The sequence below is a fragment of the Anopheles nili genome, chromosome 3 (genome assembly GCF_943737925.1).
Source record: "Anopheles nili chromosome 3, idAnoNiliSN_F5_01, whole genome shotgun sequence".
Lineage (NCBI taxonomy): Eukaryota > Metazoa > Arthropoda > Insecta > Diptera > Culicidae > Anopheles > Anopheles nili.
In genome coordinates, this window is record NC_071292.1 from 4,867,662 (window position 1) to 5,008,278 (window position 140,617).

At 49.6% G+C, this 140,617-nt stretch overlaps 10 protein-coding genes across 11 annotated transcripts; 6 read left to right on the forward strand and 4 right to left on the reverse strand.

The window, feature by feature from the left end:
• Nucleotides 1-8,964: 8,964 nt before the first annotated feature.
• On the forward strand, nt 8,965-21,358 carry LOC128727862 (protein expanded). The gene is made up of 5 exons (XM_053821813.1): nt 8,965-9,056; nt 10,492-10,637; nt 16,766-16,845; nt 16,919-20,690; nt 20,766-21,358. Exons 1-5 carry the CDS (start codon nt 8,965-8,967, stop codon nt 21,356-21,358), a joined length of 4,683 nt encoding a protein of 1,560 aa, XP_053677788.1.
• A 1,779-nt stretch (nt 21,359-23,137) lies between these two features.
• Nucleotides 23,138-25,523, reverse strand: LOC128723489 (neutral and basic amino acid transport protein rBAT-like). The gene is made up of 2 exons (XM_053817236.1): nt 24,964-25,523; nt 23,138-24,894 (listed from the first exon to the last, which is right to left on the reverse strand). The coding sequence occupies exons 1-2, from the start codon at nt 25,521-25,523 to the stop codon at nt 23,526-23,528; spliced, it is 1,929 nt and encodes a 642-aa protein (XP_053673211.1). The 3' UTR covers nt 23,138-23,525.
• A 3,459-nt stretch (nt 25,524-28,982) lies between these two features.
• LOC128725403 (mitochondrial basic amino acids transporter) lies at nt 28,983-31,107 on the forward strand. Its single transcript, XM_053819144.1, has 3 exons — nt 28,983-29,165; nt 29,743-30,207; nt 30,282-31,107. Exons 1-3 carry the CDS (start codon nt 29,132-29,134, stop codon nt 30,974-30,976), a joined length of 1,194 nt encoding a protein of 397 aa, XP_053675119.1. The 5' UTR covers nt 28,983-29,131; the 3' UTR covers nt 30,977-31,107.
• Nucleotides 31,108-31,174: 67 nt separating this feature from the next.
• On the reverse strand, nt 31,175-34,032 carry LOC128726219 (coiled-coil domain-containing protein 40). Its single transcript, XM_053820013.1, has 4 exons — nt 32,692-34,032; nt 32,319-32,631; nt 31,628-32,244; nt 31,175-31,555 (listed from the first exon to the last, which is right to left on the reverse strand). The coding sequence occupies exons 1-4, from the start codon at nt 34,030-34,032 to the stop codon at nt 31,175-31,177; spliced, it is 2,652 nt and encodes an 883-aa protein (XP_053675988.1).
• A 532-nt stretch (nt 34,033-34,564) lies between these two features.
• On the forward strand, nt 34,565-35,970 carry LOC128725751 (zinc finger protein OZF-like). Its single transcript, XM_053819519.1, has 4 exons — nt 34,565-34,690; nt 34,761-34,996; nt 35,069-35,215; nt 35,289-35,970. Exons 1-4 carry the CDS (start codon nt 34,565-34,567, stop codon nt 35,968-35,970), a joined length of 1,191 nt encoding a protein of 396 aa, XP_053675494.1.
• A 1,360-nt stretch (nt 35,971-37,330) lies between these two features.
• LOC128727867 (calmodulin-lysine N-methyltransferase) lies at nt 37,331-38,773 on the reverse strand. The gene has a single exon (XM_053821818.1). It carries the CDS (start codon nt 38,771-38,773, stop codon nt 37,331-37,333), a length of 1,443 nt encoding a protein of 480 aa, XP_053677793.1.
• A 12,023-nt stretch (nt 38,774-50,796) lies between these two features.
• LOC128725239 (CKLF-like MARVEL transmembrane domain-containing protein 4) lies at nt 50,797-52,986 on the forward strand. Of its 2 annotated transcripts, none has more exons than XM_053818965.1 (3): nt 50,797-50,910; nt 51,718-52,189; nt 52,254-52,986. In XM_053818965.1, the coding sequence occupies exons 2-3, from the start codon at nt 51,803-51,805 to the stop codon at nt 52,395-52,397; spliced, it is 531 nt and encodes a 176-aa protein (XP_053674940.1). In that variant the 5' UTR covers nt 50,797-50,910; nt 51,718-51,802; the 3' UTR covers nt 52,398-52,986. The 2 variants fall into 2 exon arrangements, with proteins under 2 accessions (XP_053674940.1, XP_053674941.1); XM_053818966.1 differs by lacking the exon at nt 50,797-50,910 and adding an exon at nt 51,234-51,299.
• A 601-nt stretch (nt 52,987-53,587) lies between these two features.
• Nucleotides 53,588-55,484, forward strand: LOC128727870 (T-cell activation inhibitor, mitochondrial). The gene is made up of 4 exons (XM_053821820.1): nt 53,588-53,610; nt 53,690-54,271; nt 54,341-54,653; nt 54,718-55,484. Exons 1-4 carry the CDS (start codon nt 53,588-53,590, stop codon nt 55,324-55,326), a joined length of 1,527 nt encoding a protein of 508 aa, XP_053677795.1. The 3' UTR covers nt 55,327-55,484.
• Nucleotides 55,485-55,580: 96 nt separating this feature from the next.
• On the reverse strand, nt 55,581-56,167 carry LOC128725594 (ER membrane protein complex subunit 5). The gene is made up of 3 exons (XM_053819352.1): nt 56,050-56,167; nt 55,939-55,991; nt 55,581-55,863 (listed from the first exon to the last, which is right to left on the reverse strand). The coding sequence occupies exons 1-3, from the start codon at nt 56,123-56,125 to the stop codon at nt 55,624-55,626; spliced, it is 369 nt and encodes a 122-aa protein (XP_053675327.1). The 5' UTR covers nt 56,126-56,167; the 3' UTR covers nt 55,581-55,623.
• A 3,617-nt stretch (nt 56,168-59,784) lies between these two features.
• On the forward strand, nt 59,785-61,624 carry LOC128725344 (ATP-dependent RNA helicase me31b). The gene is made up of 5 exons (XM_053819079.1): nt 59,785-59,831; nt 59,919-59,997; nt 60,090-60,468; nt 60,606-61,253; nt 61,455-61,624. Exons 1-5 carry the CDS (start codon nt 59,785-59,787, stop codon nt 61,622-61,624), a joined length of 1,323 nt encoding a protein of 440 aa, XP_053675054.1.
• Nucleotides 61,625-140,617: the final 78,993 nt, after the last annotated feature.

A 140,617-nucleotide genomic window follows, 5' to 3' on the forward strand; every position in this document is an offset into this window, starting at 1 on the left:
GGCGCCAGTGATCCTCACCGATCGCTCGGGTTGCAACCATTATCATCGCATCCGTAGGCCACCGTCACAAACTGCATGGCACCAACTGGACACCGGACCTGTGCTGTAGGCATTAATATTCCACACCAATTCACTCCGGTCAGGGACCAAACCCATCAGCACCCCGTGGAGGTGTGGTCGATTGTAAAAATGCTCACGATCCCATCGAAAAATCCTGTGACGGGGTGGCGAAAATGGTGGCCACTCCAACTGGACCGCGATCGCTCCAAAGTGTGGCCAAATTTCGAGTGTGTGTATGTGTGTGTGGCTAATGGGGTGTGGAGCGTTTCGAACCGTGGCCGTGGTCCCGTGTTGTTTGCACAAAACCCTCCATTGCGATCCTCGCGGTCAGTTCAAAAAGCCCGACTCGGTCCCAAGCCTCGAAGGGTGATAAAAGGTTCGCACACAACCGCACGCATCGAGAAAGGGGGTGGTGACACTGTTTAGCATATTTATTGTAGCGACACATACGCACCAACCCTTGCGGCCGCACGTCTTACCCTGTTCTGTTTTTTTTTTGTTCGTACTCGTTTTGGGCTCTTTTATTCACCGCTTTTCGCATGCGGCCGCATGGCAGCGAAATGTGTCGTCGAGGAGCGGAAATGGGCCGACATCAGGGGGTGGTGCCAGCGAAAACCCTGACCGTGCAAAAAGGCACCACCCCGTCAGGGAAGGCCGCTCTCAGATGTGTGTAACTGTTCCATCGAAGATCCGATGGACATATTGGCGCGTTACTGTGTTGGCTGTGTTTCATGCCCGTGCCTTAGATCGCGATCGCGATCGCGGGCGCAAATACTCGAAACCCACGATCGCCACGGACAAGTGCGCGAGTGTTTCGAGTGTTTCGAGAGCAAAAGGCCACGATAAGGCTCGCAACCGGCAGCGGAAGCACCGCTGGCGGTAGGTTGTTGGGTGTGTTTTGCTTGCTAGACGATCGTTTGGAAAACGGGCGCGAAAGAGTCCGAGAGTGTGAGAGAGAGAGGGCGCGTGCGAGCGCGCGCGATCACCGCTCGCAAGAACGCCGTGCGGTGCGAACTTCAACAACAACATAAAAAGCTAAGAAGAAGAAAAATAAAAAGGAGCAAAAATGAAGTGCGCGGGAGCGAGTGATCACGCTCTGGAATGCGGCTGGCCTTCAAATGGCGCGTTTTGTTTGGTCGGCCGGAGTCCGAGAGGCCCTGTGTGTATATATACACGTATATAAGTATATATTGTGCGGCCCGATATCATCGTCCCGCGCACGCTCGGTGTATAGGTGCGCTTGGGATGCTTTTTACACTCTACCTGCAGCGCTCACGCCTGATCTTTGTGCGCTGGTGCTCACAAAGCGGGCGACGATCACGCGGCAGAAAGTACGCGCGATCGGTCGCTAGGTGATCGTGAGCAAGCGAGAGAGAGGGAGAGAGAGAGCAAAAGGTGAAGCGATCGGAATTTACCTTTTGCCAACCCGGCCCGGCTCATCGTTTGTAAATCACAATTTCTTTCCGGCGTAAAACTCCACCCTAGGGAAGAAAGCGAGGTTCGTCGCTTGCCACACGGACACCAAGTCTTTCGTCTCGCCATCTGTTGACCGGCCCGAAAATGGTCGAATTTTGAAGCGAAGCAGCACCGAGAGGCTGGTAGTATTTTACAGCAATCCTGCCCGCCCTACCGTCGCTAATTCGACGCTAACCGCAGCCGGAATCCGGGCCGGGAAACGCTCGAAAGCAAACTGACGGGTACGTCAAAAGCCGGCCATGCTTATTATGGCTTGTATTTAAAGATCCCTCGCTTCCACACACACGCGAGGCTCAACCTGCCCGCTTGCAGTGCCTGCCGCCTGTGGCTCGATCGACCCGAGAGGAGGCCTTTTCACATTCTTTCTTTTGCGCGATCTTCGGGAATGGAATGCGTCGATCGACGATGACGACGTCGGCGGCGGCAGCCGCGGCAGTGATGGTGATGATGATGATGATGATGATGATGACGATGACGACGATGACGATGCTACGTTCAATGTTTTGCTGTCGTGCAGCCCCTCGCTCGAGTCGTTTTCGATAGCGTTAATGTTTCGGCGGCAGATTAAGAATGTCTTGTCCTTGTTTCGTGGGTCGTATCGCAGTTTTTTTTTTGCACGGTTCGCCTGAATTCCTCCACTCAAGGTGTGCGGAAATCAATAGTGTCGGCGATGGCGGTGGTTGGCTTTTGGCGAGCTCACGGGACCAATTGATCGTCGCCCGGATGCATGGTGAAAAAAAAAAATGCAAACAAAACGACGAAAAAGAACGCCACATTACACAAACTATCCGTCACATAAACGAGCTGCTATCAAAATTCCCCTCATAAAATGCAGTTTTAAAAATGAGGTAGTTACTCGCACCGAAGGACAAAAAAGGCAAGCGCAAATAACCTCCAAATTCAATGGAATCCGCAACTTTCTGCTCAAGGCCATAAACATGCCAGCGCGGAAAGGAACGGCGAGCGAGAGCGAGAGAAAATAAACCGAACGCGATGCTTCGCTTATGCTGCAGATGGCGTACTTCTGCCGGTGCGTACTCAAGCCTGGCCAGGCCGTGAGGGAAGTGGGTAGGCAGGCAGGCAGACAGGTGGCAAGGGAGAGCGAGGGCCAAACGAACGAAAAGGGACCAGCAAATGGGCAGAGTTATGCGGCAGTGCCCTGAGGCATTTCGCCGGGCTTCCTTTTCGTTGTTCGTTTTGGCCGCTGTTGTTGGTGCTGCTGTTGTTGTTGTTGTTGTTTTTTTTTTCTCCTCATTTTTTTTTCGAGGGTCCCAATCGTACAGAAACAATCTATTTCAGCCGTTCTACACCTGGTTCGCTACGGAAAAACCCCCAAAGGGAACTTGATGGTCGAGAGCCGTACAGCGCAACTCGAATTCTTTTCTCGGCTTCCTTCGTTCGCGCGGGACCTCGAACACACCACTTCACAATTCTACCATTTATCATCGGGGGCACTGCGCGCGCGGTTCACCCTCGGGGGGCCTCCCTTTTGCCCTTTATTCTTCCCCCGACCGGCGACCTTCCCTCCACGTCGGGTCACACATCCATCCGATTCTATGGCGATCTCGAACGGCCGGGTGGATTTAATATTCAAGGATGCTTTTTCGAGTGAGTGTCTCTCGCTCCTTCTCGTGTTCGGGGTCCGCTGTGGGCTTGGGGCTTTAACTTAATCGTGCCTCGGTTCTGGAGGTTTAATTATTGCTTCTGGTTTTTTCGTCCGTGCTGTTGTTGCGGTCCAACCGACGCCCGGCGTAGAGGATTATCGGCCAACGACGACGCTCGCAACAGAAATTACTGTCATTGAGCGGTGGATTGAATTTCTAACGATTTCTCCCCGGTCCCGGGTGTGGCCCGCGGGGCATGCCGCTGTAATACGACCGGGGAAGAGAAATAGAGAGAGAGAGAGAGAACGAGAAAGAGGGATCGGGCATGCCGTTTGGTGGAAATTTATGTTCCTCTCCGGGGTTTGGGAAGCGGGTTTGGCATTTATCACGGCTTCTTCCACGCGCGTGGTAAGGACGAAAGCCATCACCCAGGGGCCTTCAAAACCACATCATTACCCCCAAAGCCCAAAGGGTGGACGGGCCAAGAACGGACTACTCCAAGCGCTCGATTCACGCCAAGGGGTTTCGTAGAGAGATCGACGAGGCAGGGAGCGTACGATCGCGGGTAGGCAGGCGCGGGAGTTGGGCCCTTTGAATCCTCTTCAAACAAGAGGACCTGGCACACCTGGCATCGAACCAACAATACAAAAAGAGGCATCTTCTTTGCTCACTTTTCTGGATTCACCTCTTTGCGCTTCGCTCCGAGGAGCGTCTGGAATCGACGACGAACCCTAAAACGCGAGACGCTCGATCGCGCAAGCCAACCCTCGGGCGATCGTGAACCACGCTAAGAACGCAGGAAAGCACGATGGAAACGAAAAGATGAGATGGGAAAGTACGCTTCCAAAGCCATTAGATGGGAATCTAAGAGCAACCCGAGAGTATCCATTCGAGCGCACATCGTACGTTGTTCGAGGATCGAGTACGATCGACAGTTGGTCGCGAGGCTCTCGCGACCATTAGCGTTGAAGGATGGTGCCCCAACGACGGGTGTCTCGGGTGATGTTTACATTCATTGAAAATCATTTTTGATTGATTTTGATTTATGAACTCACGTGTTCTATGCGCGCGCGCGCGCCTTCCGCGTGTCCGAGGCACGCAAACACCACACACCAACGCACAATGGCCTTGGATGGTGTCCTGCGCGAACTGGCCCGTCTGCATGGCAGGCTACGGACCGCATTCCAGCACGAGAAGCAAACGCAACAATTAATCTTCGGTCCGCTTGGGTTTGGTGTTGAACGCACCCCAGACCAGACGCGCGTAGAATGGCTGCGTTGGCTTAAGCGGATTGGAAACGATTAGAATTTTAGCTGATTTTGTGTAGCTGAACCCATCCCGGGGGGAATTTAGTTGTGTGTAAATTAAGTGATTGTTCGATGCTGTACGGCTTATCGCCAGCGAGGGTTCGCTTGTTACCTGGCTTCAATGTTGAATAGCTGCTCGCTCCAGCTCTCAAGCTGACCCCTGAGATGACGCTGCTCACCGTGCGGGAAAATGGCCTATCTCAAGGCATTCCTTCCCGCCCGTCGAAGAAGCGTGTTGTTGCGTAAACAGGTCCACGGGTGCATTCCGATATGCGCGCTCCCGCCGTACCGAAGCGGAGAAGATACTTGCGCAAAACGCATGTAACGTACCCGCGCGTGTTTCGCCGCGCTTGGTGCGCATTCTTTTGTCTTCCCGGCTTTGCGGCTGCTGCCCTCCGGCCTTGGGCGAAAATACAACAGCGACGAAGAAGAAGAAGAAGAAAAGAACGCATGCACATTGTGCCCCCTTTCCTCGAGTCCAAGCGTGCACAATGCTATCTTGCAAAAGCGCACGGTGCTGGGGAGCAAAAATGCAGCTAAAAGCTTTCGCGTGAAATAATAACGCCTACGCGCGGTGATGCACCACCCCGTTGCTGAGAGAAGAAAAAAAAACACATTCCAAGGGGGGGTACATCGTCGGCTTACAGGGTTGCGTTCCTTTTTTTATACATTTTTTTCAATCGCACCCAGGAACGGCTCTCGGCCTCAAGCCTCTAGGTGAGAACAAAAAAAATAAAGCGCACACACACACACATCTCACACTTGCATAATCTCACAGACTAAATAAAATGTCTGCTTGGTGTGGGCGAGGGAAGAAAAAAATAATAATCTGAATCTAGCATACAAAAAAGCTGCATGCCAACACCAATCTAGAGTGCCTGGAATGGAACGGAATGTAGCACGGATGCGATAGGTTGGCGTTACCATGGCATCGTATTGAAGGTGCGCTTCTCGGATAAGCCTTCCCCAAGGTCTATCGTTCTTTGCGTTGGCATGCCGCACAAACAATTGAATGAAAGTTGGAGCATTTTTTTTGTGCGATTCCTAAACCCATTATCACCCCGCTAGCGAGCCCATTTCAATCGCTACGCTTGCCCCAGCCCGATGTTGTTGCATTCTCGTTCACAGCACCGGTGGTAGGGTGCATTTTTCCACGTACCGGATGTGTTGCAACCGGCCGCTGCAAGTCTCGCTGCAGCTGGACACAGACAGGTACCGTGCATGTGGGTTCATTTTTCTTCGCACTCTCCACCATCCAGCGCATGATTAAGCGTCGATCGAATTCGTCCAACAGCCATGTTCATGGACCGCGACAGCTTGCAGCCTCACGATCCACGAAGGTCCACAAAACCATCCAAACCCTCAGCAGCATGGTCAAGTGCGTGCCAGCACCATTGTTTACATATTCGAGAAAAACGGCCGTACTGACGACCGGGGGGACGACCGAAAAGGCCGAAACTGCCGCCCGTGCGGCCGCGATCGACAAGCGCGCACGTGTAATTACATTTGGCTACTGGAATTTGAAAATTATATTGTCCGTCCCTGTTTTGTGTGTACCGCTGCTGCAACGGACGGTCGGCTGGCCCACGGGGAACACGGAAGCTGGACGGAAAAAAAAAACGCGACCCAGCGATAAAGAGAGAAGCGAACGTACGACAGGCAAAAGCGATGCGAGAAGCAGAATAATAGGAAAAGCAGACGAAGAAGAAGAAAACAACACACACAGGAACGCGCATCCCCGATCCCTGTCCCGGTCGCGTTGCGTGGTTATAATCACTCTCGCGGGGAAGATTACTCCGTAAAATACAATCAGATACACGGAGCTACATTCTCGATCGGGCTTCTCTTCGCCATGACCAGGTTCGCCCGTGACACGACACGTATAACAGGTTGTTATTAGCATTAAGTCAATCGGCCTGTCCTGCGTCCTCCTGCAAACCGAACCCCTCGGCGACGCTGGGGCCCCAAACCACCCCCCACCTCCCCCCCCCCCCCCACACACACACACACACACACACACACATCTTGACATCCTCCGTCGACATCCTCCGGTGCTACCGGTGCTACCCGCTGACAAACACGCTCCATCTCCGCGCCATTTCTCTCTTTATCGCCTTCGGGGTCCGAAACTTTGGGCGCGCGCGCGCGCGCGCACACACGCCGAGGCTCGGTGGTTCCAAGATGGCGCGGTTTCAGGCATGCTGGACTCGTTCTTTTTTTCTTATGTCAGCGTCTCCGCTTGACCACCGTCCCTGTGCCCGTCTGACAAGAAATTCGGCACGCCCAGCCATGGCATTGGGAGCTGGTTTTTCTGGTTCCTTCTCCCTTTTTTTTTTTTTTGGTGGGGCTCGGTTGGTGAGCAAGCGGGTGTTATTTTTGGCGATTCCCCGAGCCCATCCAGCCGCCATCTTTCGGCGTGGCGCGTTCGGTCCAGGACAAGGGGACGAAATTACGCGGGAAGCAAACGGCCCCGTCGCGGGTTTTGTAGCAATGGGGGTTTGGGAAATATTTGCGAGATCAAAAAAGAACTCCAACAGGAGTTTCTGTTGAATTAGCAAACGTTTATTATATTCACTTCCTCGCTGGGAATGCCGCTAAGGAATGGGAAGCCTATAGAGGGGGTCTCTTAAAGACGCGCAAGACAGGAAGCCGTTTTCGCGTAGCCTCGCTAACCAGCCGGCTAAGCCTTTCGCGAGGCCAATTTCGCCAGCTTACCTGCGAAATCGCGTGTTACGCGGACGCAACAAAAAACCTCGCAAAAGAGCAGCACCCGAGAGGATGTTCTCCCGTGGCGAAAGGTTTGTCGTTTCGGATGGCCCACAAAACCGCGAATCGCGAGCATAATTATTTATTTTCATGGAAGGCCATAAGTTTTGGGATTTTTCCGAACCGATTTTTGGTGCGGCGGCCGTTTGCTGCCGCGAATCTCGGAAAATGGCTCCAAGCTGGGTCGTTCTTTTCCTCGATCGTTATTCCCCAGCCCATTCTTATTTCCCCATACGATCGCCCTGGTCCCCCCACCGGTACGTGTGTTGGTGTGGTGAAACAGAGCGCGAGAGAAGACACGAGAGTTGAACCTGTGGGGGTTTTTCGATCAAACACCTCCACGGGTTTGATGCGCGATCCATGTCCCGATTCGTGCCACCCTTCCAAGCGGGGCTTTCTCGGCGTTGTTGTGGCCCATTACTACTTCTCGATCGCCACCACCAGCAGCAACAGCAGCAGCAACAACAGCGGCACCGTCACCCCGCGACGAAGAATGTTCGAACCACGCTCGAATCGCGATCGCGAGATGCTTGCGAGGCAGCAGAGGGCGGATCGCCGAGGATCGCGGTGAAAGAGGTGGGCAGGTTGGGCCGGGCGACAGCAGCAAGCGGACAGGATGATGATGATAGAGAGAAGCGAGAGAGAAAGAAGATGAAAAAAAAAGAGAAACGTCTGAACAAAACGGAACGAAACGGATCCACATTCCATCACCGGTTTTATAACCCGAAGGGATAAAATAAGTATATACACGACGATGCTGCTGATGATGATGGCGATGGCGTCGGATCGGGTTGCGCAGGGTGCGGCACAAGGGTTGGAAGAGCACGGGGACTGGCGTTGTTATGTTTTTGGCCGGGGCGCAGAAGGTGCGCGCGTTAGGATGCCGGGAATGAGCGGGTCGTTTTCGGACCGTGGGCCACGTACCACACACCGAAAGCCAAAACGCTCACACACATACGCATGGGGCCGGTTCGATCGTTTAAATTGTGACGAGAAAGAGTGGCCAAGCGACCAACAGGAGAAGAAAAAAATAAAATAAGCGGTCTTTCATTTAGGCGATCCGTCGCTTTCGTCGTCGAGCCGGCTCCAGCTGGCTCATCGGCATGATTTGTGAGCTTTCCCGAAATTTCATCCCAAATTCCGAGTGGCCTTCATCGGGGCCAGGTGAAACCCACCCCTTCGGAAAAGGGGATGTTTCGATGTTCCCCCGAAATGAATCTTGCAACTGTGAAGCGACCAACCATGCGATGTAAACCCTCGCTCAAGAACGCATCCTGCTAGACGCGCGTGAAACGATTTTCTGGATCAAAGTAGCCTAAGCAGCCAGGATCTAAGGGTGACTGATAGGCGGACCTGAAACACTGCGATGATGGCAGCTCTAATGACACCCTGCTAAGTTGCGGACACGCAACCCAAAGTAATCAACCCGAGGCAGCTTTTGTGGGCAGCAAACAACCAGCCACAATGTTGCAGCCGACTGCGGCCTGCGACTTTGTTGCAGCGAGCGAGTTTTGGGGGAAAATTACTGAAAACTTCCACAATCCACATTATCCCTTCGCGAGGTCCCATCCGGTCGTGATTTCGACCGGACGTTTGTGTCGACATCCTATCCGCTGGTTCGCGCTAATGATACGTTGATGCTGTTGTTCTAATTTTGTGTTTCCTTTCTGACGTACTTTTTTTTTGCCTCTCTCTCTCTCTCTTTGCAGGAAATATTTCGTAAAGGTTACTGCAGATGGTAACGATGCAGCATGCGAGCTTTTTGTACCGTCAGCGCGCCCTTAGAGGTTTGCGCACCACCTTCCCGACCTCTGCCTCCGGGTACCAGATTTCTAGCTTTAAAGTAAGTATCCCGATCGGTCACTCAAACATAACCTCAAAAACTTCTGCAGCACCAGATCCCCAATCGAAGCGGAGGAATTCGGTCACTTTTTACGACGCACCGGTTGCCAATGGCAACAATGTACAGCCCGTGGGGCATTTTCTTGGCCCTTTGCGTGGAAGAGTTGATTGCTTCGGTGGTCGAGCTTCCGTGCGGCGGTCCGCTCGTAAATACCGATTAGTTCGAGAGCCGTGACGACCTTCGATGGGTTCGGGGTCAAGTCCCTAAGTCACACACGGTACACATCTGCGGGGGCTCAGCTTAGCGTCGGAGGCTGTGGCCAACATCTGCTGTCGGTTCTTTAAAGACCCCGAAATACTTGAGCCTCTGGAATGCGGTTGTTGTTTGAATGTAGATGTTTTTTTTTCTCTCGCTGGGCATTTTATTAATCCGATTAAATTGTGTCTTCGTTATAACAAAAAAAAACAACCCGAATAAGATCACGCTGCGGTTTGTTGCCAGCTCTTCCACATGCTCTTCGATGTTGTTCAACTTCCGTAACAGATTCATTCGCTAACGACCTTGGCCAGCTGAAGGGCGTCTGTTCGGCGCCATCTTGCCACCGAGAAGTGCCTCCAAAAATCTCAACGTATTTAATTCGATCCTAAAAACGACCCACCGTAATTTGGGAATTCCTTCCCACGAGGGTTTGATCCTTGACTAAGTGGTGGTTTTTTAGCTCCGACTTCGCGTTGACCAAAACCGGAAGGTCGTCACCGGTGGAATGCGGCATTTTGGGCTACATTCTTATCCTACCAGCCGGTTGCATCTCTCTCTCACTTGCCAGCTCAACGCTAATGATGGACCAGACAAGCGAGGTCGAAAAGGACCCATAACAGGGCCAAAAGTGACCGGACCGCGAAGGGTGCGTTTTGTCGTGGCCTCCTTTTGCGGTCCTCGACCGATCTCATTCCACCCGACCGGCACTTGTCCGACGCCCTGCTCTCGCTATAATCGAATCAATTAAAATTCCATCTCAATGACCCCATTAAATCGCTATGACCATCATAAATCACCCACCTACCGTTTAGCCGAAATTATATGATTTCTCTCCCCCGAGGTTGGACCCAGACCGGGCTGGCATGGAATGCGTTTCGGGGGCCTGCGTGAACATTATGAGCGGCAGCTCGTTCGCCTTTCTCCTTCGGTTCTCACCACGGTTCACCTACCCTACCTGCCGCCATCTTGCCGGTGGACCTTCCGGGGGACCTTCTCCCTGGCCTATTCGCCACCCTAACCCGGCTAGCGCGGTTTATATTCTTCATTGCTGGCTTGTTTTTTTTTCTCTCGACCCCGTCTTCAACATCTCGATCGGTCTCTCTTCTTGACTGTTTTCCATTAATTTTCCACCACGCCATCTCACCATCTCTCGTTCTCTCTTTCTCACTCATTCCAGATTATTGGGAACGCCGCAGCCACGCACACTCTTTTTCCTAGTCGAAGCAAAAAGTCGCGTACGCGAAGTATACGCACAAACATGCCATCACTTCTCGAAGCAAGGCATGCTGGACACCGAGCTGTTTGGCCTGGCCGTACTAATAGGTAAGTGGATCTTTTCCCTCCCCAAGGGTAGGGAGGACCCCTTTTCCCTCTTTTCACGAAGCACTCCCGCATGGAAAGAGCGTCCCAGCGATAATTAATCGTTTCTCGCGAGCCAAGGGAAGACGGTGGAGCCCAGAATCGCCTCGAACCACGCGGGGACGCGCGTCCTAACGCAGGGGCGTCCAGAAAATCCACATCATCGAGGTCGACGTGATCGAGGTCCAGGAGAGTGATGGCCTGGGGGGTTGGGTGCTATTTTTTCTAGTCACTTCTATTTTTTTTTTTCGGCGGAACGGAAAGCCCCCATGAGCACATTCCGTGCCAACACTACCGCCATCAACGGTCGGGCGATCCGGGCTTGGGGACGGCATTCCACGTTGCCAGCGCCCGCCAAACCGATGACGATCTCCTGAGGCATTTTACGATTTTTAAGAGCCCGCGTTCGAGCCCAGGGAAAAGCGGGAGGCATTCTTTGGGGCCGTTGCCGGTGATCCGTTCCTCTCCATCGTCCGATTAAAGCTATTGTTTCGGCATTGTGCTTAAGCTGGGTTGGGGTGGCGAAAGAGATAGAAGAGCAGAGAGAGAGAGAGAGAGAGAGCCATGATGCTCACCTTCCGATCGATACGACGATCATCCAGCCAGAGTCCGTGAAAATAGCGACCTCGTGGCCGTTTGTCGCCGGTGTCGCTGCTATTGGGGTCCGATGGTTTGATGTCATAAAATTTGATATCTCGCGCTGCCATTAATTAAAATCCCAAAAGAAAGCTGCAGCAAGCCACCGACAGGGAACAGAACGTGCTCCACCACAGCGCGCTGGTTGTTGAGAAGCTGGAGAAAAGCTGGAGCCAAACAAAATAAAAAAGCTCACCAACGGAATGAAAGCCCAAGGAGCGAAAGAAGAGCTGCCTAATGGCGAAACGATGGTGTTTGGGGGATATTTTACGTTGGGTTTTTTTCTGTTGATCGTACGCTCATTTTAATTTGGCTAATTCTCAGTGCCAAATGGTGATCAAAGTTCGCTTCGTAACAAATGCAAATTGTATCCTGAGACGCTTTACCAGAGCCTCGGTTGGGCCGCGAAAACGAGGCACAATTCGTTTGAACGGGACGCGACAATGAATCGAGACAGAGCAAGCGATCCCTGGGAAAAGAACGGGAAAGGGCTCCACCAGTCCGATCAGCTCGCTGGATCGTCGACGCGAAGCAAGAATAAAAATGATCGCGCTCGGTCAGGAAAATACACAACACACGGTCCGAGCTCGAACGCGCGGTAGCTACCTGAATTACTGAAACACGCGTCTTATGTCTTTCGAAGCCTACTAAAATGAAATTCCTCGTGCCGTCGTGCATCCCGTGCGTCCTCCACCATCTCCACCTTCGGGAGGCTAGTGCGGACTCTTTCACTCCCCCTAAACCAAGCCGGTCCCCAGGGAGGCTGTGATGCGCGAGTGTGCACGCGCTGGCTGGCGTACGCTCGCGATCCTTTCGCTTCCACCAAAGCCACAACCATCGCGAGTGGCGGTTCCCGCCGAAACACCACCAAAGCGACGCCAAAAAGAAAAGCTCGCTCGCCCTCTAACGGCCGTCGCCCGCTTCGGCCAAGCGCGCCCGCTTTTCGCGAGTCAATTCCCTTTCCCTCGAGCCCAGCAAAGGTCCAGCATCCGTGCGCGCATCGGCGGCCACGTACATCGTTATCTGCATACCTTCGAGCCTGCGCCCCTTGAGAAGGCGCAGAAGCTCAAGAAGAAGAGGAAGCAGAAGGGGAGTGAAAAAAAAAACAGGAGAGAGAAAAAGAAACGAAAAGCGCTTTCATGTGTGCCTGGGCGTGTGTGAGTATCCGTACACAATAACGTCGTAATATTCCTTTTACCACGCTGCCCGCTTTTTCTCCTTCATCTGCTTCGGTCGCTGCTTCGGCTGCTGCTAATGTCCCTGGACAGGTTTGGTCCGCTGGCCACAACCGTCCTCGTCCAGGGCAGCAGCAGCAGCAGCAGCATCGCAGCAGGCCAAAAACCCGGGCGTCGTTTTCTCTTTCGTGCTCACTAAGCGATCATGGCATGCCATGGCTTTGGCGCGTTTCCAAGTCCACCCCGATGGCAGCAGCAGCAGGCTCGATCTCATTTCGAGCCCTCTGCCGTTGGCCCGGCAGATCATGCTGTTTAACCCTCCGCGTGTTCGGCGCGATTCGTCCCGATACATTTTTTTCCTCCATCTCCATCCTGTGCGCGCTGCCCTTTATTTACCATGCTGTGGCATCGCGCTGGCAGGCTTCTGCTCAAGTTGTGCTTCTTCCGTTGACTGTGAGCTTCGTTATACCTTTCCTGCGCGCGGTTTCTTCCTGCGAGATCCCGGCCGTGGCTGGGCGAGCGATCGTTGCGTGCAGAAGGGCCGGTGCTGTTTGCTCGTTTGAATATTCACTAATTTTCCGAGTCTTTTTGGCAAAGCGGAGCTGCGCAGGGTGATACTTGAAATATTTATAATCCCCATAAAAATGTTCTGGTACGCCAATCACTCACTCACGCCGTACAGCCGGTCCATAATGGGCCGCGCTGGATTTGGCAGCGAGTGAGCCGAAGCGGGATGTTTATTAGCGTCATAAAGTGCTTTTAAATCAATTTTTACAACGTTTAATATCGACGTTGAGCGCGGATTCTGGGAATGCAGATCCATCCTCGCTGCACCGGCGCGCATCGCCAACAAAGAGCAATAATTCACGTGCAAGAAATGCCGGCCTGGAGGGAGAAGAAAAAATTAATCACCCATTTCTGCGAACAACGATCCGTCGTCGAAAGCGCACGACTTTTATCGACTTTTGTGCCGTCAAATTTATAGAATTCGCTTTTAATTTCTGCGCTTGTTCGGGAATAACGACGAATGTCAAATAACATTCTGATGAGAACAACGTAATAAAAAATGAAAAAGCGCGCGCGCGCGCGCGCTCACACACTCGAATGCTCAAACAACACTCCTTGGCACAAGATGGATGAACGGAAAGTCTGCTGAACCCATGAAGGGAGATCCACAGCAACACGAGGGGAAAGAATTGAAAATGCGATTTACATAATCGATTTGTATTTGTCATCATCAATTTTGCTTTTGGACATTGATTTTTTCATTCTTTCGACTGTTTTCTTTCGTTTCCGTTTGCACCGTCGCTGTCGGCGGTGGGCTGGAGGTGTTCCGCGCGGAGCACTCAACATAGCGTTCGTCGCTTGTCGCCGCGTTGATGTCTTTTGAATGATGGTAGCACGATGCGGGAGCCGTAGCAACAGGACTCACCGTCGATCGGGAGGGAAGAACAGGGATCCGACGACAAATGACACCTTCAAGGTTGACTCCCAGGCAACGAGACTTGCGAGAGATCATATAAATGTACGGCTGGAAGGACTACAATTTTTTATTGATTGCTTCCAGCGCGTTGTAAAATGGACGCTGTTTTCGGTGAAGCAACCAGAGATGGCACAATAATTGGTGCCGTTTTATACTGCGCGTTTCTTTCGAGCTCACAACCCCAGACAGGTCTCGGAGGATGTCGCAAAACAGTAGGGGGAGGTCTTCACAAAAGCTCACACCAAACACACAACACACTCTCAGGTCGGCCAAACCAGCCTGGCGCATTCCAAGCTCCAAACACTGCCTGTAGACTTTCTTATGCAATGGCTTGTTAAAAATGTCACTCATACGACCCTGGGGTTGAGAGATCTGGATTCCTTACGGGGGAAATTTTAAGCTATCCGTTGCGTGCTGGGCATAGGAGTTGTTTCAGGGGTTGAGTTGTTTAGAGGTTTACCATTACAAAGTCGCCCAAGGGAACCTATTTTCACTTCCATCGCGGGAGTGAACGAATAAACAACGATTCCAAAGCACGTGACCTCAAGGTAGCCAACCCAATCGACCTCCCAAAAGTCTCAAAACCAACCCCAAAATGGCAGCCGGCTTGGGGTCGCCTGATATCGTGCCGTGCCAGGTCTGCTTTTGTTCGAGACGCTGCATTGCGAGTAGACGATGTAGCGGTCTTTCTTTTTTTCCGATTTTTTTTCCCTCCACGAGAGAGTCGATCAGACAGCTTATGTGAGTCGATCAATGATCTTCGCGAGGGAAAAGCACCACACCGAGATGGGCGAGAGCGCGACAGCCGGTAGCAGAGCGCTTTACTTTCTGCGGCTCGTCGCGCTTCAGCTTTCGATTCGGCTGCGATCGCATAACCTCTTCCAGCTCAGGAGCCTGCTGCCAGAGCCCACGGGCACCGCTTTTTCCATTCGCAACGTCGCGAGAAGAGCGTAGCAAGAGCGGTTCGAAGGTGGAGCGGAAAACTGGAATTTCCTCCCGTGCTACAAACGCGGTGCGCCCTCGGTATCCGCCCCTTTTGCGCGGTTCCTCGCGAAGTGTCGCATTCCCGCAACCGGCGGCGTGGCTCGCCGCATTCATTCAAAGCCGGTTGATCCGAATTCCAGCGTACTCCTTCTCGTGGCCCAACCCAACCAACCCCCGTTTCGAGCGATACTACCCCCTCCGTTAGGGTGGAAGACAACCAGATCCAGAGGGGGACACGCGGGTCCATTCCAATGAACTGCTCGATTCGATCTTCAACTCGATCATACGCGCGATCGTTCCCTCATACAGACGCTCGCTTTTCTTGTGTGTGTGTGTGTCCCAGCCAGCCTCCAGCTGAGGCTCGTGCGGGGGTGCTCTTATGTGCGTGTGTGTGTGTGTGTGAGTGATCGTGCGGTTTTCACGATCGAATCGAAACGGACAGCAGCGGTTCATTTTTCGATCCTCCTTTGGTTGCTCGAGAAACAGCAGGCTGCCGAAATTGAAACCATCTCCTGGCAGTAAGCCACCCCCGAAGCACCATGCACTACAAACCAGTACCATTTCACCATTTCTCTTGCCAGTGGTCGAGTGGCGTGATGTTCCACACCAAAGGTGTTTTCTTCGCTCGAAATTCTCGCATTTTATTCGATTTTAAGGATCCCCATCCCTTAACCGAGACGACCCGCGTGTGGCCTACTTTAAAAGTTCAAACCACGCTTGCGCATTCCTTTCACGACAGGGAGAAACAACTCCTTTGAGCATCCGTTCCGTTGAGCAGGCCGTTGAAGTGTTATCAAGCCGGCTTGACCGAGAGGACGAAACGACAATGGGCTGGCGTGTTCGAATAATGAACCCTGCGGGTCGAAATCGTTGACTTTGGGCCAAGCAGTATTGAATTTCAAATTTTTCAACATCGATTGTTCCTTGTTGGCGTGAAAAAAAAATGAAGGAAAAACATTACCTCAGCACAATCGCGCTTTCGCGTGAAGCGTTTTTCTTCTCATTACCCTCGATCGTTCGTCCGTACGCACCGATGATATATGATCGCGCACAAACAAAGCACCGCCAGGAAGAAGCCCACCGGCTGGAGGGGTTAAACACGCGCGCCCAGCCTGTCGTTGGTATGCCGGCATTTTATAGCGGCCATCGACCATGACGACCATCCATTCTTCGAGCTTGAACCACGCTTCAGCGGATGGAATTCTCTCGACGCGCCCGATCGATGACTTCATCGGATCAGCGTGCTTTGTCGCGCATCCACACGCTTTTCTTTCGCGCGCGCGCGCTCTCGCTCTCTCTCTCACTATCTCTTTCCTGTTCTTTCACCGTGCACTTGACCCTTCGGTGGTCCCAGGCCCGCCAGATCCACCATATGGCGCCCAATCAATACGGGAAGCATGTGGCCCTTGTGCAAACATGCGCAGCCGCCGGTTGGCGCCACGATCCTCGTACGGCGCCATTTGTGCATTCGGTGACAATTAGTGCATTGTTGCAATCGCCACATGTCGTCGCACGGTTTTACGCTCCAGTGCAGCGGTTCGTGGAATCGGCCCGGTAACGGATGACTATTCCTAGAGCCCTATCCGACATCACTGATCTCTCGTCGATAATAACCCAGTAATTAGTGGCAGGTGGCGGCAGAAAAACCTTGAAACTCCAGCATCACGGGTGGGACACGAGTCGGAGAGCTTATGGATATGGATGGATATAGAGCTGCAGGTCGACTGTGGGGGTGCAGAAGTTGAATTTAGTCTAATTTGCGTATCGACACCCGTCACTAACGTGCGCTTTGATCTTCGTTTCGTTCCTAACAGATGGCGAGTACCTGTTCGCCGATCCCGAGAGCAAACTGTCCAAGTATGGTCCAAAAAGCTGGCGTTCCTCGCACACTCATGTAAGTTAAGCCTTAAGGGTTTTTCCGCTCATGATCACGTTTTAATGGCAACCTTCACTTCAACCACCTGCAGGGCCTGGACGGCAACGGGAAACCTCTCCTGGAGCTACACTTTCGTGTGCAGTTCTACATCGAGAGCCCGCTTATGCTACGTGATGAAGTCTCCCGGCACAACTACTACCTGCAGCTGAAGTACAACGCCGTCAACCGGGAGCTGCCGAAGGAGTGCTCCGAGCAGAGTCTACTGCTGCTCGGTGGTCTCTCTCTACAAGCCGACCTTGGGGACAGTGTGCAAGAGGAGAATACCTCCACTGGCGCTGTTGTCACGTCAGTAGCAGGTCCTTCTTCCTCGGTGTCTGCTGCACCGACGGTATTCGGCGCAAGTTGTCCACCAGTCGGTTCCTCGAAAACCGGTGGCAATGGCACCAACAGTACCAGCAGCAGTAGCAGCAGCAGTAGCAGCACTAGCAGCAGCAGTACTGCCAGCAACAGCAGCACAACAACCACCACCAACAGCAGCAGTTGCAGTGGTAGCGCGACCAGCACCAATCTAAGTTCCATCTCAACCACCTCACCGAACCCATCCGGGGCATCTTCATCAGTTTCGTCGGCCTCAACGACTGCAGCAGTTGCAACCAGTGCGCCAGCTAGTGGAGCACCTTTGCTGAATGCTACTGTTGCTGCTTCACCGGTGGTTGGCCAACCTTGTCCAACAACCGATGGTGGCAACAATGGCACTTCTGCCGAGTACTTCCGCCCGGAAGAATACCTCAACGCGACGTTACGATCAAACTGGGGAGTCGCGGCTGTCAGCTCGTGCCACCGGGAAAATCGCGGATTATCGCGAGCTGACGCCGAGACGCACTACATCCGGGAAGCGTGCAACCTGAATGAAGCCATCAACGCGCACGTATTCCGGATGAAGCAGTCGAAGAGCGAAACCGGACTCGGAGCGGTTGCACTCAGCATCTACGCTAAGGGTATCCGGATCTCGACGGATGGTACCTCGACGGCCACCACGTTCCACTGGCCGCACATCAGCAAGCTCAGCTTCGATCGCAAGAAATTTGAGATCCGCTCGGGTGACAGCAAGATCCTGCTCTACTCGAACAACGACGACAAGAACAAGATGATCCTGGCGTTGTGCCGTGAGACGCATCAGTTCTCGATGAAGATCGCACCTCGCCTGACGGAAGCGATCAAGCGTGAAGAAGAGGAGAGTAGCTGCATCCACGGGTATCCGTATCTGTACTCGCGGGCACTTAACCTACCGTACAAGAGCAAAAGCGATCAGCGCATTTCGGTGATCTCGAGTACGAGTTCCAACACGACCTCGGGCATTGTTAGTGACCGAGTACACTCTGAGGATGAGCTCGAGATCATGATCAATACGCCACCGACGGCGACGCTTGCAGCGCCCTCTACCGAGAGCCTCGCGTTAGCACATTTGCTCGATTGCCCGAGCGTGTCCCGCCAGACGTCCTCCGTTGGGCAGGTCTCGTTACAGGACCTCGAAGGTACGCTAGCTGCTCTGTCCGTGAGCCGATCGAGCAAACCGATCAACACCGCGAATGGTTCCGCAGCCAGCGATAATGGTAGCGTGGAAACGAAGCCAGATCGACCCGGCAAGGATTGTGATTCGTCACCATCCTCACAACACAACATCGGCTCGCAGTGCTCGTCGACCTGCAGCACGGTTGTGGTGGCCACAGACTGCCTCAGCCTGCCGCAGAGTTCGACTGCAACCAGCACGACCACGGTTAGTAATGGTGGAACAGCGATCGCACCATCCACGATCAGTCCGGACCGGCGTCAGACATCAACCTGCAGCAGTCTGGTGCTTGGGTTCAGCCATACGGCACAGAACAGCACGCTAAGTGTGGCCACTAGCACCTGTCTGGATCACGACATCAACGAGGAAGAAGAGGAGTCACATTCGGGCGTGTATACGATCGCACACGTACCTCCAACCGAGACGAGTGGCGTTTACACGATGAACAGCAGCGAACTGACGGGTCAATCCTCGGAGATGGCAGAGTCGGAATCGCACGAAAGCTCGCACTATGGTAGCTTCCATCCGTGTCGCAGTGAGATGGCGGATCCCCTAGAACCTGTCGATTCGGTTGACGGTGACTACCGACCACGGTTGGATAGTGGGCTGAACAGTGAGTTCCGGATGCGATCAGACTCGAACGTCAGTGCTGCTGGGTCGTTCCGCGGTGATGGTAGTGATCCTACAGATAACAAGCATTCTCTGCTGAGTGCCGAGGAACTGACGGATCTGATCGTGGGACGAGGTACCTATCCATCGCGAAAAACCGTCAGCCATACACTCGATTCGGACTGCGATTACGTGACGCTGCCATTGCCACTCGAAGGAGAGAGTTATCTCCAAGGCAGCGAGGACACCGCACCCACCGAGGATGAGTACGACGATGAAGTGTTGCCACCAGCACCACCTAAACGCATCGACAGCACCATGGCCAGCTCGTCAGTGGTGGTTAGTCGTCCTCCACAACTATCTCCGTCGGTGGAACCGAGCGTAAGTGCTCCACCACCTCCACCTCCGTACAACGCACACCACGAAACGACGGGTCTACGAGGTCCGGACATCCGAGCACACGCAGTTCCAGATCCAGAAGCACCTGCTATACCTCTGCGAGATCCTCCACCATACCCACAAAAGCCTGTAGCGATGCGTAAGACCAGTCCAGCAGTTCCGGTGGCTCCTGTGGCCGAAGAAGTGCCCGCAAGATTCATCACGACGCGACCTCAGATCAACATCCTGAAGGCACACGCTAGTGTGGTCGGTGAAACACCCAAACCGAGCTTCGCCGCACCAACAGTCAACAATATCGGCAACCTATCAACATCAACACCTCCACCACCGCCAGTACCATCCAGTAGTGCTGTCGGACTGCAGGCGTACAATCTTCACGCAAATCACCAAGCCATCGCATCACCTCCACCGCCTTATCCGGAGATGCCGAAACCACCGCCACATCGGACGACAGCCTGCGTCCTTTTACCCGTCATCAAACCCCGCCAGTACCACCCACCACCACCACCCACGATGCCACGTCAACCACCACCACCACCTCCACCTCACTCACTGGCCACAGTCTACACGAGTCAGCTGGCACGATCGCAGATCGAGCTATACCAGCAACAGCTGTACAGTGACGTCGACTACGTGATCTACCCGATCCAGGATCCAGCGATCAGCCAGCAAGAGTATCTGGACGCGAAGCAGGGCTCAATCCTTGCGGCAATGGCACAGAGTCCTCCGCCACCACCTTACCTCGCGTACCACACAGTACGAGCGCACAATCGCAGCTGGGATGCGTGCAAAAATCACGCCATCTATCGGAGCACGCCGTACCTATCGATGGCGCTATCTTCGAACTCACGGTACGCCTCCACGCAGAACCTTTCCGACACGTATGTGCAGCTCCCGGGGGCCTATTCGCCTTTGTACAGCCCGTCGGTTGCGAGTCTCTGCTCCTCGTATGAACCTCCACCACCACCACCGTTGCGTCCTCGACCTCTGGCGGCTGCGAAAGCCGTAGCTGCCCTACCCCCGAACGGTGGTCATGTGCCGATGTCCGCTGGTCCATCACCTGCTCTTTTTGCGAGGTCCCGATCGGATGACAACATCCTTAATTCGGTGGAGAACGCACCGAAGATCCGTCGTCAACCCCCACCGCCACCACCACCGCCGTACGAGAGCAAGAAGGCCATCCGGAAACCACCGTTGCCGCTTCCAACGCCACCGACACCGATCGAGAAGCCTGCGTTCTTGAAACCACCGATCGCCATTCCGAGCCCCGAGCGACCTCCGGAAGGTAAGTTGAGAGTGCAACCCGTGCCCTTCAAACGACCTTGTGGTCTCACCGACTCGTTCTCTTCATTTATTACAGTGCCCGCCAAACCAACGCCTCCGAAACCGAGTGGTCCGAGCGCGAAGCTGCAGGCACAGATCAAGAAGCAGTATCCGGACTTCGACATGAGCACGCTGACGTCCGGAGCCGGAGATCGAGCGACCGGAAGCGATCGTACCTCGATCGACATTAAGACATTGCGTGAGAAGAGCAAACACCTCGATCTGCCGCTTATATCCGCGCTCATGCACGATCGATCGCTGTTGAAGCAAACGCGTGCCTTCGTCATGCCGAAACACCCGAAAGTGAACGGTTCGAATGGTGGAATGCCCAACGGTTCGACGGGATCGTTAACACCCGGATCTCCCGCGATCAACGGTGATCAGCCGAACGGTGGAGATCCTTCACCGAAATCCAAGTACCCCGTGTCGGGGCTGTCGACGACGCAGCTGGCTAAACCGAGGAAAACCTCCGCAAGTCATCGGCATCCGAACGACAAGCTGCCACCGTTGCCAGGCCAAACCGGGCCCGGTCAAACTGGACCGACGGCTGAGGGCAACAACTACGTCATGGACCCCACACCGACACCGATCAAGCAGAAGAGCTTCAGCTCCTCCCAACCCAGTGTCTAGCGAGGAACCGGAAGAGGACGACGAAGTCGTCTGTCTCACTCCCAACCCTTGAAAGCCCACCGAGGCCTCATTCAGCCCACACACACACATACACCTACACACACACACACATGACTTCCATGACCCCCGGTACACAGGACGCAGACGCAGTATTGTAGTATTTATTGGCTCGCCATCGTCCATGCAAAGGACGATGTCGAGTGCCGGGCGGAAGGATGATATTAGCTAAGGTTCGTGTCGCTATTTCGACACCGTGGTTTACTTTAGACACGAAGAAAAGCGGGAAACCGGCGGAACACCGGGAGGCGGAAAATTTCTCAGGATTATTAATCTCGTTCTTCTTCGGCTAGGCTAACGATCTATTTTTTTTTTGTATTACTGTTAGTTCGCATACGCATTTGGAATGCAAGAGAGAATGGAGCGCGTCCATTTCGCACTTTGTTTTTATAAAACTTTTAGCGGTAGTATTTTAACTATGTACTGTATATAGGCAGGACTTCGAACCGACCAACACGGGCAAGGCGGGAAGCGATGTCGATCTAGCACCCCCAAAACGGCGGTGACACGATCGTCGATCAATCCTATTAAACCATATAGTGAAGCTAGGCAGCACGTGCAGCGTGTCCTTCGGCGGGACGGCCTGTGTGTATAGGATAACGAGCAATTAGAGCCGTGGCCGGGACGAAGTGAAAACCCAAATAATAGGACAAACATCCGCCTGGCGTTAGATAGAAAGAGAGGATGAGTGGGAAAGAGAATGATTGTTCGTAGAGTGCAAAGCAAACGCATCTTTTTTAAAACTAATACAAAGGAGAACAAGACTAATTTGTGCTTAGAGAAATGCGAACTGATCTAGCAATCGGATGCAAACCGATATTTCGTGATCAACTGTACGATCATAGCGCAAAAAGGTAACAAACGCGTAGACGAAGGAACGGAAGCGAGATAATCGAAAGTGAGCCATATTTGTTGCTGTTGTTCCCGGCGTTTTTGTTGCGTGATGCATTTTGTAAGCGTTTTTGTTTTTGGTATTGCCTAATCAGTCGGTCTAAAATCGCTTAACAGTTATTAGTTCTCCTTCATTCGTTTCGGTAAAACCATACAAAACGGCATGCATGATACATTAATGGTTTTTTTTTTGGCATTAGGGGTAAGGGAAAAAAAACAAACAAATATTCTTCAAAAAATCATACAATACATTGGCGCACTCTTTTTTTTGCTATTATTTAACGATAAATTCAAAAATTTCGTAGATGATTAGGTTTCGCTTCGCGCTTTGCTCAAAGATGTAGAACACAAACACACAAGCGCTAATCGAAACTCGACAAAAGGATCGCGCTCTTATCGAGAACGACGCGCAGTAGAGAGGATCGCGTGTGGAACGTGTTTTATTAAAGCTTGTTTTCTTTTTTCGCTTTCGGGATTGTGGGGAACACGGTCGAGATGGTTCCGACGCAAGGGCAGGGACGGTTCGTAGAAGCGTTAAGTGACTAGGCGATATTGCGATAGGTTTTAATAGCTATTTAATCTTTTACGGAACGGTTCGTGCGTTTCCGCTAGAATAGGACCAGGATCCGCTAGACGTGTAAGCAACGGGCAAACTCTCTTACCGGGTCGGTTGGCTTCTTCATCCATTCCTACACAGGATTATCGGTTAGGCATAGCTGTATGTGAATGTGAACGTGTGAATGTGTGTGGTTGTGTGCGCGCACGTGGACGTGGAGATCAAGGACATGCGTCCGGCACAGTACACTCTCCCACTCGCTATCCAAGTTTCAAGTTTCAAACTATCCGTTTGTTTTTTTATTAACAAACTCCCATTTATAATATTAATTATGAATAGTACGTTTATGTTTAGGTAGGCAACCAGCAAATGAAAATAAAATCTAGAGATCTAATGAAACAATACAATTCAACTGGTTTTGTGTTTTTTTTTCTTGTTCTACTACTACCGATGACACAAACGATGACTTCTAGCAACGAGATGAACGGGATCCAGGGAGACAGGGATAAAAAAGCGCTAGACACCGCAAAGCCCACCAAAACGTACATAACGGAAGGTACACAATCGAATCAGTCCAATCGGCTTCCGTTTCAAACGGACGTGACCTCTCTGGGGTCACTGGGCGAAAAACATTTCCACGCGACGGTTAAACGACTAGGCCGCTTATTTGTGGAGTTTAACCACGATCGTCTCGAGCGGGTTGATCTCGAACCGATCGAAGTACACGCGCTCATGCTTAAGCGACGATCCAGCGATGATCTCGCCACTGTAGAACATAGCCGTCAGGTCGAGCGAAACATGCATCGGACCCAAATTGGCGATGGTCGCGAACGAATTCCTCCTCGGGTACCAGCGCTGTATGACGAGGATCTCGTTCTGGTTCGACTTCACGTCCGTGTTGGGCAACATTTGGCCCTCCTTCACGACCGCATTGAGGTAGATCGAAGGTGATCGTTTGCGCAGTGCGATCGCCTCGATCACGTAGTCCAGATGGTGTGGGGAAGCGGACGCACTGCGTGGAAGCCACGGAAGTGCCATACGGCTCGCGAACTGATTCTGAGTCGAGTCCCACACCATCGCGGCCAGATGATGCAGGTGTTGCGTGTCCACGTGCTCACCCTTAGGGTCGTGCGCTTCCTCGAGCGATATCTCATCACCGTAGAAGATACTTGGTGTTCCGGGCAGACTAAGCTCCATCAGGGTCGCAGCGAGTGTCGCATTTGGACTCATTCCTGTCGCAAGCCGACGCTCAGTAACGCTTCCGAGACTCCAATGAACCCAAGGATGATCGCATCCTCGCAACAACCGCCCGTGGATGGCGTCCTGAAGTGTGTTTGCGATGGCGTCAGTTCCGTTGCTTACGTCCAGATGTACATCAACCAAGTCCACCTGCGTGAGGACGTCACGCACCAAACGCTCTGGAAGCTGTTGAACGAGCTGTTGGCCCACCATCAGGATGCGATTCGGACCAAGCAGGTACTTCCACTCGCGCACGTTCTGCACCAACAACGGATCATCGGCGAAGTGTTCCAATCCCTTAACGTAGAATCCATCCACACCGGTACGAGTGAGCCAAAACCGCAGCACATCAGAAACGACCGTGCCCTCAGCGTGGTTGGTGATCGAACGTGAAAGCCGTAGAAACTCGCTCGTCACCAAATCACCATCGGTGCGATTCGGCAGATGATCGACATCGATCGTCGGTGGACTGAGGTGCTCCAAAAATGGGAATATGGGCAGATCTAGCACCAGCGAGATGTTACGCTCGTGTAGCGTTGCGGCAAGTCGCTGTACGTCTTCCACCGTACCCAACACCTCGTCGACATCCAGCAAGGATGTCACCTCCTGAAAGTGGTCTGGGTAGTGCTTCGAGGGAAAGATGGAGTTCAGCCGTACCGCACCAATACCGAGCGTTTTGAAGTACTCCGCACGACCGATCAATCCTCGAATGTCACCCAACCCATCGTTGTTCGTGTCCTGGAAGCTGGCAGGAAACACCTCGTAAAATACCGAGCCCTTGTACCAGGATGCTCTGGAAGGAATGGGAAGCAAAAACGACATAAGTAATGACGTTAGCAAACAGTGGCGATTGGGCACTTACGGTGGATTGCAGGACTTTGGCAGAGTAGCGATCATGGCGACGACGATTCCCACCATAGCGACAATCACCGCGAGAAACACGAAAAACGTACACTTCCGTATCAGTGGCCAGTTCCAGTGCACGAATCCGGGCATATCCTTCGTAACCGCGATACCCAAACTAGCCGCATGATGCATTGAACCATCCTGACTTGCCTTCACGACGTCACTCTTCTTCCGCAGATGCTGATAGTTGTTGTGGCTAAACAGATTGCCGGCTCCAGGTCCAACCGGGGCTACCATTCCGATGCCGGAGCTACCGGAAGAACTGCTCGTTTCAGCAGCCTGGTCATCGTCTCCGGTCACCGAATCCCGCACGTGGTTATCCGTAGCGTTTCCCATGCTGGGTGTGAGTGGGTGCGAAAAGTCCAACGGTGGACTGGGCGTTTCCGGTAACAGCAGACACGTGGAAGCGTCCTCTTCCGGCAGGAACGTCGACACCGAGGGCGATGTTGTCAACGACTCCGGCAGCAGATCCGCCCCGAGTAGGGTCGGATCCGTCGATATTTGCAGGTGATTCATGGTCACCGTTCTCACACCACTACGCTTTTCTTCCGCGCTGCCCAACGGGGGCTAATACGTAACACGCCGCACACTCGCAAGAGAAAAGTGGTCTTTTTCGCGCCCTGGCCAAATGCCCTGCAAGCTTACACCTCGATGGTTGTGGCACAGTTTTAGCAGCGCGAAATACCACCAAACAGATTGATTCCGAACCGAACTACGGCGCAATACAGATGACAGATGGAATGGCAAATGAATGCTACTCTCACAGCACCGAGATGGCCCGATACTAATACGCGAATCAATTGCACAACCCACCACACACGGGTCGGTCTCCTGGCCCGCGGACTCGTCGCACAACAATTAGCGTCTATTAACGCCAATCAAGCCAACCGTATGCGGTTGCCACTAACAACCAGCAGCTGGGACAAAATCGAAAATCGTCACCAAAAGCCACACACACTCGGTCGACACACAATTGCTTCCCGATTTAGACTTCTGCCCGTGCTGTCGTCATCCGAGCAGGCGAGTGCGCGAGTTCATACGGCGAATAAATCCACCAACGAGATGACCTCCGATTTGTGGCAAGGGGCAAGAGACATGGGAACAGGTGGAAATGTTTTCCTCCCGTCGGGGGTGGAAAATTTGACAGAACGGGAAACTCATACGCGATGAGTGCCAGGTGGCGCATGCGCGAGATAAACGCCGGAGCATTCTGTAGAAAATGCATACAGCAGGGTTGCTTGAAGGGTGTGTTTTTTGAATCGGAATAGGGTGGACTAAAAGTTCGGTCATTTTACTGGCAGCGAAACATTTCGTTATCCTTTTCTCTCAGTGGGAAAGTGCATTTTGCGCTTTTAACAAAAGCCCATTCCACTTCTGCCCACATGGATGAGCGAGCAAACCATATATGACTAGTCAGTTCAAATGCTAACTCGCTCTTTACGCCATAGCTGCATGGGAAGTACATTCGAGACGAGCCACTTACACTTTATCGCCATGCTGCATCTCATCGCGTTTCAACGAAACTGCAGAAAGCGATGCAATTGCCTGCCAAGCTTCGGCCAGGCAGCATGGTGCAAGAAGCATGTATTTATTTGTTTACACCCCGTTGGAATCTGTAATCGATGCCTGCGTTATTAAAGCGCAATAAATGGTTTACAGATGTGACGGAAGCGGTGTTGTGAAATAGTTGCTCCATTAGATTTGATGTACGCACATTTAGCCGTTTGAAACAACAAACAGTGACGGTTGCGGTTGTTTTGGCTGTAATATTTTTAGCACAAATCCTCATCCCAAAAGCTCAAACTGCCATACCGCTCGAAGATCCGATACCACAGCCGCAGAACCTTTGATAACCTTTGATCGCTCCACGCGGTACAGGGATCGCATGGGGGCACAATGCCTAACGTCATCGGATGAGCGGGGCTTTTTTTTCTTTCTTTCTTTCGTTCGGGAAGGATCCTGCGCACGATTTCGTGTGTGTCTTATCTGTGCCAAAGCGCAGCGACTCCTGCGGGTTTTGGCTGTTTCTGGTTCCCTAGCGGCAGCGCGCGGCTATCACGGTTGGCTTTCGCGCGATAGATCGTAAGCCATACCGGCTCCCGAAGGCTTATCAGGATGCGAGACCGATCGCATTTTCTAGCTCTTGCTGGATCGATCCTCTTCGGGTGGTGTTTGCTGATACAGCCTCACCCGGGGCCCGGTTGGCAGTGTCAATCACACGGATCCAACAGTCAAATCCGGAGTGTTTTACTGTGCACTTGCGATCGTCACGGGGCTGGAAGTTTACACTGTGGAGGGCGATTGTAAGACGTTGAATCTTGGAAGAATCACCACCGCCTTTTGGTTCCACTGTATAGTCCGGCCAGCGTGACAAAAGCCCGTGCTAAGCTGCGCATGTAGCTCTAGTGGAAGATGCGCTAAATATGTATGTTCTTTAGCTAGAGAAAGTGAACGTACTATTACCCAGCAAGTCGTGCCAATACAGCACTGTTTTAGGACATCGGGAGCTCCATAGAACGAGGCCTGTGTAGATCAGTGTATGTGTTTGAGAGACAGAGAGAGAAAGAGAAAAAAATAACGAAGAAGGAAAAGCTTTACAAGGATCCTGACATCCTGCTGGGTGTGGGAGTGCTTAGAAAAGGCGTGCTTTAAAACGAAACTCTTAGTTCAGGTGAAATAAAACGGTGCTCCACCAGTGCTCAGTAACCGAAGCAGAGGAGTTATTGTAGCTGCTCAAGAATGCTTGTGCTCAAGTACAATAACTTTATTCCGATACCATTTATAGACAGTTCATGACACTGAGCTTCAATCCTCAGTGATACTAAGTGCTAGAGCTAAGACATCATATTTTTTTTTCGGTAAGTACTAACATTCAAATGAGTGCAAATCCGTTCTTTGAAAAATTGTGCTATATTCTTGACAAATTGTTGCGCCTCTGGGCAACCATTTAGCTGAATGTAAGCGCTCAGATTACGGTGAATGAATCGCAATTGCCCTCGCTTATCAGTGCCAGGCGGGGTAACGAAGGTTACTCCAACCATCCGAACGAAGCCCATGATCGAACATGCCTTCGAAACATGTGCGCAGCCTGGATTGGAGAAGCGCGTTCCAAGAATCGAAGAACTACGCCGCTTGTTCATGTAATTATGCGCATACTATACGTTCAATACAAAGTTGCGATTCTAGGAAGACCAACAACGCGTTCAAGCGTAATCTTCAAGCGTTTCCACGTCTATAGATATAGCCAAAATCGTAGTGTCCTTCCAGCAGGTTGTCCTGGAATACTGCACGAAGATCCTGGTGAGGTCATGTTCGTAAATAATTCCCCCTCCCAAAAAGAAGCTGCTCATTCAAGCGGAAAAACAAAAATGACGAAGCGGAAATCAGTGATCGTATCAACCAGCGCAGAAAGCTTGATCCCCAGCAACACACCTTAGTCTCTCTGTCTGCGTTGATGAGCGACACGTATCATGTGCGTTTGCTAAACAAACTCAATAAGGAAGTGGCAGATGGTGATGGCCCCCGCTTGAAAGAAGTATGAACGCAGAAATGATGATGCTGGGGTTATCAATAGACACATTTCCTCTCGCTGTAGGCAAGAATTACACACCAGCGAACGGCTTTATAACTCCCATAGGCACTACGACAACGACAATACGAGGCACCTCGATGGTTGTGGCGTTTCCACGGTGAACAATATTTGTTCGACGCTAAACCAGTGCAAAACCTAAACTCACTATCAACTAAAACAGAATGCTGAGCTGGTACTGATGTACCGCATGATTGCGTGCTGTTTGTTTGCTGTTGCATGCACGTTTTTTGTTGGTTTTGCCTTCCCTAATAGCTGTTGTTGTTTCGCTTGCAGATCACCTACCAACATCCACAGACTGTTTGCGGCAGCACCGGAGGTGTTATCGCTGCTCAACTTCGCGTGGATTGATACGATACGTACCATTCCGCATCCTTACTGGTATCCTTTGGCTCACCTACCTACACTAAACAGAAACATTCCACTAAACGACATTTCATCGGAATCGATCCGCTTTCCCTCACATCCTGTAGACTAGCTGACGACATATTCGCGAGCACCTTCAAAGAGACACCGCTTTCGACGTCTCGTTTCGATGGCTTTGGACTTTGCTGCCGGTTGTTTAGGAGGTAAGCATCTCGCGTTCTATCATGAACCCCATGGACACGTGTCTATCTTGAGCACTCGTTGGTAGCGTGATGGGCACGTTTCCATCGAACGATTCCTGATAGCGGGCTTGCTCGTTTGGGGCCCGGTTTGGGATGGCTTTCCGCGCCGAAATAATCCCGGCCGACAGTACGACAAACAAAGGCACCACCCGATGACGACCGGTGGGTCAACGGTGCTATCGCTAGCGGTTGGATTCGCTGATAGCGCTGGATGTCCTCGTCCCTGTGCCGACCTGGCCCGGGTTGATTATGAGCAGCATCCAGCAGGTCATGCCAGCGATTCTGATTACCGTACCGAGCCTTCTGCATTATCACTTTCACCAAACCGGATCATTATGGGGACGCCCGCAAACAAGCGCTCGTCGTCAAACAACAACACATTCCATCCCCCCAGCGAAGCGCTCGATCACTGTTGATCGATACCTCTCATCAACCCAGTCAATCGATCATATCGCTAACAACGATCGCATGCATGTCTGATTAGCGACACCTACAAGCCCTCTTTCATTTTTGCATGATGCTTGTCTTCCATCACCAGGATGTGCCGGTGTTCTCGTGGGTTTCCCATTCGACACGATCAAGGTGCACCTGCAGACACAAAGCCACAAGAATCCGCTGTACCGTGGCACTTATGATTGCTTCCGGAAGATCATCATTCGCGAGGGTGTCCACGGACTATACCGAGGCATGTCCAGCCCGATGGCGGGTGTGGCAGTTGTGAACGCGATCGTATTCGGTGTGTATGGGAACATACAGCGGCATACTGCCAACCCGGATGCATTGTACTCGCACTTTCTCGCCGGAACTGTCGCCGGACTGGCACAGAGTGTAGTCTGTTCGCCTATGGAGCTCATCAAAACACGACTACAACTGCAGGAGAACCTTCCACGAACGGCACAACGCTTCAGTGGACCGCTAGACTGCACGAGAAGCATCTGGCGCCAGGAAGGATTCCGTGGGATCTTCCGGGGGCTAGGCATCACGGCAGCTCGCGACATGCCTGGTACGACGAAGAAAGGAACCGTCTCGCTCACGAGATGCTTTGGCTTATCGCAAAATATCATTTCCCATTCGCAGGCTTCTCCAGCTACTTCGTGGCGTACGAGTACATGGTGCGCTCGGTTGCAGATCCATCACCGTTCGTGATCCTGATGGCAGGAGGACTCGCCGGGACCTTCTCCTGGCTTGTCACCTTCCCGATCGACGTCGTTAAATCACGCCTGCAAGCAGACGGCATTACCGGGAAGCCCGAGTACAACGGGCTTGTTGATTGCGTACGGAAAAGCTACGCAGCCGAGGGTCTTGCGTTTTTGTCACGTGGTCTTGCGTCGACTCTACTGCGCGCTTTTCCAATGAACGCCGTTTGCTTCCTGGTGGTGTCCTACACGATGAAGCTATTCGACGATCCCAAGATCCACGTCGTTGAGCTCGGTGCAACAGCCGTCGATCCACAGTTGCTTATTGTACCCGTTCAGCAGCAGGACGCTTCACCCAAGTTGACAGCTGTTGGAGGTGTTCCATACGCTAAACGACTAGCAGATCAGCAGCATCACGATCACCACCTGCTGAATATCAAGTACAACACGTACCGGTTTCTGCGATCGCTGGGTGCGTTCAGTGAAGCGGTTTGTTGCGCCGAAATGGGAGAGCTAACGGACGACTTGTATGATAGCGCGCGTGAGTGCTGTGCAGACAACGCTCAGCTTAACGAATCGCTCCTTAGCTCGAACTTCGAGGACACCAGCAGTCGACACCCGGTTCAAGGTGATTGAACACACCGAACGCGTCATCCCGAGCCTTTCCTGGAGGCCACCAAAGACTTGTGTACAAAGAAAACCATAGACTAATTGTTGCCGAGCGAAAGTCGTGTGTAAAAATATATGTTTATTTAAATACAACCAAACTACTTGTGTCACTCACAGAGCTGGGAAAACTAGCCAGCAAAAAACTCACACACGCAAACCACACGTCTACTTGAGCGATTGAAGGATCTTGTTGAAGTTGTGCTTCTGAGTGGGGAAATCCTGCTGCAGCGTTTCCACCACCGCTACGATGTTCTCGTTGATTTCTCGTTGCCGCTGCAGATCAGCTTGGATGAGGATCTCATTCCGGAACTTTGGAAGCTGCTGCGCGTTAGCCAACGCCCGGTAACGACGGGCACGATACTGATGGCGTACGATGTAGTCGAGGTTCTCTTGCTTCAACAGCGCAGCTTGCTCCGTTTCCGCCCGAATCAGGTTGGTTTGTAGCTTTTCCTCTTCGATCTGGTGCTTCTTGTTCTCGATTTCCGCCTGCAGCAGCTTCTGTGCGGTGTCGATCTCGATCAGGCTTTTCTCAGCTTGCGAAATTTCCTGCACAGGAAGGTTGTTGATAAAAGACCGTGATCAATTCATACGCAGTAAAGACCCACAGCGTCAACCTACCGAAAAGACCATTTTCAATTTGTTCTTCAGCTCGTTGATTTTGTGCTGCATCGTGGAGCGAGTCTTGAACTTGCCACCGAACACCTTTTCGCGAGCGGTGACAGACTCGAAAATATTCTCCCGATGCTGCACCGTATTCTTGAGATCATGGACGAGCTTCTCCTGCATGCGCTTCAGCTGCCCGAATCGCACCTGCATGCGATGAATTTCCGCCTTCATGATACCGATCTCGCTGTTCTGAGTTGTCTCCTCGTCCTTGAACTTCTTCGCCTCGGCAGACATCTTGCACTTGGTTTCCCAGGACAATGCCTCGCGATGCTTTTCCAGCACTTCCTGCTTGCAGTCTTCGATCTCTTTGCCGAGTTCCTTCAGCTCTTGTTCAAGACTCAGAACAGCCATTTCGGCATCCCGCAAGCGGTCCGTCGCCTGATGGTGAGCCACCTCGCACTCTTGTTCGCCTTTCTCGTGCACCTTGCGCGTCTTGAACAGCTCCATGCTGGCATTATCTAGCCGAGTGTTGAGCGTAGACAGCGAGCGCACGATTTCACGATTTTCGTTCATAACCTCCTCGAGTTGTGCTTCGATTTTAATCGCCTTTTGCTCCGCCAGCAGCAGCTCTGCGAAAGAGAAATGCAAAATAAAGTACCACACAAAACTCGAGCCTCTCGAGAGGCGCTTCAAATGACCGTACTCTTGCGGGAATAGTTGATTTCGCTCAGCTGCTGGGATCGCTTTTCTACCAGGGTTGCGACGCTCGATTGCAGCTTCAACCATGAAGACTGGGCCTCTTTGATCTTCCCGTCAATCTCGATAATGTCTTGCTGCACGTCAAGCAGCTTCAGCTCGTCCGGGTTCATCTCTTGCCCACCCGCTTTGCTGATCAGCTGCTCCAGTTCCCTGTTCAATGAATCCATTTTGCGCAGCTTCATTGCGATCGATTCTTTCACCAGCTTAATTTCTTCGTTGCACTTGTTGGCACTTGCATCCATCTCATCGTGATCATCCTGGTGAAAAAAAGTCTATAATGAACATTTCGCTCCCTAGACGATCTACATTCAACATACCTTAGCCTTCCGCAAGACGTCCTTCGAGTTCTCGACAATCAATCTCCACTTTTCCAAGTCAAGCAACACCACTGAGAGTTGGTTTTCAGTGTCCGTCATCGTAATGTCCAGCTCTCTGCGTTTTTGTTGGGTATCACGCAGAAGCTTCCCTTGAGACTCACCGGCCTTATCGGTGGTAAGCTGATCTTGCAGCAGCTCCAGAATTTGCTCCTCCAGATCGAACTTTTTGCGGTTTTGCTTCTCAAGCGTCTGGCGGAGAGACTTCAGATGGTTCTCGATCAGCAAACCCTCCTGCTGCGCCTTCAGGATATCAGCTTCGGTTTGCTCGAGAATCAGCGCGTAGTGATCCAGATCGCGCTTGAGCTTATCTTCGTCTTCCTGCTCCTTGCGAACCTGCTTCTCCAGCGAGTTGATGTCTCCCTGGATGCGATTCTTGAATCCGGCCAGCTTCTCGTTCTGCTCCATTTCCTTCGATGCCGTTTTCTTTGTGATTTCTGTTTTGCTCTTGATAACTTTATGCTCCTCATAAATCGCATCCAGCTCCTCCTTCGTTTTGACCAGCACGCGATCACGCTGCTGGATGGCCACTATCACTTCGCCCCAAGCCTGTGACACGCGCTTATGCTCGTGTTGCAGCGCCTCCAGGTCGGAATTCGCATCTGCCAGACTGCGGCTAATTGTTTCTCGTTTTTCATCCTGCTCCTTAATCTGATCATCTATGGCCTCTAGCTCGTGCTCCTTACGCTTAACCTCCGTGCTCAGGTTCAACACGAGGAAATCTACCTTACGCTGTTCCTCGACGGCGATGAGTTGGTCCTTCGCATCCTTGCTTGCAACACGCTTGGCCACCGCGATTTCGTCCTTAATCTCCTGCGCCCACTTGGAAAATTCATTCTCCAGGATGGTCAAATTTTCCAGCTCCATCAAGTGCTCCTTGTGAATTTTTTTGAACTCCTTCAAAGTAGCTTGCTGCTCTTCAAATTCCTTCCTGTATTGCGCCGCTTGTTTTTCCTCTTGCTGGCGTTGTGCAGCCAGTTCCATGATTTCTTTACCGTAGATTTCGAGAAGCTCCTTTTGGTTGTCAATTTCCTCCTGTAGATCGTACAGTTCAGCGCCGACCTCTTCGGACTCTTTCTCATTTTGCTCCAGCCGATGGTTCAGCTCATTCACCTCTTCTTCCAGTTGAGATTTTACCTTCAGCAGGTGAGACTTTAGGGCGGCCTGGAACCGCTCCAATAACGGATGATCCGTTTCCAGCACCCCGACACGATCCATAACAGATTCATTAAAGGCATCGGCCTGGACACTAATGGAGTTTTGATCTTCTTCCGCAGGATTCATTTTCGAGAAGTTTTACGAACGCAACCTTGTCTCTTAAAGCCTTCACGGTACCAACAGTGATAGAGCGTCAGCGATAAACAACTTCAGCTTCTATGGTTGCTATGGCTGCACGTTGCTACCAAAGCAACAATTTTAAACATTTAACGATAGTTAATTTGCAGTATCGAACATTTTGTTCAGATGGTTTACAAATTGAAGCTGTTCATATCATGCTTTGGCTTCATTTATTTATGTCTTAACAGACTTGTTACAATTACATAGGCTCCTAAGCCGGAAATAATAGAATTCGTTATTTCTCTCCTGGTTTTCATTCGTTGCAGATGTTGGCCATGTGCATTGTAAATATCCTTGAAATGTTTCAAATGCAGTTTGAAATATTTCACACGTTATAATGCATTGAAACGTCATTAAAGCGTCAAAGAGGAATAACAGTCTACATAGTTTGTACACAAACAAACCGAAAAGTCTTGATGCATTTCTTTGCTCCAGCTATTTAATTCAAAATTCGTAAGTGGCGGACTTTTGCTCCGACATGGACTATAATATAAGCAGATTGTGTAGAGTATGTTTGGAGGAAGGAGTGTTCACGTCAATATTCAGCACAGAACTGGTACCGATGCCACCAGCAAATATGCTCGTAATGTGTGCCAATATTAAGGTATGCGAAGAACGTGTTTCGTGCACAATAAATGATGCCGATCAGTAAAACCGAACTTTTCCCTTTGCAGGTGTCGAGAGAAGATGGTCTTCCCAGCACGATCTGCAATAACTGCATGTACCGCCTCGGGGTAGCGTTTCATTTGAAGCAACAATGTGAGAACTCTGACTTGAGATTGCGGCAATACATGAACGGTGGCTCTGCGATGGCGTACAGCTACACACTGGAAAAGGAAACGATGACGGACGATTCCTGGCTCCTCTCTGGAGCGGATCATAAAGGTGATGATCATAAGTCTTCTGAAAAGTAAGTTTCGCGCGCTCCTCTAATCGCATCCATAAAACTAACCATCGTATGATGTGCGATCGATCATTCTAGGAAGTCAAATAGCAGAAAACGATACAGACCCAAGCTGCCAGAAGAACGAAAGAAGCGAGGTCCAAAACCGATGCCGAAAATCCCTCAAACATGCTACCAGTGTCACAAAACATTCAAATGTGCCGCTCAACTACAAATGCATTTACGGTGAGTATTCCTGTAAACCAAAGTTATTGGAATATAACCAAAATTTCTTTCCTATTTGAATTTCTTTTTGCAGGACTCACTCAGGAGAGAAACCGTTCGCGTGCAACGTTTGTCCTCGCCGATTCGCCCAAAAGCACAACCTCGCCATTCACATCCGCACTCATACCGGTGAACGACCCTACCAGTGCGAAATCTGCAGCAAGCAGTTTTCGGCGCTGGGAAACTTTCAGGCGCACAAAAAAATCCACACCAACGAGCGAGACCACGTGTGTCCTTCCTGTAACAAAGGTTTCATCACATCCGGCGACCTAACGCGACATATGATCTCCCACTCGGGCATCAAAAACTACCACTGTGATATATGCGCTAAGAGCTTCAGTCGTAACCGCGATATGATGGCTCACAAGCGTAAGATGCATCTGAACGAGTGCTCCACTGAGAGCTACAAATGCCACGAGTGCCACAAAGTGTTTGCAACACTGAACAACCTAAACGGCCACATGAGAGTGCATGCAACGGATGCTAACTCCGTGGTGGATCCGGTCGGTGCTCTTATGCCTTCGCAGCAACAGCATCAACCTCACGTACCCGCACCGATCGCACTAGCACCACATGGACTGGGACCGGGTTCGCTGGGTGTTGGATTGGGAATGTTGCCGTATCCAGCGTCCCATCCAACGCATCCACCGCCACCACCAGCTCAGGTAGCCTACCACAGCCAAATGCACCCATCGCAGCGATTGCATCCGTACTGAAATTGCAGCAAAACATCACATTGCAGCCAAAGAATGTCATCACACAAACCCTGCAGCATCACGGCACTGTTCACTGGGTACATCAGTTATTTATTTGCCTATAGAATAAAATTTGTATTATCGTAAAGGAGTTTTATTGCTCGTCTTCCCTCGGGGCTTTGGGAACGGGAGTGTGCTTTTGCTATTGTCTACTGTAGGGAAAGGAGCATTCTTTGCTCTCAACAATCTTTATGCTAGCCTATGTCTATGCATTCTAGTTTTAACATTTTTAAGTGAATAACATAAAGGAAAGTACAGAGTGCTTGAGTGTCAGTGATACTGGTTTTCCTGGAATACAACACATATTTACCGCCGTACAGAACGGTTTTGCCAACAATAAACTAGATCGAATTGAATCTCTTCGATTACCGTTCCATTCATACGCATTACTTACGGCCAGCTGCTCCGTTGATCGTTAACGATCGTGGAGCCGCCGCTGGACGACGGGAATTTGTAGTGCAGTTAAATTTAGCCTAGCTCGCTCCAACCGAGTCACGGTTGAACGGTGTTACGCTATTCCACAACAAACAATCGGTTCTGGCTGAACGTTTCATTAGTAAACTTGCTAATACATCCAATCCTCGCGTTGATTCACGTGTGGTCCACGCGATGCGGAACCTCGAAGGATGGTTGTTAGTATACAGCAGCTAGACTAACCTAAACTTTCGATAACCGATAGTTGGGCATTTTTTAAAAGTTATCTCGTATGGTATCGTAACCTCTAGCCACGTTCCAAAATACGCCTTTATCACAAGGTACATTTCAGCTAACCTACAATTTGAATACTATTGCGTTCTGCGATTTATCAACATACCTACGATATAATTGAACAAAGACGATACACAACGTCGCATTGTATGTACGAATATTTTCGCTTAACAACATTCATTTAATTTACTAGCTACTATTCGAACGCTGCCGTTCGATAATATCAATACTTTTTGTAATATATATGCGTGCGTTTATGTTTTTTTGCTTCTGATTTGATTCAATTTCCTTTCGAGCAAAAAAAACGCACCCCGACCGGTTCGTATCATAACAACAGGAGCTTTTAAATGTATATCGATTTTGTAATGGCACGGGTTCACAGTCCACTTCCGTTCCGGGCACATTCTTATCGTACCCTTCAGCAGGATGGGCATCGAATTGAATTATGCGAAGCATTAACCAGCCGTCCACATCAATCAGACGTGAGTATCTCGCCCCGTTGCAGGTGCACGTGCAGGTGAACAACTCCGAAGCAGATGTCGGAGATTAGGGCGTATTCGAGCTAGCATTTTTTTCATGGAATTCATGGGAGTCCAAGCTGGATCCAGGGATCCTACAACCGGTGTAATACCGAACCCTGCGCGTATTTGTACATCTTCACGAGCAACGGATAGTGGACGTTTTCATCGTAACCTTCCGTCTGCTTTAGCTCGAGATGCCGGGCCCAGATCGCCTCATTGTAGCACTGCAGCAGCTCGTAGTGAAAACCCCGAGCGACACATTCGTTCAGGAACAAACTCAACGTATGGCCACGGCGTGGTGCCGTGATCAACGCGACTCCTTCATCCGCCAGCGAGTGCCAGATCGTGTCGATCAGCAGCGATCGGGATTCGTCAAAGAACAGGCAATCCGCCGACAGGATGAAGTGGTAACGTTCACTCTGACTCTGATCCAGCTCACGTTGGGTCGTTTGTTCCCACTTCAATACCGACGACTTGATCGTACAGTTGAACTTGTTCAGAACCAACGACTTGCGGACGTTCTCCACCGACAGCTCGTTCCCATCGGTCACGTGCACGAAAGCGGGCTGGCCATACTTTGCCAGGACGAGTCCTGCCAGACAGGTCATGCCTCCACCCAGCTCAAGCACCTTCGTTCCATCGAACTGTGGCAAACGTGACAGCACGTAGTACGCGAGTGCCTCCTCTGATGGCCACACGCAGATGTTGCCCGTGTTGTTAAACCCGATCAGCTCACTCGCCGTCCAGGGTCGTTCGGGACCGATCAACCTGATCTTCAACCGGTAGCGATCGTACAACCGGTAAACGTACACGTTGTCATCCTTCTCATCACCAGCTCGATCGGCCTCGATCAGGTTGAACTTTGCGAATTGATCATCCTCGCTCGAATCATGCCGAAGTGCTCGAGCCAGCAGTTTCCATCGACGACGAGCATTCACGGTGCTATTGTGCTTCTGCTCCAACGTTCCATCACCACCGAATGTACCGACCTCGAGGGATACCGACTCGGAAGCCTCAGAAAATCGGCTAGTGAGCCCGTGGTTGTTGTTGGTCGTATCATGCCCAGGACTATTTATACCCTCGCCATCGGTTTCCCGGTCGGTTGGGGTGCTTTGTACGTCACCATCGCCATCGTCCTCGTCGTCTTCGTCGTCCTCGTCGTCAGATCCAATGGCCGCTATTCGTCGCAGGCGTGCCACCGGTCGCTCGATGTCGCAGGCAATCGGCATTGTAGGGCCGGTGATTGATGCGGTACTAGCGACCAGCAGCGTCCCAGCAGTATCACAGTGGCGTCGTTGGCGTCGCAACGATTTAATTGGATTATTCTCGCCATCAACGGCCACCGGGGTGGCGTCTCGATCTGCTGGCGCTTCGGGGCCACCATCGCCATCCCTTGCCGGCCGATCGGTTGGTGTCACCTGTTGCTGAGTTGACATTTTCCAATTTATGTCATCTTCGTGCCGTCGCCAGCACCACCGGTCGTTGGCTGCTGGTGAGTCCGGTTCGCGTTCTTCATCCTGCCCGACCGGGCGCATTGCGCCTCTCTCTCTCACTTCTGTGGTCCCTTCGTTGTGGTCCACCTCGTCAGCAACCACCCGGTGTGTCCATCAACTCGCGAAAGGAAGGGATTTTCCAACGCGGCCAGGCTGCCCCAATGGATGGAAGGATCGAATCGGCAATACGGATGAACGGCTAATTTGTTGTTACATCCACGCAGACTGCAACGAGAACGGAATAAAAGCAGACAGTAGCAGAGGTGGCACGGAGAAGAAAAAAAAAAGGGCAAAACCCTCGAATCACTCTTCCTGCAGCACGGGGCCAAAACCAAAACAGAAACCTACCCGCGTACGGCCGCACGCCAAGACGCCCCAAAAACGCGCGTCGGTTAGCCGGTTTATTTATAACAATCAATTCCCGTGTAACCTCTAACGGCGCTTCTGGCAGTGCCGCACCGGTGCAGCGATTTATACGCTCTTCTACGCCCATGGACGAAATGTTGGCAGGCTCGCGCAACATTTGCCATTTGTTAGCATTGCAATAAACACAACCCGTGCGAGCCCTTCCCACAGCCGACGGTCAGGTCCGTGTTCCGTTCCGACGATTCCACCCCCAACGCCACTTGAGACCTTTCACATGCTTCCGATGGGCATGTGTGAGCAGGGGTTTTTAAGCCAACCAGCCAACGCGTTAGTCGATAAGGTACGATGCAGCTCGAAAAAGGAACCCTCCGGGGTATGTTCCGGCAATCGGTGGCCCTGACGCGGATGAGCGAAGATAGCGAGCTCATAAAATTTAAATTGAAACGTTGACGTGCAAATGGAGCTACATGCTGCGTGTGGAAGTGGTGTATCGACGCCTTGCTTATGTTACAGTCGTTTAGGCAATGACTGATTGCTTGACTCGACTTCAGTTCCCTCGTCGGATGGATGCGTGGCTATAATCAATTTACGAATCAACGCTATCTGTCGATTTGGTTATCTCTCGCCCACCGTTAATGAGGTTAGGTGATAAGTAACTCCGTACAACCGAATTCCAGCGTGGTAAATGAGACATGGGGGCTTAGAACGAGATGGAGCATGCACCCGAAAAGGAAGGTCAGTTTGAAGTAGTGATTTGTTGCTACAATCTACACCCTTCAATCGAATTCCATCAGCTTGGAAGGAGTTGGCGTTTCAGCTTCAGCTGGCAAAGAGATTTTTGGCGCCATTGGTCGCGTTTTGAATTAAAGAAAATGGAAACCAGCACCCAAGCACATTGCATTGTTTAACCACCCTCGTCCGAATAAAAAGACGCACACGTACAAAATCGTTGGAACGATATAACGAAACTTTGCCATCTATGCTGCAAAATGCGAGCGATGTTCCCATTCTCAACCCTCAAGGACCGACCTAAACGCGTTTGCCAAAAATCAGTCCCGAGACTGCTTCAACCCATTAGGACGGATAAGTAGACTGTCGATTCGACCCTGGCCTGGCCGATGGTGTCGATGATGACGATGATGATGATGATGATGCAGTAATAGAGGCCAATGGCTGGGGTTCGAGGACACGTACTCCCCGGTCGGTACGTGCAGCAGATTTATCTTCGTAAACTGCACACACAATCACCCTCGATTGCATAAGCGCCCTGCGAGTGACCGTTTGGTCGTACGGATCCTTGTGCGGAGGCGAAAGGGCGCCATCATGCTGCGAAATCGGACGAACCGATTGCTAAAATATGACTCAAAATAAGCGCGTTTGAATAATCCACGTGTGGGGTTTATAGTTATTGTTAAAAATAAATCCCATCACTTACCGGACGCTAAATCATGTGGTTTTCTTTTCTTCCGTCGGCGTATTTCTGGCGCGCTAAAAGCGATCACAACCGTTGCGAGTTCTAAGCAACGAGCGGTTGGATTGGGAGGTGTTTTCCCCCATTTTCCCCACGGAAAAGTTGGGATTTTATTTAATTGGTTGCCTGTAGCATATTGCTGAGAAACGCGGGCTCGCAAGTACCGCTCGCAGCGTGGCGGCCGTTTTCGAGGGAACGCTTTAAATGCCAAAAGGGAACTCTCTGTTTTTGTGAGGTGGCGCATCCAAAGACCAACCGAAGACGTCGACGACGACGGTGACGACGATCACGGCAGAGATGTTGACGGTCGAATAAAAATATCACCAACAAATGGTTGAGCAAATCTAATATCGTTAATTTGAATCTAAGAACGGCAGGCGTACGAGGGAAGCGAACTGGGCAGACCGCACAGGTGGCACATCCGCCAGCATCCTCTGAGATCGCTTCAATCGCTCGAAGGGTTGGTTAAAAGCATTTGCCATACGTTCTAAGAAACCGGTGTACGATTATTCACCCTCGAAAAGAAAAAACGTCACTGGCCACGCGTAGTCTAGGGTGGTTTAATTACATCCATCCGCTGGATTTGCGAGTTGGTTGATTGCGCCCGGCTCCGGTTCCGTTCCCGGTCCGTGACTGCTGCACGTCACGAGTAATCGCGAGTGGCAGAAATGCTGTTTCGGTTCAATAATTCGCTCCTGGCATCCGAAGGCAGACGCTCCGGGTGCGGTAATAATAGCAACACAGCGACAAGTGGGGGAAAAGAAAAATCTGTTGCACCTTTAAAAGTTATAACTCATCCCCTTTCGGGTGGCGCGATGAGCGGCCTTCCGACCGGTTGATGTGGTGATTTTATTAAACGGCACCAAATTTACTGCTCACAGTGAGCCAGAAGCGCCGAAGGGGCTGAATTCTTCGAAAACAAAATACACCCAAATTGGTCAATTTAAATTGGTACATGTTTTTTGGTGAAACTTTTCATCCAAGTAGGCGATGGGTCGTGGTTTGAGAAAAGAGCATTTTTTTTCCAACAAAATATAACGATCAATTTAAATGTTATGTACGTGTTTCCTAAAAATTTAATCTTAACAGCGCTCCTGCTCGTGCTAACAGCTTGTTTGCACATAGCTTTAAAACGTCACACTCGACAGGCTGTTGGTAGCATTTCCCCAAGCATAATTGTTTCTGCCAGCACCGTCGGTGGCATTAGCGCTCCTATTTGCACAATAGCTCATAATTTCCCCATCATTTAAAGGTCGCCTTCTCGCTTGACCGCTAGCCTCCGTCGGGAAATATGAGTTGTGCAATTGCAGGCAAACAAAACCCCACCGACCCCAAGCCAAAGAACCGAGGCGAGTCTTTGCCACCGCCACGATGTTTGCCGTTCGAGAGGTTCGGTTTTCTTGTGACAAGCCCAGCTGTTCTGGTCCTTCACAAAAGGGGCCACTCCCTGCAATGGCCGAGTCGGTGAGGAACGCCGAATGGCAATGCATTTCGAACCAATTATCCTATAAATAAATAGCGGAATCCCCTTAACACGGGATGTTTGTTCGATCGCGCGTTCGCTAAGCGCTGCCGATTGCTTTTCCTGACGGTTAGATAATAAACGGTTGAGAATAAATGGTTTGGCTCGGGTTTTGTGAGCAAGCATCGATAAATCATCCATATTGCGATGGCAATGAGAACCGATCACAAGCCAAATAAAATAAAATACATGCCCAATCTTATCGGTGCGTAAATAAACATTTAATTACTACCGAGAACAGCAAACAAAACTCGTCAAAGTCCCCCTTCCCAAAACCGACATGTTAGCAGCTGGATCAATTTATTGGCCGATCGTGCCAGGATGTAGTAAAATTTGACCACTGTCCATCGAAGGAAGCGGCCGGTATTCAAGAATGAACGCAAAATTCGTTCCATCCGTCCCGCCCGTCCCGCGAACACCTCGAGGACGCGAGGCGAAAGGAAAGCAAACAGATAGATACTCAAAACACATGTTTCAGTTCATTTTTCAATTTGTTTCATTAAGCGGCCAACCAGTCTGCCAGCGTGGTTTATTTCGCTTTGGGAGTTGAGTCGGTTTTTTATTTTTTCCTGCCGTTCATTCTTCTTTTTCTGCTTCTTTTCACCCGCAGTCTGGTCGGCGATCTTGCCGCTCCTAAATATATATACAACGAACCGCAACCTCCAACGCAGATGGCCAAAGCCCGGTGGTGGTTTGATCCGCCCAGCGGGTGTGCGATCTTCCAGATCGCGGCAGATTATGTGACGATGATCTACCGATGAGGATACGAAACGTGTGGGTGTTTAGGAGACCTTTCCTCATGCGGGTGGCATTGAACAACCGGACTGTGTTGTGCGCGAAATGCTCCTGGATCGAGCGGCACGAAACACACGCCGGCCTTGGCACGGCTGGCAAGATCAGGGGGGCCAAAGGATGGGCCGAGAATTGCGGAAGATGAACGACAAAATTTATGAATGAAACTTATTTCGGACCGCATTGCCCAAGCCGAAGCGTCGCGAGGAGGGCTTAACCGACGACGTGGTCCCACATTTCGGTCCAACCCAGCGGTGGGATGAGAAATCTTTTAATAACAAATTGCTCCCAGGCGAGCCCCAGTGTCCTGGTCGGGCAAGAAAGGAACATTGATCACAATCGCCAATTGCGCCGGCTCTCGCAATCACATTCCGCGGTGTAGCCGGTTTCTCGACTTGCTGATGCGCAAGATTTCTATACTTAGAAGGAAAATTCAAATGCCGCCCTGCACGAGCCGAAGAGGGCTATATTTTCGCTCTTTAATTTGGCGATGAATTGTAAGCGAGAAGCTAATTAGACAGATAAATACACATCTCGATCGGTGAATCGAGTGCCCCGGTCCACCAACCGGACGTGTAGCGAAACGAGTGATTTAGCGACCGAAAAGGACCTCTAGCCCGACGGGGCAACAGTTGGGTGGGCCGGGTTCCGGTGTGACATTTGCAATTCGTGTCACGCGTTTTATGATTTGTTTGTTTTGCGCTCACGAGCAAACAATCCGCCAACCACCAGTCGCCATCTGCTCCGGTGCGCTCGGAGTTATTTGTTATTCGTGGATCCGGATGAATTTGATGATTCCGTGCAGCGACAGAAGGCCAGTTCGTTATGCCGTCCGCCTGCGGGAAAACTTTGCCCAACATTGCGGTTACGGGCCGGCTGTAGTTGGCGGTTGGTGGTGAGAATGTCTGCGATTTAGAAAACAACCCGCCACACAGCCCGATCCGCCCGAAAGCGGTATGCAGAATGGCTTGGAACACGGCAGAACGCGGCGTACTTCTAACCGGACTGTGCGGTTTGTACGGCACAATTTCCAGCTGACGAAATGGAATGTCTGTCTGCAGTCGGCAGGATATCTCGTCAGCACGACGGTGTTGGTGAGTTTTGGGTTGGAATTAAAACTTTTATTGACCGAAGCTCCAAACCAGCGGCATCGCGAGATAAACAGCCAAAACAACCGAACGGGCGGTAATAAACGGGCGCTGCATTCATCTGGTTTAATTTCAAAACATTAAAGCTCCGTACGCGTGAAGAGCGAGGGGTGTATTTAACGTTGAGTTGTGGTTATTTGAGGCGCATTTCTTATTGGCAAAAAAGCACGAAAACATCCGGTTCCACGGGTTATGGCTATACAGGAATGCGTAAACGATGAGCTTCAGTTGGCTTCATCGGTCATTATTTCGCGGAAAATTGCTTTGAATTTATTGCTCATACACGTGGCTGGCTCTCCGTTCATTAATGTCCCTCAAACTGATCTCGAAAACTTAGCAAGATAATGAACGTCGTTCACATTTCGTGTGCAAATTTCACCACCAACAGAATCGATGGAGGCGCCTGGTCGCTCATGAGAACAAAACACCAGGCGCCTCCATCGCACGTGTCGATTGCGTGTTATCGTCGATTTCGAGCCTCGAAAGCTCAAAATCAAGATCTAAATCCCGAAACCAAAATTCATCGAGTCCTATTTCCTTCTCATTTCCTACCGCTTCCCTGCGGTATGGCGAGTCCATCAGGCGCGTGGTCCGCATTGCCCGATAAGATGCGCCCCGAGATGCCTCGAAGTCGAGTCGAAATAATGATTTATGCGCCAGACAGGCACGGCTCCAGGCTCGTACGTGGCATACGGTGCGCATCCTATCAAAAACCGCACGTGAGTGGTGCGATTGTTGGCCGCTGTCGAAGAAACCGACACCCGAGCTGGGAGTGGAACAAAAAAGCTGTGGCTTCCGGCTTCAACGTTCCTCACGACCTGCTCACGGTGATCGGAAGCGCATCCACGCGGGCCAAAGTATGGGATAAATCAACGATAAATGTTCTTTCACAAATTTTGCGCAGTCTTTTGACGTTCGCAAGGTGAAGCTCGACGCGGTGCGAAGTTTCAAAGCTATCGAGATTCCGCAACTCGGCACCGATGCCGCGAAGTGGAAGCATCCGCAGCAACATCCGCATGAGCAACAGATGATAAACGCCGTTAAATAGGCCTTCCAACTTCCAATTTACGGCGCAATGCTGCCGCTTTGTCGGTGATGTGAAATTTCCCACATACCCGCACAGGGAGGCGCTCGAACATACGATGCTCTTGGGAAACTTTTGCCCGTTCGCTTACCGTCGCTGGAGCCTTGCACCCGATTGGGATGGAATGGTGCAGCGGTCCGGAACTGTCGAGTCGTTTTCTAATGCAAGTTCGTTCGGCTAGGCGTCGGAAACGGCCGCATCGAGGCATGCACCAAGAATAGGATGCGTTTTCAAGCGCGCACACTATCGCTACCGAGCACGTGTTCGAGTCGCGTTCGCGTGAACTTGACGCCTGGTGTCCGGTTGGTTGGGTTGTTTTGGTTCGTTTGGCAGCGTCTCACGGAAAACACCACGCGGAGAAGGATGCTGGGAAAATCGCTACCCCCAAAAGGCCGGTTTTGTTATTGGCCAATAACGCCGCCACTTCCTGACACTGGCGTCACGCACGAAACACGACGAAACGGGAACTCTCTCTCTCTCTCTCTCTCTCTCCCTCTCTTTCACTCTCTCGCTCGTCGGAGGTGGATCACGTTCGGTTGGGCTCGGTTCACAAACACGCGAACAGCTGTCCTCGCACTAATTAAACATAATACTGATTGATGGCCACCACAACCACCATCACCACCATCGCCATCGGTGGCGACGAACTGGTGATCGGTGAGGGAATGAAAAGCTAGTCGACAAAATTACCGCTCAGCTTAGGGTGCCGGTGGTTTTAAAACGATCTTGGGCGGGATTCTTCTTTCATCCACGGTTCACCAGGTAGTGTCAATGGAGCGACGAGTTTCACACGGAGCTTAATTTTTCGGGCGTTTAAACGCCCTTCCACAGGGGACGTGTTTATTGTGTGGCGGGTAGAACGAAACGCTTCGGTTCGACAACACTTGCTAGTAACGGTCACTTGACGAGGACGAGAGCGAACGCGGAACGGCACCGTTACGTTGCGCCAAACGATGCTACCGTGCCGGAGCACCAGATTGAACTGAACCGAACGAACGCGGAACGCGACGGTTTACGATTTGGCAATGGCAAACCAACCCCCAAAGGAGGCCGCAAAGGGTCGAATGGTGGTGGTGCGAGGACGCATCCCAGCCCCGTGTATCCTTCGCCCGAGCGTCGCTTCAAAAGAAATCGTGTTCGTTTTTTAATCAAACATCCCCGAACGTGTAAGTTGGGGCGGGAAGAAAATCAAATAAAACCAACAAACGGCTGTGCGAGTGAGAGCAAGAGGACGTTCGAGAGAAGAACAAGAGAGATGACAACAGAGAGTCGTGGAGAGCAATGAGGAAGAATGCACTCTTAAATCCTCGTACGCAAGCTCTCTGGCGTCTCGGCACTGCGAAGATGCACGCCGTACAGCGAACAGAACCCGAATTGATGGTCAGGTCCGAGATGACCACAATGAGAGTGTTTTCCCGGTGGCGGTGAATAAATAAAGCCAACCTTTCTTCCAAAGGATCGGCTGCTGCTCTCGTTTGTTTCGCTTCTCGGTCCTCGAGCCGAGTGCATCCTTCGGCGTATTGGCGCATTTTGGCGCGATTACGGCAGGTCAAGCGAAAAAGGGGCTCGGAAAATGCCAGCTAAAAATGACTCAACCCGTTCGGCGTCGTGTGTGGCTGTGGGGTTTGTATCGTCACCGTCACGCTGGGTTTTGGGGGGATGAGGGTTTGGTATAGTTTGTGTATTTATCATTTCTTAATTCGCCTTGCCACCACGTGCGGTGTGGAGCCGCACAAGTTAAGGGAGCAATATGTTTTCGCACCCCTGCGATGGTTCTGCACTCGCACGAGATGATTTATGATCAACGACGGGTGGTAAGTTTTATGGGTCTCGCATTCGCATTCGGCCGTCGACTTCTGCGTTTTGCTTCGATCCACTCGAGACCGGAGTGGTTTGAATTAGTTGCCAATCGTAGTAGGCTTTCCCAGTAGCTTTTTCCAGTGCCGTGACTAAGCTACAGCGTGGGGTGCTTTTGTCATAAAAAGTGCTTCAATCATCATATTGGGGTTTTTTATGCAATCCATCAAAGGTGCAAGGAGGTTTGAAAAAAATCGTAGAAAAACTTTTCCGTAAAATGCAGCCAGATGGCCGTTATTTCAATCTTCAAAGTGAACAGCAACGGCAATCGGTTGTTTGTTTATAAATCTTTAAAGATGCTCCCCACCCGCTCAAAGGAACAAATGTATCCTTTTGTGTCCGACAGATATACAGGCAGCTGTGTGTAATGAAAGAATTTTTCTACGCTTTGAAGGAGGAAAAAAACAAGGAACACGCCATCTACGACGCTGTCGTCCAGCGAGCACTACACCGGTAATGGTCAGTGGAGATGGCGGGCTGATTTATGCATCCCTTTCCGACAATGAACAGCAATAAAGGCTAACTTGCTTCTGCTTCCAGCGCGTGACACTGGACAAGGCCTCACACCAGCTAGGGGTCAGGGATCGAGCGGGAACGGGTTCGGAAAATGAACACATTTCTCAAGGCGTTTCGGAGCAGTGACTAGGGCAGCAAATCTCGTTCGTTCGGTTGGCTGCGGTCGGTTGCGTGAAAGTATGAAATTTCCGTCGCTTTCCCGCACTCGATGCTTTCTTCTCGGCCCCGGTGCGTTCGTGTAAGCGGCCACGGATGGCCCCAGACAGGAGCAATAACTTCTCCAGGGTCTCGATGGTCGGTAAACCGACCCGAGGAAGTGTGCAATAAAATTGTTTTCCCGCGAACGTGTCACTGTTACGCGTGTTTGAGGCAGCCGAATGGAAGGTCGCTGCTGTTGATGATGCTGGAAGGTGATCAACGGGTGGTGAATATAAACGATCAAATTTCGATATAAACATATAAAGCACCCATCAGAGACAGGGTGATGAGCCATAAGTCGAATGATATTGAACAATTATCTGGTCGGTTGATTCTAGCGATCACTTTTCACCAGTGCCGGGGGAACAGATGGAAAGTCCGTTAACTTTTCATCATCCACCCGCGACGCCGAAGTGGCGATCTCAATCGGGCCGCTAATTAAAATGGCGTTGTGACATAAAGTTTATTTTGTGATTAATACATTCGAAATGAACGCGAGCGAACGAAAATAAAATAACACCACACCGCGAGCTGCGTTCTGACGGAGTCGGTGGCTGTAAAATCGAGTAGCGAAAGGTGGGAAAAAGATCAAAAAAAATATGGAAAACCCAACAGCATCGACCGAGCAAGGTATTCAACCGAAGCGTTGAAAAGCGTATTCAACCGTTTACACCTCGTACGCATACGGATTTTGTCGGGTGCTGACGATCGCGTTGTGTTTTTTCCCTTTTTTCACCCATTCGGGTGAGATTTCCGCTCCAACCACCGTAACACAAACAGAGAAGGGCTTTAACATTGGCCGACATTACGGGTTCAAACCAGAAAAGACCATCACACCAGACGGTTCGGGTTCAGTAGCAGATGGTGGATTTTGTATTTTTTTTTCACCTACCTTCAGGGTTATCCATTGAAGAGGCCTAAGGCCGTTTGTCCATTCTTTCCCGAGAACAAGATACACATCATGCGGAATTTGAATGCCATTGAAACATGGGCAGCAATCCCGATTTAGGAGATCGTACTTCAAAGCAACAGGATCATAGCGCTAACATAAACAAATGATATTTGGTCTCCTTTGGCTGGCTCTAAAACCACAGAATGCTAGTATCAAACCCTATGCGTTTCTCCATCGAGAAACAATTGTCTGTAATTCCATGTTGTGCCGCTCGTAAGCCATGTTGTTACGGTTTGCAACGAATAATCGCACTTTGTTGGCTCCATTCGGACAACTTGCACTTCGGTTGCATAAATTCACCCACGGTGGTAGGAAAATGGCGCATCCGCGGAAAGGTAGGGTGTGACATTTAAATGGAATGACTTATTTGCATGCACTTAACCTCGATAGATCATTTGCAGCTGCAGCTGCGAGTCAGGGTTACGGTTGTGGGCAATGATTTGCGGGTGCAGCGCCCAAACACATGTTGCTACACGGTTGTTAAAATAAACACCACGAAGTGGACCACCTATACATCCTACATCCTAACCCACGAGATGATCGCTGCCCTCGCGAGCGGGAAGCATTTACCACGCGATGAGTAACGAACTACACCCGCAGTCTTTTGGCAAAGAGCCGGCGTTGGTCGGATGCTTGGTATTTCTCATAACTACTGGCTAGGAATAATGAGCCTGAGGATCGTGCCGAGACCTGAAGCAAATATGGTTCAGTTTACTTGCGTTTTTCCGTATTTTATTCAGCGCTGCTGCTCGATCGAGCACGTGTGGAGAGAAAAAATAAATAAAGAAAGCAAACCACAGGGCGCAACGGCAGCATGAGTGATTACAAACTACGCTCTCTTGGAATTCCAATCCTCACGTTCAGTGGAGGTTTTCCAGCTCCGAAGTGGAGTAGTTTTATATTATGTGAGTAGCCAAAAGGTGGCCATTGATGGAAAACCCTTTGAAAATAGGAGCCACTGGAAATTCGATCAATAATAATTAGCTTGAACTAACGTAAGCATGTTGCACCGGAACTTAGTACATGCTCAAGTATGCACATTACTTGGAATGTGGTCTACAATCAATTTGCTGCTAGTTGGGTAAAATTATGATGGATTTGAATGAAAATGGAATAATTTAAAGAAGTTCTCATAAATGTAGGCACACATTTTCGTATTAAAGACAAATTCGTTCAAATAAATTATTGTTCTAAAACCTGAAAGATTTCATTGGCCGTTTGAAGGGCTTGTTCCACGCATAACTTTCAGCAGTGATTACGCTGTGTTTAAGCATCCAAAAGCATGGCATGCAATTATGAAATGTTTTTATGACTTTACTGAATTAATAATTTTAAAAAATAGAGATGGTTGATATAAATATGAGATTAATATTTCATATTTAAACTGACAGCACCGTTTAGCAATTTACGTAGGCATTTGTTTTGACATTTCACCGTGGATACAGTGATGCTCCTAAAATGGCAATGGATCTATGTTGTACAAATGCTGGTTTGTTGTTCTTTTTATGTTTTCTGACGCATAACATGTTTGAGCATAACTGTTTGTATCAAGTTGAATAGCAGGTGCATGTTTTTAAGTTTTTATTTATTGCATGAAAGTGAAAACCAATGCGTATTTCATTTTATTTCATTATCTACAAAAACGTATGACCGCTACATTCGATCGAGTAAATGAAAAGACAACGAAAGCAAGTCTCAAAAGGTATTATCGTGACTTCATCGATCTCCCTCCACTGGAATTTCAGCTTTTTTCTTATTCCAGTGATCAAACAGTCCACACATTGTAGTGATAAAAATTGAGATATCTGCGCAACGTAACCGCATCGTGGCATACGATTTCGCATACACCAACCGCGGACTGTGCGTGGTGGGGATGATGGCACGGAAAGAGTGATCGTCCGATAGAAGATATTAGTTTCGCGCACAAAATACGCCTCCAAAACGGCCTCCCCGATCGACAGCTGGTAAGACCGTGCGTAGACCGACGATCGTTTTGGTCGGTGTTTCATTTCGTGCACCCGTCACCAGCCAACCTACGGGGCCACCGTGCGTGCGTGCATGCGTACAAGCGAATGTTGTGTTTTTATTTGAGTTCGTCTGTCCGCGCACAAGCAAGTGAAAGTGCTGCTGAGATATTGAGAATCTACGGTCAGACGTCGCACGAGCCGTCTTGTGAGACAGGCAGAACCAGCGAATAGCGAATCCTCAACAAGTGTGTTCAAAACACACACCGTTGGCGCGTAGATCCTTCCACACTAGTCCTCCCAGCAGAGGTGAGCTCATTCATTCCCGTCCATTCATCGATTTCGTGAAAAAGTGTGTAGTGTCATTTAGAATGCAACTGCGCGCAATTTACGGAGGGGGTGGCTACGATTCGTGACATCAGCATCAGCAAACGAAGAAAAGTCTACCACCCTTTACGTGTGCCGTGTGCATGTGTGCTTATACGGACCAGGCGCTCCCCATTAGGAGAGAAGTGACGATATTTTCTTGAAGGGTGCGTTTTTTTGTGATTAAAAATGAACCCGTGACTCAACGCGTGGCGATTGCGAGTTTATTCAATTTAATCCGTATTATTAAATTAGGGGCCCTGTCTCTGGGAAGGTCGTCGAGCGACAACCAATTTAAAAATTTCTACGTACAAGGGCCCTTCCTTTGCGGCGTAAGTGTTTCTTTTTAGTGCGAGTAGGATGGTGACCATAAATTATCAACTTGTTGCTAAACGGTGTCGGTTCGCGCTCAAGGCTAACGCCGCCAGAAGCAATGAAAAAATTTGAATTCTGAAATGAAACGAAAATTTGAATCCTACCAAGCTCTCGCGATGGACGAAATCCTATCCTGCTCTGCTGTTGCGTGATGAAAAGTCTCATTAACTCAAGAGGGTGCTGCCCTCGAACGGGTATGCCTTTCTTGCTTTCACTTCTTTTATCGATTGGTTGGGTGTACCAGTAGCCCCAAAGGGGGTGGGCATGGAATTTTTTGTTGATTACTCGCCGTAACAGGAATGATATCGATTTATCCTTGCTTTACTGCTACGATGCCGTGTTGTTAATTGGTTCTGTGTTTCTCCTTCTAAACAGCAGGTCCTCGACGACCATTCCCGCCTGGATGTGTAGCCATCTCTGAACGCGACATTAGAGTTGTATTATTAGATCCGCAATAAACATGAGTGAATTCACGCAAACCGCCACCGTTACGCAGCAGCAAACCGTCGTCCAGCCGTACATTCGGTATGATCCCGAGTACGTCAGGACTATTCCGGGCATCGTGAAGATTGTGTGCATCGTGCTCAATCTCATCGGGTTCATCTGCATCGAGTTTTCCTACTTCAGCTACCGACCTCAGGGTTCGTTCTTCAACACGATCGCCATGCTGGGATTCTGGTTTAGCGGCATAATGCTGGTGTTTTACTTGTTTCACTTTTGTGAAAAGTTTCACAAAATCCCCTGGCTAAAAATAGAGCTGTACTTCTGTGCAGCATGGGCGGCATTGTACATGTTGGCGTCCTCGATAGCAGCCGCCACCAGCATCGAAGCGTTTCAGGCAGCAGCTGTAAGGAAAAATAGTGTGTAACGCGTATCGCCAGCAAACAATTAATGATGTGTTCTCCTTCCAGTTCTTTGGATACTGTGCCATGATCGGGTACGGAGTGGATGCATTCCTCAAGTTCAAGAGCGTCCGAGCGGGTGAGATCGCGCAAGGATCGCGAACCGTCCAGGTGCAGCAGCAGCAGCAGACGATTTCAACATTAACCGCATAGACGGATACACACAGTCCATAATTTCGAACTTCCCGTACGCGCACCATTCGTGCTCAAGAAGGGCAAAAAGTAGAACCAAGCTTAGCAACACTTAAAATCCAATACGAGCTAATAATAGGTTAAACTATGATATTTTCGTGTGAGAGCTAAGCTTAGCTTAACAGTTTAATGTACAAGTGTTGTCCAGTGTCTCCATGTGTAGAAAATTAATCTTTGATGTTTTGCAACGTCGTTTGTTCTGAATAGTGCATAATTTAAGAACGAAGTGTCCGTTACAAACGAACAAAACGAACCACCTCTTGTAAAATGCTGCCTTACACGGAACATGATAGCTTAACGCGGAGCATAAGTATTTACCACGTGGTGTAGGCGTAGTATTTTGTAATCGTACGGAATTCTCTTACCGAATCTTAGTCCTCCTTTGCTAAGGAAGCGACGAAACAAATGATGCACATTTGAAAAGTATAGGAAAAATTATTTTGATATTTGCGTATGTTTTTACCGTACATCGAATGCGTGCTTTATTGTTAGAATAATGTAGCGGGTGGCACTAACGGAGTAAAGGACAATTTCCGAATAAACTATACACTCATGCGAAAGAATGCATTTTGTACCTTCCTTGAACGATTGAGAACGATTATGGATAGTGTGTCAGGATGGAGATGTTTTTTTTGTCAGCAGAAGAAGGATAAATAGAATTTCTCTCGCACAAAACGGCTGCGACATGATGAAGTTCAATCAAGACAATAAGGCGAGTCCAATTCGTTTGATAAGTTTTAAATTTTGAAGGTCTGTCTTGAACGTTGACATACTAAACGATGGAGGCAGTGCAAGAGCACGTGGCTTCTACTACGAATACCATCAGCGTCCACGTGGAAGATTATCTACCAATTACTAAAGTACCAATTCGATGTCTAGGACTTTTTCGACAAGACTCAAATCGCAGTGATTTAACCACCTATCTACTGGGCAACCAAAAATCAATGCAATTCAGCCACGTAGTAGTGGGCTATGTAATGTAAACATGCATTCCTGTGGCTGCGCTTTTGACTGAAATCAGCTGCCATTGCTGCATTTTCGCATTTTCTTTTCTTACTGGCCGTGAATATTTGTTGACAAACTGCCGGAGACAGTGTTTTTCTCCGCCGTAGCGCATCATAAATCGCTCCGGGCTAAACACACGGCTCGGAATGTACATTTTATCCAAGAAATGGTATAGTTCCGGACCAGTCAGCTGTTTGCGGGTGTTTTATGTACGATGTTCGTGTGTTTGCTTCTTTTCTACTCTCCAGTACGAGCAGGCACACGGTCCCGGGGACACTGTTGCTACTTCGAATGGTCAGCTCATCCGAGGTGGCGACCGCCCTGCGCCCGTTCTATTTCGCTGTGCATCCGGACCTCTTCGGGCGCTATCCACAGCAGCGGCAGGTGAACGAAGACTCGTTGAAGCTGCTTAGTGCTCACCTAGAATCGCTACTCAAGCAGAAACGAATGCTTCCCTCCAGTCCACACTCGCTGCCGTTCTACATCAGGGCATCAAATGCCCCGCAGGATCGGGGCACGTTCAATCTCATCAAGGTGCCCCTGGAACGGACGGTCGACACAAGGCTAGTGCTCCGAAGGATACTCGAATCTTGTAACCTGTCCACGGAGTATGTGGACAAAATGCCCGCTGCTAAAAATAGTTCTACCTCTAAGCCCGGCTCATTGAATGAGGCATTTCAGCAGCAGCAACACCATTCGTTCTACTATCGTAAGCGATCGGAGTATAACTTCGGCAAAGAGCAAGAGGACGAAGATGACTCTCCTTTCGAGAAGGAGTTCGATTTGTTCCAGTTTCGGATCAAGAAAGTGCGCGAAAATGAGACGTTAATGTGGGTTTCGCTAGCGATACGATGACATGAAAATGCGTTACATAATGTTTCATCCTTTACCATGCACAGCAAATGGCTTCGGAAAAATGTCGTTACGGCAACGGTGCGCACCAAAGCCCTACAAGAGCTGCAGGAAGAGGTCGAAAAGCTCCGTGACGACGTCCGGAAACGACTCGGGCTGCGAGAGATCATATACGATTGCGGGTGGAACTTGGAGCACTTTCGGGGATGCTTGAAAAGTCTGGAGAAACTTGCGGAACTACACCCGGGTGCCCTTGATGGGTTGAGCGATCGAACCGTGGTGTTTGCGGCGTTCACAGGCGTCAGTCTCGAGGGTCATGTGATGTTGTTTACTGGCGATGTACAGCGGAATTGGTTGGAAGTGAGTACCGTGTTGGACGTTGGAATAGCGCTCCGCTTACGGCCTTTCGCGTTCGTCTTTTTAGCTGATCAAAACGATCGACAAACACGACAGCTACCTGAGCAAATTGCCAGCTTACGAGTTTGCGTTGTCTCAAGTGCTGCGCAACATTCGCATCGGCCGGCGAAAGTTTATGCCAAAGGCACAAGCCATGGCGTACGCTTCGCACTTGCGCAAGATAACTACCGCGCTACTGGACTACCTTGGGAAATCAAAATTTCCCAAATCGTGGCCTCCGGATCTGACGAAGTTCGAGCTGGTGGTCGAATCGGAAGCCGGTCCGCTGATGGTGAGCCCCACCGGGCAGCTGATCGTTCCGGCCACGTGTCCCGGTTCGTTGCTAGTCGATTTCCTTACGAACCACCTGGCAGAGGCGCTGGAGAAACAAAACTCATACGATCGCCAAAAGCACATCGAGCGCGATCTCCATGCACGCTGCGTAGCGCAATTTCGACTGCTGTCACTAACTAAGGATGATTCCGTCACTCCTGACCGGATGATAGAGTGCCTCGAGAAGCTGCTGGCAGAAGGTGGAACCGGGCTCGAACTTGCCGATCTGAATCTTACCATTACGACGTACTACTCTGTCCTGGCCGACGGTATGGTTTGCATACCGTGGGACTGGAAGCGTTAGGTACTGAAGCTCCCTTTCGCGGGAAATGAGGAAATTTAACGGTCAATTGTGCAGGGCCATGTGCCATCTAGTTTCTAGGTCGCCTGTTATCCGAATCGAAACAATGCGGGTTAATTAGGTTTAAATCAGACAAAGGGAAAACCGTTGCTATTGCGAATGGCCAGACAATAAACGTTTTCGTGATGTCTCTAAGATGGTTCTGGTTTTGAATTCGGACAATGTGTGACATGACATATGAGGTGTTCTTTAGCACTGGCTCACATGTTTATTCGATCCGGGTTTAGCTCATGCAATCCGCTAATCCGCATAGTTTTCTCCTGCATAGGACCGCTCATGCGCATCAGAAAAAGGCTGTTCGTAATGAGGGGCCAGTGCTTTTCCGCGGTGATTGAACGTATAGAACGAAGGAATGTTCGACAAAGTTTCCCACGACTTTGCCTGCAAGTCGACCGCAGCACGAATTTCCTTGAAATCGCCTACCACTTGAAGTATGTTGTAGATAATGAATATCAAGCTGGCGATGGCTTGAAATATAATCTATGAGGAGCAGGTATGGAAAGCGGTTAGAATAGTTAACATTTAGAACTACCTTTAATTAAGCCGTATACTTACATCGATCGGCAGCTCTGAGAACTCCTGTTCGGTGATGCGGAGGTATGCACGATCTGAAATGATAAATTAACATAAGAGAAAACCCACTTCTAGCGAAACAAAGGTTCTTACGTTGAGCAGCAGAATAAGCCGCATGTAGCAGGAACAAAAATCCAAGAACGATCTGAATTTTATTGAAAATTGCCATAGTGAAGGCGAAAGCACGAAGTTTTTGGTAGAAAGCCTTTGTTTACTTTTCACACGAAAATCCCCAAATTGACAGCAATGTCAAATTTGATTTCAGCATCCCCAGGCACGTTAACAGTGTTTCAAAAATCGACTGCGTGAGAGCGACATATCGTATGTTTCATTCGTAATTGACTTAAAATAGATAAACATATGTTATCGGTAGCTATTTCCGATAGCTAGGCCTGTAACAATGAATTATAATCTTGCAATTTTATGCCTTTTTTCGAACAGGATCTCACGTGTCCTGCTTCTGTCAAATGTAAACGTCAAGCCGTAACCGACAGCCAACCTTTTTCACGTGCACACTAGCGGTTTCTTCGCTGGTTCTTCCGCGTTATTCTTTCAATTGTTGGTTGGCATCAAATCGAGAAGCAAAGGAAAAAAGTTACAATTAATTTCTCTGCGAAAATTAACCGAGCGAAAGAAGCGGAATCAAAAAGGTATTTAAAACTATCTGCGGACACATCCACGCGTCGTGAAGTATAAGTGCTGGTCGTCAAGCGGCATTCTGCGGCGCTAGAATCATTTTCATACGGCCGTGCAACACGTTTTTATCGAAATGGAGGACTGCGGGCTTTTTCGAGTCTTCGTAAATGGCAGCCGTCATCGGCTACGAGGTTTTGGAAAAAAGTGCGACGTAACTTGCCAGAGTATGGTCGCCGACGAAGGTCATTTTTGGAGGTTTTAACACTCAGCAAGCCACTTCACTGCCGATTTTGGTGTTATTTCGAGGGTGGGAAAGAGTTTTCCTTGCTCATTGTGGGCCAAGAGAAAGTTTCTGTACCCGTGGAAGTCCACAATGGAGGACCTCTAGCGAGCGAAACATGATGGTGGCTTGGTGGAAGGTGCCCGTGGCCTGGCGATTTTATTTTCAATCTCCTGTCGCGTCGGCCTCGCGAAATGATGCCAATTCATTCCGCGTTGCTTGCGTTGAGAACATATTTTGTTCTGCCGATAGTACTAGGAGTTGCCTATGTAACGCTTGGACGGGGTGTCCAATAGATAATACGGTATTATACGTACGCGCTAGCATCGTGAGAGCGAGAAAGTAAGATCGGAACTCTTTGAGAGTGAGTGAGAGATGGGAAGAGAGAGGATGGCGCAGAGCGGAAAAGTGCGCTTGATAAGCTAAGCGGCGTTCGGTAGATTTCACGTCGAATAAAAGAAAAAGGGTTGCGACATATTTACGCGACGCATTGTTAATGTTTTGTGTTCGCTTCAGAGCCGTAACGATAATGGCAAGAACAAACGCTCGCCTTTCTGTCGCCGTTCAACAGCATCCATGTTGGCTTGGCAACTCTTGAAAAGCCAACATAACCCCACTTTATGCGAAGGGATCGGATGGCTGGTTGGTTCGAGTTTGTGCATCTCAAACTCGCTACGTTTTCCTAATCGCCTCCGTTGTAGGTCGCCAATTAGAGCTATTATTCTGTCTTCATGATAAGAGCAACTTTGGCGAAGAAAAACTACGAACTGTTTGAATGGATGGCGGCGTTGATGAATTGCAACAACGTCCCTTTGTCGAAATTTGAGGTTGTGTTTGCTTCACACCGCGCGGACTACTGTGTTCGCAGTAATTTTCACGCATTTTCACTGCACATCATCGGCATTTGATCCTTTGAAAACAGTACAAATGAAAAAGATCGGGTTCACATAGTTCGGTAGGTCGGGCTGCGGTCGAAGAAAGGGATAGGAAATGAAGAAAGACGGTCGTTGAGAAGGATGGGCGAAAGATTTCACTGGTAGATAGAAACAACGACAATGGTTCTCGTCGTCCAATGGCCGAAATACCCGCCGTCACAATTCGCTTCCAATCGCGCGCGTCCAATATCGAACTCGTTAGTGCAAATCGCTTCAAAAATGGTGGAAGTTGGTACTGCGATGGATCTCTCCTTCGATTAACATCATTTACCGTCTGTAAACGCGTATGATTCACTCCCGTCATTATCTAGCAGAGACAACCCCTGTTTGCTGTTAAATGGAGGGCTGGCTCCTCTAAAAGACACATTTCTCTACGCGTTCAGACGCTTTAAAAGTGAAAGCTCTTTTTTGGCGAAACAATCGAAAAAGACAAAAAACGAGCCTCCACACTTTGCTGTATCCGAGATTGCCGATTTAACATCGTAATGGGGTGACTATGGTTGGATTGTACACTTGCATTAATAAAACATTCTGCAAAACCCCAATGACTTTTGGCAGTGGTTGATTGTAGCTTTTTCTTTCGTTGCAGCGAAAATTTTACTAAAACGGAATATACTGAAAAGTGCAAATTCTACTCAAAAATAACACGCGTTCCTGAAGGATAGGAGGGAGCATCAGAAAGCGTCAAAGAGAGCGAGAGAGAGAGAGAGAGAGAGAGAGCGAGAGAGGAGAATCACTCGACCGCTTTAAGCGAGCGTGTGTTGTGCGCGAAAATAGTTGGACAAAAGATTCTTTCAACAAAATAAAAAAGGCATAATCTATTTCGGATCAACCCGGTCGCAGTGGTGTACGCTGGAAAACGTAAAATCTTATTTGCCCCACTTCGCGTCGAGAGCGTGAGCACAGATTTTCCGTTGGCAGAATCCGGAGCTGCGGAGCAAACTAATAGAGCAGAGATCTGGAGCCCATTGTGCATTTCTTCCTGTTCGGTTAAGTTTTCTGCTGAAGAATCCAAATACCATACCCATACTCTACATATTTTGCTGAAGGTGCGATACTCGATCGCGAACAGAAGAATAAACAAATAACAAAAACGCATCGTTTTCATAAGTGGCGAATGCACACTTGTGCATTTAGAACAAAATCGGTAGCGCGTATCTATAGCCGTGTGCGAAAGTAAATAACACAAACTTGGACATTGAACACGTGGACGGCGCTGAACTAGTGAATACGGTGAGAATATAAGACTTTTTTAATTTATTGCGTTAGCAAGGGGCTCGCAACGAGACCAGCTGATGTACTGCGGTGATTTGGTTAGGGTGGATTCTGGAGGTCTTGGTTTCATCAAAATTGTAAAAAAGTGTAGACCAAATTTATAAATTAACATACCTGCATCGTGGCAATATAGAAAAAGGAACACCTCCATCGTGAGGACTACTGCAGCATTTTCCGGCGAGGAGTGTAACACGGCAAATGAGATAACGAAGCTTTCCTGGCAAGTGAAATTGGAGTGGCATAAAAGTGCGCCTTCTAAAGCAACCCAATCGAATGGAAGCTAAAAGCAGTTGATGTACAAAAATACAGCACTTCACACCGATCATAGAACAGGCAAGGTGACGGAAAGAAGAAGCGAAAGTGAAATCAATAGTGATTGAGAAATTTGTGAATACTAGAATTAATATTAGTTTATGAATAGTGCGGTTAAGGTGAATAATTTTAAGTGCAAGCTGCCATGCTAGCGCGGCTATAGACGCAAATACTCATCTTACAAAGCACAGCAAAACAACGTACAGTTTTGTGGTTTAAATCGATGGTGGATGCATAAGCATACGGAGAGAAATTCATTTGTCTTGGTTTAATATTTTTAAACTAAATTTACGGTCCCTGACGAAAAAGAGAGGTGCACAAAAAAGAACCATAGCATTATCCAGAAGCAGAAGTAATACGAAAAAAAGTCTTAAATCAACGGTCAACGCCATGATGACTGAAACGTTGAATTCGAATAATCATCTCAGCCAGAAAGGGTAAGTCTTTTTCATAAAAGAAAACTGTCATTTTTCTGTACGACAGCCGACGATAACTTGCTCCTTTGGTTTGCTTGATCTTTCCAGCGAGAACAACAAAGTTGGTGACATGGGATGGAAGGCCAAACTTAAAATACCGCCCAAAGATACTAGAATTAAGACTAGTGTGAGTATACTTGAAAGCAGTTGAAAAAATGCGTTATCGCATAAGCAGACGATGGGTAATTTTATGATTTTTGATGTTTCTGTATTGCGCAGGATGTTACGGATACACGAGGAAATGAGTTCGAGGAATTCTGTCTGAAGCGACCGCTGTTGATGGGTATTTTTGAGAAAGGTTGGGAGAAACCGTCTCCGATCCAAGAGGCGGCCATCCCAATTGCCCTAGTCGGCAAGGACGTATTGGCACGAGCAAAAAACGGCACCGGCAAGACGGGCGCGTACAGCATTCCTGTACTGGAGCAGGTCGATCCGACCAAGGACTACATTCAGGCTCTTATCATAGTGCCGACGCGTGAGCTGGCCTTGCAGACCTCACAGATCTGCATCGAACTGGCCAAGCACATGCACATCCGCGTCATGGTGACGACCGGTGGAACCAATCTGAAGGATGATATCATGAGAATTTATCAAAAAGGTATAGAATACAATTATAAATTACATATCTGACGCACTTGATTGCATTGTGGCGTGTGTCTGATTGATTGAATTTGCAATCATCGTTCGATATGAAATTTTCACCAATTTGTGTGTTATTTCGAATTTTTTATTCAGTTCAAGTGATCATTGCCACGCCCGGTCGTATTCTCGATCTCATGGACAAGGACGTGGCCAACATGTCTCAGTGTCGGATGCTAGTATTAGACGAGGCAGATAAGTTGCTGTCGCAGGACTTCAAAGGCATGCTGGATCATGTCATTATGAGATTGCCAAAGGAGCGCCAGATTCTGTTGTTCTCCGCGACATTCCCACTGAGTGTGAAGAACTTTATGGAGAAGCATTTGCGCGATCCGTACGAGATCAATCTGATGGAGGAGCTGACACTCAAGGGTGTCACGCAATACTATGCGTTCGTACAGGAAAGACAAAAGGTGCATTGTCTGAATACGTTGTTCTCGAAGCTCCAGATCAATCAGTCGATTATTTTCTGTAATTCGACGCAGCGTGTCGAATTGCTTGCGAAAAAGATCACTGAGCTGGGCTACTGTTGTTACTACATTCATGCACGAATGCAGCAGGCCCATCGAAACCGCGTTTTCCATGATTTCCGATCGGGCCTGTGCCGGAATCTGGTGTGCTCCGACCTCTTCACTCGTGGTATCGACGTACAGGCTGTGAACGTTGTAATTAATTTTGATTTCCCTAAGATGGCGGAGACTTACCTGCACAGAATCGGTAGATCCGGACGTTTCGGACATTTGGGTAAGTGAATAGACATTTTTAAGATTTTGTTTTCACATAATTTGTTGTATTGAATTGGATTAGATGCAATTTCACCAGCATCTCTATTGTATTTTGATTTGAATCTTTGCCTTCTTTTACGATTTTATGACCTATCCTAGCGGGGTGAAATGATTTTTACAATATGGTTGAATGGTTTTTTAATTAATATGTTTTCTTTAGGTATCGCCATTAATCTAATTACCTATGAGGATCGTTTTGATCTTCATCGAATTGAGAAAGAGTTGGGCACGGAGATCAAGCCCATCCCGAAGGTGATCGATCCGGCTTTGTACGTGCCGCGACCAGATGATCCGAACAGCACGCAAGAGGAACAAAATGTTAGTAAATAAGCATGAGAAGGTGAGCGTGTGATATACAATAGCATGTGAATATGGTTGCGCAAGAGAAAGAACAGGTGGAGTGTAAGAGAAGAGTTGAACAGCTAAGGGGAATGATAGACAGAAGAGCGATTGAAGAATTGAAGATGAGTCGAGCGAAGGGAGATGGGGGCGTGAAATTTTACAGGAAAGAGAAGAAAATTGAAATGTATAACATCCATTGGAATCATCAATGCATGAATGGCGAAGAAGGAAACTGTTGATACACTTCCAAATAATTTTGTAATTAAGAACGTGCTGTCACGAGAGATTTACGTACGTAACGTGCTGAAATGAATTGCTCCTGGATCTGGTTTCTCCTGATGCGTCGTCGCTTGCCTGTTCTGTGGAAACGAAGATATGGTTTCGTGTAAAATATCGGTGTTATATTCAATGTATATTGAATGTGGAACATCGTTCTAAAATCGAAACCAGGCAAAGCGCGGTACCGTTTGTCCTGTACAACGCAGATTAAGAGGAATCATTTTACATCTTTCCCACATCATTTGAACAACGGAAAAAAATGAGCAAACTGGATGCCAAGGTCTAAGGGAGCTTTTTGGGAAGACTCATTGGAAAATTTCTTGAAGCGTAAAGGAAGTGCATTTAATGTAACGTAACGTCACATATGATGGGTTCTTCTTTGTCGTTGGCGAGCGAGTGTCTGATTTTCAGCATTAGTGTACGCGCAATAGCATCTATGCTACTGTGATTCCGTATTAATTTTTTACAAATCGACTTATTCTATCGATTTTGGTAATAGTGGGTGAAACACACCCGGGGGATGTTCGTTAGATCTATCAATAACAAAACTACCATACGCGTCATTGTGGGAGGAATTCTCTCTTCTCCGTACACATTCTCATCGTCTCCCTTATTCGGCATCAAAATCACTACATATTTTCATGCATTATCAGCAGCAAGAGTAGTTGAAGTGGAGTTAAAGAACTATTGATTATTTGATCACAAGAAATGCGACGTGGAACAGATGAAAACGTACACTATTAGAACGTGCAAAAGGGGATACAAGAAGAAAATTGCATAGGAATATCGAATGCGATGAATGAAAAGAAGTGATAAATAGCGTTTGTATAAACGAAAGAAATGAGCAAACTAAACAAAAACTGCAAGGCAATTGAGTAATAGATGTTGGGAATTTATTTGAAAATACGATCAAAAAAGTAACAGATTAATAGTGCGACAGAGGAGAGAAAAACAGGCGCCCTATTCCTGTGTTTTGATGCTTGAGTTTGTACAACGGTTACTATTTTGTTTAAAAGTCACACTTTCTTCCGTAAGAGACATTATTCTGATCATATGTTGTGTGGTTTTCCTTTAAGCCCTCGAGTGTATGTGTACAAAACTACCTGAAGGAAGAGGTTATCCGCTACCGTACTACTACGTAGCACGAGGCAGCAGGATCTGCCCTGTAGGAGATTTGTTTGAGCATGTTTGGTTGGGAATGTAATAGTTATGCGCGACAGAGATGCGTGAATGTGACTTGGGTGATGTTGGAATATGATCATGCACACGTGCACTAGCCGTGTGTCGAATGGATGGTCCACAGTTAAATATTATTTTTTTCTAGTGCCGCTAGAACAAATCTTATTATCTCTGGTGGACGTTGATCTAATAGGTTACACAATGACAATGCAAGCTCGCGGAGATCGTTGGTAAAAAGAAAGCGCACTGAAACAAAATTGCGTTTATTGGAGTAATGGCTGGATAGCATACGAAAGGAGTGTGGAAGGGGAAAAGGATAAACATAATCTGTACATATTGCATAGACTAATATAGCGATAACAAACAATAGTGAAGGGATGTCAGAAACAGAATTTGAGAATACGTAGCTGAATCGTGGAGACAAAGAATATGCGATCGATGATCAGTCAAAGATAGAAATGGGATATACAAACATAATTGAAATAACGATGGGACTGATATAACACGAATGGTAACGAAAAACAATAACGTAACAAGCGTAGGTCGGCAGAGAAGGGAGAAATCTGTCGGTGCTATGGATGTCCACTAGCATAGCGTGGGAAGTTGGTAACATCTTGTTTTCCAGCTGCTGCGAAAAATGGTTATAATTGAGCCTTTGGAGGTGCAGGGAAATCAGGGATAATGTTCTTTGTTCGGTGAATGGAACCGCTAGTGTAAGGAGATTGCCGTTGTTTATTTTCGATGGATCAAATGGAGCATGACCTGTTTAAAAAATTCGATTCGGGGAAGAATCGCTGAATGCAAATTATGAATGAAGCGTAACGATGACGTTTACAACCGTTGTGTGTTACATTACCTTTTAGCAAATGGTCAACGAAGCGACAATATCGAATAATGCTCATACGTGTTATGGAAAAATGATTACATGTCTTTGAAACAAGGAAAAGCCAATCGAAGTCCTTTTTGGAACAAGCTAAAAATGTACAGTTCCGCATTTTGAACAAAGGCAATAGATCCTGAGTTAGCGATATCGTAAGCCGAATGAAGAGCGTTTAGTTGGTTTGAAATTTTTGCGCTGTAAACAAGGGGTTGAATTGCGGAAGGTTATGGCAATTTGTGGGCATAGAATATCGGCCTTACCAAGCGCGGATTTTTAATGGGATAATCTAATCTTAATAGAAAACATACAATCGGCTGAAACAGCCACACTTGTGCGATTCAAGAATGTGCGAGAAACATTCTTCAACGGGTTCTCATGGAAAGCTTCACTATTTTTCTCACAAAATGACTGATGCAAATTGGCCAATTCGCCTACATGCGGACGTAAATAAGTCTTCGTAGACTGGTGTGCAGTGATTACAATTTTGATCGTCTGCGAGAAATCGACCCGTCATATTCAATCAACTCCCGAGCAATCGTTTGATCGCTCGATAATCTGAATTGAAGCTCTTGCCCTTGGAACTGTGAAGAATTTTCACTTTAGATTTGAGTAGGGGTTGGGAACAAACCTAGGATAATGATGAGAGAATGCGTGATGACCATTGCTAGTGTATGAATGATTGTAGAGAATATTTGAAATAATGTCATGATTGGGAATTGAGCGTGTCGTGATGGATGTGCGTTTTGGTCTTGAGCGTAAATATGCGATTTGAATGAATAAGGATGAATGAATGATTTGTGTGCAAATTTGTCGTATGTGTAGAAGAAAAGTCATAACCGTATTACGGTTGTTGAGAAGATTCATCACTGGATTGAATGCAATCTGGTAGCGTTTGATGAACTATGATTCATGTATTGGGATCATATTTTTTCAATTGGTTTTACCACAAGCTCGTGAAGCAACATAATAATGCGTGCTTCACGATTTTGAGATATATTGGTCGGAAATATAAATTTCTGTTAAGAACAAAAAACATGTGCTGTACTTTTAATATAATATGAAAATCAAGCGATGATCATAATTTTGATGAAGGAAAACATCGCATCATTGGCTACTAGCAAGCAAGCTCGTTTTATGGCATTGCTGATAGTTCAAAAAGCACATTATAGAAATCTTCGGTTTGGAATATTTATCTTTCACCAATGGGAAAAGCTTGTGTGTATTTCTCGAATGATGCAATATTTTTTACGATTGAATCTCTTCCTATGAGATTTCTAAATAATGCCCTGCATTATGTGTAGGGATTGAATGTGGCGCGAAGAGTTGGGTGAAACTTTTAGTATTATTCCGGTAGTAGAGTATGGCACACAGTCTCACTTACACAAAATCACATCTAATATTCACTGGTAATTAATTACGGAACGAAAATTGCGAGCGAAGGAAAACCACAAACAATTACTTCAACGTACCTGCATTTTTACATAAAGACAATGATGAACTGAAGGCGTGTTTGAAAATGAAGAGGGGTAATCCTCGAAAGTTGGCTAGTTTGAGACAAAACAAATATAAGAGTCATCTGGGTGGAAGCAAATTTTCGACAACGAGGAAAAGGCGTTATCAAAAAGCACGACTAAAATAAGAATTGATGGAGGCGCTTAATAATAACAGTGCATGGAGGCCAACATCTACTCCTTATTCTTACTCAATGTTCTTTCCACGTAACTGAATATTTGGATTCGAGTTCACGAAATGAAGGTATTCCTTAATTGTAGATCGTGATAATGATTTCTAATATTTTGCTTGGTTTATTTTAATCAGAAACATGAACAAAATTGATTTCTCTATTCCGCATACTATTCCAACACAAATTCTGATATAAAATGTCCTTCAGGATAGTCCTACTTTAGAACACATTGATGATCATAAAATATTCTTTTATTATGTTAATGCTAAGTATTTAACCACGAAATGATCACGCCTATCAACAAACAAATGCATACGTCACAGCGTTTGAAAAAATAACCAGTAGCGTGGACATACAAAAAAAAATGAAATAGTTACCGTAAAATATTTTTGAGCGACGAATGTGAAGTGGAAATGTAAACCGTACATATTACTACAGGTATAAGCACTAAAATTCATGCCAACTGAAACTAACCAACCGAAGATTCCTCACAAATCAAAGCTGCTTTTTCCTTAAAATAGATCACCTTTCCTACAGCTGTTCTCATGATCGCCTTAGAGAAATTAATATTCAAATCAGTGGAAGATATTTTTGCATCGATCTTGTTTCGATCCAAACAAAATACTTGGATATGCTTCGGAGCACGAAAAAGCGAATTAAACGTTTCAATTTTGTAACATTTCTCTCGTGCACTGTCACAAGCACAGGTTACAAATTACAGTCACAGATAGCTTCATTCCAAATAATAGAACAAAACAATCCACTCTGAAAAATTAACGTCTGTTTAAAGTGAGCATCTAATCTACGATTCACCATATGATCAACCAGACAATCAGACGAAATTGCCTTTTCTACAGTGGTTCCTTTAGAAAAATTAGCTTGAAATGCTATTGTTTTTCCCTAAAATCAAAGTCCATAGTTTGGAAACTCGTGGTCTCCGAGAACATCGATTGTGTGTGACGATGAATTCGTTATCTCATGATGCACCAAATGTTGTACACATTTCTACATGATAATTTTCAAGGAAGCAATCTTGCAACATGTTCAACAAAACTTTGAAAATGAGAACTGCTAAGGATAGGGAATAAGATCGATCTATGAAAGATAGCAGTTTTTAAGTAGCTTTGATTTGTGTGTAACAGGCGACGACGAAGATTCGTCCGTGTGTGAAAAAGAAGAGAGAGAGAGAGAGAGAACGAGAGATAAAACATTAACATCGAAGTTAAATGTCTCATGTACAAAATTCTATCTTGTGGTGCTATTTGTTACACATCGGCTCTCAGCCGTAGAACAACGGCTCTCTTATAGGCTGAACGGTAAACGACGGGGAGGAATGGTTCAGCGAGGTGTATACCGTCAGGGGTTGAAACAAACGATTTAGTTGTTCGGAGTGAGAAAATGTCTTGCTCTAAATCTACTCCTATCGATGTACAGCAAATGGAAGCGCGAGTTTTTACACATACCATCCAATCATAATGTCGTACAAAACCAACCTCGAGTTGAGATCTTCTTATGCTCTGTATTTGGTTTGGGTAGGAGGAGCCAATTGGAGCATGAAAGGATTGAGCTGGTGATAATTTTAAGCAAACCAACCATAACATTACACATCCAAACACACACACACATATACATACACACCATCAAGCAACAATCAACCGATATTTAATGAGTGAGTGATAAGAAACCAAGAGCAGGGACACGCAAAGAGTGCTGAACAGGACAGCTAGCAATGAAACAAACAAGGAAAAGAAAAACAAATCCAACCAAATCAGGTACGGAAGCAATTTTTTGCTATGTCTAATCAATCTTTCAATGATCGCTGATCAAACGAGGAAATAGTAAATTGAAGAACGGTTTGTAGACGATCTACCATGTGCTTCTGCGGGGGATGGAAGACGACGACAAATTGTGAGAACGGTACCTGAAATTTGTAAACGTAATGTAGGACTAGGTTTAGAAACGATTTTATCTCGCAGCGAGCAGAGAGAGAGAGAGCAACTGAACAACCCGACGACAACATGGGCAAAAAACAACAGCCCAGAAAAGATGAGAAAAAAAAACAGAAACAACACCGAAACTAAAACAAGAAAGGAAAATAAAACTGCTATCGAATAACATCCAAACAAAAATGGGAGTTCTGTATTTGATGCGAAATTGAACACAATCCCTTCGCTTGTCTGTTTGTGGTGCGATGGATGTGAAGCTTTTAAAGCTTTCCCTGCGCATGATTGTTCGTACGGTTCATAGAAAGGATACATAAGGGATCCAGGGTTGTCTTTTCGCCCATTTTCCTAAAGGTGATGAACTTCAAGGATGCTGAAGGTGGAACATAACACGAACTACGAAAGCTGCGGCACAAAAGTTCGCTAGAAATGGAGCTTTTTTGTGTTGGTCAATATCGCAATTTTAAGCTTTTCAAGCAGAGTTGCCAAATTCGTGAAAAAAGGATACGTTTTTAGCGAGTTTTATAGCAAACGAAACATTTTTCACTGGTGTCTGGCCAAAGAAAGGGGTGATTGGTGTCCTTGGCATTGCTGATCGTCTGTTCCGTTGCCAAGTTTTCTTGCGACCATAATAAGGTTCTTTCGTCCTGACTTCGCCAGTAAGAAGTAATTTGACCAGGATTACAGGCAAGACAGGTCAAAAGAAATGGGCCTTTCTCTTCAACTAGGCTCCACGGCACGGATCATATGCTCAGATGTGCTGTGTTTCCTTTCGAGCACAATGAGCCACGGCCGCATATCACGAATGGTGGGGCTTATTATTCAAATTCGTCAGGTATCCTTAGCTTCAAGAAAAGCAGCATTGAACGGGAGCAAGACGTTTTGGGTGGAAGGAAACAAAATCAAAACGAAAAAAATGGAAGATGATGGGACGGATTTTCGGCATATGTAGTTCACCTTGCAGACCGCAAGTGATGCAGAGGGGAATCCTTTTTCTTCGTGAAAGGGGTGCACAAATGGGTTGAGATTTTAGCTGCATGAAAAGGCTGTTGGTCGAAAAGGTGGGAGATTCTTTCCTTTCGTGAATGACAAACTTTCATTAAAAACATCGAGATATTGTGCGCTTGCATACGAGGGCTGCTCGGGGACATTTTATCGCCAGGATTCTTTACCCTGGTTGCTATGGTATCGATTCCAAGAAGCATGGCTACTTGATGGACGTTCACACACCCGCGCTCGGTATATTTCCGGCTGTATGGTAGAAGAACATTTTTGGGAGGTTATTTGTCGCCTCGCTGCTTGCCATCGGAAGGGAAAACAAATTTGGATTTGGCTTCACACCTGGCCGTTGTTATCGCTGGCACTTAAAATGAACTCAGTACAAGGCCAGCTGAAGTGGCGTTTATTTTTTTCGTTGTGTTGCAGCCGACAATCTCGCCAGCATAAAACGAAGAGGGCTTTTCAGTACGGATGGACTTTTGTGTTCCTTTTTTTTTTTTACTCTCGACTCGAACCACCAACCTCCGTGGACGAGAGAAACTATTACCAGATTGGTTTTGCGGCCGGCAGAAATAAGGCTTGCAGCGACGAAATGATGGAAAACAGAAGCCGAGCAAACAAAAGAAGGACCCGGTGCATAAAAAAACTGACGGTTGGGAAAAAGTTTCGCATTCTTTTTTTTTTTTCGTTCTTCCCTATGCGATGTCCCGTCACCGTCGTCCTGCGTTCGCGCGTGCAAAACTTGCCGCCATCTCGGCGTGTCTTTGATTAGAGGTAGTGATTACACCGGAAGGCAGGTGTAACAAGCCGAGGGGGGGGGGGGGGGGGGTTGGAAAGAAGAAAACGAGGGGGTGGTTTTTCACCGATCCAACCATGACCATAGCGGCACGGGTGGAAAGTTTTGCTCCCGTGAGCTGCACTTTTCCGGCGCCACATTTCCCGGATAATGTGCGACATCTCCCCTTCGATGGAGTAGGCGGGTGGATGAAGGTGGAAAGGCACGAACCTGGCACAAAATGGACACTCGTGCATTTAGCATAAAGTGAGAGCCAGTCAATTAGCCGTCGTATCCTTTACAGAAGGCCTCGGCCCCATTAGCTTCAGCCACTGACCACCGCGTCGGTTGGTTTGGCCGTTGGAGAGGTCGGTTGCGCTGCAGATTTCACAAAGTGACAACGTTAATTGAGATAAACTTAACGTTATTTATGAAAACCGGCAGGGGCGACCTATCCGGGGGCATGCGGGAGTGGAGTGGTGGTTCAACAAATCAAATAATGGCACTTGGTATGACTTATGGGGCACATTCAGCTGCCCGGAAACGTTAAATGACGAATGTTTCGCCCGGGCGCGCGTGCAAGAAGAGGCTCGACAAATTGATTCATGGTATGCAATTTTCGCTCACCACCCGGCCAGATTGGGTGTCTTAATTGTAATGGAATGCAAACGGCGGTTTGCGTGCGCCACCTTTAAGGATGCCATCCGCATTAAGTCCCTATTTCCCATTGAAACGTACGGATGCATCGATTCGAACGGCCGCTTGGAGTTTCGAACGAGAAAAAAATATGCTCGCAGTTTCCACATTTTCCCCGACCGTCGAGTGTCTGTTCGGGGTTGAGCTACAAAGTTGAAAAATAATTAATTCACGGTTTCGCCTTTTTCGCCATATTTACCTAACCTGATGCTCGCGGAAGCCCCGACAAGCCGATCTTCCGTGCCAGGCCGGGGCAAATTTTTCGTAGCAGGAAGGATAATCAGGGGGTGAAAATGAAAAAAAAAAGATGAAGAATGAACTGCAAAAACGGCCGGCCGGTGTGGGAAAATTTTTCAACATCCTTCTGGCTGCGTCAACGAAGTTTGGAAGCCGGCATTGGCGGGAGAGAATTAAAAGCAAAATATCGATTTGAACAATTCACGCGTACACCGAGGGAACCGAGCTTGGTATAAAGAAGAGAGAGAATAAAAAACCGATCCCAAACGAAGCGTGCACACATAAAAAGAAAGAGAGAAAAAAACAGGCGTACACACAAAACAGAAAGAGCAACAAAACTGGTATTAAAATACAGCTGGCGGTTTCTTGTGGATCATCGTGGGTCCTGGCGGCTCGATGCGCTCGATCCCCCTGAAACCGTGTTCCAGGATCGGTTGTTGCAGCTGCTGCTACTGTTGCTACTCGAGCCTGCTAGCAGGCGGAATGTTTCAATGTTTTTGCATGCTCATATCGGAGCAAATAACCGTAAATAAGACAAAGTTTGAAATGTTTTTCGCTGCTGGTTGCTTGCGCCGTTGCCACCGCTGCCAACACCTGTCGAAAGGAAGCGAAGAGAAGGCGAAACCCTACCCGATGGCGTCCATTTTGACGGTTTCGGTGGCGTTGTAGTTATTTTACTTCCTGCCGGCGTGTTTTTTTTTTATTTTCCCTGCCCTCGTACTTCCCGTTAGCTCGCTTTACCCAATAAAAATCGCTTACATGGTTTTCGCTCCAAGGAGCAGCAGGAGGAGGAGCAACCGAAACAAAAAAAAACTGAAGAAAAATCTCGGCACATTCGAGCGAAACCTGGATGTTCGGGAAGGAGTGAATCCCTTTTTTTATTCCTCCCTCGGTTCCCGTGACGCTGGCGGATGATGCGAGTTTCATTGAAGTTTTGAGTGAAGGTTGGCATGCTGCGCCTGGTTGCCAGGACAACACCCACCCTCCCACTCACACACACAGCACGCTCTCGAGCACTACGCTGGAAAACCCGACCGATAAGAGGATGCTCGAGCGGCTTGGTTTATGGGGCGTCCTTCGCGCAGCACTCGGTAACGAGAGATGTAAAGTTTCGCCTTAATTTGTAACACTAGAACCGAAAATAACGCAGCCCCCGAGTGGGTGAACAATGTTGAGAACGAACCAGGACGAAGGATCCTTCGTGAGCAACGGGATGTTGCTTCCGGTTTCCGGCAGCGTGTGGTTGTGGAATTAACTCGTATGTGACGAGTGGGTGAATTCCGACGCACTCGCGGGATTTTCATGTCTGCAAGTCGACTCCGAGATGGCGCTTTAGGCCAATGGCGCTGTGTCGCCGAGATTTGCCGATGGTTACGATTGGCGTGGCACAAAATCGGAGTTGTTTAATTTGCAAATTAATCCTTCCTCGGCGAGCGGCTTTCCGGGTTTTCTCCAATCGAACGCGAAGGTCCGCCCGAGTAGTTAATCCGTTCCGCTACATTAACCCCCGCGGTTAAGCCGAAGTGCTAAACACCCCCACGAAAGGAAAGGACTCAAACATCCACCCCAAACCCCAAATAGCTGCTCTGGTTGCTTTAATTCGAAGAAAAACCATTTCGTTCGTCGTGCCCGCGGGTATGTGGGTGGAAGTAAAAAGAAAAGCGTGGAAAATCACTAATCTACCCCTCGCCACAACCGCCGTCGCCATGGTGGCCGTTAAACAATTCACACACACACACACACACACACACCCATTAGTGGGGCCCAATTCGTGCCATATCGTCGCCTCCCCTCCCCCTGGTCACTTCCGATGAGCCAGGATATAATTAATTTATTCTCACTGTTCACTTCTGTCGGTTTCTCAACACCAGCTAATTAGTCAATCCCCGTTCGCTTTCCTGCATTCGGAGCTTCCGGTCGTGCCTGTCGAGTTTCCGGTGTGTGTGTGTGTGCGTGTGAGACGGGTAGGAAAAAGAGCAAACTCCGCGCCCGGACTCGTCGTCCTTCGTTATATCCTGGCTTGTCAACACGCTGTTTGCCCCGCACTCGTGGGTGCTCGAGGAGGTGCCGAGCTACGGTGGCGAGGTTACGGAGAAAAAGGGAGCTTTTTTCTTCTTCGTCTTCTTCTTCTTCTTCTATCGTCCACCTCGGGTCCGCTTTTTTTTTCCCCGACCGCCAACGGTGACAATCCATGCGAAGCGTACTATCATAATTTAACGGAAGCTTCCGGAGCGGGCCGCCTTTTGCTGGAGGATTTTCCCCGTGCCATTTTGTGGCGCAGCTGTGTCCTAATTTTGTGGCCTTGCGGATCAGTTCCGCTACTCGTTCGTGCCGGGGTGAATGGGTGAAAAGGAAATGGGCCACCTTACCCTACACCCTACACCGAGCCTTTCGACTAAGACTCCGAGAGGTCCTGCGTACCATTATCCGAATGTAAATTGCGAAGAAAAACCAAACCCGACGAAGCTAGAGCTTGTGTCCTTCGTTTTTGCTTCGCTTTTTTTTTGGTTCTTTTGTCCCCTTTTCTCGTGAAAAGCGCCGGCGAGTCACATTCGGTCTCCTCGGGCTACCCGGAAAAGGCTTTTCCCAGTGATAGGGGTAAAGACGACGGTGGCTTGTGCATGAGATAAATTATGATACCCCGGGATAATCCGTTTTGCGACCCGAGGCTTTTGCCGATGGGTTGATGGAGCGTTATCCTGCCGTTCCCGGGCGGGTGTGTGTGTGGCTGTGTTTTTCTTAGCCAACCGGCTCACCCCTTTCAGACACTTTAGCCGATAGCTTAGTGCAGTAATTATCGCACATTAAAATAACACTAGCCACCAGCAGCAGGTGAAGCGATTAATCAAGTCACAAGGAATGGAATGGTTTCTCCATCGCTTATCCACCGACGTCAGGACGCTCGAGATATGGAAATAATTTACTCATTTTCCTCGTCTAATCCGATCGTGCCTGTGGTCAAGATATGTCCGGCGTGTGGATGTGGCTATAGTGTGATCAAATCCTTGCTAGCAGGCGTTGACAACGGCCTCCATAGCAACGGCCGATGCGTTCCCTCGTCTAATCGTGTTTATGCGGCGGCATTATATTTGCGATCGGGTGGGTAAAAATGTCCATTGTGTCTCTAACCCAGGCCTGTGGCCATCCGTCACGAACGGGCCGGGAAAATGCCGGCTCCTTCGAGCACTTCCGTCGAAGACAGTCAGCAATGTGTGTGCGTATCGTCGGTATCGCCGGGTGTTTGCGTCGATCAAACAGATGGCGTAAGGCGATAGAATAATATTTAGCCAGGCGAATCTTGCGAATCGGATTTCAGCACCATTCAGTGCCCGTGTGGTGTGGAGCGTATCAGGTGTGAATTAAATGCAATCAGCATGCAATCTGAACCCGCGCGAGATGATCTGTCGCAATTTGTCACGCCATCTTGCTGGCAGGGAAATGTCTGTCAATTAATGCCTCCAATTAGGGGAAAATTTTTGGGGTTTTCCACCACGGACACCGATCAGCCGGTTGTTAAGTGTCCTTGGGATGCTTACACGCGCAGTAAAGAAGCCCGCGTGTCCGCTTGGAAAGAAGGACATTCATTTCAAATAAAATCGACAACGACACGGCTCTCGGTATGCCCCCGTGAGTAATAGCTTGGCCACCCGTTGGGAGCGTCGATTTTCCCACTCACACGGGCTAGGATTCCCTTCAAGGACGTCAGGATTCCCTCGGGGTTCACTCGATTCCCACCGTAACCGAGGCAGCATCGTGTCCCGTCGTTGTCGCTCGAGTGGTGCATTTTTCGCCCATTCCCAGCACGGGTTCCGCATCCGGAACGGGCAAAGGTCCAGTGGTGCACCGGTTCATGCTACGGTTCCGGGAGGTTGCACGGACGGATTCGTTTTGTTTGTCGGGCGGCTGAGGACCGGGCTGGGTGTTACAAAATTGAGTTAACCCATCAAGTTCCGGAGCCACTATCGTAAATTTTCAGCCACTCCAAATGCCACACAACACACCGATTCCAGTGTCCTTGCTGCAGGCACTGTGGGAGCTTCCGGGCTGGGTGGTCGATGGTAGTACGTGAGTGTGTGTGTGTGTGTGTGTGTGGCACTCGTTATCGAAGCCACGAGTTTTCTTCAGATTCCGTCCCTTCCAGCGCCATTCCCTCACTGAGGGAGGTCCTTCGAGTGCGAGTTCCGGTTTCGGTTCGCTTGGGATCCTCCATGGGGCGGGATGTCAACGATTGGACTAACATTTTCCCACAACCCTCCCTTCTTGAGATGACACCATCTCGTATGCCCGCATTGTGTGTGTGTGTGTGTGCGTGCGTGTGGGAGGATGCATTTCCGGGTGCATTCCTCGGGTGCATCGGTACATCGGGACCGGTCGCTGTTGTCTCCGGAGAGCATATTTCAGTTTCACACTTTACACACATTGAAATGAATAGGTTTTTGGTCAAATGTCTCCAATAATTACTGATCGAAACAACACTTTTCCCCCACCACCCATCGTCGCCATCGTTTCCCCGGGAGCGGCGCGCGCGTGTGTGTGTGGGTGTGTGTGAGCTAATATTTATGGTGGTTCGGGTCAGCAACGTGGCAACGTGCCCTCCACCGAGCGAAGCCGAAGGTGTCCTGCCACCGGAAGTGCACCGATAGCTTGCCATAGCCACAGCAGGCAGTGCCGCTTTGTGCCAGTTTGTCCGGAAAGTCGATGGTTGTTAGGATGTCGGTTCCCGTTGGCCTTTCCGCTGGATGAGTTTTCTTCCCCGTTGCTACGGCAACCGAGTTGCTGCTGCAATTGTGCAAGCTATGCGTGTGTGTGTGTGTGCATCGGGAGGATGCCACAGATTTATGCCTTTTTAGCTGGCACTGGTCCCCTGAAACGGAACCGGTTCAAACCCCGGGAGGATGGTTGTTGAACTAACATTATGACACGCTCCGGAACGGATGGATGAATGGTGTGAGTGATTTACTTTTCCACCACCTCGCATCCCACCAAAACCATCCTCGGGAGGCTTGTAATACTTGCTGTGGGATGTAAATAGCAAACAAATTGTTTCGAGCCCCGGGCGTGTTTGAGAGATTAATAAAATTAAAATGTCATTTTTTCTCCTATTCCACTCTAATGCGCAATCGTTTTGTGGTCAAGCGGGAGCCTTTTCTCGCTTGGAAACAGTGCTCACCGAACGGATTCCACTGGTGGTGGCAAAATAAATGATATCTGTCGATGAAGCCAATCAGGAGATGGATCGCTTCTCACATTGACAGCCCTCGAGGGTGTGCCTGCAGCAGTCTTGGGTATAAATCTACGCCGTAAAGGTTGCAGGTTCACCGTGTTGTAGCATCCGCACAAGATGGCAATCGGAACGAATGCTTTCCCTCCTTTTTTCTATCCCCTCTGTATGCGATCGATGTTTCTGTAATATTATTTTTCAATACCCCCACGGTGGAACAAAGCTGCACTCCTCCCAGAGCGCTTTAAATCTTAACTATCCATCAAATCTTTCTCGCTCTCGAACCGGCACGGGCTGCCATCAATCAGCGGTCCTGCTTCCTTTGCCCGGTCGGGCGGTCAATTCTGTGGGCAAAGTTTGGATTAGAAAAGTTTGCGCGCGACCGCAAGCGACTGGCGTCGTTTCGGAAGGGATCGGAAAGTTATTACACTGGTATGTTGTTGTTTTTTTATGGCATTTTTATGGCGAATTTTGGATGTAAACTTACGTCCACTGTTCACGTCCTCGACGCATGCATAAAAGGACCACCGTATTAGTTGAGTGAGTGGCTTTCCCGATTTTCCCTCAACGAGTTCTGCTCCCTTTTTTGGTGTTGTAATATCGTTCTCGTTCTCCAAGTTCAGTGACACTTGGGAAAGTGGCACGGTTAGACTCGGTGGCAGATTTCTAAGCACAAAATCACAGAGGCCATGCGTCGAGATGCGTATCTAGGCAACCGTGTAATGCTTTCACTCCATCATTCATAGGTTAATGAATGGCATTTGATCTCCCATTCAGATCGTCGCTTTCCAAAGAACGAAACAGAACCAGGCTTTCCGCAGGCCTATGAATTGGAAATAGGCTTCCGAGAAGCGGCCATTTTCAGTCGGCACGGTTTGCTAATGGACATGCGGCATGACAGATTAAATCGATTCGGTGGAAGCTTTGTAGTAAGCTTAAAACTCCTTGGGAAGGATTGCGTAGAAAGATGGGTCCCCCGAAATTGGTCCCGGTACGCCGAAGCTGATTTTGGAAGGTTAGAGGATTAGAGCGTTCACATCAATACGTCGTACTCGCGTGCGAGATGGGTTTTGTTCGATTGGGCGAGGGTTTCGCGGAAAACTAGCACGTTTCGGGACGGTTCCACGATCAACAGGAACCCAGGACGTGAAGTCGTGACGAACCGTTGACCGAAAAGTGGGGCGAATCGGGTACGTTGAATCGTTTTTCTTTGCGAATATCATTTCCGTTTAATGCCTGGCAGTAAGTGATGCATAACGGGAAGGATGCACACCGTTCGCAAAACTCGAATCCAATCGAATCGTAATCCCACGAACGATTTACGCTCCCAGCTGGAACATGCAAATGATGCGACGGTGCCGAGAAAAACAGCTCCACAAAAGGATTGGAAAATGTGCCCTAAACACACATACAATCGCGCGAAAGGTCAGGGAACAGTAGTTGTAATAAATAATCGTAAACCAACGGTAGAGCGGAAATTTACAGTCACCTCGAAGGAATTGGCCGAGCGTGGTTCTAAACGGTTTTCTACCGGGAAAAACTCCTTTACTCTTTTTCTTTCTCACTTTCTCTCTCTCTCTCTCGCTCTATCTCACTCTCTCTGGCTTTTGTTTGCTTAGAAAGCGAATGAAGAGCGAGAAAAGGTTCGCCGAACCGAAGGGATGGAAATCTTCTGGGAAGCCCGTTGTAAGTTTTTGAAATCGCTACCCTCCTCGCGCCACCCTCCCCCACCTGTGCACCATCGGCAACTCGTTCCCCGTGGAAGGGACTTGCGGAAAGATTAATTGTACCGGAACCTGGGAACCGTTCCTTCGGAAGCTAAGCGAGTAAACGGGGCAATGGGTGCGGGATTTTTTGTTTGCAGTTTTCTTCCCTAATTTCCATTCCGTGGATGGAATGGGTTCGCTTGAAATAGCAAAAAAGAAAAACCGAAGAATAAGATGAGCGCTAGGGACCCGCCTGAGGAAGTAGCAAAGGACGCTTTCCACCATTTCATTCATTGCGAACGGGTAGGCCTAGGTAGTGCCGATAAAGGATAATACCGAAGTCGGTCGCTACTGCAGTATCCTTTCTTTCTTTTTCATCCCGGCGTTCGCTTGCCCAATTCTTCTCCCCTTGGCTGCCGGTTTGATTTCGTCATCGTCATCGCGCGCACATCGGGAAACCTTTCGGGCTCTTGAAAATCGTTTTACGCCGTTTAGGCAAATTGCTGCGCCAGCTCCGGCTGAGGAGGTGGAAATATGAATCGATTAGGTAAATCCCTTATGCTGATGTTCGCGTTTGAAGCACCACTAGACGCGGGCCCGTGGTGGAAGCCGTACGTCTAGATCAGAGTGGAGAGCCAAAAAAAAAAACGGGCTGAAAAAAAACGGGAAACCCAAACGACCAGAGGACGAGTTGTTGGGATAGAAGTTGCTGGAGTGGGTGAGTAAAGAGTTATTGAGAGCGCTCCCGCAGCTATCGAATCCGTTGGCGAGGACTATCCGAATCCAAGCGTCAGCGTAGCAGGCAGTGGTTGCCCAGGGCAACCGGGTATCGACACTTCTGTGCGCGAAGGGGAAAAAAAACCCATTCCTTAGCTCCCCCGGATGGTGATGGCGGAATTATCAAACCCGAGGAGCGATTTGCTGCCGATATGGATTTTCCCGGATGATCGGATCCGGGGATTCAGGGATCAAACCGGTGATGGACGGCTTGGGGTTGCATGCGTACGGCATCTCGACTTGAAGCGGACGCGACAATGGCAGCAAAACCCCTTTTGTTTAGCACCGGCTCACAATGGAGGCGCCTGGTCGCCCATGGTAGTTGAAGTTAATGTAGCAAATCCTATCCATTTACCCGCCTTCGGGCTGTTGAAGTGGCGAACGTTCAAGGGGCTCGAGCAAAACGCACAACGAGAGCAACGAGAGGGAGTTTTTCCACTTTCCGGCATCGAAGAGAAGCGTGGAAAGCGTAATTGATTTTGATAAGAGAAAATATTTGTTGATACATTTTCCGGCCTCCAGCGGGCGTTCTCGCGTGGAGGCGTTGCTGGTGGTGAAGGGTTGTTTTTCTCGCGATTCCTGCGAATCTAAGCGCAGTGGGAAAAGCGAAAAAAAGGAACGTCGAGAGAGAAAGAGAGAGAGAGCTGGTCCTTTGGCCTGGTTCGATGGATTATTGGAATCGTGCAAACATCCAACCATGGCTTGGATGGTGAGTTCTTCGCCCAGGATCCGCGCATCGTTTGGCCGCATTCCGTTGGCCAGCGCCTGGGGGAGTTGGGTGGGTTTGGGTTTCGAGCGAGGAGGGTTTGATTTTCTCTCGAAACCCATCACCTCCATCAAAATTCGTGCCGGATGGTCGGCCCAACTAACCGTTCGTTCGTTCGTTCATTCGTTCGTTCGTATTCGCTGACAAATTCCCTTCCCGATTCGGGGATGGGATATTTGCGCCAGCACTCCACACCCCACTCGAAAGGCACCCAGTGGGTGTGTAGGGGAGTAGAGTGGAGGGAGAGAGGTTTAACGGCATTAGCATTTATTTTATTGGAAATAAATTCCTCGCCTCTGCCCAATCGCTGGGCCGTAATCGATCGACGTCTCTTTTCGGGTTTCGGGCTGAAAGGCCGCTGAAAGAAACCTCATCCGTTCGCTTCGAAAGGGATGGACCGAAGTAAAAAGCGATTCTCCTTTTCCACCCCCACTAATTCCCCCTGCACCACCCATGCCAAACGTCATTAGTCAAATGGCGTTCCCGGGGGTGTCCTGCGAGTTTTCTTTGTGTGACCGGCCAGCCGATCGACCGGTGTGGTGCTTTGTCCGTCGAAAGGCACGTACCGTGGGCGTGTTATGTCATCTTTTCCGTGGCATCCGAGATTTTCCGGATAGGGTTGGGGTGTGAAACGTTTATTACTCTCGAGCACCCCGCGTTTGAGTATCGAGCCGACCGGTTTTTTTTTATTTCTCTCCACCCCGGATCCGAACTTCAACGTGTGGAGGAGGACAAACGGCACATCTAACTTGCCAACGGATGCCGCATTCAAATGGCCGGAAGTGGCGACCATCGCGGTGGAACGGGGTGAAAGTTTAAATCCAGCCGAATTATAGGTTAATCACACTTTAATGTTCGGCCATAAAATGCAACCACGATCGACCGGAAATCGCCCCTTACCCACAGACACGCTGGGTTCGGCATGCGAAGTTTTAAAAGCGTGCAATCAATGCTCGAACTCGCAAAAAAAAAAAAACGCACACACAAAACACCTCGTCCGAATAATTCTTCCCTTTTTAGGACCTTCATCCACAACGAGGGCTTATTGCGGTGTAAGAATGGTGCAAATACACAAAAAAAATATATGTATATCATAAAGCCACCATCACTCGAACCGAGCGGGTGCCATCGGGAGAGTTATTAATTCCGGAAGGACTTAACTGCTGCAACCGAACGGATGCTAAATGGTATTATTTTTATTGAAATAAGCTTCGGCTCGTATATTTTTATGGACCATGCGCCGGCCCGGAGGAGAGTGTGTACCGGAAATCATGAATTTCTGCTAGTTGATCCGATTAATTACCTTACCGGGGTAGTAAAAATCGGTTAATAACCCAAACGTCGGCTAGTTTTACGGTGTCGTTCTCGGCAGGTACTTGAACCGGTAAGCATTCCGAGCCCGTTCCGTTACCGGCTTGGAAATTGGTGGAAATGAATTCAAATTACCACCGTTGTAGAGATTCGTTTATATTGAAAGATGAAAAGCGGGCTCTCAACCGGATCGGAAAAGCTTTTTATGAAGAGTGCAATTTATTACATTGGCGCTCAAATGGGCCCCATCCGCATTCATCTGCGAATGGATGGAGTTGGTAACAAAAAAAAAGAAGAGCTTTACATTTGCGTGCCTGCCATGCTCATAATACACCAGGAATATCATCGTAATCTTAGCTCCGTGTCAGTCTTCCTTGTGTCTTTTGCCAAAGAAACCGTAACCATGCGAAAACTACAGCGTCGTTAGCATCGTAAACCTCGGCTCATCAGCTTGACTACACATGCCTGTGTAGTCCCTGTGAGAACTAGGATTTATCTTCCCGCTTTCCGACCAACCCTGGAACGGGACTAACGATTTACGGTTCATTTCCCTCACGGATTTATCCTTCTTCCCTCCTGCCATCATTTGGGTCGTGTGCATTTGCAGGGCGAACGCATCGATAGTACGTACGGAACGACCTGGTCGAACTGCTCGAGAAGTGCGAGAAGGTACCTGTTTTCTTGCCGTTTATCGTCCCAGCCCGCCCCAAACAATGTAGTTTATTAATTTCCCTCAACGGTACGACGGCTCATGTTCTGGGCAGATTAAAATAGCATAGGGCGCTTTACGACGAACATACCGTGAGCTGGCCGTGGTTGGTTCTATCAGACACGCCCGTTAGCAGATCAAACGTCTGTCCGAGCTATCGTCAATCGGGCTCCCATTGTACCCGAGAAACGGGGATTAGCCCCGGGACTAATGCGGTGTAATTGACAAGCGAAATCGGGCCGGTACGTTTCGCTTGTAAGTCGTGTTGTGTCGGTGATTGATCTTCGATTCCGGTTATTGAGCCGGGGTCCATGTTTTCGAAACCACGCTGTGGCCAAGCGTGATCAAAGGGCTGGCGATTGGAAACGGGAGCGTTTTAGGCAACTGTCGATTGTGTGTGCAGATTGTCGGAAAACTATACATCCGCTTCGGTCAGGTTTTCGTGGAAAGCGGCCCCTTTCGACGTCTGGGGCGATGAGTGAGTGATGTTCGCCGAAATGTCCTGCAAATTGCATACACGCAGGCTGAACGGAACGTGGAGAGTTTTCCGGGATATAAATATTTTACGAAGTTTCGCATAATGCAGCATCAATATTTATCAACGGTGAGGCATCTACGTGTGTGGTTGAATTGCACTGCAGCCATGTTTAATTTGCTAATTAAAAAAGACGAAACGATACGACCAATCGCTCCCTTATACCAAACAATGTGGCAGTATGTCGTATATCAGCTCATCGAATTTTATCTACCCGTCCGAAGCAAAATTTCCTCCCCCTCAAACCAGGCCACCACCACAGAGGGATGCAACCACCTGGAATGGAATGGAATGTAACGGTGATTCCGGCGATTCGGGAATCGGTTTGATTGAGATATGTTCCCGATCAGATGTGTAATTTAAGCTCCGGTTCCGGCGCGTTCCCAAAACTCGGTTCGGTAATAACCGTGCGATTGATGGCGGTGGAGTGAAAATATATGAATATGTAATTCCGTCTGCCGGAATGGGGAGGGGTTTCACTTTTTTTCCTCCCATTCCTCGCCGAGACGGCCGGAACGTGCGATGATGAAAAACATTAATGGAAAAAAATTGGGTAAAATTCTCATTACCCTAACACATCGCACCCACGCGAACGTATTGCGTATTACGTTATCGTATCATCATCAACATTATCATCATGCCGTGACTGAATTCGCTTTTTTTTTTGCAGCGCTGAATTCAAATATCGCGATGCCGATTCGCCGGTTGGTCCCCCCTTCGAGTACGGGGGAAAATCGGTTGGTGTAAGTATGCGAAAAAGGAGGAAGCAAAAAAAAAGTTTCCCTCCCCCGACACACACACACACACCCGCACACATGCAAACATCTCGCGTTCCATCGCTCCAATGGGAGGGGGTGTAAGAAGCGCATGTTTGGAGCGGAAGGTTTGCGCTGAGCTTTGCGCTGATAAAAATCATTCCTGCACGACGGACGATTCCGTTACAGTGTTCCGCTCGACGAAACGCACGGAAATTTAAATTCAATTTTCAATCTAATCTAAACTGTACCGGAGCGTTTTGAGGATGTGGGCCGTACCGGCTGCGGTTGGGCCACGTACGGCCACGAGCGTACGTGTGTGTGAGTATGTGGCATGCGGCAAGAAGGACGTGGTGGGTGATTTTATTTCCATTCTTTTTTTTTTCTTCCGTGTTTGGCACCCGGGCTTTTCCGTGTGGGTGGTGCGGTTCGTGGCCCGCAAGTTTTGGTGGTAAACCGAGCGCAATTTAAATTCATTCGATTCGCATATTCGGATTTTTTAGATATTTCACGCCGACTGGAGCCACATTTCTCTCGCTCTCTCTCGTACTCTTTCCCACGTGCTGGAATTTTTCGCACTTGTGTGTGTGTGTATGTGCTCCAACCGGTTTTCCAGAGGGATGTGTTTGGCTCCTTCGGCAGTCACAATCCACAGCCACCAGGTTGGTCGTAGTTGGCGCTGAGCTAACCGTTGTTTGGCGGAATGTTGCGATTGTGTTTTTAGCCTCCCGCGGTTGCTGCGATCACCGCGAAAAGGTGCACGCCCGGTGGATCGGTTACATATTTTACAACCTCAAACATTATTTATGGCACGCGAGTACGGGGTTTGCTTTTTTTCCCCGAGCCGCAGCTTCCGAAGAAACGGTGTGCCCTGTTCCGGTGCCGGCAGCCAGGCGCTGAGATGAATTTTTATCGTTTATTAATCCACGATGATGTTTTTTGCATTCGGAATCAACTCGGCGGTTTCGCGGGAATTCCTCGCTTTTTTTTCTGCTTCGCTTTCCTTTGTTCATCGCATTTGAATCGTACTTTGTTCGCGTGTGTGGTGCGTGCGATTTTTTTTGTCAATTCTAACGAAGCACCATGTACTGCTCGTATTTCCGGGAAAAAAATGCCACTCTCACGCGGTTGTCTCGTCAAGGGGGAGGTTGAGAGTTGGGCATTCACGCACGGGACACATTTTCCGGCACGTTCCACTCTGCTGGAACCGGCCCAAGTGTGTGGGGCAATCAAAGACGCTCCTCCGGGACGCTCCAGGAGATCCGGCCGTTGGTCTCCACAGTCACGGAAGCATAATTCAATTTTAATGAAAAAGGCATGCAGAAAATCTTACCCGTCTCGGCTTTCCGGCAGCAGTTCCAACGGCCAACGTGCCGACGAAAGATGAGGAATTCCGAAAGTGGATATTAAAAAAACAGCACCCTAACGGAGCCGTGGGTTCCGGCCGTTCGAGCGGCACGCACGTTGGCAATAAATAAATTTTTAAACATTTCAGTTGATGAAAAATTAGCTACACACTTTTACCCGGAGCTTCCGTTGCTTTCCCCGAGAACCCCGGGAAACTCCGCTTTGTTCGCCACTCCCGGATGGGTTCGTGCGATTCAGAAGTCCTTAAACGGGTCGTTTTGGCATGGTTGGGGGCAAAAAAAGAAGATCCCGGGAAGAGTTTCCCAGCAAACTCCCGGGAAACCTTTTCTGCCCGGTTGGTGCGATCGGGGTGAAGTTTTTCGGTGGCGTCCATCCGGGCCTAGGGTCGAGTGGCCATCCACGCCCGGTTGTGCTGGTTTTTAAATCGGATTTAGCCGGTGCCAGACAACGCGGGAACACGATCTCCCGGTGTAAGGTGCATGAAAAACTCCCATCCATTTGGTCCATCGCATGGTGGAAAAACGAGCAGAAATCAACGGGCTGTAGGGGAAGGGTCAGTGGAAAAGTTTCGTTATTAACTTTCTCTTCCAAAGCGATTGGCCACCCACTAGATCGGTCCGGGCGAGCCCGCAACCTATCCATCTTGCCGCTGGACAGGGCTTTTCTTCGATCAGTAATCGCGCCTGAACCATGAGGGCGTGGAAGTTTTGCCAAGAGTTTCCCTGCACACTCCCACACACACACACACGGATGGAATTTCGAGCGGAAAGGGTGGATCATTTAGTGTCGCCAGTTCGTCCCACAGCTGACCAGCAGGGTGATCCGATAGGGTGCTGGTCGCGAATGGAGCCGCTTGTCTGATGTGGAGGGAGCGCTGAACGATTCATTAAACATAAGCAGAAAATTGTTTATAAGCCAAAACCAAATCACCATTATTTATCTGGGGATGCCGGGAACCGGTTGGGTGTGCCGTTTAACCCTCTCGGAAGGATGGTGGCCGAGCTGCAACGTTCGCACGGAGTGGCCGAAGTTTATGGATTTACTAAATAAACAGCAAACTTTGGAGATAATTTATTGAGGCAATTTGGAATTCAGGTCTGTGTGTCCGCTCGGGGTCCGAACTTTCCCAATAAGCGGACCCTTCTCAAAGTGGCCTCCAAGAAGCTTCGCGTTGCGCCGCGTACTATTGCAACCGGGCACTTCCGGTTCGAAGGCGCACGAAGGTCCTGGCCGTGGTGGGGTTTTTCGATTCACCATAAAGGCCATTGTGGGGGGGGGGGGGGGTCGGGCCCTTTTCGCCTATTTACGCCTATCGAAACACACAAATCTATTTATGGCTCCCAGCTGCTGCTCCCGTGGAATCAATGAGTGGGTTTTTCGTGGCCCTTCGATCCCCGAATCGTCCTTCCAGATGGAGGAGGTCCAATCGGAAACCGCCTAAACGGTGCGCCGAAACTTCACCCGCATCACGATCGCAAATGATGGCACTCGGTGGGGGGTGGGAGCGGGGGAAGTCAAACCGAAAAGAAACCCGATGAGAGCGATTCGGAAAATCCACTCCTCACTCGCTTTCTCTCTCGCATCCTTCCACCCGATGCTGCGGAAACAAGCATTTCAATTTATTGCGCCTCACCGCAAACGCTCCGGTTGTTAGCTGGCCCAGGGTGTAACCGGGTGAGGGAAAACAGCCCTCCCCATTTCCCATTTCCAGCTACCCGTTGGAGCCAGCCATCGTCATTTTTCCATCAGAAGCGATCACAAAGTTGAAATGAGATTTGTCCCTTTTTCTTGTTCGCTCGTGCTGTTTTTTTTTTTGGTTGTTGTTTAGCTCCTACTCCGTTGCTCGCGATTGTGGCCGGATTGTATCTGGTCGCGTTTTGCGTGGAAGATGATGTCCTGCTGCTGCGAATGTCCTGGCACCGTCAGGTCACCGAAATCTGTGTCGTATGGTGCCGACATTGCGGTTACGCCGTTTCATACTCGCCGCTGGGGAGGTCGAAAAAAAGCCACCAACGGAGGTAGCAAATAAAAAAAGAAGGGGAAAGAATTCTCAACCGCCGTTCCAACATCAAACCGACCGACTTCCCGATGGGTGGCTACCGTGCGCGCAACCAAAAGTGACTCATTTTATCTCGATACGGAATTGAAAACCAACTTTCTGGACCTTTTCACTGGGCCGCGTGGTTCGTCGTCGCCGGATGCAATGCTCGGAATGCAGCTGACGTTCGAAAAGGCGGAGTCGTTCGCTTCCTTTTGATGGTCCCTCCCGGTCCCTGGTAGGGTGAATTCCTGGCCAAGCGCAACACGACTCGGTTCGCAGGCAATGTTAATGGCATGAATGACGAGCGCATCGTTAAGCGTTTTGTGTTGCGCTTCCTTGCGTAGGCAAGGAACGCCCTGCTGGCGTGTTCCGTTACCATGGAAGCCATGGATTATTGTTGTCGGGTTGCTCAGATCAACGATACAAGTTGCATTCCCTCGCGAAGGATAACTGGCACGCTTCGGTAGTGGTCAGTTCCAGACGTCCCCGGGGTTGCGCTGCAGGGAAGCTAGCAATCGGAATGACGAGCGCTCATCATGCTCCGATGCTGGCTCGAGATGGGGACGGCCTTTCCATTTTACTTTCCCAATTTGTTCACATCGCTCGGTGCACGAGTGCAGTTGGTTGATGGGTTGAAAAGGGAAAAGGAGGTCTACGGAACCGTGCGGCATCTTCAGAATGGCATCTTCGATTGGTGCAATAAAAAAAAATCAATCCCTAGCTGCCGGTTAAGGCACTGAAGGAAAGACACGACCATGTCCAGTTCGCCTTTACATCGCCTTTCACCCACATCGACCACGCTGTGGGAAAGGTGCTTTTCTTTGAACAATTCTCAATTACATCCGCAGGCCAGCAGGCCAGGTGGATCGCGAGCCGAAGCGGAACGGGCTAACATGGCCAGTTCGGAAACGAGAGCACTCTGTTGCAGGACATAGGACTCTGGGAAAAAGCCCCACCCTACGGAAGAATCGCAAACGGAACCGCCACCACCAACGGTCGAGCATGCCAACGGGAAAAACGGCAGCCGAGTGAGTTCATTCCGGATGAGCTATAAAGTGATTGCCCACCATTCGGGCCGGGTCGGGAGAATTGGGAGCCCAGGCAACGGACACAACGGACAAGTCTTGTAAGGAATGGAACCAGCAAAAGGTTGGAAAATGGTCCCGGGTGCAATCTCGGTGTCTCAATGGATGAACTAAGTATGGACTGATGACACGATAATATCACTGCACCGTCGTTCCCGGGCGACGGTTTCCCGGTTTTCGACTCCCACTCCCGAGGTCCTTTGGAGGTCCTTGCCGACGACGACGAGGACGCTGGTCGGTCGGTGTCGGGATTTATCTACATTTTATCAGTTAGCAGTTTTAAAAGTAGATTTTCCATTCCACTCACCGAAAACATCGTACACCATCCGGGTGCTTCCTTCGTGGGCAGGATCTTGGACCGAACACAGACACACACCCACACACACACACACTGACACACGTACACGAGCAGCATCCTGGAAGCGGGCACGGAATGTAGCGAAATGAACTAACTTTTGGCATCGGCCAACATGCACGAGCCTCCTTCTTGGGGTGGTTCAACGGAATCAGGACCAACAATGCGATGTCGTCGCCCGGCGCACGATAGTCCTGCGAAAGTAATGTAATGGAGAATTACTCTTTTTTTTTTGGCTTCACCCGCACTTACCGTCGGTTCTTCGGCCGATGTGTGGAGGGAGCGTTTTTTTTTGGCTTTCCTCATTCGATTCGGTTGATAAAATCGAGGTGGCCACCCTTTTTCACACACACACACACGCACACACACACCCGCATACAACCTTGGACATTTCAGGTGGCGGTGTCTGAGCGACGGTGCTGTCAACATAGAAATTCAATTTCGCCCGGAACACAACATTTCCGACCGCTTCGGGAGCCTCACGTTGGGGTTCCGGAGTTGGCGCGGAAACAAGGTGCCAGGGGCTGTGTGTGTGTGGGGGGGGGGAAGGGTTTTTTTGTCTCGTCCTTTTTGCCAATCGAACAAACGTGCATGTGTGCAAGCCCATGGTTCGTAGCACGGTCGAGCCCGTGGCAGGTAATTCGAGTGATTGGTGGCTCAGTTCGTCGTCCGTGTCGTGGTTGTTTTTTTCTGCGCCTCGCCTCGCGTGTGTCTAATGGAACTTTTGGAAGCGGATTCTCATCCCACCGGGTGTGCGTGTGTGTGAATCTTCGCAACAGCGCTGGGGGATAATGTTCGCGAGCTAAAAACTCACCTCCCCCATTCGATATCGCTGCTCAAAAGCTGCGGCGCGTTGTTTGTATAATGCATGACAGCTAGCACACGCGGTTCCATGGCTTACTTGGATCGCGAGAAGGAAACCCATGTCGCCTAGGCAACAATGGTGCGTCTGTCAGCGACGAAACGGTACGATGATGACACACGTGACAGCCGTCGACGTAATGCCGCCCCGTAATTATCGCCCATTTTTGGGAGACACATCGCCTGGAAGGGAGCGAAAATTTCTTCGAAAACTGTCGCAACCGTGTCGGGATCTTCGGGGCACGCAAACGGCAAGCGATTTGATCCGGTAGTTTGTTTGCCGAACGTGCGCAGCGTGGAGCTCGTGTGCGCGGTGCGCTACGGCTGAATCAAATCATCATTTTGTGCGGTCTCAGGTGTTTTATTAGAGAAATAACAAAACTACACCCGGTGCCGGCGACGTCGGGGTGCGGAAAGTAAATAGTTCAAGTTTTTCCCGGCACAAATCCTCTCGCAGCGGTTTTCCCGCTCGCAAGGATCGTCTGTGTTTGCTCGCTCGTTTGGTGCGATGAAGGAGTGAGGGGGAGACAAAAAATTTTCACTCGTCGTTTTCCATAACTTAGTCAGCGGTTTCGGCTGATCCGCCGTGCGACGTCCCGGTGGTGGGTAATGAACCGCCCCCACCGTGTTGCTGGCTTACGAACGTCAGCAGTACATGAGAGAACCCGCCAGAGGGAACCGTTCGCAGATGAAGAAGCGAAACGTGCAGTTCTCAGTTCATTACGTGCTTGCTTCAGAATCGAACCGAAACGAACCACACCGGGAAAGCGTTTCGGAGGTCTGGTTGGTGCTTGTGTGCTGGTTTGCTCCCCCAAAAGCTCCCTCCAAGAAGGAAAGAGAAAGAGGATACCGCTTCCCAGTGAGCGAGAAAGAGCGAGCGAGCAAGTTCACTTGAAGTTTTAATTATGAGAAATAAGTTTCAGCACGTAATTCAATCCCGAAGTGAAATTGTTTAGCAGAAAGTTTGATCAAATTACGAAGCTAGTTGAAAATCGTTGGGCTGCTGGTGCGGTGGAAAAACATGTGAAAAATGCCACCCAGCGTAGCGGACGCCAAGCATTGCCGCTGTTTACAGCAATGTAAAGTCTCGTGTCTCTCGGGACGCATTTTTAGTACAAACGAGAGCTTTCGTACGCACATACACACTCACTCACACCCGGCGAAGCCTGCTTTGATGCGCCGTGGGAACGCACGCCGGTGGTACTTTTAATTAATTTTACGAAATCAAACATCAAACCCACCCCCGGGAGCAGATGTGCACGTTTAGGGCGCCGAGTTTTAAAGACACCCGGACACTCGGGAAGGCCTATTTTCTCCTACACCGCCATGCCAGGGAGGATGTGGGAAACTGTTTGTTTACTCGACTCGTCGTTCATCACGCATCCTGCGGGCTGTGAAGAATTGCGGGAAATGATACGGTGGGCTTGTGGCTGAGAAACCGACGACGTCACACACGAGTATGTGGTGGAAATGCGAGGGAAAAGCGAGAGAGAGAGAGAGAGTTGGCAAACATTCCGGTTGCGGATTATCATAAATTTCACTTCGGAGCGATTATTGATAACTGCCGGCACGTCCGGAAGGCCCTGACCGTTCTCATTCGCAGCAGAGATAGCAAGCGACGACCCCAAGCGATGACGATGACGATGATTATGATCAGCGAGTGGTGGTCCGGGTTTTGCGATGCGTTTGAAGTAGCCCTCGAATGCGGCCTTCGTCTAGCTAGCGTCGATAAAGGGCCCTTTGCCTCAAATTGGGCCCATCAAACACGCCAGCCCCCGTCTGCCACGGGCTTTGGGTGGTGGGAGTTTTACAAATAAACACAAAATATTACCTACCCCCTTTCGGTTGGGGCTGAGACTCCAAAGCATAAGGGTTAACCGAGGGCACCGTGAAGCCCGGCAGCCGACTTGGGGTTCTTTAATAAGCCAGACCGGGCCGGGCCGAGTGGTCTCGAGTCGATTCAAAGTGATAGGAAAAGTTTTCCCCATTCATCCACTTTAGCCCAAGCTTCCCACTGACGGGGAGGGTCGCTTCGGAACGGGAAAATTAATTCATGATCATGTCCCGGCGCGTGTTTACTTCCCGCTTACTATCCCGGAGCACTCCGTCGAGTGTTTGGCGCTCTTTTGGAGTGCCTGCGGATTCCTGGCCTTCCCTTGGTGTTTTTTTTTCTCGACTCCTTCCGTGCGAGTCCTTCCCACGGTCCCAGCGGTTAGGCTTCTTCCCTCGAGAGCCCTCACCCTGGCAGATGGCTCGACGTCGAGGCAAAGATGATGCCGCTGCGTCACTGGAGGGATGGATTTGATGGGATCCTGATTGGGATACTGCGCCCTACCAATCGAATCCCACCGCCCAAGCCTTGTGGGGTCGTGTGAAGATCTATGTTTTCTCGAGGGAGGCATGGTTCCCTTTTTTCTCCATCTTCTTTAGCCTCTCGCAGCAACGGTGCCACTCGGCAGTTCCTTCTCAGCTACGGGGTTTTATGGGGAGTCATTCTCATCGTCGGGATGTGTCTGTTTTCGCATAAATCACAACCCTACGGCGGGCGCCTGATCTGCTGCGGCATCAAACGATGAGGTTGAAATATTGTCAGGTTCGAGTTTTGCGGAGGCACACCGAAACCGAGCGATAAAGAGTCTAAGCTGAATAGGGTCGGGAGCGTGTGGGAAATGCCCGGAACTACTCGAGAACGGGCTTGGGCTGGATGAAGTTTACGACTGACGTGGCTGAGAAAACGTTAACCCGTGCTACCCACGGCAGGAGTGATGCAGCAGTACTGCGAACAAGCGACAACAACGCTCTTCACGCACGCACGACCCCGGGAGTGTGGGATAATTATACTGACTAGTCATGCGGGAGCACTCAATCTTGTGCCATCCCACAGGCGTGCGTGTCTGGCACAGGAAGAAAAAAAAAAAAGGGTGGTGTATAAAAATTGTGACTAACTGTGAGGATGGCGCTTTTGATAAGCATCCATGTTGCATAATCGGAGCGATCATTTAAGAGGCACCATTACACAGTACGATTGTGCGTTTGTGTGCTCATCATGCGGTTGATTTTTCAAACCTAATTTGAGTGAATAAAATAAACATTTTTCTAGGTTTTTCACGCCATCAGGGGAGCGAAAAAAAAAGAAAATTCCTCCCGAAACAAGCTTCAAACGGGACACCGTATGCTTATTGATAAAGTGCGATTCGCTGGGGGAAATGCGTGCAATTTCCGTGTACGCCTTTGTTAGTGAAATGAAAATGTGCCTTTTTCCCTCCCGTGGTGTTGGGCCACCATGTTCCAGATCGATCGTTTTCCCATCCCTCGGGGGCACAAGTGAATAAACTCGAAAGCACTCTAAGCACCGCTTTCGACCGTACAGGGCCGTCACAATAAAGTCAATTGAGCACAGTTCCAGTACTGCTTGCTGGGTGGGCATTCGTGTGGGCCACCCCATGTTCTCCCCATCGGGAGAAGGGTCCATTTTTCATCGTTTGGAAAACAATTTAGTATCGTTGTGCATAGTTTGTGTTGGATGGTTGCGTTTTTTTTTTTTCGCTTCTTTTTCTTGTATGACGCTGCTCGCTGGCCTAAGAACGAGCGGCTCGCTGTGTGCGCTTTCACTATCTTTCACTCCCATCTCCTGGGTTGCGGATAAGGATCCCTCTATTGTGTGTGTGTGTGTGTGTGTGTCGAGGGAACGGGAAATGCAAGTGCGACAAAGGCCCCTCGAGAGCCTCGGTTAACCCATCGTTGGGCCCGGCCACAGTGGGCTTGGATCGGATCGGATGGAGGAAAAGACGCGTGCAAAAGCCGGAACATCCTGCCCGGCTTCCGGTCACATTCCCGAGAGGATGCGCGAGCAGCAAAGGACCGCTCGTGGACTTTCCGGGTGCCGCTTTTTTTGTTGTCTTCTCTCCCTTCTTTTAGTGCGCGGATGTTTGCGTATGTGCGCAATCGGTTTTCGGTGTCGTTTTCATTTCGGTGGTGAGTCGCTTTATTCGGTAGAGCCTTTTTTTTCCTCTCTCTCTCTCTCTCTCTCTCTCTCTCTCTCTCTCTTTCACTCCATCTAGCAAAAGCTAGCCTCTGTTATTATAGCGTGCGGTTTTCCATCGTCTCGTATCGTCTCGCTGACGGTGACGAGGTGGCGCTTTTCCGGGGGCCCGATTCGGGTTCGGTCATTTCGACCGGTTGCTACTCGATCGTGTTTCTTCATCTCCCACCCTCGCCCATGCGTCCTTGAGCCCCCCCCCCCTCACACCCCCTATCCACTGGTTCACAAGCCGGGCAACACAATCAACTGTTCGAGGGGTTGATGCGGTCGCTTTCTCGGTGAGCGAGAGTGGTGGATGGTAGGGAACAAAGGAAAGGACCGGCACTTTGTTTGGAGAGAAAATATTGTGTCTACCGCAGAACTCGAATGAGTGTCTCTGGCGCACCACGGCCAGGCATTGCCCGATGTGATACAGTGGCTCGCAGAATATTGGACCCTCGGACAGTTTCCTGTCGTGTGGGGGTCGTGGGCAGGGGGGCCATCCCGGATAGCAGGGCAGGCGGAGTCGACCATACGGGCCAGTTGAGCAAATGGCTAATGTAGGATTTATATGCGAAGGTAGCGTCGAGCTGCTCTGCGTGCGAATAGAGGTTGAACAAGGACACCACTAGTGGCCCGTAAATGTGGACGACGAGGGCGTGAGAGTGGGCGCGAGAGGTGGGTGTGAAGAATAAGTAATTTATCATCTGCTCTTGAGGTCACCGAAGTTGAACACATTCACCCATCCACGTCGAATGGGTGCTGCGGGAAAAAGGGGTTTTGGTGTGTGGTGGGCTTTTTTTGTGTGTGAGTGTGTGTGTGTGAGCTATTTCCTGCTTGGACGCACGAGAAAACGAAGACATTTTGAGGGAAAGCACTCTCTAGGGGCGAGGATGAGAAGAAGCGCCAGTCTCGACAAGTAAAGCCTCGCCAAGCTCGCCGGAATGTGTGCAAAAGAAATGAACAACGATGCTGCGACGACGATGGCACTGATGATGACGCAGTTGGCAACGCGTTTTCGAATCGCCCTCGGCAATCGGCCTCCGTTCCGGTCGTCCCGGTCGTACTTGATCCCGTGGGAGATACGCGGGCCTGCCGAAGAGTCATTTCCAGCAGCAATTGCTGTCAGCATTTGTTATCGCTTCGCATATGCGTTCGAGCCGCATTGTGCGATCGTCCTTACGGTTGCCCGAAAGCTCATAATCACTCGCAATCCGGGACGCCAGCGTGGATGAAGGTGTTTTTTTTTGCGGGTTTTTTTTTCACTCTCTCCCTCTTAAATGCAGCACGAAACGAAACGAAACGAAAGCTAACGCATCGCACCTCCAGGGGAACGTTCGTTTTGTTGGGACGTGCTTCCGATCGAGCGAAGAATGATTGCTGGCAGGTTTAAAGTCGGTGTGTGCCGGGGATGCTTTGGTACGATAACGGGTTGTTCCGTTTTGACAGGTTCTCTTGCTCGAATGCGTGTCGATAGTAGGCCTTGAAGTGTTAAATGCATTATTGGCTAAAACTAGCTGAAATGAAACACGTGCTGATGTCGCTTCCTTGTGAACCTAATGAATGCTTAAAAGGACAACTTTCCACCCACCGACAGCAAGCGAACGATAAACCACTGTTTGTGATGTTACGCGTTCGCTTCCATTTCAGTGAGCGTAATTGCGTTACACTCGCCAGTGGCAGCTAATTTAATTTGCACATGTTAAAAATAGACGAGAGCGAGAGAGAGAGAGAGAGAGAGAGAGAGAGAAAGAGAGAAAAGAAAAAAAAAGGATTACATGCAGGGGTGAAACCACCGCGAAAGCTCACCAATTTCGGTCACCGCCAATCCCACCGTAATTGCGTGTAATTGCTCTCGATTGCACCGGAAGCACAATCCGGTGCCAATTATTTTACGTCCGATTTTAATATTCGATTGGTTTGGACGTTCGGAATAGCAGCTCATCAATGGTTTACCCTCGCAGCATATCGGTTGAAAGGTAAATGAAGAGCGACACTCCGAACGCGCGATGTAACGGCGATTTAAATCACGGTTCACGGCAACAAAAGGCAGTCTACACTTCAGGTGATGAAGCATGTTTGTAAAGGAGGTCCCATCACGGCCAGACATCCCGTTCTCGTGTTCACGGGGTCCTTTCTAATTGATCGACCCTGCCAACGAATTGTCAACTCGCACCCCCATATCGAGAGGGTTGTAAGCTCGTGGGTAAAATATTAACCACCGCTCCATTGTCCGGTGCTTAGGCGATGAACGATCCTGGCTCAAACCACCGTTCGGTTTTCGCACTTCGCACGCCGGGTGTGCCGGACTCGTAAACACTCGCTCGTTGGTCCGGTGGAACTAATTTCCATCGCCCGATCGTGGGCACACGGATTGTTGGATTTTCCGAAACGCATCCATCGAACGCAGCGCTTCGGGGGTGGAAAAGACGAGCCAGTTGCACGGACACGGACGTAGGCAATATGCCAAAAACAATCAAAACTACTTCACGCCACTCCGCTACAGGCACCGTGCTCTACTCGAGACCCGTCCGAGGCTGTCGTCCTTCGCTTCATGGACGAATCGAGCAAAGGACGACGACGGTGCGTGGCAGTGAGCGTGTACACAGCGTTCGATTATTGTTTTGTCAATTGATTTGCTAGTGGTTTCATAGATGATTAAGCAGCGGACGCAATCATGCATTTCTACCGCAGTTCCGGCCCCTCTTGGTCACAAAATGGCCGACACGAGGCGCATCCCGGTCGACCGACCGACGTTCGTCACCTCACCGTAGGCCCTGGTAGGGGTAGTGTTAATGATTTTGCTCACCACGCACCCGGGGATTTGATTGTTGCTGGTTCGCTTAGCGCTTCGCCGTGGTGTGCGTAAAAGCTCGCGTGGTGCGGGATTGGGAAGTGGGTGGCCTATTTGCACACCGAGCCCGTGATGAGTTTATTGCTCAGAAAAGGACCACGCGCGGCCGGTTGGTTGTGGTTGCGATTATTTTTGATTTATTTTCACAGCTGCCAGGTCCGCGCGCGTGTGTGCGTGTTTTTTCCCTTCCATCGCTCTTTCGGTGCTGTATGCGGTCGATTTAATTTCCACCAGGATGTGTTTCTAGCTCACTGGTAGCGAAACGCACTCGCAGGCAAGGTTTAATGAAAACGCGCTCGAGTTTTTCGCTTTAACCGAGGCCGGCTGACACGCCTAAAACCGGTGCGACAATGGCTGCTGCTTGAGTGCGCCATTTTGTCGTCCCGTTGGACACCGATTGCTAATTCAATTGATCGAATAATGGCAGTGACCGGAGAGATGCAATCGACCACCCGAAGCAAATCGATCGAGCGAATGTCATCACCGGGCACGACGGGAACCGCGTGATCGAATTTCGGGATCCCTTTCTCATCCCGGGGATCCCGATTGGTGTGTGTGTGTGTGTGTGTGTAACCGGCCAGGGAGAGAGTTCCACTTAAAGTTTCGCTTCGCTTGTCACTCGTATCGATTTACATTACGCCTTCACTTGGTCCTGTGGTCACGTGTGGCATCTCTTGCGGGCCGTCGCCATGTGCCTGTGTTGGTCGGACAAAAGTGCACTGGCGCATCCGCATCCACATGCAGGGCTCGCAACAGGACGAACGAACCCACGCAATTACGAAAGGTGGCGATCGAGTTGTGGACGAGCGAATAAATGAAATGAAGCCGTTACCGTACGCGCAAAAGGTCTCCCAGCCCCAACCGTCGCGTACACGGAACGTTGAGGCGAAGGTTGATTGGTTTTATTGTTTAAATTAAATTTTAATTAAATTTTAAGCACACCGGCCAACAATGACGGAAAATTTATCGACCATAAATAGAACGCCCGGTTCGTCGTTGTGTCCGGTTTCCGGGAGCCCACTGTCCGGTGGCTGCGTTCCAAATCGGTCCTGGTTTGGTTCGGTATAGGTCCGATTTCTCACTACCAGGGAGATCCTCCATGCGTGTGTGCGTGTGTGTGTGAAAGCCCACAAAAAACCGTTCCCCGAAAAGTGGCCGACCGATACCGAGTCGTCCGAAAATGGCACTCCAGTCCAGGGACAGTCAGCACCACGGGTGAATCTCTGCGCCCCAGGATGGTTGCGTGCGTACAACAGCTCGAACCGAGCTGAACCGAGGGTTCGTCTAACCTAGCGCCCACGTGCCGGTGTCAGGATTTATTTAGTCCATGAATAGAAATTACAACCCGCGCCGAAGGCCGAGATTGAGTGCCACTCGAAGCCACTCGAAGCCGGTCGAGCCGCCGATTGTGATGGAAATTATGCTTGCCGTTGGAAACGCGCTTCGACATAAATTTTCATTGGCGATTACGACACGCACGGGTCATCCTCGCTTTTTTGGGTGTGGGGAGAACGGCCAGACCGTGGGGATCACACCCCACCCGCTCAATGGGACTGGGTGACTTTCGCGGTTTTGCCGTGCAGCTAATCACGGTGCTTGTGATCGATTTTTTGGTCCTCGTTGGTTGGTTGTCGAGGCAGGAGATTAAGTTGGTAGCTTGCTAGGGGCCGATCGGAATACCGTACGCGTAGTGGTGCGGTTGTACGAGTGCTTTCTGGGCTCCGGGAGTTCATTGGCTTTGGATTTTATCCGCCTGGGAGGGCGTTCATCGGCGTTGGATGCGGTCGAGTTTTGGATGCGTATTTATGCCGTTAAATTCACCCCAATTCGCATCCCTTAGCGAGTGGTCCATGGCTTTAGGAAGGTCGAACGGTAGTTTCGAACGAGAGAGAAAAAAAAGGACACTGAGGACAATAACAGGACACTGTGCTGCCCATTTGTGTGCTGTTTAAATTTCCCAACACGTTTGTCACGTGGGGCTTCGCGTGGGTTTCGCGTGGGCTTCGAACCCGCCATAAAGATAAGTTTTCTGCCGATGGAACCTTCACCGATCCGGGTCCATTCCATCCGGGTGGCGCACCGTCGGACACATGTGTGTGTGTGTGTGCATGCACACTCCCAAGGGGTTGGCCGGTTCAGTTTTAAAACAATCTGCTGCGTGTTAGTAGTTAATTGGATGGAACCGGCGTGCTCTCACATGAATCCTCACGGGGGAGCAAATGAGAAAAAAGAAAGAGAAGGACAGCGAAAAAAAAAAAACACCCAAACACACGGTCGGAAAACAGGAAACCTTGAGCACCGTCCCCCCGTTGTTGGGAAGATTTGCGATCCCACCCACTGCGGCCCTCTTTTGGGCGCCCCCGATGCGATGCCAAACTCTCGGAGGAGTAAACGAAGCGGAACGGAGCGGATTTTATCTATTTAATTTGGCAAACTTTTTATGCTGTAATCAAAGCCACTGGCTGCTGCTGCTGCTGCTGCTGCCGCCGTTTGGAAGACTGATGGCCAGTGGCCAACAAGCAGGACGCAAGCAGGGTGGTGGTACTGATGACGACAGGCAAGCCTGTTGAGTTTCGCAGGGACGCAAACTTTTCACAAGGGAGGAAAACTTTCGGTCCCAACCCCCCCCCCCCACCACGAGGGTTCCGAATTGAAAAGGATAAAAGGAAGTTGAACAAATTCGGCGAAACAATTACTACCGGACAGTCTCCGAGAGCTACCCATCGGGATCCCGTATTTGTTGTTCAAGTTTTTTGGGACAATCCTCGCCCTTCTCCTGTTTAAGGACGATCGTCCTTGTCACCACTATCGAAATCTGTGCGAGTGTTTTCTTTTTCAACCTCCCCCTTTCACGAGCTGAAAGAAAAGACCCATTTTCTCAAAGCCTCTCGCTCTTCAGCCGGTGGTCAGCGAAGTTTGGCAACATTTTATCGCCATTGGGATACAAACCCGTCATTCGGGGATCGATGGAACAACAACCTCCGGGAGGGTTGTTGTGATATGTAAAATTGAAAAGATTCTTTTTGCACGCTCTTGAGCTGAGCTGGGGATAGACGCCTGGTTGAAGAGGCAATTATAATGGTGGACTGACGAGCCTCGGATGGATGGAACTGGGAGTTTTCCGACCAGCTCGCCTGTATCGATTCAGATCCCGGTTGAAGCGGGCAAAAGTTCGACGGATAAGAACAGCACCGTCACATATTGGCCATGTTCCGGCGTGTTGGGATTTGGGATGGGCTTCTTTCCATCCCAGCCAGCGTTTTTTTTTGTTGGATTTCGTATGAGCTGATCCCCTTTCACCTCGGAAGCATATTGAAAGTTTCTCACGCCACCGAGCCGTGAAATCATGCTGCACCGTGCACACTATCGTACCCTGGGTGGGGTTGGATTGATTGATTTTCAAACCACCCTCATGCCCTGTGAAACGACAGCAAAAGGCTGACATGTCGCAGGGTGTCGTGTTATGTCGAGCAGTGTTTCGTGTCTGCTCGTACCGTGGCCCGGCGAAATATGACCGGTTTCTACTCTGACAACGATGCATGCCGTGGTGATGACGCCGTAGATTGGCTTCCCGGAGGCTGCCATCCACTGGATTGCCTTTTTTTCACCCAACCGCCCGTGAGCCCGCCACGGTGCTTTTCCACACGCACGTGGTGCTCGCGCTAATATCATCGGGATTGTGCATAATTTTCTGCTCGTCCTTCACGCGTGCACCTAACGCTATTGCCACACGTGGCACACGAGTCGGCAGATAAGACGCTTTTTGTTTTCGCTTTCTTACGCTTACGCTTCCGGGGCCGCACCGAACGAACGAACGCCCACACGCCCCAGCTAGGCAGCCGCCATAATCACGTGTAGAAAGGCGGGAAAATTGTTTCGCGTTTAGCTGATAAATATTTGAATAAAATATTCAAATCAATTTCTATTCCACTTCCGCTCTCGCGTCCGGCTGTGGCTCGTGCTTTAATCCACACCAAACGCTCGGGAATGCTTTATTGCGCACCGAGAACGTTATCCTTAAAGCTCGCTCGCACAACCAGTTAGTGACGCAGATTCACTCACATGAGCGCACCCGTCAAAGCCCGACCGAACGAAAAAGGGTTCCGCTCGGTGCACGATTGCATATTATTCACAACTTTATTTATTGCTCCGGAATGCCTGTACGCTCTCTCTCTCTCTCTCTCTCTCTCTCTCTCTCGCTTTCACTCACGGAGGTTGCTCGATCTCACTCCCTACGGAAAATGTCACCGTGCGGAAAATCGTTCCACCCTCTACCATCGTCCTGTTTGAAGCACCGTAATGTAGCTAACGATGCCGTCGGGAGCAGCCGGGTTTTGGGTTCGCAAAATTCAATTTTTATCCCAACCCACCCTCTGCTGGAAACATCAAAGGGATCACCGATCCGGAAGGCAAGTTTATTGCATCCGTCAAATCGGCAACCCCCCATCCGGGCCACAAAATCAGGACACGCCATCGAACGCGTCCCGAGTGACTGCAGTCGAAATGCGCTCTCGTGTGACTTTTACAGCGTTACAGCAACTGTACAACTGGCCGCGTTTGAACGGGTGTGCATTTTTACAAAGTACCTTGCGGTGGTGGCCGTCGAGCGTTGAAGCGCATCATCACTGCAAGGACGGTTGGTTTGTGTGGGCCATCGTTTCATCGTTTCAGAACCCAGTTGACAGTATCGGTGCATGACGCAGGGAAGAAAAACGCACCCCGTCCGGTATGAGTTTCGCTATTTATTGCCCCGTTTGCTAGCGCCAGGACGATGGTGGATTGCGTATTAAAATCTCCAAACCCGGCTGAGATGAGGGTGTTTTTCATCTCGGGTGCAGGTGCTAAAGGAGGAAGGTCCTTCCCTTTTAAGCGGCTTCTCATTCATCGGTTCTTGGGAAAATGAACGGAGAGCAAAAAAATAAATAAATAAATAAAGAGGGGCCACCATTTCATGGAAAGCAGCCGAAGCAATCTTATCGGTTAAGAAAACCCGCTGTGTGTGTGTGTGTGGCTGGGTGAAATGGTTTGATTGAAAATTGAACGAATTCTTTTCCGCCGGCCCGTAATGGAGTGTGCTGGTGTTGAGCCGTGCTTGACGCATGTGAGTGGGTGGGTTGAAACGGTCCGGTTGCGGGCGTTTGTGCAAAAGAAAAGAGAGAAACACGAGCAAACACTCGACGGGTGTGCGAAAACATGCAGTAGCGAGAAAAACCTCTTCACGATATCACGAGACACCGCAGCGAAAGGTTGCACCACCGTTAAGGGTTAAGGCGATAAGGGTTAAAGCGCGCGCAGCTGGAGCTGGAAAGCGATCTCGGTTCGTATTTATACGTGCTTACCACCGGTTGCAACCACGTCCTTTCGTTCACGTGTGAGCCCGAGTGAGACGTTGGCCAACGTCGATTTGAACCGATCAAACTTCTCGACCAAGTGGGTCGTGGGTGTGTGTGTTTTTTTTTCTCCCATTTTCTTCTCCCATCGTTTTATTTTGTTTAGCTTCTCGAACTTTTCAAAACATGATTGAACTCCGACGGTTCCGGTGGCTCTGGGTGGTGTTTGGGGATTGTGTTTTCCGCACGATAGAAGCTTGTGGTGCGTCCATTTTATCGCCCCTCCCTGATGCGAAGATGCATCGCCAGGGCAAAGTGGTTGAACAACGGGTTTCGTGTAGCACCATCCGCTCGATGACGCTCAAGAAGGATCCGCTGTTTAGCCGGCGTGTTCGGGTCGTTCGTGAGGTTGGCATGCTCAGGAAAAACAGAGCGCAAAGATCACGCTTGAAGCTCGCCAGAGTCCAAAGTCGAAGTGCATGCCCAGTGTACCGGTTCCGGTTGGCCATTATTCGACCCGTGGTGCGCTCATGTAAGCGCTTGCGATTGGAATGGGGCACTTGTGCGCGCCGGCTAAAGAGGAGTCGTTCGATAAGACGCTCGAAGGGATCGTTACTGGAGCTTATGATATGAATCAACGCCCGGTTCAATCCGTACTTTGGCTTTCCCGGAGGGAGTGGTTGCGAGATAAAGCGCCAAGAAGCACACTTTCGCAACAAACTATTTCGTGCGTTTGGTTCGCGGACGCAATTAGTGCACCATCCCAAGTAGGCGGGCAATCCTGCGAGCGCAAGATGGCGCTTATGTGTGAAGTGAAAATTGCTTGTTTCTAACATCGGCTCGAAGAGTTGAAAAGTGGTTCCACTACCGTTCCATTGGAAGGGGGGTTGAATAAGGCGAAAATCGAACCAATCGTTTTTCCGATCGGGTGAACAGTGAGATTGAACGAACGAATAAATGGGAGGGAGCATTGATTATGTATACGTGTGTGAGTGTGTTTCGTGGTTCGTTGATTTGCATCCAGTTTGAGCCGCGTGTTTATTCGCATCTGCGCTAGGATGAGCATAAAAATCTCCTCCCTAGCATCCTGGCCATCGTTCTCTATTGTAATTGAAACGGAACGCTTGTTACAATCAACAGTTTGCAAAATGCGATGCGCCAAACTATAGGAGCCCCGAAACGGCCCCGAAAAAAGGGAAGCTTATTCCAGTCGACTGACTTTTGGAATAAAATTTCACCACACACCGGCGCGGCGGCGTTTGACGCAGTGGTCTTGGTCGGGCAGTTACAGCAAGGGTTTCGGGAGTCAATTTTTCTCGTCAGATTTCTGCCACTGATTGAGTCGAGTCAACTTCATACATACGCTTATGCCAGGCCGGGGCTCCGTCACGGTTGCTGGTTTGGCTAGCTGTTGAGCATGTGAAATGGTTCGAATTTTCATCATTGAATTAAGCACGGTGCGGCGAATGAAACGGCAAACGAAAAAAAAGCAGCTCGCCAACAATCGCTGCTTTATTGCGATAGCCTCCTTTCGGCACCAGGGATTTCGTTTGTGGCGCGGTGCGCTGTCGCCATCTTTTGGGGGTGGAAAATTCGTGCGACGCGTACATCACTCGAAGCCTCGAACGCCCGTCGCCAGTTGACTCCGGTTGTGCGGCCCGAGGAGTTGATGTCCTGGGTTATTTACTCACTAACTCGAACGCCCCGAGTGCACGGGTTTGAACCTGATACTCCGGCAAGCGGTCTCGGGCGCCAGATGCCAGCCGCCACCGTCACCGAAACGACGATGAGGAACATGTTATTTTCGTAAAGTTAAATTGAATTTTTCTATAAGAAGTTTTAACATAATTTCGCCCGGATTCAATCTTGCCCGCATCAGCCCGGACGAACTGGGGACGAGGCCGGCAGCGCTGCAGATGAAGCTTAACCGCATTTATTCCGAGCACAAGCACAAGAACTCGCCCCCGGGTCGTGCGCTTGGGGTGGATGAGGATAAAAAAGCACCCAAACTTAAGGAGCGGGTTTGCCGGTTGGCAGGATGCAAGAAGCCGGGATGTTTACGGCTGATAGATAGCGCACGCACGCGAGAGAAAGCGAAACGGATAAGAAGCAGAAGCTGCAAGCAAGTGACGAAAAAAAAAACAGCAGCAGCACCAGCAGCAGCAGCGAACGATAGCGCGGCCGAGAGAAAATGGAGGATAAAGACATCAAGTGAAGCAGAAGACGAGCTGATTGCTAAATGCAGAACGCATCGTAGCTAAATCGGAACGGTTCCAGCCCGATTCAGCGGGTGAAATGTAGCAAACGAAAGCGAAATGTTGCCAGGCACTCAGCAAGAGGGTGTTTTTGCTCCCTCGCTCTCGCTCTCTCTAAAGAAAGGACGTGTTACAATGCCGGGCGACAAACGGGTGGTGTGTTCTGGTGGGGGACGTCAAAATCATTCGATTGAATCGGAAAGTTGGTTGTTGTGTTTGGATTGTGATTTTAGCGAAACCGAACCCGCTCGCTTGCTTGCCATGCCCATTGGAGCGGATTTCGAAATGCAAAACTTGTTGAACGGGAAGCATTTAGTAGGGATTTTGTACCGGCGTGAATTTTCGTTTTGTCGCTTGTCGCAGACACAGCAGGCTTTGCAATTTGTAAACTGCGCGCTGTCAAACGCCACCCAGTGTGCGGTAACGGATTTTGAAGCCATCGTGGCGTTTCAACTGGGCTATGGAAAGCGACGAAAACCATGGCATACTGTGTTAATGTATGCGCGAAAATGAATCCTCGTGCTGGTGCTGGATGGAGAGGGTTTCGTGGTATCGATACTTTTCCCAGGGCAAGCTGATAAGCTGAGCTCGCGTTGGTGGTCCGGAAGCCAAGACAAACTTGCTGCACGTGCTCACACACCACCACACAAACTTGCACCTCCTAAGGGATGTACTTTTTAACACATGCTCCCTGTTTTTCCACCCTCCGGGCTGAAAGACAAATACGCCACCCACCGACAAGAAAGAAAGGAACCAAAAAAAAAAGACAACCACTGCAACAAAAGGGGAAAGAAACTGCAAGTTAGGCGCATTTCATATTTCGAAAACAATAATCCCAACTTTCTGGTACCCGGGCTCGACTCCACGTGCAGCTGGTGCGACCACATTAGACTCCTGGCGCTTTCGGGTCGCATCCGGCTGGAGTCGATATACGTCCCCGTGCCGTGGCCAAGGCGACAAAGAGGCACACACACACACACACACACTCAGACACACGAACACCACCGTGTATGGCATTTTTCCCGCGCGCTGGTTTTGACGAAACTTTGGCTCTGGACCGAAAAAGCCCAACCCGTGTGCGAGTGCATCCTAACGGACCCGGGCTCGGGTTCTGAGTTGCGGTTTTTGACTGCAAAGTTGCAATCTAGCGCATTTTTTTATGTGCCCTGGGGTGTGGGGTGGCGCAAAACTTCGGCTGGTGCGCCACTTTAGCGCATTATTGTTGCACAGTTGCGTCGATTCGCGGGCTGCCGCGCGCGCTTTCGTGAATCCGTTGCGCGAATGTGCGCGCGCGAAAATTGAACCATCTCGTGGGGTGGGTTTCATTGGGTCGGGGGGTGAGTTTGTGGGCAGACCGTGGATCGGAAAGGCGTAGTGGTGCGATCATATATGCACGATAGTTTGTCGAGCCGGCTTCGAAACAGACACAGCGGCACAGCGTCTGCGAGTGGTGACCGAGAAACATATTCGCAATATGTGTGCGCGATGGCGTCGCTCGTCCTGCCGGCAATCATCAACTTTTGGGCCACCACCCCTCTCCCGGGGTGGAACCGGAGCGAAAGTTTGATGGTCTTAAAAAGTTAAAAGTAATCAACGAGATCAGTAAGCTGCGGTGCTTGAAGCCACCGAAGCGGCGCTACTCGAGTGCGGCAGGCTTTTGTATCGTTTCGGGGGTGCTTTTTTTTCAAGTGGGTGGCTCAAGAAGGGGTGGGGGGTGGGAGAGAACAATTTCTGGGATCCGGTTTGCTGTTGTTATTGGGTTTCCTGGTGCTGCCTGGTACTCATGGAGATCCTTTTATTGAATCTGCTCGCATCGTGCAGGTTAGGTTTAAGGTGGAATGTTGAGTTTGAGTGTTTCGCGTGAATGGTAAGGTAATTTTCCGTCTTGCAATCAACAACAACCAACGGGAGTCATTTCAAGTGCTTAAAGGTATCACGAAGCATGCACGTGAACTTAACTCGTTCCCAATGCTGCTTGTGCGATTATCGACCTCGCTCTAGAGGAGTTGTTATGGATGTCAACTTTTCCAAGGAGCTCCTTAAAACATGTGTTCTAATGGGGGAAAATCCACCCACACACGCAACCGTTGTTGGAGGGTGGGCAAAATAAAAACCAACGTTCATTGCTCGGAAGCGTTCAAGAAAGTACGAAAGACACAAAAACAAAACTTCCGCCCGTAATTTCTGTTTCGAGTTCGAAATTCACCGCAACTTGCGTTACAACTTCCGGTCGGAAAGCCACAGCAAATGCACCACCCTTCCATCCACCCACACACTGCACTGCGACGGGCTGGGAGATGCAAACAACGGAACCCAACGGGTGTTAACTGCATTATCGTTGTCCGTCTCGCTTTCGGGCGCGAGGTGTGCGTCCGATAAGAGATTCGTCGCGTACCAACTTTCTGCCCGCAGGCGCGCAAGATAGTTAACTTTCTGTTTTCTTCGCGACTCTGGGGGGAGGTTTTGTGGAAACCTTGGGGCAGGGTGGAAAAGTTCGAATTAAATTTTTAAACTCGTTTCCCTTTTCGCAGGATGCGGAAAACCCGAGCGCAGGGAAAAGAGGAACAAACGGCGCCATTGCAGACTTCCCGTGAAATTTAGTCATGCAGTAGTAGGATGCAGGTTGTGGATTGCTTTTTTGCCCCTTCTTTTTTGCTCTGTTTTTTTTGGCTCTCCTCCATCCTTATGCAGGGCAGTTCATTGGTGGCAGTTGGTGAAAATAACTTTCGTTTATTGGAAGCCTTCGCGTTGCGTTTTGCCACGGTTCATTCGCGGGCGTAATGCTTATGCGGCGATTCGTTTGCTTATTAATTGCACTCGATGAAAAATGGCACGCCTGGCCGCGGGCGGGTTTTTTTTAATTCCTACCCACCTCGTTCACCTTTTTTCCGATACCAATTGGAACGCTGGTTTTAACTGGTTTTAGCACGCCGCACGAAGAAAGAAGAGAAAAAAAAACCGTCCCACAACACGATCCATCCAGTCGCGGTCAGTTTGTGCAATGGCCGTCGGTACCGTTTGCTGTTAAACCGGTTGCCCGGTTCGAAGTTTCAAACAAAACGAACGCCAGTCAAACGCCCAGCCATTTGAAGCCATTTCTAATGGGAAAAGTTTGCATCGCCCTGCCCGTGGACAGCTTTTCCCCACTGCTCTCGTTCCAGCTGGGAAACGCTTTTGCGTGAAAAAGTCGACCGGCAGATGGCAGTGGCATTGAGTTAGGTGAATAGTTTTGCCGGCGAGCCGTTTTTGTTCGTAATTAATGAGGCTATAGTTTTGTCATTTCGCCCATCAGGACCGGACCCATCAAATGGGGCGGGTGGGCCACCGGGCGTGGCATCTGGATGTGAAATCGATGGGCCAAAGTTTGCACCCGAGAGCTTACTTCAGTGCCCGGTCTGCTAGTGGTCGGGTATAATTAATGAGCGCTAGGTGGTTGGAAAATGAAGGATCGTGTGCAGGAAAACCTCGATGAACTCTGCGTTACAATTATTACCATGCGCAATTGTGGACCCACCAAGGGGGTCGAATAAATGTCGAAGTAGTTTGTAAATTCAATTGTCTTGGGTCGATACTTTCCGGCTCAATTGTCTGCCCCGAGGCTGCGTGATGAGTGATTGCGTAACATGTTTGGGGGTGGTTTCAACAGAAAAGCTCTTTCGTGTACCTGAGCTTCGAAGGAATCTCATTCGTCAATCGATCGACTGTACGGGCGGTTGAAGAAGATGAAAAAAAGGAGAGTACCTTCCCAATTCAACCATGTCGTTCCGGAGCGATACGTGTCTCAAAGACGACGACGACGACGACGACGACGACGTGTCCTGTGATCACAGGGTGTGTGTCCGGATTTTCCCTCCCAGAGCGGTGAATGCATTCAAAGTATAACAATTCAAATCATTGATCATTGGTTTGATCGATGCCACAAACGATACCGTTCCCGTGTTGCAAGCTCCTGCCTCGTAGCGTTCCAAGCGGCAATCGATAAGGAAATGCATTCGAGAGTGCACTTTCTCTCTCATTCCCATTCGCCCCGTGGATCTTTCTGACCAGGCAACCAACCATCCGGCCGGCCGGAGCTGGCATGCACGCTATTTAGTATCAACCGAAATGGACAGTTAAGCTCGTTCGGCCATTCGTTGTTGGCTGCAATTCATTTGGACAATTGCGAACGAGGGAAAAGCGGAACGAGCTCCACAAAACGATTGCAGTTCGTTTCGGTCCAAAATCACCCACCAGGAGTGTCTGGGGAGGGTGAAAAAGGCTCGTTGTTGACGACGGTGGTTGAGATTTTCTGCTATCGTGCAGGAAACGTAACATTTACCGCTGCGCCGAGCACGAAATGGACGGTGGAAAAACAGCGCACAAACAGGACAGCGGGGAAAAAAAAAGAAAAACTCTCTGATGATGGGAAAAAACCGCCCCGTGTGGCACGAGCGAGAAAGTGGGAAAAGAAAGAAAGCACTCCCTCTCGCTTTTTGCCATTGTGAGTTTTGTTTTCTTTCGTCCAGCCATCGCCATCGAAGCAGGCGAGTGCAGCGTTTGTTTGCAGCGCTCGTCTTCGTGGTTGGCTCGCGTCCGAGCAGGCCTTGAGCCCGTGGTATGCCGCTGTTGTGTGTGTAGACGCTTTTTCCATGCTTTTCTCGAGTGCTTTTTGCTGCCTGAAAAGCTCTCCCCCTCGTTTCAGGCAGCTGGATCTGGTTGGTATCTGCGAAATGATATCACATTACCGATAGATCGCATGTCGAATAGAAATAACTATCGTTTTGTGGTGTTGTGCGGTGGTTGAGATCGCACCTCCACGTGCCCACTCGTGGCCGGTTCCGTAGCGTGACCATATCCCCGTTGCAGGTGATTGCAATTGCCGTCGTCATCGGGTTTCAGATGTGGATGAAGGCTCGCAAGCCGGCTGCTGCCCGGAATGGTGGCTAACAGGGGGTTGAACGAACAGCAATGGCGCCGATGCACGGAAACGCAGCTGCTTGGAAGTTCACTGTGGGGTCTTAAAATGAGCTTAGCGCACTCGCAATCACCCTTGGCGGCCTCCCTGAGTGTGCTCCCGTGTAATGCAATTTGTCATGATACCTAATAACGGCCCGGAGCCTGCCAGGGTCCGATCTGGGGAGCTTCTATTTTTTTTGTGTGCTCCTTCTACGGCAGGCTGCAGGCTCGCATCCGCCGGAAAATCCGCTTTTTATTTCGCTTTTCGCTCGCTTCTCCAATCGCGTTTCACTAGCGCGTTCGTTGGCCACATGGGGTTGTGTGAGTGAGCGCCTCCTTTATTCTCTCCTCCAGCCCACACTGCTGTTGGCGCTCATCCCGCGCAGAGATTCAATTATCTGATGAAATTAAATAATAAACCAGTCCTGATGGGAGGCCGGAGCCCGGAGGTTGCATGTCCCGCTGGCGGACAGCAGCGCAAACAAACGCCACCAGCGGTATTCGTTCTGTCCAGGCACCCGGAACCTGTCTTGTGATGTGTTGTTGTTCCCGTTTCGCGCTTTTATGTGCTTCACCATTCAACCGACGAGCTAGCCGGGCTGCGTGAGCTTGTGCGAATCAGAAGAAAAATAAGAAGAAAAAAAACACACGAGAAAAAACACACTCTCTGTTGATGTTGTTGAACGGAACTATTATTAGTCTGCGGACCCGCGATGGTATGACGTATTGGGTGCTCTTATTAAATTGGTCCTTGTTGTCATCGGCTCGCTTGGGATTGGTTCTAGGAGAGCCCCACGTTTCTGGTCTCTTTTTTTACCTTCCAGGTGGACGGGGGGCAGTTTGATTTCAATTCTTAAAGCCGCACCTAAATGGCACACAGGTCTTAAGCGCGGCTCAAAATGGTGTTCCCGGGTTTTCGCCAACAACATCAGATAATGGGCGCCGATGCTGCAGCCGATAGGGACGATTTTTCCCAAATTCCCCCGGCCAATGGTCGCTCGGTTGTCTTGCGCCGGGATGGAAGATGCCAAATAAAAAAGAGCCGTGGTTGGCGGCTGGCACGATCGGTATCGTTATTGCTGTTATTATTATTACCGTCATCATGTATACCATGCCTGGCTCTCCTCGACACGGACACTCTGGTGGAGGGAGTCGAAGCTGCGGTGCAAAAGCGAGCCAAAAGATGGTATCGGTTGCGGCAAAATTACGCCCGGCTAATCGTTTAATTAATTTCTGGGTCTACTCCGGTGGGAACAGGGCGCGTTGGGAGGGCGCATCGCTATCTGATGGGATGCCGTCGCGTGGTGTGGCGATAGTTTTTCCGATCGAAATGACCCGCTGGGGTTGCTAAACTGCTGCTGGCAATAGGCTGGACTTTCGGGAAGATTTTCCCCTTCCATTTGGCCATTTGGCATCGAGCAATTGGAGGAAAAAAACCTCCTCGCTTAACAGCAGGATGGTTGGGTTTGGCCGCTCGAGACGATATTCCATTCTTCTAATTGCCATCGTGGGCGGAGGAAAAAGCTTCAGCTTTAAGCAACTTGCTTTCTTCGGTCCAAATTTCGATTAAAACTCCATAATGATGATGCATGCAACGTTTAATGCATCGTAAAAGCGGTGGCTGACGGAAATCCGTGGTGGTTTACTTCACGGGGCTTAAAAATGGGGACCATCATAATACATTTCTTCATAATTCTGACCTACCCTCGCTCGGTTCGGTTGACAGACGTAGGCATCGTCGGAAGAGGGACCGTCTTGTGCGGTCGAAAAAGCAACGAAAAGACACTCCGCGAGAGGGAGTGAATTTGAACGGCCTTTCATTTTTCTTCCTCCCACGTTGACCGGACCTCCGTGTCTGTACGGACCGGTGCCCTTTAATGGCACTGAGGGGTGGTTTAATAGCGCTCATAAACTGCGCTTTATTTGCACTTGGCTCGCGCCCGAACCGCGCTTAACGATCTGTCGCAAAATAAGCCCTGGCCGGTGCGCGAATGCTCCCGGGGTCAGTTTTAGGAAGCGCGGTTTATAATTTTATTTATTATAATGATAATTGTGCCGTCTAGTCAAACTCCCGAGCTTCGCGAGTTCGTGTGGCTCGGAGCGCACTTCCCGGACTGCGTGGGCAGTCCGCGTGGTGCGTTTAAATCTGGAAATTAGACGCTTATTTGGATAGCACCGCCAGCGATAGTCCCGGTAAAGGGTAGAGCAGCATTGAAATGTGGCCACGCTGACCTCGCTGAGCAGAAGTAGCTTAAATGCTACCCACCCGTAGTCGGGAAAAGCTGCCAAAGGCCGTCCGTACGGGGCAAGGACGATGCGCTAAAAACACCCAGCCAGCCTAGTGGGTGGGAAGGCAATTTTCGTGACCAGTTTGCGTGGTATTATTTATTGCCATCTCGTTCGCGCACGTACATCGCCCTGCGCCCGGTTCGCTAGCAATTTGTCAACAGTCGAGGTCGATGGAGGCGCCTGGTCGCTTGAAGCAACAACGACGTGCCCCCAACCACCCGAAGGTGTCTGTCGGAAAAGCCACCGTGAAGGTTGATGAAAATTTATTGACTTTAAACGCGAAACGACGCTACCGTTCGCATGGGAGGAGTTCGTTTGGTCCACACGTAAAGGGAAGCGATCGTACCGATGGGCGATCGTGCAGTTTCGTTCGAAGTCAGACTCGCCGAAGGTCACTCGGGAAGGTTTTGCTGGTTTTTGGGGTAAAAAGGCACCTTGGGCTTGGCCACCCAGTGTGGTGAAAAGAGAGATTTCGGAAAGGCGCAGCACGAAAAGGGTTTTCATGGGCCTCGACGCACCTAATTACGAATTTATGATGACGACCAATGAATGTGACCGGTGCCACCGGTACGTCGTTGATGAGGTGGATGATGATGTCCCGGTGCTATCGTGGTGGAAATATTGCAGGGCATAAAATAAAAAGTGCAACATAACTGGCGATACGCAACAGGGCGTACATCAGCCGTGCCGGTGATAAAGCGATGGAGGCGCCTGGTACCGCGTGGTGGGCCTTTGGAAATGGTGAACCTGCGGCGAACCCACGCAGTCGACATCACATTCATCATTAATATGCGCATTACGGCGGATGTGTTTACACGTGGCACCGCGCATGATAATCGTTTTCACCGTGGCGTATGAAATATTTGCTCGTTATTTTATAAACACGACAAGTAATGTATTTAGTGGCTTTCCCTTTACGCCCGCCCTCGGCTGGTGTCGGTCTCGTAAGTATCATTTCGTTATCCGCTCGTGTGTATCGCGGTGGGTTGTTGTTTTGGGGGAGGTGCGTTTGTTTTTTGTGTGCATCTCCATGCAATATTTCACACACGTTTATGTGTGGCGATAGGCGGCCGTTTAGCTTGGCTGGGTTTGCCGGGACTGAGCCGTTTAGGGTGGCAATGGTGCATGGAAGGGACACCCCATTTGCGATGGAACTCAAATATTTGATGAAGTCACCGGGCGTGCAGGTGTGTGGTGTGATTTTTAAACTGCCCACCGCTGGGTGCCACGTCATTTCTTTTTGGCTTAGTGTAACTCATGTAAAATTTACGTGACTTTTCAACAAATAGCCGCTGGCTTTGGCACGGAGTGGGTAATCCCTGCTGGAGCGAGCAGCTTTGTTATTCCACCGGCAATAGCCATCGGCAGATGATTAATTTTTCATCTCTTAATTGCTTTAAATTAATAAACAAATGCAGTATTATTTCACCAGTCAATTTTTGATGGAATGTATCGCACGTTCGCGTATTTGTGGCCGCTGTGGTTGCATTTTGCCATGAAATTACTGTTTTGTTCCGCAACTCATTTTTTTCCATTTTCACATGCATTCTTTTGCATAGGATTTGAGAATGGTTTTTTTACAAAAAAAAAATCCACAAGCGCCCACCACGATGTCGTAATTTAGGTGTCTCTTTGTGGATTGCGGAGCGTACGGGAAAATTATTACAGCCCCAAGCCGAGAGCAAAAGTTTCATTATCACGCTCATACGTTTAAGCAGTGATAAAAAGCAACCAGCGTTTGGTTACAATAAATATCCGTACCCATTGTGGTAAACTGTTACTGTTTATTGTTTTACATTTTCCAAATTCGCGAGATTAGCCCCATGAGAGTGGGTGGCAGGATGCTCCATCCGAGGGGGCAACCGACGAGGGTTCTATTCGCGGTCAAACTAGAGCAAACAACACACACACACACACCCACATGGACACTCCGCACCTTTGTGGTGTCTATTGGAACGCACCAGAATATGGCACTAAACGCAGGGTGCTAGCGTTTTTCCCCGACGCTAATGGTTGAAATATTTTTGCCAAAAACCCATCCGGCGCATACCGCGACCGTAATGGTGGAAATGAATGCTTATGGGGTGTAATGAACAGGTGAAATTTATCGCCCCGCCAAGCATGCGCCCCGGTGAAAATGTGCGGCAAATACTTCCGATTGCCGAGTGCGTTCGCTGTAGGCCGTTTGGTGGTGGTAACGTTGGCAACAAAGCGCATCCCAGCCCAGCGCAGGCCAGCTGACCACAGGAGGCTGGTTTTTCTTCTGCCAGGTGTGAGCGCGTTTATGAGGCCCTGGTTCAGGCAGGAACGGTGAAGGAAAAGTTTTTCCGCGTCCCATCACATCGAAGCAACAGTGAGCTTAAGTAGCGGAAGCATACTTAGCTACCAGGACGGTTGACACCACAAAAGCTAATCTTTTCAAGCCAAACTAGCACACCATGGGTCGTCAAGTGCAGCTGATATTATAGAAATCCTATTACCTTTGGACTGGTGAGCACTTCTTCCCAGCTTTCTCGAATTGGCACCGCTTCAGATCCAGTTTCCAGCTCCCCCGTTTTGCTCGCTAATAGGTTTTAATTAAATAAAGCTTTTAGAGGGCCAAGCGTGCCACCTGTGTGCGTGGAGTATAATGGTTCGCTTTCTTCGTTAGCAGTCGCACGTTGGAAAGAATGGAAAGTACGTTTAACAGCAAAAGAAAAAAAGAAAAAACGCCCAACAGTATGTTCGAAAGAAGGTTAGCTGGTGGGAATTGAAATTGGGTGCGTGTTGTGCGGATCTCGTGAGGTGAAACACGTGCATCCTGGTTGGTTGGTGGCATCCCCATTACCCAGCTGTACAGGCGTGGGTGATGTTCGAGATGATAACGATCGTATTGTGCCACAGTGCTCGCCATCAAAAGGGGTTCGTTTCGTTCCATGCGAATAAGGGAGTCATCCTACTTTTGGCTCGTTAGGCGTTGCGTGGAAAACGAATTCTCTACCCCCTTTTGGCCAGCAAATTGGTTGTGTTGTCGGAGGTTTCCGCTGGTGGAACTCGCAACGAAGGTACTATCGTTCGATAAGGTTGGCAAAATTTGTGACCTCCACCGCAAACGGTGGGTGTTTTGCGCCAATAATATGGTGCACTTCGTACGCACCCGGCGCACGCAGTAATGAAATAGAACCACAAACTGCCCCCGGAGTTGGATCGAGATTCAGCCCGCGGAACGATAGTCACGGTTATTTACCACGCATTGGCATTACTGGTTGGGATGGCGAATGGAACAAGCCAATGGGAGGACGGTGGAGTTGCCTGGAAATAAAAAGGAATTGTAATTTTCAATTTAAATCACGAAACGGGACTGGCCCAGCGATGGTCGGAGTAGTGGGAAAAAAGAACACGCCGCTCACCAACCAGTAAATTATCCGTCCATTCAGCAATGATTCGATGCTAATGCATTCAATAATATGCCCGGGTGGTTCGGTTCGCAATACACTGAAAAGAAGAGGAGAGGATGCAAAAACGAAAAAAAAAAAATACACCACCACCGAACCAGGCACTTTGCGTGCTCGTAACGATTTAGCTGCCGCTTGGCTAATGATGCGCCCGGAATGAGCCATCATCGCCCATGCACCGGAGCCGCTCGAGGATGGACGCAAAAATTACAACTCACCCCACGGCCTGCGGAAAAAGTGAACGAGGAAAATTGGAAGGGAAAAACCCTCACTTCCCGAAAAACCTTCCGTGCTTTGGATGCAGCGTCCAGCAGCGAAGCGAAGAGCAAAAAAAATTAAACCCATCGTCTTTACGTGCCGCTGGACATGCCGTGAGAGAACGAACGCGCAGATCTGTGGTCTGTCCTGGGGTCTGTGATGGCGAGTCGGTCCTGTAGGGATGACGAGGACAACGAAAAGGGACGAGTTGAAAATAGCGCAATCACTATCATCGCAATGATTATGGTATATCATTTTGTAAGAATAGCCGAATCCCACACACACACACACAGCAGTCGAACAAAAACGCGAATCGTTGGTTTTATTGTAAGTTTCGGTAGCAATGGCACGATGGGGCATGGTGCTTTTTGTCTTTCCCCCGTTTGCTTCGTTACGCCATTTTGGATGCTTTTTCATCGCGCATTCATTTTCGCCCCCATTGTGAGGGAGTTTAATTTCACTCCCAGCACGACCCGCCCAGCTCGGGGGAAGGCTGCAATAGAAACAAAACCCCCCCGGGAGAGAGAGTGAGAGAGAGAGCGTGAATTTCCCGCGAACAAACGAGACGGAAAATGGGAATTCACATCCCGTGCTTTGGCGAGCTCGCGACAGACGTTTTAATCGCCACAAAGCCTACTTTGCGAGCGAACCTTTCCGTTCGGGGCGTGGGTGGAAGCATTCTTAAGAGGGAAATGAATTGCGCCTGCTGCGATTGGACCCAGAGTTTTAACTACACCCTCTCCCCCCGGGGGGAGAGATGCCTTACCTGCCCCTCACTTCTATTGTGTGCTCTCACCGCACTGGCAATTGTTTTATTCGTGCTCTTCATTTGTTTCGAGCACGGTTCATTTTATTGTGGGGTTGTAAAATTATTATACAATTTTATCTCTCTCTCTCTCGCTCTCGCTCTCCAATCACCACCCCACCCGACCCGGTTCCATCCGGTGGTCCTTTATCTCGAGCAAGCGCTGCAAAAAGGCACAGCGTGGATGCTGCAACCTCAACACAGGTGGTTCGATTATGTAAAATGGGCATGCCCGGACCGGGAGATGCCGGAGGAAACGAATCCTGTACGTCGCAGGCTTCCAACGGTTTGGGGGTTGGGGCATGGTTCTGTGGTTTTCCTCCCACCCTCCCCCCTTCGGTGTAACATTCTCAGGGTGCTTTTATTTCTGCTCCTCCTCGGTGCCCATCCAGACTCATACCAGCCATTTTGGAGACTTAATTTCATAAGAGCGCTTCTCCGTGCCGTCTTCCGTTTTTCCATAGGGGAGGAAAAAGGGACACAATGGAGTGGGTGGTTGGTGTTCCCGGTTTCTTTTTCATCTCGTGCCAAGCGGTCTCCAGCAACCCGCTTCAGCGCATTAGCTATTGTCATTTTGCACATAAGTGCTTTTCAGGTGAAGTGCTGCAGCCGACTTCAATTACTGTCGAGAGTTTGGCGAGTGCAAGTGGCAAGTTCGGGCTTGGCGCACACACAAACACACACATATTACAGCGACTTGCTGGTGTTACAGCGCACACAATTATGCACGAGTTGCAGGAGAACCGGGCTGGTGAGTAGTCGCAAGTTTGTGGTTAAGATGGTGGGGCGATTATCGTAAAGCCAAAAGTTGCAGCCAATTTATGGGTTGGGACCAGGGACCAGAAGGAAGGTTAGCGTAACGAGCGTTCGCTTTACTAACGACGCATTTGTTGCACACGCCCAGGTGTGGCCAGGTGTGTGACGAGCGAACCCCTTTACTGGGGTGGGAAAAATGGCCGTCACAAGAGCGCTCTCTATTAGACACTGGCGGGCTGTCGAGCCATTAGGTGCCTAATGGTGAACTCAAAATCCTTATCCAAATGTCGCCCATCTAGCTTTCCTTTAGCTACACCGTCGAGTTTTACATCCTAGTTTTGCCGTTTAATCACCCAAGGTAGCCCAATCAACACCCTTCGGGTCGATACGGTGTTTCAGGTCGTTTCAGATTGAGAACCCTGGCCCGAACGACCCATCGATGATCGGTACGCATCGCCCTCTCGTGCACACGGTATCTTCCTTTGGGCTTCTGCTTGCGATAAAGCAGATGGCCCTTTTGCCCAAACGAAACTATAACCCATCGCCACCCACCCACGCAACCGGGGGTCGTTCGGGCTCGGTTCACTCGATAAGAGTTATTACGCCACGCTGAGAGCTGAGGGCTGAAAGCGGTGTTGCGGTGGCTTTCCGATAAGGTTATCTTCCTTCCAGCACGATTATGAAGTTATTGTGGCGTGTTTTCAAGCATCGAACCGTTTAACCGGCAAAGAATGCCGGTGATAATGACGGAAGTTTGTTGCCCACGGGTGAGCGAGCGGCATGCCAATCTGGCGGGGCTTTTATGGGTGTAAAATTGCATAATTGAGGTCATAAAGGTGTACGAAGGTGTAGGGAGGCTGATAAGCCGCACCGAAGCGCTTCATCTCGCCCTCGTGAAGAAGTTGTGATTTAAGGATCGTTCTCGTTCCCGATCTGGCGAACGGGTTTCGGTGAAGTGATAGGTAGCTGCACAACGCCCGCTGCTAATCTGTCCGATGGAGAAGTAACACTTCATAAAGTTTTGCTACGTAAAGTTAGAGGGGTTTTTTGGTTTTCAATCACGTGCCTGCTCTCGGTGGTCGGTGGTTTTCCACAGGACATTGGCACTGAAGGAGACAAACGAAAGGAAAAGCTCATTCGATCATTGCAGCTTGGTCGCTTATAAAGCCATCAAAAAATGATACTTCCGAGTAATCCGATGTTGAGCCCCGAGCCAAACATACTGCTGACGCAAACGCAATAAATTACACCACCCCATCGCTCGTTAGTGTGAGTAGTGGTGAATGACACACACATTGCGCTTCCTGAACTCGCGTGTGCCACTCGAGCAGGGTCTTTGCGATTGGGGTCCTTTCGACAATCCGCAGGTTAGCACAAGGAGGCTGGAGGGCAACCAACTGGCGGGCTCACATCATAACCGAATCGATGACGCGAGCCCTTCCCAGAGTGTTGGGGATTTTTTTTTTTCACGGAGGAGGAGGAAGCCGGAAAATATCCGAAAACCCAAGCGCTAAATTTATTCTACCGCAGGCATTATAACCGTAAATTATAAAAATACATTAAATACGATCGCCACCGCGCATGCGAACGAGCGCAAACGAGGAAGTGAAGCGAAAAAAAAATATACCAGAACTGCAGGAAACAAACAAGCACTCGATGGCCATCGATGGCCATCCTTTTTCCCTGCAGTGGGGGTAGGAAAAGATACACACGGCGGATACAGTACAGCGTGAGGGGGAAAAAAGTGACCGGGAAAATGTCGAAATAAAATTATAAGCACGCTACCGAGCCCGATATCGCTCGAATGATAGGCCGTTTGGAGAGTCGTTCGAATGGTGGTCGAACGATCGGAAGGGAGGCAACCGAAAAACCGCCAACCCAGCACAAATAAGCAATATTCGATAAAGAAGCACAAAAAAAAAGGAAACGTATCGAATAAAGCTATCAGTGTGCCCGGCGCAGATTGCCTCGGTTCGGTGCAAGGACGCGTAACGCCGTTTCGGTGGCGGTTTGTCATCGCTGAGATGAAGATGCCGTGGGGTCGAGGCCTAGGGCTCGAAGATCAAGCTCGTGATGTCCTTCCAGTTCCTGGGTGGATGGAAAACAACCGAGAAAAAAAAAAGAGAGAAACGAACCCGCTTCAAAACGCCACGGCCAACGCGCCACGGAATGGGCCACCGAGGGTCCAGCAAAGAATGCTTTAAATAAAGCTATAAATTGCGTAAATGAGAAAATTTATTTATCAATAAGCGAAGATAAGGGCCATTTTCCACTGGGCACAGTTATTTTATTCGTTATCTGTAAGTGTGTGTGTGTGTGTGGGTGTTTGATTTTTAATGCACATTTCCGCGTTGGCATTATTTGGCCCGCCGCTGTCTGGTCCTTTTGCGGCCATGGGCGTTTGACGGGTTTTCCCATGCTTTTGTTTTTTTCCCTGCTCGCCCACCCATTTTTTGTTCCTCCGCCCCCCCCCCCCCCACCCAAAATTTCCACACTCTCATTTGCAAATGTCGCGGGGGTCAGCGAAAAAACGCTCGGTTTCTTCGGTGCGTTCGTGCCCACGGTGCTTGGGGAATCCACACGGATCCAGTGGTGGGGAAAACTTCGTGTGGGGTGAGGGAAAAATTAAATTTGCCGCCGCCCGCCCACCCACACCAACGGGAAGGCAATAAAAATGCGAACCTCCCTCAGACGGGTTGGTAGTGGTTTGCTATCGGCGGGCGAGAGAAAATAAATAAATACCTTCCAGCGTGCTCACGGAACTGGACAGGAACGTGATTATGGGATATTGTGAATTGCATTTGTGTAACTGGGAGGTTGGGGGGCGTGTTTTTTCACGTTCTCATTGCGTTTTTGGTTGGCGCTTCAGTAGGGCGGCCCCATTTACGGCGTACTGATACCGAGTTAATGCGTTTCCTGTCCGGTGCCGCATGCCATCGGACTGGTTAAATGTGATGTAAAACGGAATAAGATGAAACGAAAATTTGATTCCCCCAAATTTTTTTTCTCTCCATCGATAGACACTTTTATGTGGTTGCATATTCCCGTTTCGTGTTGGCCTCGATCGATCGGTATCGGATCGACGGCATATTTTTATGCGCCTCGCCGACGGTCCCCCGGTTTTTTTTGTGTATCTTTTCATCATCCTTCCGTACTTCGATCTAATGAACATGTTTTACATCGCAAACTACACTCAAACTCAAAGCGGCTAGTCAATTCAATTTTACGCGACCAGTTGGTCCAAAGGCCCGATGCCGCTTTTCCGACCCGGTGCCCATTGAATCGAACGTTCAGAAAAAAAGAAAGGACACCAACCAGGGTGCCGGGGGTAAAATTAATTAAAAAAGGCAATTGTATCCACACCGAGCTCGGTGGATGGGCACGGTGGCAGAGTGAGCCGGATCACTTAATGGGCATTTTGAATAAATAAAACAAAGCGTGAAAGGGAGAAGACAAAAAACAACCACCCCACGGTGAGCGAAAACTCGTTGCCTGTCGTAAAACGGTACCCATTACGGGGCGTAATTCGATCGCCATTGCCGTGTGAGGACCGGTTTTGCGATCCGTCAAACGCAACTAAACCGAACACTAGTGTGCCCTAGGTGACCCGAATTGGACGCAATCAGCCTCCGGCAACGAAAGTGAGGAGTAGCAAAAAAAAACGAAAAAAAAAGAACGAAAAACGAAACGAAAAAGGAAGAATCAGGATGGCAAACCACCGACATGGGGATGAAAAATTTGTCCCAATTTTCGCCCCGGTCGCTTTCACCAAAAACCGGCCACCGAGGCCAATGGACAGCGCGTGTAATGGCCCGACCGAGAGTAGAGCATTTATTGTCAGCATCGTTGTCGGTGCCGTTGTCTCGTAATTCCTGCTGACGAATGCACTGGCGCAGCATGTGCATGTTGGGCCGTACGGGCCAGTCGGTCGGTCAGATGGACGGACGGTGCGGACCACCGGTCCCTAACTGGCTTCAGCTAGACGACAATAAAATTTAATCACTGACGATAATAAACATCACTTTCCGACACGGCGAAGCGCTCGTTGCTGGGCGTGCGGGGATGAACGTGCGAGTTGAAAAATGCGAATGAAACAAAAAGCAGAACGCGAAGCAGATAGTACACCAGGGCGACACGTCGGTAGAAAGCGGGAAAAGAACCTGGGTGCCGAAAAAATGGCCCTCATCGCAGGAAAGTTAGTGTTGGCATCCTCTCCTTAACTGGGCTCATTCGTTTTATGGCGCTACCGTTTGGCTGCGCGTCGTCCTCGGGGCAGTCTCGGGAGTTTCGGTGAGTCCTGATCCTGATACGGTTCCACCGGGAGGACTCGCCGAAAGTGTCTCGAAACTGGTGCCTTGGGAAGCGAGCGAGACACCGGCTCTCTTCTTAAGGAATGTGACAAGTATAAACGCGTAATTTTGTTTGCTTTTGCCATGGCAGCAACGCACGGACTGCGTCTGAGCTGCAATCACTTAGCAACCGGAGCGTCGATTCTCGTCTTCGTCGCTTGCTTTGATAGCAGATGTATTTTGGGTGGGAGTTTTGTTCGGATGACAGTTTCGTTTTGAGGCCCCCGGTTTGCAATGCGAATTGATTCTGTTTAAACTGCGTCATGCGAATGCACCGCTGCTGGTTGGCAGGAAATGTCGCACCAAATGAAAACCCTGCTGCAGATGGTTGCTAGTTCTTTTTTTTCTCCTTTTTTGAGGGAAAAGCGTCCCAAAGTGTTGAGAGTGATTCGCTTTTCAGGAAAAGTTCATCGTCAAACTCTGGCGTTTTCTTAATTAACGAACGAAATGCGGACACATTGAAATGTTCGGGCATTGAAAACAGCAATGAAAACTGCAGTCAAACAGCGTCTACGAAAGCGCCTTTCGTCGTTGTCGTCGTCAACGTCGTTTGGTCAGTTAATTTCTTTCTCACCCAAAAGCGCTACTCAACGTGGTGCGATAAGACGAGAGAGACAGAGAAAAGTCCTTTTTGTTTTTTTTTCTTTGGAAGCCATGATGTGATTTTATCAACCATACTCAAAAAGGGTAAAAACTGCGACCTGAAACTGTCGCCTGATGCCCGTTTTTTTTTGCGACAGACAGCAGAAAAATTAAACATTTTATCGCGCAACGTGCTGTCAATCGGCAAAATTTATCGCAGTTTAGATACGCTCCGTAAAAAATGGCGCATCGGACAGCCGTGTTTGGTCGTGACTTTCGTGCGTACCCTTCTCAAGGACCAGCAGAAACAGGGCCAGCAACAGCAGCACCAGGGCGGCCTCTCGCGAAGGCCCAGGCGTACATACATCTCCATTTCCAATGAGGCCTATTATTGCATGCCTTATCGACCCGAGCTCTCTGGCGGGCGGACGGATTGCGATTCTTGACGTGGGTTGCCCCCCGGACGTAACGAATCCCGGAAGCGGTCCACAGAAGAATCGATTCCTACCCTTCGACCCACCGGGAGTGATTGAGAAGCGCCCCCGGAGGCCGATGATCGAAGGTGTTGAGGGCTCCGAAGGGACACGAGTGCTGTGTGAGACGCTGCTACAATAACGCCAAGATCGACCGGAACGAACGACCGTACGCGCAACCCACCACAGGGCGGGGCAATGAAAAATGGGCAAACCGGAAAACAGTCGCCTTTTCCGGGGTGGGAAGGACAGAACTCTCGCCTGTCAGTGTTTTTGAAGCGCCCGTGGCGTGTGGCGGTGATGGCCGACCGGTACCGGTGGTTGACGGTGCTTCCGGGGGTTGTGGAAAAAAAAACCTCCCCAGTTCCACCTACCGGGATTGGTGCGGTTTCGTGCGATGATTGTGATTGGAATAATTTCGTCACCGTTTCGACGCGGGGTAAATGAAAAAAAACGAATTCGAACGAACAAACAAATCAACGAACGGTCCGAATTCACCCCGGAGGCGTATTTCATTGTAGAGAGAGAGAGAGAGAGAGAGGAAAGTGGACCGGTAAGGGCCCGGAAACTCCAACCCCGATGTCCTGGGACAAACACGAGCGAAGGAAAACCGGACCGGAAATGTATAAAATATATTCCGATCTATCCTTTTTTTTCAATTTCATCTGGCTGGGCATGCGGGGTGGTATAATTTTGGGGTGGCCAGGACTGGGCCTGTTTGATTTTCATTTCCCATTGTGTGAGTGTGCGTGTGTGTGTGTGCGTTTGTGGGGTGGTTTTTCACAGCCTTCTTTTGCCGTTTTCCACCACAATCGAACCGGTGGCTTTTTTCGCCCTGGGTTTTTCATCCATCAAAGTAGCCCATCAGGCATGGGTGTACGTACGTGTGTGTGTGTGTGTGTATTCACACACATGTCAAACACATGCCTTTCGTTCGGCCCCGGCGATAGGAACGTTGACATTTGGTTGAGAAAATGCCATTTTGAGTCCAGGTTGATTTTTTCGCTCTTTGTGGTGGAAAACTTTGATAATGCCACAGAAAGGCTCGATAAACGCGTGGTTGCCGAGCCGTCTGGGCCAGGACCGTTAGTTGTGGTTTTGGTCAACCGTTTTTCCGTGGAAAACCGTAGCTCTGATTGGGCTCTACTCCGGCAGACGAAAGACGATTGCTTTAAACGGTGCAATTAATTCCGCGAGTTGAATCGGGGATTCTTGTTTTGTCGCTGTTGCTGCCCCGGCAGTGCTGGCGTGTTTTAAATATTATTTCCCAACCGCCATGATCCGCCGCGGCCATGAATAATGCAACGATCCCGAACGAACTAATCCAATTAGGAACCGCTCCTGGTCGGAATGACGCTTAGCGTCGTCATCTCCCCCCCCGGAAGGATCGGCACGGTGGATGGAGAAAAAATCACACGAAAGACGCAGGACTACGGAAACGCGTTCACCATCGCATTGAAGGAAGTGCCTGGCGCATGTGCGACGTCGTATCGCCTGCGTGCTTCTAAAATAATCCGATGCTAATGGCGTGGGGGTTCGCCTCGGCAATCGCGTGGCCATTAGCCGAGCGAGCGAGGTCTTATTATGACATTATGCAAGGGTGCATCGGACGTAAGACCATCATTAGGAGTGCTTCCACTTTCCAACGCTGCTTTCCAGGGCTGAGCCTGCCGGTTTGCGCAGTGTTTTATTCTTTTCGTTTTTCCTTTCATCGTTTCCGTTTTTTTTCTGCTTTTTCTTCTTTTGCCCCATCCAACCGACGGCTATGAGCCGTCCGATTTTTCCCACAGAAGGCTCGGCATCGTGGTCTCAGCGGGTGGTGTGAAAGCGAGATTGTGGGAAAAAAAGGAAAACCTCAACAGAGAACAAAAACAACGCGAACGCGAGAGGGTGCGAAAAAAAAGAACCTCAAGAAATGGGGAGCCTGGAAGGTTTCAAAATGGGCGCCCGCGATCGGTCCGGACCGGTGAAAGCAAACACAAACAGTGTCAGCAGCGAAAGCACCACCGGACGCTTGCACGAGGAAACCTGCACCGGAGCTCCGACCAAATAGGATTAGTTGGCATTGTTACATCCATAATCTCCTGCTCTCCACCCGGGAAAGCTTGTCCTCTCGCCGCCTGTCTCGGTGCCTGTTGCGGTGCAGCTGGAGCAAGCGACAGAAAGAGACAGAACCAACGTACAATTGGGTGCATCTTTTTGAGCCGAACCGGGCCGGGGGATTGCATCTTCCCGTGGCACGAGATCGCTTCACCGATTGCCTAGAAGCCTACAGGAACCCTGGGAAAAGCTCACGGAAAGCACGAGGTAACAGGACTCGTTATTGCAAGCGACAACGGCAACGACAACAAAAGCGTCATTTCCGTCACCCGTCGCAGGTGTTTGAGAGCAAATCCGGCTTCCCGGGAGTGCACCGGGGTGCCGTCTTGCGCGTTCGAACACGGCTGCACGGAAATAAAGCACGCTTTGGTGGTAAATAAAGACAGCGGTATTACTGTCGGTGGGTGGGACGGAGTTTTGTTTTTTGGAAAAAACATTTCCCATTTTCCAGAAGCCCGAATCGCATTCTTACGCGATGTAGCCTTACCGATGCATGTCGCAAAAAGGGGGCGTTATTTCGGTCGACCACCATTCTAGGGTGAGTGGGTGATCGAGGGCAATGTGCATTTTTTTTCTGAGGTTTCACAACACAGATTCCTGCTCTACTGGCTAGGGAATCCGGAAGCAAAAGGCCAAAAGGACAAAGATCAGAGAAGCTTTTGTCGTAGCGTGTATCGAAGGCTGCCGAGACAAGCGGACAAGCGAAATGACCAACCAAACACGCCCTTCTCGAACCCCGAACGAAGAGGGATAAAATCAACACTAACGACGCCATCAGTGTCGCATTGTTATGCTAATCCTTGAAACAATTACGTCAAATCTGCAAACCAAGCACCGGGAGCTTTCTAGCCCGAGTGGTGCACAAACGCTTATCCTTGCACCTGGCCACGGATTCGCTTCAACCCGGCCATCGTCCTGTTTCGAGCCGACAGCCACTTTGACCTGGACGCGGCACTTCAAAGACGTTGCGGCGTGTCTCGAGCAGGCAAACTCGCCTCAAGCTCCCCGAGGAAGGCCAGCTCGCATGGGTGATTAATTAAATTGCCAAAATCAAACCCCAAGGAGAGCTTTAACGCGTGCGATCGATCGATCGATCGATTTCACTCACCAGGACCGGGTGCTTTGTGTCGCTTTAACCTCAGGAAGCTTCCTTCGTCGGTAGCCGTTAGACCATTGTCAATCCGTGGCAATAATTCGCACTGTAATGGGCTTCAAAGACACCATCCCAAGGGGGCGTGATGAGGCGAAGATGTGTCACAAAACGCTTTTCACATTGTTTGTGGCTTGTGGTGGGTGGACCCGGTGGCTTACGCTATCGCTCTTCGGTTGCTATTGAATTTTTCGCAAACAATCACACAAAACTCCCTGACTCATGCTCCACGGTGGGGTCGGATTTTCTTTCCGAGGGCGTTAATGTGAGCTGTGTGGCCTTGATGAACCGCAGACACGGCTCGTCCTTGGCACCGAGCATGAGCCGGAGGATGAGGTCGATCCAAAGTGTCCCGGGCAGCGAGCGAGAAGTAATTGGCGCCGGTGCCATGTTGTGGATAATTAATTAAACTTCGGTCCGTTGTTTGGGAGTTGAAAGTGGGGTTTCACTTTGACACCGTGAATCGATCCCGAGGTTGGGGGCCATAATGATACGCTATCCATCCCAACGCGGCCATTCGTCCACGCGTCCGTTGTTCGTTGTGTCCTTGCGAACGCGATGACACTCTCCAGTATGGCGTATGACACGCCAACGGTGTCATTGTGGATGTCTTCGCTATCCGGAAGATTCCTGGGTGATCCGTTCGGGATCTCGCTTGGCTGGTTCGGCTGTAATTAAGAAGTTCTTCGTTTGCGGGCAAAAGGAAAGCGCTGTGCTTTTGCCACATCACCTCCTCGCAAGAGAAGATCGCTTCGAAGACACGCTGAAAGAGATAAATTACTTTATGATACAAAGCAGCGAGCGGGAATGAAATTGGTTGTCTCACCCGATTTCGAACCCGGAAGTTTGGTTTTCGGGGAATCGGAGGAAAAACACTTGTCGGCGATGGTCGGCGTCCGATTTCGCTTGTTTGAAGCGAATGAGTGAGGCAAAAATGCGAAAGGCCACGTGCACCGACGACGACGACGACGACGACGACTTGCTGGCAATTAATTATGCCATTATTCTCTTCCCGAAGCGCGTCGACGGCAGGCTTCACTGGCTTCGGACTCCGTTCTTCGATGATACGCCGAAGAGTTATGGTTGTATTAATCTCCGCAAGGCGCCTCACGCCTAAGAACTTCACTCATTCATCAGTGCGGTGTCCGGAATCTTCACCTGCGTGCCGGGGTGACATTATCAAACCATTACTCAACCACCTCGAAACAATCGCTGTGAGGTCGCTTATCGGTTTCATCGCGTAATTGACGGCCCGGTACGAGAGGTATCGAGATCCGTTTTGTTTTGGGAGAAAGTCCGCGAGCACGGAATTGCTGCTGACCAACGAAAGAGCCCCTATTTTTGCTCAAGGATCAACCATTAGCGATGCGTACTCCACGTCAACGTCATCTTCATCTCGCAGGTTGCTCCCAAGTGGGCCATTTTTAGCGACCCCTGAAGCCGTATGTGTTGTGACAGTCGGCGTTGTAATGGCATCGATCTAGTTCTGCTGGTCGCTTTCTCCTTGGGAACGCGCTTTTTCTTCCCGATCTGACGAAGCTACCGGTGTACGCCACGCTTTCGCCACGGTCTGAAGGGATCAATTCTGGCCCAACTTCTACCACCCATCGGGAGGCGCCTTCCCGGTAAGCTTTCATTTCGCTTCATCCGTTCTCGTTCTTGTTTCGTGTTTTTTTTTGCCATTTTCGCACACCCGGGTGTGTTGTTGACGCCACTTGGTTGGTTCATATTTTCCTACCTTTTTGGGGAAGGTGTCCTTTCACCCGGGCGTCGTTAGCGCGTATCGCTGTTTGAGTCTTATGTCTTGCCACTTGCCTTATCTATTTCCACACACCCACAGCGCGTTGGCCGCCGGATCCGCTTAAGCACCCATATGTGTATTAGTATGTTATCCCCTTCGTCAGTGCGCGTTTACCTCACCCAAGCCGGTCGTCCGTCCCCAGCGATCACTTCACGACAACCAACCTGCAACGTGTCCGTGTCCATAAATAATGCTCATTTTCCCCATGGCTTAATCACGTTGTGCGACATTTACGATTCGGGACCTATAAATCATTCTCGCATGAGCACAGCGGCAAACAATGTGTTTTCATTTCGCTAGTTCCGGGGAGTGAAAGCAGAAGAAAACGGCTCGGTGAAATGGTTAGTGGGTGGGGCGGTGGAGGGAGTCTCCCCGTTGCCAACTTCCGTTCTTCCCTCACCAAGGCAAGGTCCTTCGGCGTTTATCAGCACCCCCAGTAATGATGTTGCGTAGGTGGTGGAGGTGTACATGAGCGGTTTACGGACGTTTTTTTTTGTTTTGCTCTCGCGTCACTGTCCTCCGCCATTTCCTTCCAATGGCGTCGTGGGTGGGTATTTCCGCTGCGCTACCACACATGGTCCTCATGGTCTCAGGACCTCCCGGATGGTGGATTTCAAATGCACGAAACCAAAGGAACGAGCGAGCCGGGCGAATGAGCTCGAGAACGGAAAGACAATGCGGCTGATTGCCTGGGACGTCGCGCAGGGACACCTGCGGGTTGGATGGCTCGATGGAACGCAAAAGCCTGCCCGGCTTTTCTTGCCACACTGACACGAGCCCGAGTGAAGCTCGACACGAAGAAGCTGGGCGGCTTTTTACTGTTTCCCTTTGCGTTCCCATTCCCGGGGTGTGTTTTGGCGGCGTGTCTGATTTTTTCTTTTGTGTTTTTGTGCTCTTTGTTTTTACCCCAAGTAGGCGGTAGGCAGTAGGCTATTTTTGCAGGCTCTCCCGAGGCGATGTGTGACTTTTTCCTGTTGACTCCGTTCGCACCAAACCAGCCACCATAATTGGGCGCGATCTGTACGCTACAGTGCGGTGCGTGTGTTTAGGTGCGTGCGCTTTCTTTTCACCAGGCGTTCACCGGAAGCGCAAACAAAACAAAGCGGAGTGCTCCTGAGGGATGATGTGCGGTTTAGTTAAGCACCATTAGGCTTGCTTTTTTTTCCCTTTCTCACCCATCACGGCGAGAAGGGTTGACGGGATTTGATTAAAGCTACATGCCAGCAGCTGTAGACCGCAAATTCTTATTACTTCACATCCTGGCTTACAGCGTGTGACAGCGTCGTGGCAAAGCTGTTTATGATGTCGTTTGTAGGTTTTATTGGTGTGAGTGAGTGTGTGTGTGTGTGTGGGGGGGGGGACGTCGTCATCGTCCTCGTCGCCGGCGTAGATGTGCTTGTTGTTGGCGCTTTTCTCTCGCGCGTCTTGGAAATGAGTGGGGGGAGAAAAAAAATACGACACTGGTGGAACGCTCTTGATAATTTACATCGGCCGCGCGTGTTCATGCTTCAGCTTAAACGGCTCCGGTCGGAATGTTGTTCAGTTCCCAAGCTCGCATCCACTCTTCCCACCGCGACAGCCAAACGATTAGGGGGTTGATCGCCAAAGTTCTTGGATGTCGCGAAACCCCGGGAAAACCCTACCTAGACCACACATACACACACCCACACACACCCACACGCTGGGCGTCGTTAACCTTATGCTGGTCGTGTCGTGGCGGAAGATTACTCCACCCATTCGACCCACCGGTTCACAATTCGTCACGACGCTTGTGGCCCACGTGGGTGACGAAACCGGGAGTTGTTTCATTATGTGCAAACGATTAAGATGGCAATTAAGCTTTGATTTACAGGATCGCGGTGCCGCGAAAGTTCAACCAGGAGACTCGGCTGAGCGAGGGGTCTGGCAGCCCATATTTGGCACATTCTTTTACTTTTCCATCCCGTGTGCGGGTTGGGTTTTCAACTGAGAACGGCGAAGATGGCGGTTGTGCTGTTGCCGTTGGCTTAACGACGCTGCAGCTTGTCGTTTATCATTCCGATGGTGCTTGTGATTATTGATTTTTGTGTCACGCTGTCTGGAGAAATTACCGCTTGGTGGAACTTTTAAAGCGCATACAGTGTGCCGCTATTATCGTTGATGATAACGAGCTTGAACCTGGAAGTTTGAAGTTAGCTTGTGGGATATATTATGGCAGCCTTGGCTGAAGCAAGGAATCACACTCACGCTCACACTCTGCTTTCAACGTTGCCAACTTTGGCTTCCACGTGTGATGCTCACGAATCTTTAATGCCACCTTGTGTCGATGCCGTGTCATGGGAACAAAAACTCAACAACCAAAAAGAAGAAGACGACGAAAAAAACACATCCCCAAGACCGAGACAAACCCCACCCCGGGGGGAGGGCAAATATTTACAATTGATGCGAGATAACAATTTTCGCATATCGCTTTGAAACTAGCTTTTCTCATCTCGGGCGCATCAAATATTTATCCAGGACCTAAATTTTGCAACCGACGCGAGAATAGTGCTGCATCATTAAAAAATCAAGATAGAGCCTAAACAACACCTTTTTATAAAAAGGAGCCCGCAGAGCGCCGTGCGACGACGATCCTTCTCTCGTGTAATCACGTTCCGGGGGCCACGGGATCCTTCTTGACCGGGCACCGGAAAGGACGAACCGACGGTGATATGCCCGGTCGTATGCCTTGTGTGTGCTCACTTGTGGCGGCCTTTCGGAACCGGCTACCGAGAGTGTGCGGTTGGGCCGCAGAAAAGAATCCGGCTCAACGTTTTCGTGGCCCATGCCGAGGCAACACACACGCATGGTTCACCCACACATGGGTTGGGTCTCGAGGTGCTGCCCGAAGCGGTGGGAAAATTTCCAGCCCCCATTGCCATGTGATGGAACGAGGAGTAAAGGGCCCTTCTTATTAGGCTAGCCCTAGTCCAATATTTGTTCCCGCACGGTAAAGTTTGCCCGTTTGTCCTGGATTCCGTTCAAACATGCACACACACATACACAAACTCACGCATACACGGGTCGGTGGCGATCAAAGCCGGATCCGGAGAAGTTCCAGCGGCTAGAGATGGTTGGTTTCATGTTGGGTGGTTTCGGTTGAAGCAGGGCTCGTTTCCCGAAAATAGAAGCATCGGTCCGTGGGGCAGTAAAACATCTCGAGGAGGCCTATTTTCCAGCGGAAAGCTTACTACTCCTTGACGTGAGAGGTGTCGCTGTGTCTGGCGGCGTTGTTACATCCGTAATCCGTCCCGTTTTTTTAAGGGGAAAAATTCGAATGATCTCGGATTCTAGTATTTGCACGCATGTAACGTCCAAAGAATATCGGTTCAGCGATGAGATCGCACCTTCCCAGAAAGGAGAGTTCTTGATAAAGTCTTTTTTCCGGGACCTACAACAGGATTTGTGCTTTAGAGTCCTTTTAGTACGTCAAAATTGGAAATTTGCTGTGTGGAAGTCCATAAAACAAAGGGCTTTTTAGTGTCTAATCTCATTAAACTGTGTCATTTTATTTAGGTATCGATTTTGAGGTGCTCTCATCGCACATATTGTACAGCCGTGGACTTACTGTCGGGTTTGTATATGATGCTAATCTGCTGCTCGCATAAAGACAACCATCTACCACAGCAGCTCCTTGCCGTGGGTGCTCACTCGTGCACGAAGGTTCGCTCATTTGATGGGATGGAAACTAACGTTCCTTTAAATTGTCCCGTGTCACAAAGAAAGCGATTATGAGGGGATTTAACACCACATCCTCACTAAACTAGCAGTTAAGGACCGAAAAACGAACGGGATTGAACGAACGAGGAACGTGAACCGAAGCGAGTGAACCATTCCACCACGCAAACGGACGAATGCGAAAAGAAGGATAAGAAACCCCCTGCTTGAAGAAGACACCGATGATGGTGACGGGTCGTTTCTTGTTACTGTCCGTTTGCTTATATTTTCCGCCCCCAAAGCTCGAACCCGAACCCGGCGCTCTAGCGTGTGTCTAGTTTTGTGGAAGAAGCCTTCCAACCCAGCCGTTTTCTGCTTCAATTCCGCATCCGTTGTCCTGAGGTCCTGGGAAGGAGAGCTAAAAAGGAGGAAAAAAAACGTCACCGTTTCGAGACGATCCAAGATGGGCTGAACTGCGGTAATTCAATGGACTTGCTTCTTAAGCCGCTGCCACGGAACCCGCACTTTCCATGCTCGGCATCTCTCTCTCTCTCTTTCTGGCACTCTCCCGCACACCAGATTAACGTCGTTGGGAGGTTTTTCTCGGAAAACCACCGACCGCTGGCCGGGGGGCCTGATGCCGTGTTTAGTTTCCGGTGGCTTGGTTGCTTGCCGGCCGGTCTGGGTTGGTTGGGCCACTGTGCTGCCGTTTCCCGTAAGTGTCATTGTTAAAGTCAATTTAGTTTGATTGAGAAATTGAAATTTGATGTTATTTTTCTTCCCGCTCGTCATCCGCGCAACCATCGCGTGGCAAAGGATCGTCCCCGGTTGGGATCCGGGATTATCATTACGGAGCGAAAGGCGGTGGGCCAGCGGCTCGGTGACATGGTGCTGTGGTCGGACGGGGAAATTGAGGAGATTTACGGCGACTCGCTAATGGACCGCTCTATCAAGGGTTAAGGTACTGGCAAGTAAGAGCCTGTTATTGTTACCGTGTTGGCCGTGGCGGCTTTGTAAACGCGCGAGAGCATCTCGACGGCGAGATCGACAGCCTCGGGCCGATGGTGGGTGGTTTTTACAGCGAGGACGGCTGACGTCTTAAGGTGATGTGATCGATTTCGGGCGTGATTGACGGATGTTGTTTGTAAGGATAATGCTGGAACGCCCACGTTTTAAAACGCGCTTCCCACGCCACCGTAATGCACAAGCCTTTTCCGGTGTAGGGAGCATTTTCATTGGCGTTTTTTGTTGTTGTTGAAAGGGACTTTTATATTTAAATTCTTCGAAATTGGAAAACAAAATAAATCCTGCGAATAATGTAATGAAATGTTTGATTGGCGGTAAACTGGCGGCGCATTATTCGGCGGCATTGAATGATAACACATGAAAGCCTCATTTTGTAATGGCAAATAGCAATAACGGACATGAATGGCCGCTAGCTGCAAGTTAATTAATTGAGGTGTTACCGAACCACACAAAACTGTTCCATGAAAGGATGTTTTTTTGTTGCTGCTAGCAAATAGTTTGCATTTATTTTCCTGTCGAGAATGAAATAATAATTTTCCTAGCTAACCGCCAGCAGGTCGTGCTGGGGAATGCGTCAGAACCACGTGGCGATTAAAAATACAGTACGCACCGGGGGATGGGGTTCAGCATGAACACACAAAAAAGAACACCCACGCGGGAGCAGTGATTGAGAAGAAAACTTCCATTTCCAAATCAACGGCTGCACGGCTGGGGGTGGCATTTTATGGGAAAGCATTTTTCATATTGCCAGCTAATGGATTGGCTCATGTAATGCCATTTAAACTGAATGATTTAGTATCGCCTCGGTGATTGAGGTGAATTAATGATTGGAAACATAAACATACACCCACGGGCTCGGGGGAGCCTAGCTCGGGTAATGAGCTGCGAGTGGGTGGGAATAAAAATGAAAAAAATAACATGACACACAAAATCAAGCCCAACGCAGGGAAAGCTCGTTAAAATTTCATTGCTCCCAGGTAATCGGAGTTGGCGCAGGTCAACCACGGAGGTCCCCGGGTATTAATCAAACGAGCAGGAATTAACCTATGCAAGCACGCTCTGCGCTAGTGCATTGGTATTAGTAGTGTCACGGTTTCAGTGGTGCTACAAATGATGGACTAGGCGAAAAATAAAAGTAGCCCATTGCAGGAGCAAAAGCAAAAGCATGGCCTACTCGATGCAGCAAAACCGTACGTCAAAAGCTCACCTGGCATGATGGGAATAGTATGCGAGAGACAGCTCAATCGGACAAAATAGGACGAGATGAAGAGAGAAAGAGAGATAGATGGAGAGAGTGTGTGAGAGAACGAGAAAAGGTAAAACAAATAGAGATCGATCAACCATACATCCGTTTTCAATGGCATTTTATTACGGAGCCACACCGGCGGAGTGATTAATTAATAATCAATACTAATAATTCTATTCATTAGAAGCACTCCCCCGGGGACGGAAGCCATATGCTTTTGAGCGCGAAAAATAAAACATCAATGAAAGCTTCATGAGCTGACGAACGTGATTCAACCAGTGTTGGAAAAGGGCACGAAGGCTTCGTGCGGGTTGGGTTTTGCACTCTTTGCGGTTTTTCCTGCATGGGTTTGATTTAGTGGCAGCCATTTTCCACCGAGAGACCCATCAGTCATTAGCTAAAGGATGGGTAATTGTTTGCATGTCCTTTGAATTGCTCCGGCTGCAGCGGTGCAGTTTGAGCTGTTGAAAAAAAAAACTGCGGCAAAAAAACTCCTTTCAAATGGGTCCCGTGTCAGTACATGAAAACATGTAATGAATCTCTCGTATTAACAGCCATATGTGTGTGTGACTTTTTTATAGCACTCCATCGCAGGAAATAAAATAATTGATATTCCGCGAACGCATGATTTTATTATGCCGAGTCTCGTGAGTGTGGCAAGTTGCTGCGCTGTGCCGCAGTAAACGTGCAAATTGTAGAGCATATTTATCGAACGGCGGAACCACGCGTAACATGCGATGCCATTCAAATGCGCCATTGTGCCTGTTACCACATATATTGGCAAGTGGGGGCTTGAGAAAAAATAGCTCGTCGATGTTACAAAAAGTTCCCCAAATGGTCTTCAGACAGTACGGCTCTTGTTGCTCCGAACACCGGCCTGTTTGACAGTCGGAATGCTACGAATGTGCCACGGCTTGACGGTGCGTTTGCAACTCATCGGTAAATTGGTGCCTAGTCACCTCTCGCAACACAAAACCTGAAACCAAACCAACAACCGGTCGATCAATTCGAACGTGAAGCAGGAAAAAAGAAAACCGCACCACCCTTGTTAAGCTTTCTTTTGTGGGGGTGGGTGGGAAAACTATGCCGATGCTCGGAGCAACGGTAATATACATATTTATGCTCGCGCTTCTCTGATTGCATACCACCACGAGCCTCCGTCCACGGCACTCGTTGCCAGGCCGCGGAAACTCACGCAACATTCCAACATGCATGCGTGCCGTGGGCCATTCTCTGAATAGCTTTCGCGTTTTGCGTCTTGTCATGCTCGCGCTCGTACGCGGCTGGCGGCTAGCGGAACGAATGTTCGATTCCGATTCCCGGACCGCGCTCAGCGCTTGTAGCATTCACAAGCACATCGCAGTAGGCGATGGTAGGCGTTGTCCTTGCCGACGAGGTGATGCGTTCTTGCTTCCACCGCTCCTTGGCTCCTTAGATTGGCGCGAGGAGTGTTTACGTTGGGCTTGTTTGACAGGCTGAACAACGAGCAAACATCGATTAATCATAATACGATTTATATTTTATTAGGATTTCACCCCAAAACGGGGGTAAGGGTGGGTGTGTGATTACTCGTGATCCTCGGGTAAGGGTGAGAATTTCGGGCTTATTTCCGGCTCCGGGTGGGACAGATTCGGGGTGGGATTGAGTTACATACGCCATGGCGGCGTTGCCCTACACGAGTTGCCCTTGGACCGGGTTGTCAGCGGGCTCTTCGATCTCACCTCCCACTCCTTCGATTCAGCTCGTATTTCGTGAACTTTGTCCTCGAACGAGGGCGTCAATTTTCGAGCACACACCCGGCCACTTCTTGCACAGGGGGTGGTGAGCATCAACCGGCCCGCCCTCACCATTTCAAGGTAGTTAGCGCGTTCTTGTGAGCCGGAATCGAATTACACTTCCGCTGCTTGGCGTCTCCCGTGGTAGCAACCTCATGTGAGGCTCATGTGGGGGCTCAGGTGCACACGGGCCCCATTGTCTGTGGTGCCTCGTTACGTGTGAGTTTATTTGCCGACCGGAATGCCAAAAATAGGATTCCACCGGGTGCCATTTCGGGGATGTCCCGCGAGGTGAGTGTGTTGTTTTGTCCAATTTCACTTGATTGTCATCTAGAGGAGGGTGGAGAAAGGAAAGAGAGAGAGAGAGAGAGAGAGAGAGAGAGAGAGAGAAAAGAAAAATGCCACCGTATGAAGGTGACCGATTTTGCTTGATTGATTACAAACAGAGCCTCGCAGGACAAACAGAGCGGCGGCTCAAGGCAGCTCAAATCCACGGTGCCGCGCTTTCGTTCATATTTTGTCCTGTTTGCCCCGTGGCCCTGTCGTCGTGGTTGTGGGATGCTTTCTTTTTCCGCAGGACACCACGACGGTGAGAAATTTCATTAAGATATTGCTGATTGCTTACTTTGCCCGGGGCGCCGTGGCAGGAAAACACCAAAGCCGTTGTCTTTACGCCGAGCCCCGTACACCGGAAAGAAACGTAACTTCATTACGAGCGCGATATGATTGGATGGAATATCCGCCACTGTCGGGAGTTTGATGGAGATTTTTTAGCAACTGACGCAGGTTTCATTACGAAAGTCCCTTTTATTGAGCAAAGGACAAACAAACTCACCACCTAGCATTTGTGGCACTTTAACACCGCAGATAATAATAATTAAATCTGCCTTCAGGACGGTTCGAAAGGGAGATTTGAGTCGGTTTCTGCGGCTACGGTGAAGGTCAACATTTGATATTATTATCCTCCGCAAGCGTCACCCAATCGGCAATGATGTGTTCGCGCGAATCCATCTTTAAGCAACACCATTCCGGAATTGAGTGCTCGGGCCAATATTTACCCCCTTTTCATGCCAGTCAAAATCTGATCGATGCAAACACGACACCTTGGTCAGTCTTTTGTGGGTGTATGAAGGGTGCGGCACTGGTTTTGCATAATCCCATTGCCATCATCCCCCGCACACCAGGTGTGTGGGTGTGCGTGCGTGTGTGTGTGTTCAGCCACCGCGGAGTCATCCTTAAGCAAACTAATTTGCGGATAAATTGCGGACAGCGTAATGGGACGAGGGAATGCGCCACTACCGCTTTCGTCGGTGTGTGGGTGGACACATAATGCTGGCCGGCTTTTGCATAAGGGGTGAAGAACAAAAAGCAAAACATGTGAGAATCGCTCAAATTTCAACCTCCCCACCAGAACCTGCCTAGAGGACCTGCCGGAACTGACAGCCAGTGCCGGTGCCGGGTGGATTAATCACGCTGGCCTTATATTTACATTTGAAAGCTAGCGTTGATTTTCATAAATATGTAAATTTATTACGACACATCATCCATATTCGGGAGGGGCTGTTGGAAAGAGCGTGGGGTATGGGTTGGGGCAGGGGCACGATAGCGTTTTTGGGGCTTGATGGTGGGAACGTTTTCGATGCCCGACCCGGTTTGGTCGTTCGTTCGAGCGTACCGAAAAGGGCGTACGAGCTCGTACATTGGGGTCGTTTTATCGCGCTCCAATAAATCATAAATCACATTTCAGTACTCGAGCGAACATCGATCGTTTGTCGATGATGATGCGCCCTAGCTCGGCGTCCGTACCGTTCGCGTTGGCTCGGTGCCACCGGTGCCAGGGATACGCAAGGATACGCAAGTGCGACGGCTGTAACCGAGGCAGGGTCCGTTTCCCAGGGTTTGAGCAACAGCAAAAACGGGAGCACAGTGCCAATAGTACCAGGAGCAGACGAGTAAAAAAAAAACGCACCACTCACACACCCACTGCGGGACACCGTCTCGAGCGGTGCTCGAAAAAAAAGGTTTTTCTGGCTGAATATGTCCCGTTCGACCGGCGAGCGCTAGGGGATCGTGCGTACGTGCGTGTCACCGTACGCCGTGTGTCAACATATAATCGACACCATCCGCTTCACGTTTTTGGCCGCTGCGTTCAGTCGAAACGGCATTAAAGAAAGCCTCGCGACGGTTGTTCCCCCTGAGGCGTGGTTCCAAATGTCCTCCCTATCTCCCTTACACTCATACACACGATCTTTTGTTCCTTTTTTTTTGCTGGCACAGGCACAACAAATCACACCAACTGAGGATACATCACGCTTTAGAGCTGCGAGAAGAGCTACGTTCCTCGCACGAGCGATGGAGGCGCCTGGTGATAGAAATAACATTATTACCGCGAACACACGCGTTTGCTGGCACGCGTGTATGTGTGTCTGTGTATTGTGAGAGGACGTGTGGGAAGTGTGGCACGATGGCAACCGGCCGCCGGCAGCAACAAATATTGATGCCCGGGAGGAGAAATTGAAAATAACAATAATAAAGCAGAATCCATCAAATAATTCGCTCGCCATGATTTGTGCTACCACGCGGGCGGTTATTTGTTGTTGCGCTTTCCGTTTGTGCGTTGGGTGAAACATATTTGTTCCTCGTTTTTTTTTGTTTGCTTTTACTTTTTCCAACCACTCCACGAGGTTCAAAAACGAAGCTAAGGGGGAAGAAAAATTGAACACCAGAGAGCGTGAAACGTGTGTTTGAGATATTGCTTAAGTCTGCCACGAGTGGCGTCTGGGAGCGTGTTTGCAGAAGTGATTTAGGTGCTTCAATTTGGAGCAACTGTTTTTGCAAGGATTTCACTGTTCCATCTGGGCCACCCTTCGAAGATGTGTCCATCCCTTCTTAGTCTGATCTCCTAGATGGGTGAGTCTGAGACGCGCAAGGATTTCTGTCTGTTTTGATTTATTCATTGGGATTGTTTGGAACCCACGCAGCTCACGGTGGATTTATTCGGTGGGATTGAGGTGCCTCTACAACCGCGAGTTCGATCACCAAACGTGTTAATGGGCGTAAATTGGTTGGGTTTGTGGAAATAAGCAACCATTCTGGGTGCTTGTTTGACAAAACATAGTGCCGTTGGAGTTTCGTTCCAGGCGGAAGTTACCGAGCCTTCCATAGAAGTGGAATATAAAACAAACAACTCGTTGAGGGGATGGAAAAATCCCTCATCCCAATATAGATGAATAAATTTTCCCGCTTTTCCCGAGTCGTCCTTCACCGGATGGCAATGACACACCAAAAACGCTAGGCAGCCACACAAGGACTTGTGACTTGTGAGCTGGAACGCTTGTCTCGCGTCGGGACACTTTTCATCTCACACACCCTTTCGATTATCCTTCGGGAACCGTGGAGCGTGAGTGTGTGGGTGGGTGTGTGCTTTACATTTTTCATTCCCGAAAGCTAGCGCCTCTTCAATCATGCTACCGATTTGCTTGGTCGGCCCACCTCATCGCCGTCGAGGATTAGCTGAAACCTGCTTGCGGAGCATCGTTTCGCTGATTGCGTTCTACGATTTCTCGCATCGCGGTCTTATTCGATTTGCGCGTGATGGGCCTCCGTTACTCGTGCCAAGCTCGTGCGCTGGGTGGGTTTAAACTTTGACAAATCGTTGCACCAGGCTTACGGATTACATCCCATTAGCACATATTTTCAGTTACGAAGCACCATACGGCCGGCGGTTGCTGGCAACGAGGGAAGAAAAATTACTACAATTTGCTCGGCGATGCCTCAAAATCGGCACATTCGCCCGCACACGGTGGTGATGTTTCTGCGCCCAGGAAGATGTGCGCCGGAAAGATAACTAACGATGCACAAAGTTCCATCTAAAGGCGTTCATCCAGCGGGACGAACGGATGGGCGATGATGGAGGCAATAATCGTTCACGTACGCCAAGGGACAGTTATGAAGATCTATTGCCACGGTAGATGCTTCGCACCTTCGCTTCACCGTTCTGGGGATGCTCCCGTTTGGATGCTTGCTGTCCGTCGCAGGAACTTACACCTGCATGCGCGCGCTAGCGTCATCCAACGGGAGCGATTTGGGTCTCATTGCTTGCAATAAATTTCCATCTCAAAGTACCATTTTATGGTCGTCTTTTGGGTGGGTTCGTAGAACGTTCAGCAAAGAAGCTGATTGAAAGGATACGAAGCGATGCCGCTACACTGGTGCATGTGCAAAATGGTGTCTACTCGCGTGAAAGTTTTATCACTGCGATTGAGATTGTGGCTCTTTCGTGTGGAGAAAAATCCTTCACAAACTCCCGAGTGACATCTCATAGGTGCGATGATTGTTTGCCAACAAGCAATCGAAACAAACATCTCGTTTGAGCGTGCGAACGGACTCGTGGTGTTACTTTTCGGGACGCTCGTTGATGTAAAATGGATTTCCGAATGAGCTTTCGTTCGATCAAAAGCACATTTTAATGCTCGATTACTCATCTCATTCCACACGAATACGATTGCGATTCGAACGGCGGTGATGAAATATAGTGAAACAATCGTCGGCAAATCGTTGAACAAACACGAAACACGTTCCTCGAAGGGGCGTCGTCACTTGAGCGAGCGCGTGCAAACAAACAAACACTCGGCGGAAAAGCACGGAAAAGTGCCTCAGAAGTGCTTCGCAGCCGACATTGCGGCGATTCGAGACGGTTCGCCACCAATCGAAGCCGTGTGAGCTGGACGTGGAAAGCGAACAAACAAACGACACAAATGAACAAACAGGCGAGTCGCGGAAATCGAACAAACCGAAGGTGTTTGTGTGTACGCGCGCGCGATTGTGTCTTCGAGGCGTCATTAGACGTTTGCTGCTGGTGCGACGCCATGTTTTTGGCCCTACAAAAGAAGGCAGAAAAAGGGTCACTCGTTGGGGACGGCGAAGGTGCCGTGGAACCCGGAAACAACGGTGGCCAGGTGGCCGTGGGAATCGAAGATTGAGCTGCTGCTGAACGCGGGCGAACAAATCGAACCGGTTCGGAACCGGTCCGGCTCGATGTTTTTCCTCGCCGGTTCCGAATCCGAATTTCAATTGCATGTTTGCGCAAACACGCTTTAAAACATCATTTCACTTCAATCAAACCTGCAACGATCAGCGCGCAATCAAAGACGATAGCCGTGCAGGCGAACGAGAGCAAGTCCTGGCCAAAGCGAGCAGATAGTGCTTTTGGCAACCGATTGCATACCTTTGGGCGCTGTGAGTACGGCTCGGTATCGGGGTTTTTCCGTTGCAGGCCTGCATGCTCGATACATGCTTAACGATGCGCTCCGATCGGCAGCTCACGTGTGGCACATTCCGTACGAGGGAAAAAAACAAGGATAAGAACAATAGGATAAGGACGTCAAAAAAAAGGAGGAAGGAATGCAACAAATCATCGATCGCGTTCTCACAAGCGTACAGTTGTTGGCAAGTCGCATGGAACCGTCGTGCTTTTGGCGCAAGGAGGTAGGAATGGATTGAATCTGCATTCGCTTCCGAGTGCGAAATATGTTTCTGCTCTGCAATAAACGGTGATTCATTGTGCTTTAATGGCATTATAGCTGTTTTTTTGTGGATGTTTAGTTGCTATCTCGGTTTTGTTTGGGATTGCACTTCATTCAGGATATAAACAGTGCTCGTAAATGCTGCGATGAATGGATCTTATTTTACGCGTTTTTTCAAGTGTGTGTTAGTTTACCAAAATCAGGGTTTTCGTTGTTCGTTGCACAAACAAAACAACCCCCACAACCTGGCAGTTAGCGCTACTGCGGCCTTGAATGTCAACCTGCGACTAATTCGTTACCGTCCGCATCCAAATGTCTCGTCCGAGAAGTCTGCCTCACGGTGGAAGTCAAAAATGTCAACTATGTGGTCAGCATGTGAAACGAGCGTTACCTTTCCCGGTGCCCGGTGAAAGCCCTTTTCGGCCCGCGGTTGGTTTGGGCCAGCGAATGCGCTCGGTATGAGAAAGTTCATGGTGCACACGAACGTCAGGACGAAGGCACTCGAGGGCGATCCTTTGCATTCCACCAACGGACCCAAGGAGTGCGGATGCTCGAACTGGAACTTTGCTCACCTCACGATCCACCAGTGGGCCGTGGTCGTCGGTTGGGCCACCGTGCAATGAGTGAATTAACTGCAGCACGAGGGAAAACCGCAGCTCGCGCACGGTGCAGAAAAAGATTGCCAATTTGCGCGCGGAATGTGAACGGAATGCACACCGGAGACTCAACGACGACGACCGGTTTGGTCGGATGCAAAAGTTACAAGCTGCACATGCATTGGCCACCCGAACGCCCCCACGGTGGGAGTGGAGTTGAGTTTTTAAATCTATTTTATCCGTCCCGGCGGTTTGCGCAAATTATTACAATGAAAATATGCACGGTGGCCACGTGTGCTTGTCCCGGAGAGTGGCCAAGGACGAACGGGCAAAAATGGGAAGTTTTTCGAGCTGAAAACCTCCACCTAACTGACCGTCGACTAGCTCATCTACGGCCTTTTTGGTAGTGCACGTGGCGGGGGAAAAGTTATAATGAACGATTAGCTTCTATTGTTTTAGATGAACCGCGTGGTTCACATGGAATGTGTCCTAGTGGAAGCTTAGCGCAGTAGCAGACATTTAACAAGTGTAAGCCCTTTTTGATTAGCGCTTTTCGGTCACTCGGGCGTGCAAGCTCGTGATAAAAGCGGGCACGAGGGATGAACATGATTGTACTTTCCCATCGAGCGTGCACTTATTCTTCCGTATTAATGCGACCATAAATACGGGGTTAATTTTCATGTCTCATGAGCTCTTCCAGGTTGGCAGATACGATAAAGTTTGTGTTGTTTTTGGAATAGAACACACTAAAAGGTTGGCTAGGACCAGCGAAAATTAAATTAAACCATTAATAGAATACGCATATGGATGAGTTGAAGGATTGATTTCATTTCACGTGAAACGTGATTTAATCTCACGATTTTAATTTCAATGTGTTTGAATTTTCTCCGTGTTAAAAGTGGCCCCGAGCCGCTGCTCTGGTGTCGGTTTTTCTACCCCTTGTCAACTTTAGCCAAGCCCTCCACCCTGTCTACTTTGATTGCGACGATGACTAGCGTCGGCTTGACAGCTGAGGTACCATAGCAACCGGCCAATCATGTGTGACTGCGTTAGTTCACGTTGGTGACGCGCCTCACGAGTGCCACGCTGCGTTGAAGTGTGTTGCCGCGTGGTGGAAGGACCTTCACCACCCCCACGAGGGTTGTTGCGAGCACGGTAATTTCCTCATCCATCGTTGGGAAATCGTTGTTGTTTTTTTCCCGAAAAAGGACCACGATCGTGCAAGGGAGCAACACAAAAAAAGCAAAACGACATTAATGAAAAATCGTGCGGAAAAACATACCTCCATTGCGTGTGTTGCCGCAGCTCGCTTCGAGGGCGCAATGTGAAGTGAATGTTTTTGACATTGATTGCGCTTGTTTTTGTTGACAAATGTGCTTCCAAATCAAATCGTCTCCCCCGCCACCCACCCGTGTTGTTGCTTTTTTTTTATTGTCTCTCCAGACCCTCCGCGCCGCGAGGAGTCGTGGCCGAGTGATCGAAAGTCGAATAAAATATTCGTCTCGTATGACAAAAACAATGGCTTTCGGCCTTTTTTCCAACCCCATTGGGGCGACGGCCCCGTCTGCGGTCGGTTCGCCCACT

Coding starts and splice junctions, on each gene's coding strand:
- LOC128727862 (XM_053821813.1), top strand. CDS start 8,965: ATGCGAGCTTTTTGTACCGTCAGCGCGCCCTTAGAGGTTTGCGCACCA. Junction 10,638..16,765: donor TGGCCTGGCCGTACTAATAG/GTAAGTGGATCT, acceptor CGTTCCTAACAG/ATGGCGAGTACCTGTTCGCC. Junction 20,691..20,765: donor CCCCGAGCGACCTCCGGAAG/GTAAGTTGAGAG, acceptor CATTTATTACAG/TGCCCGCCAAACCAACGCCT.
- LOC128723489 (XM_053817236.1), bottom strand. CDS start 25,523: ATGAATCACCTGCAAATATCGACGGATCCGACCCTACTCGGGGCGGAT. Junction 24,895..24,963: donor CCAAAGTCCTGCAATCCACC/GTAAGTGCCCAA, acceptor CATTCCTTCCAG/AGCATCCTGGTACAAGGGCT.
- LOC128725403 (XM_053819144.1), top strand. CDS start 29,132: ATGGCTTTGGACTTTGCTGCCGGTTGTTTAGGAG. Junction 29,166..29,742: donor TGCTGCCGGTTGTTTAGGAG/GTAAGCATCTCG, acceptor TTCCATCACCAG/GATGTGCCGGTGTTCTCGTG. Junction 30,208..30,281: donor GGCAGCTCGCGACATGCCTG/GTACGACGAAGA, acceptor TCCCATTCGCAG/GCTTCTCCAGCTACTTCGTG.
- LOC128726219 (XM_053820013.1), bottom strand. CDS start 34,032: ATGAATCCTGCGGAAGAAGATCAAAACTCCATTAGTGTCCAGGCCGAT. Junction 32,632..32,691: donor ACGTCTTGCGGAAGGCTAAG/GTATGTTGAATG, acceptor TTTTTTCACCAG/GATGATCACGATGAGATGGA. Junction 32,245..32,318: donor AATCAACTATTCCCGCAAGA/GTACGGTCATTT, acceptor TCTCTTTCGCAG/AGCTGCTGCTGGCGGAGCAA.
- LOC128725751 (XM_053819519.1), top strand. CDS start 34,565: ATGGACTATAATATAAGCAGATTGTGTAGAGTATGTTTGGAGGAAGGA. Junction 34,691..34,760: donor TAATGTGTGCCAATATTAAG/GTATGCGAAGAA, acceptor TTCCCTTTGCAG/GTGTCGAGAGAAGATGGTCT. Junction 34,997..35,068: donor GATCATAAGTCTTCTGAAAA/GTAAGTTTCGCG, acceptor CGATCATTCTAG/GAAGTCAAATAGCAGAAAAC.
- LOC128727867 (XM_053821818.1), bottom strand. CDS start 38,773: ATGCGCCCGGTCGGGCAGGATGAAGAACGCGAACCGGACTCACCAGCA.
- LOC128725239 (XM_053818965.1), top strand. CDS start 51,803: ATGAGTGAATTCACGCAAACCGCCACCGTTACGCAGCAGCAAACCGTC. Junction 52,190..52,253: donor AAGCGTTTCAGGCAGCAGCT/GTAAGGAAAAAT, acceptor TTCTCCTTCCAG/TTCTTTGGATACTGTGCCAT.
- LOC128727870 (XM_053821820.1), top strand. CDS start 53,588: ATGTACATTTTATCCAAGAAATG. Junction 53,611..53,689: donor TACATTTTATCCAAGAAATG/GTATAGTTCCGG, acceptor TCTACTCTCCAG/TACGAGCAGGCACACGGTCC. Junction 54,654..54,717: donor TACAGCGGAATTGGTTGGAA/GTGAGTACCGTG, acceptor TCGTCTTTTTAG/CTGATCAAAACGATCGACAA.
- LOC128725594 (XM_053819352.1), bottom strand. CDS start 56,125: ATGGCAATTTTCAATAAAATTCAGATCGTTCTTGGATTTTTGTTCCTG. Junction 55,992..56,049: donor GGCTTATTCTGCTGCTCAAC/GTAAGAACCTTT, acceptor TTATCATTTCAG/ATCGTGCATACCTCCGCATC. Junction 55,864..55,938: donor TCTCAGAGCTGCCGATCGAT/GTAAGTATACGG, acceptor TGCTCCTCATAG/ATTATATTTCAAGCCATCGC.
- LOC128725344 (XM_053819079.1), top strand. CDS start 59,785: ATGATGACTGAAACGTTGAATTCGAATAATCATCTCAGCCAGAAAGG. Junction 60,469..60,605: donor CATGAGAATTTATCAAAAAG/GTATAGAATACA, acceptor TTTTTTATTCAG/TTCAAGTGATCATTGCCACG. Junction 61,254..61,454: donor CGGACGTTTCGGACATTTGG/GTAAGTGAATAG, acceptor TGTTTTCTTTAG/GTATCGCCATTAATCTAATT.